Below are 144,179 nucleotides of genomic sequence, written 5' to 3'. Positions count from 1 at the left end.
ACCACCTGGCAGCCAGCCTGTCTCCTGGAATTCCCCAGCCCTGCTCCTTACGGTTGCTAGGCAGAACACACACACACAGCGCAGAGGCGGACTGAATGGCCAGATCAGTAAATACTAACTTTCTAAAAGTAGTATTTACAAACGCAGGATATTAAAATAAACTTTACTAAAAGAAGTATTTTATTATTCTGAGTTCAGGCATACTAAACATGACTTTCTAACATCCTCTATGAGTCCACTGGGATTACAGGGTGTAGTAATTCCAGCAGCCCATTCTGGCCTATGGAGAGCAGGTAGCCTTCAATAGTGAAAAACGAAAATGGCTGTAATTCACTATTAGGACATGCCACACACATCAGGGCATGTCCTACCTTATACCTACAATGCACCCTGCCCTTGGGCCTACCAGAGGGGTGACTAATATGTAGTTAAGGGAAGGTTTAGGGACTGGCAAGTGGGTGCACTTGCGCAGTCAGTGCGACAGTACCAGACCGCGCGCAGGTTCTGCAGTGGCAGACCCTAGACACATTTTACTAGGCCGCTTCTGTGGGTGGCACAACCAGTGCTGCAAGCCCACCAGCAGCATTTGTATTTACAAGCCCTGGCACTCCTGGTGCACTGTACTAGGGGCTATTAGTAAACCAAATAAGCCAAACATGGACACCAATCAATGTATACATTTTACCATAGGGAGAGCATATGCACCTTAGCACTGGTCAGCAGTGGTAAGGTGCCCAGAGTCATAAAACAGCCAACACCAGGTCAGAAAAAATACAGGAGGAAGGCAAAAAGTTTAGGGATGACCCTGCAAAAAGGGCCAAGTCCAACAGTTTTCATAAAGAAATATTAAAGAGAACACCACTTGGCAAACAGACGCCTTTTAAATATCTCCCAACCTTACTGAAGGAAATACCATTGCCCTTGCTTTAGACTGAGCACACAATAACATTGCAAGATCAGGGATTGAACACCTATTCGGGAGGAGCACACCCCGCATGGCCCCCTCTACTGGCTCGAGGAGAAGACTATGCTCACCTTTGTATTGCCTGCAATGCCGATACAAGCTCAGTGTTTGCCGCGCTGTCTTCCGTGTTAGAGCTCTGCTTCACCGAGCACTCACGAACCAGAGCTCTCTCCACAGGGGCCTGTAGCTGCAACCTCACGTCATGCGCAGCCCCTGCACCTAATTCTGCTGCGCGATAACTTTAAAAACAAACTGGCCCAAGGTGCGCGGTCGAATTCAGCTGCGCGGTAACATTCAAACCAGTTACGGGGGGGCTGCAGACCGGCTTAAGGTATGCGGTTGATGCGCCTCTTTCTGTGTATTTATGCTGCGCGATCCCTTCAAAAAATGGCTCAAAGGTGCCTCGTTAAACAGAATAATAAAGAGAACGCCACTTGGCGGCAATCACCGACACCGACACCCCCGTGCACCGGCACGCTTACCGCACTCCCTTGCATCGATGACCCTGCAAATCTGCTCTGCCGTGCGAGATACGCTGAGGAGTGGCGGGTTGGTAAACGCCCCAAAACCTTCGCCGGCTCTTCACGCTGCTGCAAAACCGGTCGATCTCGCTTCACGCTGGCAGATAAGACCTCTCGGATCTCCCTCCTTCCGCATAAACCTAGGGAAACAAAAGAAAGAAGACGTTACAGGCCCGCAGCCGGCCCGGTGAACCCTATCTGTGGGGAGCAAGAACAAGAGACTGTTCTGCTCCCCACCACCTCCTTTTAAACTGGGCACCCAGGCCGCCCGGCTGAGACCGGTCGGCCTGGACGCAAGCTGGACGATTCTGCGCCGGAAGCACTGGAGTGCTTCCGGCGCACAAAAAAAAAAAACACCTCACTCATTGGTCGATGCAGGGGGGGGAGGGGGGGGGGGGGGGGGTGCATTCATGATGGCATGCTCTCTGGAAAAATAGATGGCAATTGGCATCTCTCTAAAACACCTTGTTAATGAAGGCTAAGCCACTTCGGCCATAATTGTGAGACCCCTCCCCCCCACAGAGGGAACGTGCTATTCCGTACAAGATAAAATCTAACTCACCGGGGTTGAGAATCAGGTGTGATATATCCTAATGCAAGCTTTTGGGAAATAGTATGTAGATTTGGTGCTTACTGCACCATAGGCTGTATGGCACAGCAAATACCGTATCTTTTCCTCTTGTTAAATTTCATCAGGTTTGATCTGGTGAAATTTGACAAAGAGTATTCACTTTAATGCACACAGTAATTAATTTGGATGGTAAACTCAACACACCTCGAAATTTCAACCTCTGCACAAGCAAGGGTTTTTGCAGGGGTCAGAAAACCTCAGCCAACTCCTAATTTGGACCGTACTCTCCAAGATGACATCCACATTCTCTCAAGGTGATGAAGGGTTATGTGAAGCCATATCAGGGGTAAAAGTGTGCCTGTATGTCCGAATATCATTGTCAAAAATATTTTCGATTGGAAATATCACATCCTAAATATTGTTTAAGAAATGTTGCCAAATGGGTGTCGATTTTCTTTTATGAAGTCTGATGAACTGATATTTTGTAAAAGATATTTAGGGCATTCTGAGAACTATTTTCTGGCACCATACCAAATCGGTAAGATGGAGGACACCATTCCTCTTAACATAAATGGCAGAAAGGGGACCCATTAAGTCTTTCACCACAGAGGTACACCCAGGATTAATTCCAACTACTCCCCCCTGATCTTGCTCAAAATCCTCTGGAAAAGAGATCAGGAGGAAAGACAAAAAGGATATGCTGGCAAAATAAGGAAATAGAATGGTTCCATCCCTAGGAAGTGTTTTTTTCTAGCAGTATATGAAAAAAATAAAATGATAATAACTCAGTTATTATAATATTTCTGTGTGCTTTTTGTGAGGCAGATTTGTGAGGCGAGGCAGGGCGGGGCTGACAGAGCAGCCGGGGAGTGTTTTGCCCCCGCTCCCAAGCGTGCAATGACTGTTTGGCCGGCCCTCTCGGGCTGACCATAACAGTAACGCACATTTTCCCTCCTCTCCACCCAGGCTGTATTACAGCCTGGGTGGAGAACATGCCCAGGCCCCCATGCCCCCATCTGAGTACCAATCCATGGCGCTTAGACCAATCACAATGCTGCATTGCAGCGTTGTGATTGGTTCAGGGGAGCCTGGGTGCTTCCAGGCTGCTTCCTGTTCCTGCCAGCGGGAGGAGGAGAGACGAGACCAGGAGGAGTGGCAAGAAGGATGCAGCAAGGAGGATGAAGCAAGCAGGTAAGTTGATTTTTTTTTTTATTTAACCTCAATGTCCCCCCTCGCCCCTCCTCTCTACCACCTATTGGTGCCTGCCGCCACTAGAGTGTGTTCATGTGGCCTAAAGAAGTGGCCCATATGCCATATTTTGATAGATTGTTTGTATTGAGTACACATCAAGTTGTAAAAGCCTTATTTATTAAATATCGGACATTGTCTAGTTTGGAAGAGATTTCACTTTTGTCAAATATGAACTTCTTTGCTGTAGCTGTAGGGATCACACGTTTTTTATTTTGCAATGAATTTAGGGAATCATTTTTCACAATTAAGCTGTATTTTGTCGTGAAATTGTACAGTTAGGCTTTCCAGGATTGATGATTTTATCAATTGTATTGGTTCTTACTGAGTTGTATTGTTTGTCTATGTTTTAAGAACATGTCCAAATAAACTGCGTTACTTTGCGCTCTCTCTCTCTCTCTCTCTCTCTGGGGCATATCAACAAAGGCTTTATCTCTGCTTTTTTGGCTTTAAAAGCCAAAAAAGCAGAGATAAAACTAGCGCCCTATCAACAACAGGGTGCTAACACGCAAATTTGCATGTTAGCACCCTTTTACTCTACGCTTCCCCTTGCATCTCTAATGAGATGCAAAGGGGGCGTTCCAGAGTAAAATAATAGAAGAAATGCCGCTAAGCGTCATTTCTCCTATTATCAAGAATGTCGCTAACCCTGTTAGAGACAAAAAAAGCAGCGCTAACCGTGGTTAACGCTGCTTTTTTACGTCTGGTATTTTTCTGACTTAGCCATGATATCCTATGTAAGGTGGATATCATGGCTAAATTTGGCTGTCCCTATCAACAAGGTAACGTGAGATTATCGCTGGGTTTCCAGCGATAATCTCACGTTAGCCTGTTAGCGTGAGGATTTTTATCGCTATTGAGATAAGCGTTGCTAATAGCACGCTATCTCAGCGATAAAAATTCACGCTAGCCGGCGATAATTATCCTAGCGCTAAGTGCGCTTAGAGATAATTATCGCCGGTTGTTGTTGATATGCCCCATACTCTCTCCCTCCCTGTCTCACTAATACACAGTACATTTTAGTTTTGGATAGCACGAATGCTTCCCTTCCCCAACCCACTGAGAATCTGATGAAAAGATGAGAGATTTATTAAAAATTGTTACTGGCCCATGATGAGCATAACAGTGGGGGAGTACTCTTAGCAAAAGAGGTGTTATGTGAGCCCATATTGACATGAGGTGATCTCGTGTGCTTCTAGAGATCCCAAGTGCATCATTGCAGGAGGACCTACAATCCATACTGAATGGACAATCACATAGGTGTAACAAGTGAATTGATATATCAACACGAACAGACCACCTGTTTTCAAGGAGTTTGATGAAGTTGGGCTTCACAATGTCCATGTGTTTTAGAAAGGAAATACATACATGTGTTCAGCCATTTAGGAAATACTCAAATAGAAAAGATCTGCAATCACTAGTTTCCTGGTTATCATGGAGTCAGACGGCACAAGGCAGCTAGACAATTCAATTCAATTATGCAAGAGTTTGCTTGTGGCTAAATCATCCCATTTGGAGTGGTGGTTTGACCCTGGGAGGAGTGGCTATGCTATGGCCACAGTCCTGTACAAGCACTTATACTCTGAGTCCACTTGGCTTTTGGCACATAAAGCAGTTTCAGGCATTGGCCATGCTCCTGAAGTAGCTCCTGTATCTCAAGTGCCAGCTTATGCATGATGGCTGTCTGGTGTGTTATTGATAACACAAGGCCCAACTGACCATCATTGGATAGTGTGCATGGAGCCAGAGGGTGCTCCCAGCCTGGTGGATGCTCTGGCTCAGATTTTAGTCTATCGCTGAGGGGGTCTTCTCATGACAGCTTTTCACTGGATACCTATTATCGAGTTCTGACACATTTTGTTTGGAGCTGAAAGGAGTCAGACAGAGTTCTGAACTTTTAGCTTTCAGCTTTGAAAGTGGTGTTATTGCGATTCTCTAATATGCTTTGTGGTGGTTTCATGCCAGAAGCGTCATAACATTTTTCTTATGTTTTGGCTACATGTGTGATGCGGACCCATACTCTATGGCATTCTTTTTTCACACTGAATCATGCTTAAGCTATGGAGAGGGTGTATAGTTACAAAAAGAATGTTTGAAGGTAACTTCATGAGCATTCTCTACCCAGTCAAGTAGCCGATACTAGTCCCACACTAACTTCTATCCTTGGTCCTACTTTCTGAAGATTTATAACAGTAACTATATACAATCTATAATGTAGTATCCCTTGACAGGAGCTGAGTGTAACTAGCTCTCTCTACTGCCAAAAAAGCTTGTAAAGCCCGTCCTCTGAGAAGAGCATACTGAAAATGTTCTGAAAAGTTCCTCCTGCCTTCTCCCCCTGTGAGTCTCCTGTCCAGCCCGTCTGCAGTCCGCAACCTTTTGCTGCCTTCTGGTGGTGCCTCCTCTGCTTAATTTTCTGTTCAGTCTGTCCTCTTTTTGTGCCTTTCTCTGCTTGCTCTGGCTGCTATCTTCTGCCTTTCTCCACTTGCTCCACCTTTCCCTTTGCATTTTTCTACTCTTTTCTGTCTCTGCTTTTGCCCTTTTCTGCTTGTTCCTGTCTGTTTTTTGTGTTTCCCCTCTTGTTCTGCCTATGGTTTTGCCTTTTTCTGCTTGTTTCTGCCTCTGCTTTTGCCTTTCTCCGCTCATTCTGACACTGCCGTTGCCTTTTTCTGCTTGTTTCTGCCTCTGTTTTTTTGCCCCTTCTGCTTGTTTGGCTGTTATTTCGCTGTCTCCACTCGCTCTGTCTCTGCTTTTGCCTTTTTCTGCGCATTTCTGCTGCTATTCCTGCTGCCTTCTGATAGTTTCTGGCTTTATTTTTGCCTCATTCTGGTAGTTCCTGCCCTCTACTTTCGCCCTCTCTGCCCGTCTCCACCCCCTTCCCACCAATTCTCTTCTCCCGCCTCCCGCTCTCCCCACAGGACCTACTTAAGGAAGGCCACAGTGCATCCCAATTGAGCAGGTCCTCGTGCCTGCTCCCCCTGTGACAGTCTCCTGTCCAGCCTGCCTGCAGTCTGCCACCCTCTACTGCCTTCTGTTGGTGCCTCCTCTGCTTTATTTTCTGCTTGCTCTGTCCTCTATTTCTCCCTCTGCCTGCTATTTTTTGCCTTTCTCTGCTCATTCTGATTCTACTTTTGCCTTTTCCTACTAATTTCTGCCTCTGCTTTTCCCTTTTCTGCTCGTTTCTGCTTCAGTGTTTTGCCTTCTCCTGCTCATTTTTCTGCCTCTGGTTTTGCCTTTTTCTACTCTTTTTTGCCTCTATTTAGTCCTTTTTAGGTCTCGCCTACGCAGCCTGCAAGCGCTGTTTGGAGTGACCTCTTGGAATCGCTCAGGACTTTTTGGGAAACTCGTGCATGTACTGCACTGTTCCCAATGAACCCTCGTGCATGTGTGGCATTTACCTTGCGGGAGTGAGAAGCGGCACCATCTGTTTGCAATTATCGTGCCCGCTGCTGCTCGCTCCCGTAAGGTAAATGCTGCCCGTCTCTTTAACTTTCGTGGTCGCGGGCCGCTCTTGTCTTTCAGCGCTTGTTTGCTGATGGAAGCATGTGTTGGACTAATGTCCCCAAACATTGGCGTGTAAGGGTTGCGCAGCAAAACGTTTCCAAAGTCAGGGCTTACCTGCAGTTCTCTAAGCAGGTTGCGGTCTTCTCATTGGGTGCGTGCCCTTTGGAGAGAAAGAGGTGGGCATTAGTGACAGGAAACGCTTCAGGGGGGCCGAGAGGGTGGATGGAATCAGACCGACCTGCTTCGGCGGCCAGGCCCGCCAGCTCCCGCGGGTGCAGCGAGGCGGCGGGTGGGTCTTCGGAGGTCTGCCAGGAGTCTCTTCTCTGCGCCCAAGCCTGCCTCTTGTCCATGGCCCCAATCCGGCAGCCAGGCCCCGGCACCGCCACCACCTCCGCCGCCTCCTCCAAGGGGATCTCTCTGGCTGAGGCTGAGGCGGACAGGAAACCTGAGGGATAAACAAGAGAGCCATCCTTCAGTCGCAGGCAGCAGCCAGAGGCGGAAGTCACTCCCTGAGCCCTGAACTTTCTGCGGAGTTCATGTCTTTAACATACAGCGCCGGCTGCGACCAGAGGCGTTACATAAACAGCGCTCCTCTAGCAGGAAGCGCGTGTACACGCATGGCAGTCACAGCTGCACTCCACGAAGTCTCTGTTTCAGCTCTCCCACCTCCTTCATCACCAACTCTCTCATTTACCCAATCCGCTTGTGCGTCCTCCTCCTTGGGTTCCTCCTCCTCCTCCACTCCTTAGTATCTATTCGCCGTCAGTTAGTCACTTTTTTTTTAGAGATGGTGGTGCCGGGCAGCGCAGGCGCGAACTTGGACCTCATTCGGAAGAACACCTGAGGAGAGGTGAGCCTAGGAGTGAGTTAGACAGCGGCTCTCCCCCGTCCCAAATCCACTCCCACAGAAAACGTCAGGTAGGAGACTGCTGTTGCAAGCACTGCAGCAGGGAATCGGCGGCGAAGTTGGTTTCGGAAGTGGCTGCTGGCTGTAGCTGAAAACAAAGACAATCTGCAGAGGAATCGAGCCTGGCAGGGTTCACTGGGCTTCAACTGGGGTTTCCCTTGAAAATGTGTTGAGTCTGCAGATGACAAAACGTAACAATTAGCAAAGTTCTACGCACCGCAGGAACTTAATATATACAGAGTTAAAATATCTGCGCCGTGCGGGTATCGATGCTGCGCTTACCCCATGAATGATGCTTGCGTTACTTCTGTTGCCCATGCCAGTCTTGTGCGTGGGGGAAGCTTGTCTGTGATTTGGAAGAATCGGGTGCAATGCCTGCCACTGTCACGTGTGTGTGGGAAGTTTCAATGCTTCAGGGTGCAATCAGGGCCGGCTTTAGGGCTGGTGGCGCCCGGTGCGAGAATCATTTTTGGCACCCCCACACCACATGAACGCCTCCTCAGAATCTCTCACTACGACCGGGCATAAGAGCCCCTCATCTCTCCAATCATAAATTTTCGCTGAAAACAGCTCCCAACCTTTAGGTCGGCACCCCCTCCACAGCTCAGCGCCCAGTGCGGCCTCACCAGACGCACTACCCTAAAGCCGACCCTGGGTGCAATACATGTGTTCTGCGTGTGAGGCGAGTTTGTACTGATGTTGTGTGTGCTCTATATATTTTGTCTGTCCAAGTGAACCTTGGGCTAATGCTGACTGAAATGACGTACACCTGTAATGCAAGTGAAGCTTGAACCACTGCTGCACATGCTCTGCCTCTTCTGTGTGTGAGAGGAAGCCGGCACTGCTGCAGCTTAGTCACGGTTATTTGCATTTGTTTGAGGGCAGATTGCATTTCTCTTGCCCTTGCTGTACCCATTTTGTAGTGCAAGCTTTCTCTAGAGCTCTGTAGGTTGCACTTGTGTCTGTGTGTAAGTGAAGCTTGTATTTCCGGTGCCTTTGTTGTGTTTGCCAGGAAAACGGATGCAGCTGCTTCCCAGGCTACGTCTGTTTTGTATAAGTATGACTATTGCTGTACCTGATTTGTATGTATGAAGAAAGAGTGTACTGTTGTATCTCCTCTCTGTGTGTGAGGGGGAAGCTTTCACTACTGTGCTTGTGATGTAAGTGTGTATGTGTGTGTATGATGGAAGCTTGGTCTTCTGATGTCCGTGTTGTTTCTCTTCTTTGCACAAAGGAACTTGCACTGCTTCTAGCCTGTTTTTTTGTCTTTTGTTTGAGAACACCTTACTCTTTTGGTTTCTGTGCAGCTGACATCCTCTGTGACTGTAGTGCTTCGATTTCTGCCTTTATTCTGTTTGTGAGAGAATCTAATGCTGATATTGCTAATTCTGCATCTGTTAAGTGTGTGCAAGGAAAGTCTGCATTGTTGCTTCATGTGTATGTGTGTAAGAGAAGCTTTCACTTCTAATCCCCATGCCGTACGCATTCTACTTGGCAGATACTACACCGCTGTTGCCTATGCTGTATCATTTCTGTGGGCAAAGGATCATTTCTGTTGTTCTGTGTTTGTGTTGGTCTGCTTCTCTCTATGCTGTACATGTTCTTTGTATACGAGGGGAGTTTGAACAAGATGGATGAAAGTGCTACGTGCATTCCATAAAATTCTCTCTTGCCACCTTTAATGAGTAGTAATGTCGCACCTAAAGTGTTTCTTTCTTAAATGTAAATATTTGTGCAGTGCATAAATTCCACTGTCCCAGCACAACTACCTTTCACCCATAAGAACAGCTGAGAATCCTGTGTGACGGCAGGGTGAGGTATGTCACTGCCATGGAGAACTTTGGCTTCCAGCACTCTCGTGTGAACATCTCTCATGGGTGGGATCCACAGTGTATAGACACAACAGCCAGACAGACAGTTTATGCAGGATAACTACTGTGTGTACAGTAATGCAATTGTCAAAGGTAAAACAAATTGTGTATTAGCGCAGATAGTAGAAAAGAGCACAGGTTTCGTACAGTAAGTAACAGCTCTGTTACCAGTAACAATTCTCTGTACAGTAACAAGGGCTTATAGAGTGTAAAGCATGCACAATAAAAATTGTTTAAAAAAACAACACAAGCATAAATGCATAAATATGGACTGTGGAACAAGAGAGTAAACTGCATTGACGTAGAGTAAAAATTAAATTTATTTATAAACTTTGAAATCAGCTAGGAAGAAGTGCAGGTTTGAAGTGATTTCTGTGGAAGCCCAATGTATGGAGTATTTCAATAACAAGATTACTTTAATCAGGAAATCCATCTACACAACAGACCTATTACAACAGGAAACTCATCTGATCCCACTGTATTCCAAAGCGCTTGTCAATTCATGCACCTCTCATGAGGAAAATTTGTCAAAACAATGAAAGAACTAAATGCAGCTTTCTATCACTAAAATATTATACCAGTCTCCATGGTTAACCCCTTGAGTGCCCGCCCTTTCCCCCTCCTGTGCCGGGCCTTTCATTACCGGGCGGGGTCCATGACGAGATAGTCTCATCATGGGCACAGCGCAACCGCGCTCCATGACGAGACTATCTCGTCATGGGCATAGAAGGGGTTAAATGCACAAAAAATACTCTAACAGATCTATAGAGATCTAGTAAAATAAGGGAACAGGGGAAGAGAAATGAGAATACAAGGTTGTGCCTAATACAACCGTGGTCGTGGGGAAACTAAGTCTTTCTTTAAGTTACCCTCACACACCCTAGTGGTGTCATGCTTCATCATCGGGTCACCCAGACCCCTAGAAGTCCGGGTGGGCTCGACCACAGTGTTGGGAGTGCTTTTGATATGTTCTACGACAGAGGGAGTTAACTAGATAAAATACCTGAGACAGATCCCCAGTATCCCTTTATTCTTGGGTCTGTCCGGGTAATTAAAATACTTAAAAAATTGGGTTTTTTAGGAGTGTTATGGTCCTATGACCCTAGTGCCGACATGTTTCAGTCCGAAAAGGGGCCAAAAAATGGTCCAGGACTTTCTTCAGGGCAAAAAAAGTAACTCCCCTATGTGAGTGTAATTAACACGTTATGGGGTGTCCCTATCCTGTCAGTATGGTGAGGGCAGAGTAGCTGCTCCACGTGGTTTGGTAACGGTGGATGTGTGTGAACTGCCAGGCTCCATCTGTAAGGGAAGAAATAGAGACAAACAACATATAAAAGTACCAGCGGTCTAGTTGCCGCTTATTTCATTTCTCTTAGAGCGGTACGGTGTATACCGCCCGTGAACATGCGTGGATCCTCGTGTGCATGCTCACGTGAGGAGGAGTGTCCTCCTATCATGCCACTCATCATGGCTGCAACATATCGTAGAAAATGTGACAGACATACTATGTTTGTCTCTATTTCTTCCCTTACAGATGGAGCCTGGCAGTTCACACACATCCACCGTTACCAAACCACGTGGAGCAGCTACTCTGCCCTCACCATACTGACAGGATAGGGACACCCCATAACGTGTTAATTACACTCACATAGGGGAGTTACTTTTTTTGCCCTGAAGAAAGTCCTGGACCATTTTTTGGCCCCTTTTCGGACTGAAACATGTCGGCACTAGGGTCATAGGACCATAACACTCCTAAAAAACCCAATTTTTAAAGTATTTTAATTACCCGGACAGACCCAAGAATAAAGGGATACTGGGGATCTGTCTCAGGTATTTTATCTAGTTAACTCCCTCTGTCGTAGAACATATCAAAAGCACTCCCAACACTGTGGTCGAGCCCACCCGGACTTCTAGGGGTCTGGGTGACCCGATGATGAAGCATGACACCACTAGGGTGTGTGAGGGTAACTTAAAGAAAGACTTAGTTTCCCCACGACCACGGTTGTATTAGGCACAACCTTGTATTCTCATTTCTCTTCCCCTGTTCCCTTATTTTACTAGATCTCTATAGATCTGTTAGAGTATTTTTTGTGCATTTAGTCTATATGGGAGGATATACTCTATACAATCCTGCCTCTCTTACCCCCCTAGTTATTGGGACCTCCCAATACTTCTGACGTGTTATAGACATAGAAGGGGTTAAACATGCCCTAAAAACAGGTCAAATGAGCCCTTGATAAAGTATTTGTCAGCAACTAACCATCAGCTGCTGTCAAATGTACCATAGCTGGCCAAAGTATTTGGAATGTGCGGCTAATACACTTGCTACTCTCACGAAATATAACTTGTTATTAGCACCACCTAATCAGCATCTACAGAGGCTGCAGCACGGAAACTGCATCCTGAAAATTCTCTATGACCCCCGTATGGACCTTTGATTGAAATAATTGATTTCAAAATATAGTTGGATTTTTTTTAACATAATTTACTAATGTATTAATAATGTATATTGATTGAAGGTAAGGCTTCAAGTGTATCAGGTAGATGGTTGATAGTTAAATTAAAAGTTTTTGGGCAGCTTCTTATTTTGGTGGGATATTATGTTCCTAACCAAGATGATATTGGCCCACTGGATGAATTGGCTAAAGAGCTTTTAAGTTTTTCGGGTCAGATTATCATGGCAGGGGATTTTAACACGGTTCTGGACCATAAATTAGATAGGTCTGAGAACAACAGAGCGGTTGTGAACCCCAAGATGTCAAATAGAGTTAGACTGTTGATGAGTCAGTGGGGCCTGTGCGATATATGGAGATGTAAGTTTGGTCAGAAGTTAGGCTTTACATTTTATAATAAAAAATACAAGCACAAATCACGGATTGATATTTTCTTGGTGGACCGGAGGGTGAAGGATTCAGTATTACAGGTTGAACATATTGTTGTGCAATTATCAGATCATTCAGCTATCTTTCTTAGATTGATAATAGGAGACTGCACAATGGGTTCAATCTGAAGGTTGGATCGCACGATATTATTAGAAGAAGAGTCGGTAAAGGTTTTAAAGGTTGAAACTAGGGATTTTTTTTAAAGAAACCAGGGTTCAGCCAAGATGGGGATTGTCTGGGATGCCTACAAGGCTTACTTACGAGGGAGATTAGGAGCCTTGGCAGCAAAGAAAAGGCAATTATACTATAGCAAGGTGTCTTCTCTGGAAGAGCAGATTCAAAAGTTGGAGGTAGGTTTAGTGGAAGCAGGAGCTAGGTTGGCAAGTGGAAAAGAGATGGAGGAGTTAACTCATTTAAAAGTAAACCTAACAGAAGTTCTTAGAGATAGAGTTAAGGAGAAGTGGGAAGCTAGCCAGTTGGCACATTTTGAATATGGTGAGGGCTGCAGCGAACTATTAGCCTGGAAGGCTAAGAATGATCAGGTCCGGAATCTGATTAAAGAAATAAAAAGTGAAGAGATGGGTATGGTGTTTACTGATAGCAAGGGGATTTCTGCTGCATTTCATGATCATTTTGGGAAGGTCTATAAGGAAGATTTGGTTGTTAAAGAACAGATGTGTTGAAATGGATGGGAAATATGGACCCTTTATCTGATGATCTAAGGGATATTTTGAATCAAGAGATATCTACTGAGGAGGTGGAAGAGGCTATAAGAGGGGGGGGGGGGAAAGGCAAAGCGCCAGGGCCGGATGCCCTTCCGGCTGAGGTTTATAAAACTCTACTCGTAGTTTTATCACCTATTTTGAGGCAGTTATTTAATGAGATCTTCTTGTCAGATATTCCTTTGCCATCCTCTTGGAATGAGGCCAATATAACTTTGATACTCAAGCCAGGGAAGACACCAAAGAATGTGGATTCGTATAGGCCTATTTCCTTATTAAATGCTGACTACAAGCTCTTTGCTAAAATTATAGCAGGGAGGTTGAATAGTGTTATGTCACATTTGATTCATGAGGACCAGAAGGGTTTTATTAAGGGTAGATTATTGAAAGAGCTGACTTTTTCCCTTATTGGTTCCATAGATATGGCTACATCATACGATCTCCCCTTGGCGGTTATTGCGTTAGATGCCGCCAAGGTGTTTGATCGTGTTAACTGGGTACACCTGCAGACGTTGGCTAAATATCTAAATTTGGGCTTAAATGTATGTAAAATGTTGACAGCTATATACCTGGCACCCACGGCTAGGGTGCTGGTTAACGGGGTGTTGACCCAACCAGTCCAGATCAGGCAGGGTACTAGGCAAGGGTGGCCTCTGTCTCCACTTCTTTTTGATTTATATATAGAGCCATTGGCGCGGAAAATCAGGAGTGCTGAGGATATTGTGCCTTTTGAATTTGAAGGCTGGAGCAAGAAGATCGGCCTCTATGTAGATGATATTATAATTTATACACCAAGATTACAACAAACTATGATTTGTCTCCTAGATATAACTAGTGAGTTTGGAAGTATTTCAGGCTATGAAATCAACAAGCAGAAAACAGAAGTTATGGCTTGGAATATGAGTACTGAGGGTATCCCTTGTAAGAATGATATGAGGTATCTTGGAGTTAGGATCACACATAGTCTAGCCGATCTTACCAAGACTAATTTCGACATGCTTAAAAAGGAGATCAGTGCTAGTCTACGGGGTTGGGTGCACTTACCGCTCACATTATTTGGCCGGGTAAACCTGGTGAAAATGATGATCCTTCCAAAGCTAACATTTTTATTTGAATCAATCCCCTTGGCTTTCAAAAAGGAGTGGTTCACAAGATTGCAGGGTGAGATTAGTTTGTTCCTTTGGGCATCAAAAGGGCCACGTCTCTCTTGGAAGAAGCTTAGGAGGAAGCTAGTGAAGGGGGGTCTAGCATTGCCAGATTTGCAGATTTACTCCTGGGCATTTCTGTTAAAAAATGGCAGGATTCTTCTGGGCACTCCTACTGACACAGAAATGGGTAGAATGTTCAGGGAGATGCTGAAGAAGCAGAAAAATGACGAAAATGGGTGTATGTGCAAATTTGCTGGTCCAAAATACTTTAAGAAGGTTAGGCTAAAGGTTTTAAGAGAGATTGCGGAAACATGGTATAGAATTATAAGGGCTCTAAAAATTCCATATTACAGCCAGATAGCTCCGACATGGGACGCACCAGGGTCTCCACTTTGGACTAAAGATTCACTGGCTTGACCTTTAAAGGAGATGGGTCTTTTGATTTGGAAACAGCTATTTCCGAATGGACAGCTAATTTCGTGGGGCCAGTGTGCGGAGGAGTGGGGCCCCAGTTTTTCAAGATTTAAATATATTCAGATTCAAAGTTGGTATGCCGTGTCGGGTGATTTATAGGGACCTCTAATGAACTGGAAGAGAAACTTTCCTCTAACTGCTCCTTTAAAAAAGAAATATCCTTATGGTATTGGCTGTTGCTCGAGATGGAGGATAGTCCTTTTACGTTACCAGAGAGCCTGTGGGGAACCTGTTTGCCAGAGATCGCAACGGAAGACCAATGGCAAGTAACAATGTCTATGCTTTATAAAATAGTAAAACCCGCATATTTAAGAAGAAATCCTTTCTTCACGATGCATAGGGCCTATTGGACTCCACGAAGACTTTCGAAATTCGGCTCAGGTGGAGTAGTGGTCTGCCCCAAGTATGAAAGCCCGAACGAAGATGACTTGCACATGTTTCTGCAGTGCCCGAAGATTCAGGTTTTCTGGGAGGCTGTGAGTAGCTGCTTGTCAAGTGTCCTAGGTGTGCAAATCAAGGTAAGCGCTGAGCTGGTCATATCTGGAAGATCTGATTTGCAAGGTAGGGGTACGAGTGACAATGTAAAGCTTGTAATTTACGCTGTGCTTTTGGCTCGAAAAGAGCTATGCAAGCTTTGGGTCTCCCCAGTTACCCCTACAAAGGATAGCTGATTACATTCAATGAGATTTGTTGCTAAGTTGGATATTTCGGATCAGACGAGAAAAAGATACAATTACTGGAAGCCTTTTTTATTGCGATATGGGAGAAGGTAGGGGTTTTGGGTTTTTGGGTTTTTGAGATAATGGTCCAATGATTAAGCCTTGCACTGCCTCGGCTGGCAGAAATCTTATCTGTGTGTGCAGAGAGATATGGGAAGGGTTTGATTGAGTGGCCGAGGGAGGAGGCCTCCCAGTGGTTTTCCAAGGGTGCCCGGTAGCGGTGGGGCCTCTGTTTCTCCATGCTTTTTATCTACCCCCCGTAGCCAGTAAATGAGGTTGTAAACCCAGGGCGGTTTCGTTAGAAGGAGGGTGGCAACGAGGCAAATGAGGATAAAAAAAAGTAATAATAATGTGTATTGAAATATTTTTATTGCTGAGATTTAGCATGATGTGCAATTTTTGTGATGATTTCAAGTAATCGTGCAATAAATAAATTAATCTAAAAATAAAATGTATATGACATGCACTAGCATTTTAGACAATGGTGATGCCGGTCTTTTGATTCTCCTTGATTTGTCGATAGCGTTGATCACCATAGACTCTTCCAGTCCTTCAGACCCTCATATACATTGTGAGTGAAGTGCTGAGCTTGTTCTCCTTCCTGGCAAACCAAATGCATCTGGTCAGTTTTGGTAGCGTCACCCTCGAGCCTAGCCCCGTCATGAGTGGTGTTCCTAAGGCCTGTGCTGTTCAATGACTGTATTGAAGCACCCAGAATGTTGATAGCGGAGTCAGGTGTTGCAATACACTGATATGTATGATGCAGAGATCTATTTTAAGATCTATTCAATTTGTGTTATCAATGCTCTAAAACAATGCCGCTTGACCCAGCATAATTCCATATCCGCACATTTTTTCAAGATTTTAAGTTTTATCTCAAGAGTTTAATCTTATCTGCAGACCACAGCAATGCTTAACAAGCATTGGCATAGCCAATAGGTCTCGCCTTTGGGACCTTTTAAGTGTTTAGCCATGCAACGGTTGGTGTTGTTGCACCAAGGATATTGTGCTGCATAACTAAATACTTTTAAGGTCCCAAAAGCGAGACCTATTGGCTATGCCAATGCTTGTTCTGTTTGTTTCTGCCTCTCCTTTTGACTTTCTCTGTTCATTTCTGCCTCTGTTTTTTGCCTTTCTCCTCTCATTCTGCCTCTGCTTTTGCCTTTTTCTGCTAGATTTGTCTCTGTTTTTTGCCTTTCTCCACTCGTTCTACCTGTGCTTTTGTCTTTTTCTGCTAGTTTCTGCCTCTGCTTTCGCCTTTTTCAACTAATTTCAGCCTTTATTTCTGCCGTCTTTCTGCTAGTTACTGCCCTCTATTTTTGCCTTCCCTGCAAGTCTCAGACCCCTTTCCGCTGTTTTCTTCTTCCATCACCCAGCTCCTCGCCCATCTCCCACCTTAATGATGGGTGCAGCGCGACCACGCGGCAGATGCACGCAGCGAGGAACACCAGGACCCCTGGCCCGCCCAGCATCCGCCGCTGCACCATCAAAGAGCTTCTGGACCCCGTACACCGACAGAGACATGGCACCCTCAACGCCCAGATACCCCTGAGGGGACAGTGTTGCACTATACAAATGCTGATTGATTGATTGATTCTTCATATTTCTATCCATGTGCAGTGCTTATTCTAGGCTCAGAGTCAAAACTGTTCCCATAGTTTCTTCTGTAGTTTCAGTGCTATTGATCAACGGTAATCCAGGACAAAGAAAAGAATACTGTCATGTTACTCACAAAGCAACTCCTAAAACCTCCTGTTTCTACATCAGGTCTGCTAGATAACACCAGTGACGAATTACCAGATATCTCTTTTAACAATCCCATGTATAACCCACCACCAGTGATTTGTTTGGAATTGCTGGCATTTTAAAATCAATCCTTGAAGACTGAAACCCAGTAGACCGTTTAGGGAGAATGGATTTCTGCAGTGAAGTGAATAGGTCCTCTGTCACAAGTATGGCAAGGAAAAATGGGAGATGTTTCCTAGAAGCGACAGGTGCTACTGTCAAGCATTTTTAACAGATTGATTGCAAAATTGAGGCTCTATCCCTAAAGCAGACAGGAGCTTGAAGGTTTGAGAGCAGTACAAAAGAGGCCTCATCATGCCTTACACCACGGGACACCATATGAATATCCAGCCAATCCCAACTACCTCCATCTGATAACACTGTGAATCTTTGTATAATTTGCCCACTGAATAGAAGAAGCATGCTGACGTAGCTGCAATGAGAATTCAGCAGGCCTATGTTATCCAAAAGATGAGACCAGAAGAACAATTCCAGGGATGAAAGCTGTAGGTGAACCATATACACAAACATATTCTTAAATTATTGCTTGTGTTAACGCTCAAGAAGAGGTGTAGGGGCTTTCGAAACCACTGCATAGAGCCAGTTTATCGGAAAACCATCATAACAATCAACCACTTCTAAGCAACCACCAGTCTCATTGATGAGTCAGACATTATTGACACAATCTTTGAATCGGAAAGATTTCAAAGATTACAGACCCCAGCATAACTCACCCAGAAAACAAGGCTATGAAGGTTAGTACGTAGGGCCTGACTTAGAGTTTGACAGATGGGTACCTGTTACAAACATGACAGATTTCCTGTGCTGCGTATTAGAAGTGCCACAAGATACAATATATTTGTTATATGGGAAACAGCATTTCTGTCATGTTTCTGATGGAATATTCAGATGCCAAACTCTCAGGCTGACAGTAACCCCATGCTGTGCAGATGCCCAGCGCAAGCTCCTCGCCACCTATATTTCCACCTCAATCCATCCTATGCTGCACAGCAGGGTTCCAATGCAATGAAAGCCAATGAAGGTATGTGGTGAGTTAAGATAAACAACACCAGGGCTCAACACAGGGGGTATGACAAGAAACGTCTCTGAGATGAGAAACGTGAATACAATTGGTTATGGACAACAGGATTAGTGTTTGCTATGCACAATAAGTGTAATATTATCCTCACAAACATTTTTAAAAAACCTGGCACTGTTAACCATGGGAGGCCTTCTGAAATAAGATTCGGTTCGAACAAATGGAGAGAACAGAAACTGGTGTAACTACCAATAATTTTGTGAAGTTGCTGAAGAGAATCCAGATTGAGGAAGAAGACCCAGCTGGAGATTGTGGCATTATTGGATGCAGAGATATCAGCCTACGGGAAAACTTGATACACAATGTGAATTTGAAACAATCCAATTCATGTATTGCACTCACCTGAGGCGGTTTGGTTAACTTTTTTACTATGTCTTGTTTTTCCAATAGCCATCTGCTACACCAATGCCTTAAATGACTCACTATTGTGGAACTTGCTTTCCTCATAAGCTAATACTGTGCCGACTTTCATCCACTTCAGGAAACCTTTAAAAGGTACGTATTTGCTTTAGATCACCCTTCTAACAATGTGGTGCATTGCAATAAGGATTTCGTGCATAGACATAAATATAATTACATTTGTGGTGTTACGTAAAGCAAACTGTCACAAAGTATAAAAACACAATCAAAGCCTTTACCTGGTCAGAGGCAGCCTTTTTTGATATTTCTCAGCTGAATAATGATGGGTTGGAGTAGGGTGTCAGAATTATTGTCTATGAAGAAGTCTTTGTTCTAGATGACCTATTGCATGCTTTACTGGGATAATGCAACTTCCAAATGGGCCCGTGTGGGACTTGGCCCTTTTTGCAGGGTCATCCCATAACGTTTTGACTTCCTCCTGTATTTTTTCTGACCTGTTGTTGGTGGTTTTATGACTCTGGGCACTTTACCACTGCTGACCATTGCTAAAGTGCATATGCTCTTTCTGTAAATTCTGTTATGGATTAGTGATTCCATGATTGGCTTATTTGATTTACTTGTCAGACCCTTGTACATTGCACCATGTGTGCCCAGGGCCTGTAAATAATATGCTGCTGGTGGGCTTGCAGCACTGATTATGCCACCCACAGAACCAGCTTGTAAAATGTGGCTCAGGCCTGCCATTGCAGAGCCTGTGTGCAGTCTGGGACTGCCATGTCGACTTGGTCAGTGCACACACTTGCCAGTCCCCAAACCTTCCCTTTTCTGCATGTTAGTCACCCCTAAGGTAGGCCCAAGGTACTCCTGGTATGTGAAAGGTAGAACATGCCCTGATGTGTATGGCATGTCCTGATAGTGAAATACTGTCAATTTCGTTTTTCCCTATTGCAAAGCTATCTGTTCCCATAGGCCAGAATGGGGAGTTAGTTTATAACATCTTATAAGCATAACTGAACCCAGGAACACAATGGGAAGTTAAAGTCTAGTATGCCTGAACTCAGAATGCATCTTTTAGTGAGGGTGATTTTTACATTCTATGTTTGAAAATACCACTTTTAGAAAGTGGGCATTTGCTTGCCTAACCATCCAGTGTGCCTCTGCTATGTTTGTGTATTGCATGTCTGGCTTTTTGATGACAGGGGGCTAGAGAGAGCTGTGGCTCCAGAAGTCTGATGAGTCAGGGCTGGGCTGAATAGACCTGGGTTGCATCTGAAGTAGGGGAAGGAGATTTCCTTTTCACCTGAATGGGCCTGGTCTGCCTTCAACAATGCTGTCTCCATCTCCTGCCAGGAAGTTGAACCAGTGAGGACAGAACTGGTTTTGGCTGGGTACAGACACTCTCTGCCTTCAGAGAACAACATATTTTGTAGTATAAATATTGGGGCCCTGACCCCAGACCCCGGAATTTTAGAATACTTCTGGGAATCAAGAGAAACCTTTGCCAAGGAGAAGACCCGGATAAGCTGAGGAGGAATACTGCCTCTGTGCTATTTGCTGTTTGGGGTTGGCCTGCAGTGGCTACTTGCTGCCAAGGAAAGGAGAAAAGGATTTTGCTGTTTGCTTTGTCATCTTGAGGAAGATCTCCAAGGGCTTGAAACTGAGCTTGCCTCCTGTTCTGAAGTCTCAGCGACACAAAGACTTCACCACCAGCTGCCCTGCATTACCTTGCTGGGTATTCCAACCTGCAAAGAGGTGTCTGCTGCTGTTTGGAACCTCTGGAGAATGTTTGTCGCTGGGAGCTGGGAAATCGATGCAACACCGAAGAAGCATGTCGCATCTGCACTGGTTTACCGACTCATCACCGAAGAAACGGTCACAGCGCCTGCCGCGGCTCGAAAAATTGCCGCTGCTGCACAGATCCCAACGCAAGCCTGCTGTGCGGCTGCACGAAGACATGCATCATACCGGATCAACCCATCGCATCAAGGCGCCAAGACTATCACATTGTTGGGGTCCACAGTAAGAAACAGATGCATCAACTCCCACACAGTAAGGAATCGACGCATCACCTCCTGTGCACTGCAGTAAGGAACAGACGCATCATCTCCCCTGCATGTAAGGAACCGACGCATCACCTTCCCTGCGGCTATTTTGTTTGCTTTGTGTGAAGCATCTAAGGTACTTTTGAGAAAAGTGTCACATTTACAACTTTCATTGAACTGAACTATTTCTACTATTTGAAAGCCTTATTTTTAATACTGTATTGTTGATTTTTGTCGTTTGATCTTGTTTTGCTTTAGATTAAGATTACTCATTTTTCTAAACTGGTGGGGTGTTCATTTGTAGTATTTTCACTGTGTTACTGTATGTGTTCACAAATGCTTTGCACACTGCCTCTGAGATAAGCCTGTATGCTCGTGCCAAGCTACCAAGGGGGTGAGCAGGGGTTATTTTAGAAATTTATCCCCCTTACCCTGACTAGAAGCAAGGGTCCCCATTTGGTCACAGGTACCTACCTCTGCCACATAGAAACCCCGATTTCTAACAGCCTGTATGGTGGAAAATACACTCTGTTGTTGGAGTGGGGATGTCTGTCTACTGTCAAAACGTGGGTTTTCACATGACTCTACTTCCTTGTAGAAAACGATACAAGACCAGGCCTTACCTTTTCTTATCAATGAAATTCCTAGAAGAAATGGCAAGGTAATTTTAAGTGGGAAAAAATAAACTAGCCAATGACATGCTTGTTTTGCCTTTCATCGTTCTAGAAACACATGACTTACATGTTCTAAGAACTGTTTCTAATGCCCAGAAGATTTACTTGCAAATAGTTATTTAGGATCATTCTAAATCGAATACAATTTTAAACTAAGCTTCCAGGCAAGTGTATGACAGGATAATAATTAGGTTTGCATGGGACTTTTTGAGCTTTCCACGTGTTATTTTTTTTTGGTTAGACGAAATTATTTAGTGGCAACAAATAATGAAGGTTTATTTTTATTGTTGTATTTTAGTGTAAGCATGTGTTTCTCTTCTCTCTTTTCCATTTTATCCACAACCATTCAGTCTTCACTGCTCTTTCTAAGGGAGGAGAGCCCTCGTACCCCCGGAAGTTCTCCCTTGGGCTCATCCTCTCCTGTCCAGCCACATCCATCCTTGCTTCAATGTCATATTTCCTTTGCCTTACAAACTTCAAATGACTTCTTGCCCGCCTACCTCTTGGTGGTCAGTCTTTCAGTGACCTTTCCCCCAGCTTCCTGTTTCCTCTCATTCAAACATCTTCCTCAGTACCCTTCATATTCCCATACGGCCTGTCTTAATAAGACTATTTCCCTGGTGCTGGCCTTCCATTCTGGGTACTTAACATGTTTCTGTGGTCGTCGCCGATCCTTTACTTACTTCCCAATAATGCTGTACACATTAGATATATTTCAGAGAACATGCCGTTTCAAATTCTTACATTTTTCACTATTTTTCGTGAAAAGTCTTCACTGAAGTGGTAGCAGTCAGAACGGCAGCCTAGCACTTTATTCCTACAGACACCGACACATTTTACTGTCACCTTATAAACATCGCACAATTCATTTTTAGGATATCAGTTTTGGGAATGAATTTTAAGTGAAGTAATTACAATAAAACGTTCTCATTTTTTTTTAGCATGAGTAACATTTGGCCATGCTGAAGCATATTTTTATACACTAAAAAGAAGTCCTAAATTTGAAGGCAGTTGATAGGAGTGGATGTAAATATTTCTCTTACCATGGAAAATTTTTCTTTTGCTCTACTGAACATGCAAGTAGTATATCTTCATGCCTGAATAAGTGATTTTACTAGACTGACTATTTTTATGTAAAATTCCTTTGGTAACACTGCACTTAATTGACCAATCAGTGAGTATCAGATAGTTGGATGTTGCGAGGTAATATTGAGAGGACTTGTGTTCAAGTGACTGAGCAGCAAAATACGGGGGCCGGGAACCTGCTTTTGATTAACTATATTTTATAAAATACCCACTTTCTGTTCAATGTCTCGGACCATCTTCTAACGACCCAGATTCCCTTCCTAATATGCATTCTCAGATGTTCTCCACCAGGTTTGTGTTATATCAAATACCACTACACTTTGGACTTCCTCATGATAATTAGATCTGTGGATATGATGTGCACCAAAAATATCCCTTAGGCCTGTTCTCAAATTTTGCAGTCATGATAATGGCTTCTCTATATATAGAGAGTGTCTTTTCCAAGAAACTGAAAAATCAAACTTCTGTCTGAAAAACCTCTACATATAGAGACAGCACAAGATCTCCCAGAATAATGTGTTGCTATGGTTTTCCTTAATCCAAACAGTAGCCTGTTCTCTACTCAATTTTTCTTGAGGTATTATAAACTATCCGCAGAAAACCAAGGATTTCAGAAACGAATCTATCAATGTAAGTGGAAGAAGACAATTCATTTTTATTTCCAACATTTACCTCCTTGTGTCCAACGGCTCCGCTTTGCAAACATTTTGCACTGGGTTTGCATCACAAAAATGATGCAAACCTGAACAAAATGTTTTTTACTTTTCAGAGCAAAAGTTTTCTGCTTGAAAGTTGTCCCAAAAGTAACAGAAAGCAGCATAAAGCGTTGCTTTGCATTAACCTGCATCAAGGGGGCGTTTCACGAGTTTTACATGGGCGTTCCCACACATTCATCCATGGTTTTTCATGCAAAATCCTATCTATTAGCAATAGGAGACAGGGTTTCACACCAAAAATAATGCCACTTTGAAGCAGGCATAGAAAAGAGGCTTTTAATTCTCCTAACTTTTACAAGTTTTAGATGTAATGCAATGTGTAGCACACACCCGAAGTGAGAAAAGCTTTAAAGTTAGTCCAGGCATAGTATTTGTAGTTAAAGGGTATGCCCTTCCTGTACAAAACCTATGCTAGACATGGCACAGGCACACTTGTACTTTGGTGCAAAGGTGTTTGTGCGGTGCTAGTCAGCCTGCTAGCACGTCAGTGCCAGGGAGAAAGCAGGATAGTACCCTATCTGTGTAGTTATGGCACTCTCCTGCTATCCCTCTCAGGCAACACAGCACAGCAACTTTGGTTCCTGCATTGTGTTGCATCTTTGGTAATCTGAGCCTAAGTGTCTAATACATTTTTTTAACCAAATGTTCAAGTATTTGGGGCATGATGTATAAATTGCTTTAACCATCGCAAACACTCAGATTCAGATTCAGTAAATCTGAGGATTTTTCACCGCTAAAAAACATTTTGTAATGTACTATACCCAATTAATGATTTGGAAAAGGTTTTCTGTATCACTGAATGGATTAAGTACACATTAAGAAATCACTATGTGGAAGGGTGTCTCTTCGAAATAACTCCTTAAAGTATGTATTAATGTTTTGTGACCGAAATCCAGCCATAAAACATTGATATTTCACACCAATGAAGAACTGATGGTAAGCCATTCTCAAAGGTAAAGGCTTCTCCAGGGGACCCCTTTCCATTTGTGGCAAATGTTGACAGAACATTTGCTTAGCTTTTATTTATTTTTAATACATGTCACATTTTTCTTTTAAGAAAACAGGCTGCATCAAAAAAAAGATTGGTTATTAAAAGCAATCACAGGCATGATGATTTGCTGAACCCACCAGGCCACCATGAATGTGATATTACCCAATCGTAGTGGATCGCAAATTGCAGCCTGCCTTATGCCTATTACTGAAAATACGTTAAAATGTGACCCACTGCAATTCATATTTTGTGAACCGACCTAATAATACATAAGTCGGTTTGCAAAATTCCATTCCATTTGCAAAAAGTCAGTGCACAGTGTGTGACCACTTTTGCAAAAGGAAATTCATACATTTGGCACTTGATATTTTAATTGACACTGTTTTCTTCAAATCAAAGCAAAAATGCAGCTGCATGCTATCTTTCCCAACAAGGCTATAGCAATACCCTGTTTTCTATTCATGAACAGACCGAGATTGTCAATTGTTTACATAAATTCCAACAAGGCAAACTATGGCTTAACCTTGTTATTCACAGTATATTTGACAGGGGTCAAATTGAACAAGCAATGTAGCAGGCATTTTAATTCATATTCCAAAAATGTTTGTACTTAGCTCTTTTGTCTGTGCTTGTGTAAGCATTTGTGTTGTTGACAAGAAGCGGGAAGAAAAGACAAGCATTGGTAAAGCCAATAGGTTTCACCTCTACGAGACTTATTGACACAGTCAATGTTTATAGATGTTGCATAACAGGACAAGCTGCTGTGCAACTTGACTCACAGTAAATAAAATCAAAGTGCCATGGCGCAGCCAGCGTTGACCGCATCATATCACTTTTTTTGTTACTTTAAGTCATGTTGCACAGCATAATTCTTTTATTAGTTTTTGTAATATGTTTTTGTTGATTTTTCTCCCAACCGTAAACATCTGGCAATGTGCATTACAGTAGTATGATTCAATAAAAAGCATTACATCATCATTCAGTATATCATCTAGCCATTTTGTATATACACTCTGTGGTAAATAATTTAATTACCGGTACTTAATTTGATGCGGAAAATCTATAACAATAGCTCAGTAAAATAAGAGGCAGAATCCGTGGTATTAGAGGTTCGGAACGGGCTTTATTCCTATACAAAGGAACATAATTCGAATTATGGGCCTTCTATTCCATCACCACGAGAGTTCAGGAAGGAAGGAGCAATACATTATTGACAGGTAATCATTTTTATAGAAAAGGCATTACAGTGAAACAGATGCAGGAGGCGTAACAGTTGATATCAGAGATAAAAGCATACATACGTAACTAAAATGGGTGTAACTAGGCGTAACTAAAGAACGTCATTAGATATGATGTCATAAATGGGTGGTTCCATGAAAGAATTTCGCAATGTCAGCAAAAATACTTGGCAGAGATGCGCGCGCAGCAGTATGACGTGTGATTGACGTGTAACTAGAGGGTGAAAGGGACTTGACATTTAGCTCTACATGTGGAGACAAAAGTCTGGGGTTATGTCAACCTAATCCCAAATCATATCTAATATCCTATGTTTAAAGAACTGTGTTATCCAAAAAGAGAGGTCTCTTAGGATAGAATCTTATTCTATACTGACTATTTGATTTGATTTGATTTGATTTATGTTTTCTTAAGCGCGCAGCTACCCTGGGGCATCCCGGCGCTGAAAAAGACTACGAAACTGAGGGAAGGAAGGGTCAGGAGGTGAACTCAGGGGAACAGTAGAGTTTTTAGGCGTTTCCTAAACTTGAGGTAGATAGGTTCTTGCCTCAGGGAAAGGGGGAGGGCGTTCCACAATCTAGGAGCATTATAGGAGAACAGGCGACCTCCTGATCTGGCCTTCCTGATTCTGGGGACATTGGCGAGGGAAAGAGAGTTGGACCTCAGATGGCGACTCGACTGTTGTTGAGTCACTAGTGTCCTGAGTATGGGAGGGCCCTCATTGTGCAGAATTCTGTGGGTGATGCACAGGGTCTTAAAATTGACCCTCTCCTTCACTGGCAGCCAGTGTAGACTTCTGAGAGCTGGTTTAGCTGAGTTCCTCGTTGAAGTTCCTGTGAGGATTCTCGCCGCTGCGTTCTGAGCGCATTGGAGTCTATGGGTCACCGATGCTGGGGCTCCCAGATACAGGACGTTACCGTAGTCCAGTCTGGAGTTCACGAGCCCTTGCAGCAAGAGTTTCCTAGACTGGAGTGGCAGTAAATGTAAGATCTTCCGAGCCATCTTTATCAGGCCGAAGCAAGTTCCCGCCGTTTTTCTCGCCTGAGTTTTGAAGCTTAGATCCTGATCAAGCCAAATCCCTAAGCTCTTGACTTCGGACTTGGGGATGGGTGGTGTTCCCATGCACGGAGGCCAAGGAAGGGAAGTGGGGATTTTGTTGGAGGTCCCTAAAAGGAGAATTTCCGATTTTTCCCCGTTTAATTTTAGCCTTGATTCACACATCCATTGATGCACCCCCTCTAGACAGCTGCTCAGGTTGGACAGGGCATTGTCCGCCTGGTTAAGGGAGACGATCAGCTGGGTGTCATCAGCATACATTATTGATTTAATGCCATACGGCTTTACAACATCCTCAAGGGGAGCCATGTAAGCGTTAAAGAGTGTGGGGCTCAGGGAAGATCCCTGAGGCACACCACACCCAAGAGGCTGAGCAGAGGAGACGGAGTACCCGTCCGCTACTTGGAAGGACCTGTTTTTGAGGAAGGATGATATCCAGGCCAGGGCGGAATCGGCCACTCCCCTTAGGCCAAGGCGCTGGACAAGGGTTGCATGGTCCACCGTGTCGAAGGCGGCACTCAGGTCGAGGAGGATCACTGCCACTGATCCTCCTGCGTCCAGTAGGCCTCTGGCTTCCTCGACAACGGCTAACAAAGCGGTGTCAGTCCCCTGTCCTGGTCTAAAGCCTGTCTGGGATATGCCAAGAAGATGGTTGGACTCTAAAAAATCCGAAAGTTGCCGATTTGCTACTCGTTCGGCTATTTTACTCATAGCTGGAAGCAACGAGATTGGTCTGAAATTGGAGGGGTCTGAAGGATCCAAGTGTGGTTTCTTTATGAGGGCCTTGACCGTGGCTTTTTTCCAGTTCTCCGGGACTATACCGTTTTCAAAGGATGCATTGATCAGTTTAGTAAATAGGGGAGCAATAGTGGAAGCAACTAGCTTCAATTTACTAATTGGGGCTGGGTCTGATGGGGAGCCACTTTTGACTTTCTGTAAAACGTTGAGGAACGTTTCGATGGAGATTTGGGAGAAAGAGGTTAGTCTCGGGGTATCTTGGAGAGGGGAGGGGCCTGGTAGTGCTTGGATTGTCAATGGGCTTGGAAGGGAGTTTAGGATTTTGGTAATTTTTGCCGAGAAGAACTCTGCCATTTTATTGCAATTTGCACCGTCCACGTCAGGGGGGGGTGGAGGGTCTTGTATTTTACTGACTGCTAGTGCGTGTACAAGCGTCTAAGTGTCTACACTAGATGCGAGGGGGTAGGAATATTCCATGGTAACAGGGCTATGAATTACTTGCATGAGGGCAGCGAGGCCTGGTCCTTTGCACGGTAGCTGGAGGAATGTTTACCTAAACTACTAGACAGGAATGCATCGGATGAGGAGCGGAGCAGAGCAGATAATCTTGAAGGTGAAATACAGTTTTTGGCAGGCAGACAGGCCGAGTCAGGCACCGTTAGCCGCGCAGGGAGTAAGACAAAGTTCATGGTCACAGATGCAGGCTCAGACTGGAGCTTTCAGAGGCAGAAGGCAGAAAAAGGCTTAATGGCAGAATCAGGGCCTACTCGCCTGGACTGTAAAATGGGATAAATGAACCATATAAAGCCGGTGGCCTTTCATACTTAGGAATAGAATATCCGGCCCATTCATGGCGGATCTGAAAGAGGACATGTTGACGGTGGACGCACATGTGTTTGCGTCTTCATAACTGGAACTGGAGGGAACATACATGTACTTGTGATTTATACACGAAACCGTTGGGGTCCAAGATAGGGGACATGATCGACCATAAAAATCCATATTTCCACATTCCCTCCTTGTCCCCTACTTGCCCTTAGGAGATATCAATCTTCATCAATCCATCGATCTGTTCATATAACATCATTTGTTCTTCTTTCTTCTTCCGGGATCTTGAACGAAAACTTGGATGTGGGATACACGAGGTGGCACATAGACCACAAATCGCTGGCCCACATTGTAGACATAAGCAGCAACTGAATAGTATGAGAAAGCCAATACCTAGGAAGGAGAGCATTCTCCATCCCCAGGCTGACAACACGCCCCAGAACCAACTGGACCAAGTCCAGGTGCCTGGACTCTGGTGTATCTGGCTTACAATCTTATGAAGGCGGGTTATGGCTTTATATACTGACGGTGAATTTTCTGGTATGAAAATGCAACAACTTGATCCGATGACCCTACAAGCTCCGCCCCTATCGGCCAGGATGACGTCAAGGACAAGACGATTTTGAAGCACAACAATCCGCATAGCAGACTGCTCTTCTGTTAAATTGCCTAAGGCGGAAATAGTTTCGTTCACTACTGCTTCAAGGGTTCTGGTTAATCTACGTATCAACTTACTATTAGTGACTGTACCTATATAGGGAAAAAAACCTTTATTGAAATCTGTGTATTTTTCCCATGCTGTTTCAGTGTAATCGACTATTGGGAGATCTCTCTGCTGTCTATTGTGTACTAAATGAGTATTTCTATGATAATCAGGAGGAGCTAGGAAAACAGGTGGTAGAAGGAATGCTATGTAACAGGTACCATCCCAATCTAAAGGTAGGCGTATATATGCGGTCTGTCCACATATAAAGTAGGAATGACGAGAAGCTCTAAATGTAGACTTGCCTTGATCACTGAATTTTATCACAGTGGTGCATTTACTATGGCCCATGTGTATGGAGCCATTCTTTCTTATGCATAGTTCCCCTTTAACTGGGAATACGGACATGGCGGACAAGATTGGTGTAGCTTCAGATTCAACGTTCAGGATCATGAGGTTAAGTGTAAAATTACCTAATCCATATACCTCATTTTCTAGATCAGTTCCTGTTCTTTTGGGAAGTCCCTCCTTGTTAGGGTAGCAGACTTTAAGCAAAACTAAGTTCAGGTTTCCCCATACCCAGTTGTCTTGATAAACTGCTGAGTTTGTATCTAAGGAATTAATTAAACTAAACCATGCTCCACAGGAGCCATTGTGTGTGAATGGATATGGAAAGAGAGGCAGAATTCCCTTATAGTTCTGATAGGGAGGGAGTCGGCCACATATCCAACAATTTGTAGCATTGCTAGTCTGATGGGAATGATGTAACATACTAATAAAAGTGTTGTTGCGCAGCGCAAATCTATATGACAACTCATGCGGGGGTAATTCACTAAAAGAATGTTCAGCAGTAACATTGTAAACATGTTTAAAAATAGGATAATGCGTGTGCAACAATATACTTGCAGCGATTATTAAAAGACATAAGAAAAACAAAATTAATAACGTCACTGTGCAATGACTACGCAGTGATTTACAGTACGCATGTTTTTTCAACTGCATTTGATTATTTCTTTCTCTATTCCGGTCCAGAGGATACATGTCAGAGACAAATTCAACCGATTCACCTTGGAGAGGACTTAAACAATCAAATTGTCTGACTTATTGGACCTCAATTTTAGTCTATATAGTTCTGAGTTCGTTTGCTCAACCAAAGGGAGCTTTGAATCTGTCTTTGAGGAAATACAGGGTTTAGTCTCTATATCGGATGGTAGTCCATGAAATTTCTTGATATGACTTGAATGTATCCAACCTTTGCGACCTTCGATCTTCACGGCTGTCCTCGTGGTGAGCAGTACAAGTTGAGGCGATTTCCACCTCGGATCCAGCTGAGTCTTCCGGTCAAAATTCCGCACTAACACCAAGTCCCCGGGAACTACGTCGTGGGGTTTCACCTCGGTGTTGTCGGGAAAGGCTGCAGCTACCTGTGAACGACAAGATTGTAGTGCAGACATCAAGGAAGCCAGGTAATCTGTCAGCATATTACAGTCAACGTCAGTGATTTTACGAGGTATAGGCGTCCCCCACATATTTGGTGGTCTACCGAAGATCACCTCATAAGGGGATAGCCCTGTTCGAGAATGTGCTACCATTCTCATGTAAAAGAGTGCAACTGGTAAGGCTACTACCCAGTCGACACCTTTCTCTCTACATATTTTGGACAATCTAATTTTCAGAGTTTGATTATGTCGTTCCACGAGACCTGCTGCCTCGGGGTGTCGGACACAGTGAAATCTCCATTGATAACCTAACAAAAGTGAAACGTGTTTCATTAGTTCGGATGAGAACGGCTGGCCGTTATCTGAGTAGACAGCACGTGGTAAGCCGTACCGTGGGAAGAATTCTCGAACCAACTGTTTGGCAGTAGTCGGGGCAGTGTAATCTGAAACCGGGTATGCCTCTGTCCAACGGGAAAGAGCACAAACAACTACAAGAACATATTTGAATCCTCGACATCGTTCCATCTGGATATAATCCATCTGGAGGACTTCAAAAGGGTGATCAGGAGGCTGAAATCCACCCTGTTCTACGGGAATGCTTTTACCTGGGTTAAACTGACAACAGATCATACAGGTACGAACTTTTTGTTTAGCTGCTGCTCGTAAATGTTTGTTGAACCAAATGTGTTGAATGCTGTCTAGCATAGCTTTTTCTCCTAGGTGGGCTGGACTATGTATTGTATTAATGATAACTTGGACCATTGAGTCGGGAAGAAACCATATAGATTTTTCCTTCGTCATCCATCCCTGATCGGTTTGGATCCCTCCTAATTCAGTCCATTTCTTTATTTCTTCTGGTGTAGCATGTGTCTGTATGTCAATTACGTCAAGAGCGGGATCCTTAACCATCATGCAGTGTGTTGGTGTAGGAACTATTGTCTTTGTCATGTCAGATGTGTGAGTTTGAGCAGTCTGTTTAGCTGTTCTGTCAGCTAGATCATTGCCTTGGGAAATGATATCAGTAACTTTCGTATGAGCTTTACATTTCATAATTGATATTGCAGTGGGTAGATGTATTGCATCTAATAAGGCATGAATGAGGGGTCCGTGCTGAATGTGGGCACCGTGAGAAGTTAAATAACCTCTCTCTCGCCACAGCACGCCGAAGTCATGTACAACTCCGAATGCATAACGTGAATCAGTGTATATGTTGACTTTCTTATTTGTGGCTTGAATACAGGCTTGTGTCAGAGCGATGAGCTCTGCTGCTTGAGCTGACAAGGTATCGATACAATTTGTTTCAATAATTTCAGTGTCTGTTGTGACTGCATACGCGGCCACTAGCTCTCCTGTACTTGTTCTCATACATGAACCATCTACATACAACGTCAGGTCTGGATCTGTCAATGGGACGTCTGTCAAGTCTTGTCTGGGTTTCGTCGTGATAGTAATAACTTCAATACAATCATGTGCTAGTGGGTCTGTTCCGTTTACTGGCAAAAGTGTGGCAGGATTCAATGTACTACAACGTCTGATTTCTATGTGTGGCTGAAACAATGTCAGTTCGTAACCGGTGAGTCTCGCTATAGTCAAGTGTTGTGTTTACGTGCGGTTCAAGAGAACCTCTACTGCGTGTGGTACTTGTACTGTCAATTGATGTCCTAACACTATGGCATCGCTTTGTCTGATTGCTAAAGCTGTCGCTGCCACTGATTTCAGGCACGCAGGCAGAGCCTGAGCTACGGGATCTAATGTACTAGAAAAATAAGCACATGGTTTGTGTGATCCTGCTTGTTCCTGTGTGAGTACTGACAAGGCAGTACCTTCGCGTTCTGTAACAAAGAGTGTAAACTGTTTACTGTAACATGGTGTTGCTAGGACAGGTGCTTGACATAAAGCTTTCTTTAAACTTTCAAAGGCGTGTGTATGTTCTTGAGTCCAAGGGAGGACAGTCGATGTGGCTGCCTCCTGTGTTGTCAACTGAATGAGTGGTTTTGCTAGAAATGCATACTGAGGGATCCACTGCCTACAATATGAAGTGAGGCCTATAAAAGCCCGCACCTCCTTTTGTGTCTTGGGTACTGACATGTTATCAATTAACTGTATGCGGTCGGGTGTAAGCTGCCTTCCCTCCTTGGACAGCGAGTGCCCAAGGTAAACAACTCGCTGGACACAGAATTGCAGCTTAGTAGGGGACACCTTGTGCCCCTTTTCGGCCAAAAATTGTAAAACCGTCAGTGAAGCTTTTTCACATTCAGGTTCGCTTCTAGCGGTGATCAGCAGATCATCGACATATTGAAGCAGGGCAGTGTTGACTGGCATGTGGATACTGTCAAGTTCTCGTTTCAGTGCTTGGCTATAGATGCTGGGGCTTTCTGTGAATCCTTGAGGTGCGCGTGTGAATTTAAAGCTTCGTCCATTTAAACTAAATCCGAACAAGTATTGGCTTTCCGGATCTATTGGGACGCTGAAAAAGGCATTCTTGAGATCAATTACAGTAAAGAATGTTGCTTCGGAATCAATGGCTGTCAGTAATGAAGAAATGTCTGGAACTACGGGGTATTGTGGTACAATACATTTATTTAATTCGCGCAGATCAATAACCAATCGATATACTGGCGGGGCTTTTGGATCAGTTCGTTTAAGAATCGGAATTATCGGGGAATTACATACATTGGAGCCGGTTTCCACAACCACTCCTTGGGTAATAAGCTCGTCAATGATTTGCAGTAAAGCCACTACAGCATCTGGTGGTAACTTGTATTGTCGCATTCGTGGTAGTACCACTCCTGTCTTTAGTGTGACTCGATATGGTGTAATGTTCATGCAACCAACATCTGTAGGGCCTTGTGCCCATAAATGTGTGGGTAAAGTCTGCAGTCGGTGATCCATATCTCGGGACACGTAGTGCCCTTTGAAATCACGTAAAAACAATCTTACTCCTTCCGGAGAACAACATATTATAGCTCCTAGAGCTTTCTATGTTTTTATACCTAACAAGTTTTCTGGACATGATTTAGTAAGCAATAAATCTGTAGTTCGTGTCAAGGGACCAATCGTAAGTGGAAGAGGCTGTGACACTTCGTTAATGATAGGTTTTCCTGAAAAACCAAGGGAAATATTCTGTGAGCCTGAGAGGGGTGCCCCTGGAACTTCACTACGTTTTATGGTTGTTCGGCTTGCCCCTGTATCAAGTAAAAATTTTCTATCTTGGCCTAATAGTTCACTGTGTACATAAGGTCCTTCTTGATCTATAGGGACCTCGATAAGGGGTAAGCCAACTTCCCTCTCTAGGCTGTTTCATGAGTATCGTTGATAATCAGGATAGTCATACTGTGCAGTCTGGTACATCTGTCGTGTCGTTGTTGGTGTGGCAGCAATAGGCTGCGGTGGTGGAGCTGGCATAGACTGTTGCGGAGCTGGCATGGCCTGTGCATGCTGCGGAGCTCCTTGTTGGTTCTGATCCTGTCTAAGTGGTCGTGGTCTTTCTTTTGTATTACCTATGGCGATATTATGTTTTAAAACTGGACAATCGTGTACATAATGACCTGGCTGTTTACAATAGTTGCATGTCCCCTTTACAGAACCTGCTGAAACACTGGACTGTGTCATACCCTTTTTATGACCGTCAGCTGGAACTGTCTGGGAAACTAGCATTTTCATTTTCGTGTCTTTCATGCGTCTTTGTTCATGTTCTTGTTCCTCTCTAATTCTATTGTGATGGTACTGTAGCATTTGTAACATTTGTGACGGAGTGTTACCTTGCCAGGTACTCTCGAATTTCAATACTCTATTCTTAACTTGGGGCAGGGCATTTTCAACTAATTTTGTCACAAACAGATGTGGATACGATTCGCTACTTGCTTTTATTCCACTATTTATACCAAAACATTTTTCGAATCGGGCATAAAAATCACTAGTGTCTTCATCTTGCTTTTGTTTACAGGCTGAGATTGCACCCCAGTCTTCCTTTTTCGTAGTTAATAAACGTGGCAGTACCTGTACTAGTAAACCTGGTAGTATTTTGGTCTTGTCCCCAAGCCCTAAACCTGGACCTCGAGCTGTTTCTTCGTTTTCTAATGCTGTCCAATCTATCTTTTGGTCTCCCACCTCCCAATCCTTTTCTTTCAGTTTTTCATAAATGCCCGCAGGCATTAATACCTTTAATATTTTCATAATGTCGGGATAGGTATACTCTCCCATGAGCAACATGTCTTTAATTTCACGGTGGAAACCCGCTGGGTCTTTGTCATGACTGGGTACCACTTTCTTCATTTCTAATAGTTCCATTTTAGATATGGGTGTGTATACAAACACACGTTTAAACTGATTGTCATCACCTTTTATCGGGTGGACTTCGCGTAAGGGATTCTGTCTATCCATATATTACGTCGTTCTTTCCTTGATGGGCAGTGAGACATGTTCGGGGCATACAAAAAGAATATACTGCTTTCTGGATTCTAGTATTTCTCTAATTAACTCAGTACCTGAACCTCTCCATTTAGTCGTGAGTAATTCAGTCAATATATCAGGTAAGGGACCAGGATCGGAGTGTTGGCTTTTATATAATGTAAGGAGTTGTTGAATCATGTAGATACCAGCTAAACGCTGTTCATCTGGGTTGAGGTTCAAAAACGTGTGTGCTAGTGTATCATCACTATATTTTCCGGGACTGTCAACCCAGTGAACGGCTGACCTGGCTAATTCTTGTTCGTCCATAGAATCGAGTATATGATAACCCCTTCGTTCTCGGAGTAATTTGTCAGCGGCTTGGAACGAATGTTCGGGGGACCTTATATTTATTATAGGTGTTTGGAAATTTCTGTTATTATCTGGACGTATCGGACGTATCGGATCAGTAAAGCATCTAGTATTATTGCAAGATCTTCCTCTACCTACATAGGCCATTGTTTCTAACTGTCCTGTGGACAGTTCTAATTCTTCCTCCTCTTCGGTTTGTTCAGGCTGGTCTACTGCTAATCTTTCTTCGTGTATTCGTTCTACTTCTTTGCGGATTTTTCGGCACATAGCTATTATACTTAATCGTTTATCATGTCTCCCTTCTGATATATTCCGACTCCATGTGGTAAGAATTTGCATTTCTTCCGGATTTACCCCTGGTCGGTCTTGATTTCTGACCACACAATTTATGAGGAAACGTAACAGTTCTCCCTGTATCTCCACTTTCTGGTACTCCATGGCTCTATTAATACTTTCAGAATCTCGCCCTGACTGGACAAAATGATATATATTTTCTAAATGTGTAGTCATTCCTGGTAGCCTCCCTAAATATATTGCAGCTCGTCGGATACGTAATGAGGCCAGCAGCATTTCATCCTTTTTGCCGGGCACAGGGTCATATCTACAATCTATTAGAAGTTCCTTAAGCGTGTCTGGAGTTACTAGTTTGGGCGTACGTTGGTGAGCTAATTCTTGAAAGGAAAGTTTATTTACTCTGGGTGGCGTGGAAAAAATGTTTGTTGTACCTCCTGTAGCACCGCCTGGGGTGCTGAGTGTGAAAGGATTCGTTGAACGTGATATAGCAACCATAGGTGTGGGTACAGCTGTAGAAACAGATGTGCTTGCCGGAACTTGTGTCGGAATTTGTTGTTGCGGAGGTACAGACGGAGGGTCTTGGCGTTGAACCCCCTCGGCAGGCGGTCTATGTGGTGCAGTATTAGCATACTCGGGAGCTGCGTCGTCTAAATAAGAGGAAAGGAAAACATCTTCTGCGGTTCTGGGATGCCCTTTGGGATGTGCTTTTATCGGAAACAATGGGGGTGGCAAGTCTTTGGGTATCTCCAGAGTAGCCTTAGGTAACCCTTCGGCCAGAAGAGGATACATACCATTCATAAGGGCATTTCTTTGTCTGTCTACTTGTTCTGCTTTTGCTCGGGTACCTTCTTCAATTAATAGATTCTCTCGGACTTTATCTGAATTCTCCTTACTCTTCTCTTCCTGTCTACGTGCTTTTTCTGTACGTCTATACGATTCTTTACGCCATAATTCAATGGCATCTTTCTGTGATTGTCTAGCTTTCTTTTTCCATAATTCTTCCTCTACTTTCATGATGCAATCTGCATCCCAGGTCCCAGCTGCGGGCCACCTCTGACTTTCTGGGAATTCCTTGGTGTAGTCTACCCATAAATCAAGAAATAATATGGCGTCTAGGCCATGTTTATGATACATGAAGTACCCTGGAGTGTCCCTAGGAGGAATGGGAACAGCTTCTTCGAGTACCCCTTTTCTAGTTTTGATCTGTCTTAATTTCGAAAAGAGCGGCATATTGAAAACTGATCTGATACCTAATTCTGAACACGTTTAATACAACAAAACACAATAATGAACAGTCATTCATACCACAACATGCAGAACGTATTTAAAACATTTAACATTTAATGAACAACAATGATGGCCATTTAGGGAACTAGTCACTAAGCATGATACTCGACACTAACTAGGTAATTCTGAATTATATACTAGACATACTAGATATACTGCTAAACAGTACAGATACACTGCTGAAACAGTGCAGACCGGATTTGTGTACCCAAACCCGTCTTGACCGGCACAACCTATGTGCACGTCAGAACGCCTCCCCGACAATGGTACTCACCGGGTAGCTCGGAACGGAAAGCCTCGGAACTGAACTGAACTGGACTCGGACCAGACTGGACTCGACTCGAAACTGCGGAACTTCGGAACCTGGTGGGCCTCTGTATACCTCGGATCTTGCTCTCTCAGCTAGGCTCTGGTCGGGATACTTCGCACTTCTCACCGCCTCGTCTGGGTGTTGATCGCAGCCTCAGTTACCCCCGCTCGGCAGGAGGGAGATACAGGAAATCCTGTGGGTACGCGTTGTTGTCCGTCCAGCTGTGGCAGGAGACCGGGCCTGCAACGCACCTCCGGCGCGTGAGATGAGAAAGTGTCCCTATTCGGGCGCCATACATGTGGTAAATAATTTAATTACCGGTACTTAATTTGATGCGGAAAATCTATAACAATAGCTCAGTAAAATAAGAGGCAGAATCCGTGGTATTAGAGGTTCGGAACGGGCTTTATTCCCATACAAAGGAACATAATTCGAATTATGGGCCTTCTATTCCATCACCACGAGAGTTCAGGAAGGAAGGAGCAATACATTATTGACAGGTAATCATTTTTATAGAAAAGGCATTACAGTGAAACAGATGCAGGAGGCGTAACAGTTGATATCAGAGATAAAAGCATACATACGTAACTAAAATGGGTGTAACTAGGCGTAACTAAAGAACGTCATTAGATATGATGTCATAAATGGGTGGTTCCATGAAAGAATTTCGCAATGTCAGCAAAAATACTTGGCAGAGATGCGCGCGCAGCAGTATGACGTGTGATTGACGTGTAACTAGAGGGTGAAAGGGACTTGACATTTAGCTCTACATGTGGAGACAAAAGTCTGGGGTTATGTCAACCTAATCCCAAATCATATCTAATATCCTATGTTTAAAGAACTGTGTTATCCAAAAAGAGAGGTCTCTTAGGATAGAATCTTATTCTATACTGACTATACTGACTGTTAGTGCGTGTACAAGCGTCTAAGTGTCTACACTAGATGCGAGGGGGTAGGAATATTCCATGGTAACAGGGCTATGAATTACTTGCATGAGGGCAGCGAGGCCTGGTCCTTTGCACGGTAGCTGGAGGAATGTTTACCTAAACTACTAGACAGGAATGCATCGGATGAGGAGTGGAGCAGAGCAGATAATCTTGAAGGTGAACTACAGTTTTTGGCAGGCAGACAGGCCGAGTCAGGCACCGTTAGACGCGCAGGGAGTAAGACAAAGTTCATGGTCACAGATGCAGGCTCAGACTGGAGCTTTCAGAGGCAGAAGGCAGAAAAAGGCTTAATGGCAGAATCAGGGCCTACTCGCCTGGACTGTAAAATGGGATAAATGAACCATATAAAGCCGGTGGCCTTTCATACTTAGGAATAGAATATCCGGCCCATTCATGGCGGATCTGAAAGAGGACATGTTGACGGTGGACGCACATGTGTTTGCGTCTTCATAACTGGAACTGGAGGGAACATACATGTACTTGTGATTTATACACGAAACCGTTGGGGTCCAAGATAGGGGACATGATCGACCATAAAAATCCATATTTCCACAACTCAATGGGCCCTCCATTCCGCCCACTCATACCCGTCTCCTCTTTCCGTTCTCCATGGAGCATCCAATGTTCAGTTCAAGATTTGCGCCCTGCACACCCTCTGCACATGTTTCAGTAATCTGACCAAATAATGCGTCAATGTAAATATAAGCCAGTCTCTCCCCCATCCCTCCCTAACCCTTGCCACTGGTGTGTCCTCCTATAACATACTAATAAAGCAAACCACACTATATAATAATTGGAACTATTAGGAGCCCACTGTGATCCACTCATTCAGGGTGTATCCATTGGCATCTCCAATCCCGACCCTCCATTGGACTCTGTGTCCGGCATCTGCAGCGACACCACCAATGCCTCCCACGCCTTTGCTGTTTCTAGTGCCCTGTTATTGTTGGACCTCTTAGCATGCTGGAATCGAACAGTACTCTCACTAGTTGCCCATTTAATTAATTCTGCCTTCCAGCGCACAACATTGGGTCCTCGCCTGGATTTCCAACACATCGTTAATTCTCTTTTAGCGAGCAACAACCCTAAGTCCAAGAACTTACTCGTAACTTTTGTCCTAGATGTATGGGGAAACCAGTGCAGTATACATGTACCCATGTCCGGTTCTATCTGCCTGTCAGTAGCCTCGCAGAGCCTGTCAACCACTTCCTCCCAGTACGTTCCCAGTTGCGGGCAACTCCACATCATGTGAGGAAACTCCGCACCCACCAAATTGCAACACGGGCATTGGGCTGTATCCAATCCAAAATACCTATTTATCTTGGCCGGAGTTAGATACGCTCTATGCAATACATAAAAGTGATATAGCTGAAACCTAGCATTGCGCGTGCTCTTCCATGCTCTCTCAACCACCTTAGCCCATGTCGTCTCAGGGATCTCCTTACCTAGATCTGCCTCCCACTTCCGTTAGAATTGGCACAGTGGTTACATCCCCTCTTTCACCATCCGTCTGTATAGACACATTATAGCTTTAAAGGTCCCTGCTGCCATCACCACATATTGGCATGCCAGAGATGTCTGCGGTTCCGATAGTCCCCCTCCCCAGTGATGTTGGATTGCAAGGGCTGAATGCAATAGGAAATCGCCCCTGGGAAGGCCGGACCTATCCTGCAACACCTGGTAGGTCAATAGCACACCATCCTCGTACAGATCTCCCAACACTAGTAGTCCCAGCTCCTCCCATGCAACCAGCGCAGTCCAATCACCCCCATGTGGGAGAGCAGTGCACATACCCAAAGGAATCTCCGGAGCATATGGTCGAGCTATCCCACCTCTACTTTGGCTCCGATTCCAGCATAGCCTCAACGTCTGCTCTTCCTGAGTTAACGACCCAAGATGTAGTCTTTGATGAAGTACAATAAAGGACAGTACATGAAGCAGAATCCACCGACGCATCGGGCCATCCGGTCCTCAAAATTCAATCGCCACTGCCTGGGTAAACCATTGCAGCTGGGCCGCCAAATAATATAGTTTAAAGTCTGGAACCGCCCAACCACCCTCAGTTCGGAGTCGCATCATAGTTGTCAGAGCCAACCGCCGTCTGCCACTTCCCCACAAGAAACCTCCTACCAAAGCGCGGAGCGTTTTGAAGAAGGAGCTCGGTATCCAGATCGGCAGCGTCCTAAAGTAGTATAACAACCGTGGCAGCGCCACCATCTTCAGGAGTGCTACCCGACCCGCTATGATAACGGCAGCGTGCTCCAGAACATTAAACTACCCTTAATCCCTCTCATAGCTCTGCCTATATTACCCTCCAACAGGTCCTCTTGTGTATGATAAATGTTAGTGCCAAGGTAGGGTAAGCAGCGTGGCTTATCGGCACCGATACATCCACTGGAAATAGACAAGTCTTCGCCCAGTTCACCCGCAGCCCTGAAGCGGCACCAAATGTACACAGTAATGATGTCACCCCCCTCTGAGCCTCTCCCGTATCGGCCAGGAACATGAGTAAGTCATCGGCGTAGAGTGATATATACTGCATGTCTGTGCGTAGTTCTAGCCCAGTATAATACTTCCCCGACCTGGCTTGTGCTGCCAGCGTCTTGATCGCTAAGGCAAACAGTGGGGAGAGAGTGGGCAACCCTGTCATGTACCCCACCCAACTGAACAGGAAGAGGAGATCGTCACCCCTGTCCAAACCCAAACCGCTGCAGATCTATATAGGATCTCAGTCCATCCCACGAAAGCCTCCCCCAGCCCCACCACTCGCATAACCTGAAACAGGTACGGCCATTCTAAACTATCGAAAGCCTTTTCGATATCAACCAAAAGGACTGTCGCAAATGGTACAGAGCTTCAGTCCCCCCCAAAATGCGAAGTAAGCGTCGCACGTTGATAGGCGTATTCTGTTTGGGGATAAATCCCGCTTGATCCTGGTGGACCAACTGCATCATGTGCGGGAGGAGTTGGGTCGTGAGTATCCTACTCAGGATTTTATAGTCAGGGGTTAACATTGAAAGTGGGCGATATTCCGTCTTATCGGTTGGGTCCCTCCCAGGTTTCAGCAGTGGGATAATAGCCTCCCGAGTGGTTGCCGGTAACGTCTCCAACTTCTGTGCCTCCTGGAACATGGGCGGTAAACGTGGATCTAAACAATCAATGTACACCGAATAAAATTCTATGGGTAGCCCATCCACCCCCGGTGTTTTGTTCTGCGCCATATGCTTAATTGCCCCCCTAATTTCGCCCATCGTGATCTCCTGCCCGGGCACATCTGCTTGTGCTTTCTCCAGCTGGGGTAATGGCAAATCCAACAAGAACTCCCCTATGGCCATCTCGGCATGTCGTAATTTTCTGCGGTAGAGGTCAGTATAACAATCCAGAAAAACCCCATTAATCCACTGCTGCATATGTACCAACTCTCCCGTTGGAGCTGTCAGACCGAAAATAGGCGCTCCCCGGGCATTTGGGTTAGCCAGCCATGCCAACAACGTGCTCGCCTTATCCCCCTCTGCATGCACCCTCGCCAGATATGATCGGTGATCAAAGCAGCGCAATCTCTCCACCTGCGTCACTACCGCCTCTCTAGCATTGGAAACCTCCCCTTGTGCTTCTGGGTTTTCTGGGCGAGCCCTCTCAGCTGCTCGCAACCATTGCTCTGCTGATTCTGTGTCGTTCAATTGTGTCTTCATCACCCCCACCATTTTGGTGATACATAGGCCTCGCACTACCACCTTAAAAGCATCCCATTCCTACGCCACTGTTGACGCTGTACCCTCGTTCTCGTTAAAATATTGAGTTGTACCTGTCCCAATTGCTTTACGGAAGACAGGGTCCTCCAGCATCTCTGGCCGGAGCCGCCAGGTCGGTAGGACAGATCTCTCCCGGACCCACGTATCTTTACTAATAAGGGATTATGATCCGATAGCGTTCTGGTGAGATGTTCACTATGTTCTACTTTAGCATGAATGTCAGGGGTGCATAGTATCGCATCAAGCCTTACATACAATTCATGTAGGCCGGAGTAGTAAGAATAGTCCCGCTCCTCTTAGTGGTGTGCGAGCCACGTATCCACCAACCCCCAACTGTCTTGTCATGTATGCCTAGCCTTTGAGACGCTGTGGATGGGGCGTCGTGCAGCGGGGGGTGAGACCTATCCATCTCGGTATCTACAATAGAATTGAAGTCCCCTCCCATCAATATGGAACCAGTTAGGTGTGGTGCTAACCTTCCTGACAAGTGATTAAAGAAAGAAATCTAATCCACATTAGGGACATATATACTACAGAGCGTCACATCTACGCCATTAAGGTGATCCGCCACCACCACAAACCTCCCTTCTGGATCCACTAACTGTTGTGTCAGCTGGAATGGGACTCCCGCCCTAACCCATATCAAAGTGCCCCTAGCAAAGGCCGAATAGGTCGTATAAAATAATTGCCCTCTCCATCTGCGCTTCAACGCCAACCCCTCAGTCTGATTAATGTGTGTTTCCTGGAGAAAGGCTATGAACCCCCTGCGCAGTAAGTAGGCATGCACCTTATGGCGTAGTATCATTGTGTGGAGCCCCCGAACATTCCAACTAATGCATTTTAAGTCAAGTAACGACCCCATGCTGAAATCGATATCTCAATAAAAATTGTTCACAACTTTGGAACACACAAGTGGCTCTAACATTCCCAAAAATAACCCAAAAACTTCCCCAAAAACCCCACCCCAGAACAGGCGCTACGAATCTAGTACCCATCCAAACTAATATCCTAAATGTTCCCCCAGGAAATACCGAGGGATCACACCCACACAAAAATAGGGGGGGTGGCCCAGAGCCGTAGAGGATCAACCTTCTATTCCTCCATCATCCCGCGCCTTACCCCCAAAGATAGTCAGTCAACCTCTCCTGAGGCAAATTCAAATAAAGGAACCACATTTTTCACACACTCTGCTGTTCCCACTAACCCCTCCAACCCTTGTCAATCAGCCACCCTCAGAAGTACTGGGAAACAGTTAAGAACAAAACAAACCCTCCTCCAGATTCGTGCCCACCCGATTAAACTGAGACTTTAGGCATCCCCAAGTTTGTCCGCTGTCCTGGGTGTCACGTGCGGCAATTGACCACTACCTGTTGTCGAGTCATCTGTGTTTGACCCCAATGTGCCCTTTTCCGATTCTGTAGCTGCCAACGATGTCTCTCCTCCCTCTTGAGAGATGGCTGTGACGGCTTTCAACGCAGCAGTTCGTTCTTTTTCCATTTGTGTTTCTGTGGGCTTTCGGGTGGGAGGACGATGTCTTCGGGTGCGCAGCGATCGACGCAGGTGCGGCCCCTCTGCCGACGTGCTCATGCTGCGCCCCGCTACACCCGTGCCCGCTCTGTACGACTCAAGCCAAGTCCAAGCTTCCTCAGGGTTGTTGTGGAAAAAGGTCTTACCATCCATAGCTATCCGTAGGCGTGCAGGAAACATTAACGAGTACTGGAGGCCCTCGTCACGGAACGCCCTCTTGACCTCCAGAAATTAAGCAGGGCAGCGCTGTACATCCACTGTGTAGTTTGGGAACAACGCCACTGTACCGTTGCCCAGTTTGTAGGGGCCCAGAGTTCTGGCGTTATGTAAAGGAGGTCTCTGTCTTTATAATGAAGCAGTCTCGCTACCACTGGTCTGGGTGGCCTTCGGGAGCCAGTGGCCGAGCCGGGACCCTATGTGCTCTTTCCAGGGTATAGAAGGGGGAGAAGCTTTAGGGGCAACCTCCGTTCTCAACCAGTCTTACAGATAATCCACCATATTTGACCCTTCCACTCCTTCCGGCAGCCCCACCACGCAGACGTTATTCCTTCGATTTCTCCCTTCGGCATCTTCGGCTCTCCGCTCTAGGGTTTGCAAGCAGTGTTGGACATCCATCATCCGAGCCTCCAGTGCCTGATGGGTGGGCTCAATGGCCTCCAGGGTGACTTCTGTCTGCTTCACCATATCAACAAGCTTAGCGTGATCCGTTCAAAGGAGGCCTAGTCCCTGCTCCACTTGAGCAATGTCCTGCTGGAGAGCCGCCCTGGTGTCAGTAATAGCTTTAAGGATTTGGTCCACCTGCTGCTGCATCAGCCCCTCTGGATGTTGTGTCAGCTCTTTCTGCTTGTCTTGCGCACCAGTGTCTTCATCCACCTCAGGGGGTGCCTCCCCTTGCTTCCCCATGGCTTCCCCATGAACCGTCGTGTAGCAAACCCCATCACTAGGGTGGCCCCCCACTGACGGCCAACGTTACCTGCGCTCTACACCAGTGGTGATCAAAGGTCAACAACGTCTCTCTCTGCTACCTGGGTGCACATCCCTGCCCACGCAGTCCTCTGCTCCTCGGGCCTGGCCGCTGGTCACTACCAGATGAGTCCTGCAGAACCGAACAATCCTCTACACAACTTCGTCCCACCACTGCAGACTCTGATACCAAGCAACTCTCCACCTCTGTTCAATTCGCACTCTTGGTGAAATTGATGCTGGAACGGTCTGAAGCAACGTCCCTAAGTTTGTACCCATCCACCACAGCCCACAGGAGCGTCACCCACAACGATCAAGGGCCATCCCACCGATCCTTCCTTCGCCTCGTAAACGCCACTAAGTGACACCTTTGTAGAATGTCCGATGGCTCACTTCCACCACTCACCTCCCGTTGTGGCAGCTGTCCACCATGGCCCAAGCAAAGCGGCAACCCTCTTCTGGTTCAGTCACTCCAAATCCCTTGTGTCACAGCTCCTGTGAGTAGTGCCGCTCCAGTGCCACCCACTGACCATCGCCCGAGGCCCTTCCGCAGTATCTGCTGCTGCCTGGTGGCCCCCGAGTGCTGACAGTGAGGGTAGCCCGCCAGGGTCCCCCCTAGTATCCGCCGCGGCCGGTTATGTACAGCCGGCTGCTCCCTCTCACAAGGCCGTGTCCAGCGGTGCCCCCCGACCACCCATGGTTCAGACCCCACCTCCTGTCCAGGTATCCAAATTGGCAGTCCGTGCCCCCAAATGGGCGCCAACCCACTATGATAGTCTGCCGCTTGGCACCTCAGTACCGCATGCAGTGGGTCAGGGCATCGCCCGTGGCTCCAGGACACAACCCCCTCCAGCCACTTCGCCACGGTGCTTCCCGCCGGTCCTCACTTCGCGGCCCCACAGCCTCACCTCCTTCTGCCTGCCAGCCTCCACATGCACGGACAGTAAGAAGCGGGCCACTTCTCCTCCAGGGCTCCGCTCCCCGTTAGGAATCCGCGATCGCCGTCTCCAATCGGAGCCCCCTAGTGCCCTCTACGGAGCTCGCCGTGGTCAAACAGTGCTCCAGCGGCCTTATCCAGCAGCTCGCTCCAATGTCTCTCGATGTGCATGCCCTGCCAGCCGCCCAAAGTGGCGGCCAGCACTCTTGATCGGCAGCCTAGTTCGCCTGTTGGGCGCCTTACCAGTACACCGGGCTCGTGAAGTATCGGTGCAGTAGGTGTATCAGAGGTTGGGCGGACAGGCTGCATCCGCTATCCTCCGCTGGCCTTTCGCCCGTTCCGGAGTCCGTCTCCCAGTGCCTCAGTTCAGGAGAACAACATCGCCATCGGCGCCATCTTGACTGTTCCTCGGGAGCACGCACCGCCTTGCCAATTCACCAGTCACCGGGTGCTCGCAGTCTCTTAGCCGGTCCCGGCGAGTACTCCGACCTCTGCTATCGCCGTCGTGGGTGCTCATGGGATTGATTTTATGTCCCCATTCAGGATAATTATCAGGGTAGCGCAGAGCTCTGGGCTCACAAGTCTACACTCATCTGCTCCGTGGCCACGCCCCCATGGTGCACAGCATCATGTGCCACTGTTGGACTTGGCCCTTTTTGCAGGTTCATCCCTAAAATGTTGCCTTTCTCCCAGCCTTTTCTCTGACATGGTGTTGGTGGTTTTAGGCCTCTGGGCACATTAGCACTGCTGTCCAGTGTAAAGTGCATGCGCTCTCTGTGTTAAAGTTGGTAAGATTGGTCTACACTTGATTGGCATATTTAATTTACCTGTGAGTCCCTTGTAAAATGCTATCTCATGTACCCAGGGCTGGTAAATTAAATGTTGCTGATTGTGCCACCCACCAAAGTAGCCTTTCAAACCTATTTCAGGCCTCTGCCATCGCAGGGCCTGTGCCCGCAGTGTTACTGCCGCTGTGACGTGGCACCTAAACTGTGTGCCATGTCTGTACCCCCCCTCTTTTCCTGCATGTCAGTCACCCCTAAGGTAGGCCCTAGCTAGCCCTATGGGCAGGGTGCATTGTAGGTAAAGGATAGGACATGTACCTTAAGTGTGGGACATGTCCTGGTAGTGACAAACAGCAATTTTGGTTTCTCACTACTGTGGAGCTGCTCTCCCATAGGAATGCAAAGGGGATTCCCTGATAAGTGTTTCAGTGGTAATTCCTGATATGAGAGGCGCAGCATGGTCAAGTTTAATATATTTGGAATTGTCATAATAAATGCTGCGCAATGGTGTGCGCAGATTTATGATAACTATTTTAAAAATGCCACTTTTAGAAGTTGGCATTTCTGTGTGCTATGTGTCTGCCTGCCTGAAGTGAATTGCATGTCTGGCTTGTGAGTGACAGGGGCTGGGAGGTGTGTGCGGCTCCAGGAGTGGCAGGGTGAGTTAGCACTAGGCTGAATGGGACATCTCGATGGGGGCTTGCCTCCCTGCTGGAGGGCCCTGTGTGCTGGCCTCCCTGGGCCCAGCTGTGCCCCTGAACTTTGCCATGGATCTTTGGGCATCTAGCATCTCGTTGGCACTGTGCCTTGCCTTCCCCAGGAGAAGGGAGTGCTGGGTCTTCGCAGCCCGAGCTGCAGCCCTGTTGGAGGGAATCCCGATGTAGGGATTCCCCCACATTTGGTACTTAGCGGGAGCCTACCCCGCTTTATGGATATTCAACACGGCGGGTGCCCACCCTGCATTTTTGCTCAGTTTTGCTGCGGGTGCCCACCCCATATTTACACAAGAGTGCGAGTGCCTACCCAGCATTATGAATATTTTTTTGCCGGTGCCCACCCTGCATTGTGGTCCCTTTCACGGGTGCTCACCCTGCATTGATGGGTTGTTTGAAGGTGGGTGCCCACCCCGCACTTAGCTTAGGGAAGACGGGGCCGGGAACACGACCCTTAAGTTAGGCAAACATTGCCTGGTCCGGGGTGGAGCTTGTACCAGAAGGAGGGCGGGAGCCTACCCCACCTCCGACAAGCTGTTCGAGTGCCTGGAGAGACCCGTCTTGAGCCTCGCAGGCTTCATGTTGAAGTCCCGGTCCCAGGAAGGGGGACCGGGCGGAGTGAAGAAGATCGGGCTCCCGATAGACAGAGAGAGACCCCAAGGAGTGGGGGCTCTCCTGCGCCTGCTGCCTGGACCAGAGAAGAAGATCCCCTGCAACCCCAGTGAGTGGGGCTTCTTCATTGTTTGTGCCGATCGAGGCACATTCCCAGTTCTGAGTTCCTGAACGGTCCCGCCAGAGAGCGGGTTGCTCCAACGATGTGGCATATTTGTTTTTAGAGGGCCCAGGGGGGCTCGTGCTCCTTCTATGTTGGCTATGTTTACAGCTGCCCCGCCTGCTAGAGGGCAGCTGCAACGATGGGGGCAATTTGTTTTACTGAGCCCCAGAGCGGGGCCCCTATACCCTATTCACAGCTGCGCCGCACCAGCGCGGTCAGCTGCAACGTTTTACGCATTTCTGTTTAGAGAGCCTCATAGCAGGGCTTCCTTGTGTATTCCTCAGCTGCGCCGCTGCAGCGGGCAATTGCAACGTGGACCACATTTTACTTTTACAGAGTACCAGTGGGGACCCACCCAGAGGGCATAGTGAGTGCTCATGCCCACATTTAATTTTCCCAGCTGTACAGCAATTAGTAACAGCTGCAACGCTTAGGTTTGTGCAATTGCGCACTTGTGAATTCTGCTGTATTGGCAGCCCAAGCCCTGACATTATGGACATTGGGTATTTGAGCTCTCTGAAAAGGCCAGTTGGTCAGGGGGACTGTGTTAGGTTGATAGGGCGCAAGGTCCTAATGTGATTTATGTGGTGCGCTGGAAATGTGATTTATGCACCCTGATTTATGCCTCTAATGTGGTTTATGTCATGAGGTTATTTGCATACTGTGGTTTATGCTTGTGAGGTTATTCCCTACTGTGATGTATGCCTCTAATGTGGTTTATGTATGAGGTTATTTGCATACTGAGGTTTATGCCTCTAATATGATTTATGATTAGGAGGTTATGGTCTAATATGTTTAGGCGTATGAGGTTGGCGCATAATGTATTTTACGCCTGATGTGAAACTGTGCATAATATGATTTGTGTTGCAGGATATAATGCTAAGTACAGTGTTTGCCAGTAATTACTGGTTGTGTTCTACTTTGTGATGGTTCTGACAGTGGCCCAATTGGCCCTGTCATGTATATAATCCCCTGTAAATATTGCCTAGTGCCAGTTGGCACAGTGTATATTGTTTTATTACTATTCCAATGTGTTAATGATAATACAAAGGCTATTTTTATATATAACCTTGTATGGAGTTCCTTTTGTGGTGTGCCTAGTATGTTACTGCTGTGTGTGTGTTGCACAAACGCTTTACACATTGCCTCTGGGATAAGCCTGACTGCTCGTGCCAAGCTACGAAGGGGGTGAGCAGGGGTTATCTTCAGCATGTAACTCCCTTGCCCTGAGTAGAGTGGTGTTTTCTGCCTGGCTTAGGAGCAAGCCCTAGCCAACCAGAAATCCCATTTCTAACAGCTACTGTGCAGCATCTTTAAAAAATATTAACAAAGCCAATTAGCTCGGTGCATGTTATTTAGCTTTGTTAATGTTTTTTTAAGAAGGATGGGGTGTTACAGTCATAACTGCTGCCTTTGGAACTGGGGAGCAAGGTTTGAGTCTCAGCGTTGGCTCCACATCCTGTAATACTGGAAAATAATAAACTCCCAGGGTCAAAATATCAACAATGAATGTGTCCTTGTGTAAAATGAATGGGGCTCATGTGAAGTGCTCCAATACGTTCAGGTGAAGTTTTCACTATAAGCATGGGCATTCTTTTGAAAAAAGCAACAAGAGGGTCGGAAACAAAGGCAGTGGGGTGAGTGGGTAAAAGAGAACGTGAGGGGTGCCAAAAAATAAAATTTAAAAAAGAGGACAATAAGAAGCCTGTGGCCTGTGAAAGGACACTGCCCACAGGAAGCAGTACTTGGTTAATGGCAGAGCCAAAGACTGTAGTCCAGGAGGAAGCCGGATGTGAGGGGGAGGCACCAACCAATAGTAAACAAGGAAGTAAGAGTGACATGGATACAGCAGTCTTCATGAAGGTCCCAGGAAAAACAAATAGCAAAAGCATCCAACAATGCAAGCAGGGTTCAGCAGGGACCAAGAAGCAGTAGCTATTGAGGAGCCTGGGTCCACACTCCGCCTACCCCAAAGTGTGTGGACAGCTTCAACCAGAGCACCATATATCAGAAACTAACCCATCAGGAGGTCAAACTTTGCACATAGGTCGTCAAATGGCCACAGCACACGATCGGAGTACAAAGAGCCCGCCATGTCTAAACCCACTCCAGGGGTTGTCTCTCTTCCACCTCTGGCAGTTGAGTCACTAGAGACCACAGAAAAATATTCAGAGATTACAGGGACCGTATCCGTGCCCATCCAAGAATCCTCAACCAACACATCCTGAGGAAGGTGAAGTGCTGGACCATCAGGGCCGGAGGTTTAGGATTGAACATAAGGGTCCAAAAACAACAGCGGACTGGGGGGCTGTTGTAATTCCAATAACCCTGGGGCCTCCATCCCCAGAAACCAGCGTACACACCACTACAGCTGTGCTGCCAAATTATAGAAATGAAAATCTGGGCATTCATCCCACCGTGCATCATCGCATGCTGCAACTTAGCCAAAGCAACTTGTCATCGCCCCTTATTCCATATAAGATCAAGAAGGATGGATTCAAAATCCTGGAATGTAGCGTGCGATATCACAAGCAAGAGTACCACAAAGAAGTATAAAAGGTGAGGGAATACAACCATCTTAGCTACAGCAATGTAGCCCACCACTGAGAGGGGGTAAGTTCTTCAAAATGTCCACGCTCGCACACATTGCAGCCACCGCAATGCCTATATTGCCCTTGAGAAGGTCATGGAGAGTCTGATAGATATGAATTCCAAGATAGTGCACAACCGTCTGCTCGCAGGCCATACCACCCAAGTCCAGGGGTTCCTCCTTATCAGCACGGAGTGAAAACAGACTGGTTTTCAACAAGTTCATGTGGAGAGCAAAAAGACTTCCACAAAAGCCATAAGGAAGCAGGCCTCCGGGTAAGACTCTGCACAGAGACCATGCAGGTAGGGCACCATATCATTCACATAGCGGAAAATAAAATGAGACACCCCCTGAGACAGAATACCAGCAAAAGACAGGCTACCACGGGCCCTGCACGCCAATGGTTTTACAGCAATGGCAAAAAGCAAAGGGGAGAGAAGCCATGACTAGTGCCATGTAACCAGTAGGGATCCTGACAACCGGAGCAGTATATAACAAGAAGGCCCAGGAAAGAAACCTGAGTCCCAATTCTATGAGTAACATGACAGCGCAGAGAAAGCCCCGTTCTAAGCTGTTAAATGCCTTCTTGATGACTAGGAACCTGCATTCAGTCCATTCCAGCAGTAATTGCAATAATATTTAATACTATATACAGTAGGTGCCTGATATTAAGAGCCATACACTGGCCCATAATAAACCCGGACTGGTCAGTGTGAATCAGCCATGACATAAGGGGAAGTAAACCGTGCACCAGTACACCACTAAGAATCTTCTAGCCAATGTTCAACATGACAGGGACCAGTAAGCAGTCACATCTGTAGCAGGCTTCTCCAGTTTAACCAGAGGACAATAAGGGCCTCTCGCAGAGTGGGGGGCAATGTCCTGGTGGAGAGTGCATGCTGGTACCGGGTCGCTAAATGGAGGGCAAGAATATCAACATATGCTGCATAAAACTCCACTGGGAGGCCCTAGGTCCCTGGAATCTTCCCACGGGTCTCGCGCCGGACCTCAGCCCGGATCTCCTCATCCGTAATATCCCCACCTAGCGCATGGATTATATCCCTGCTCTAAGCCCTTTTTGTTTTAAGAGCAATTGCTTTCACTGACAGCGCATGAGCAGGCGAAACCTAGAAAAGGACGGGCTGTCTCAGCGAGTACCCTTTTATGTGTTTGCCTCCAGGTAATTGGTAAGGTCGCTGAAAGATTGCATGAATTTATTGCTGCCTCAATAATTTTCCCCAGATGATTACACTGGCAGACCCTCATCAAGCACTTCATTTAAAAATGTACATCTTCCGTAGTTGTAGGGTTAGACTTAACTGTTGTGATTGATTTTCGATTCACTTCTTCTCTATCAATTTCAACACATTTCGCCTATGAAGGATATGTATTTAATGAAAGCAAATGAATATATACTATCAGAAGGACTTGTTGACAGTATTGCTAGAAAAAACAGAAATGTGATTTTTCAGCATCCACATGGTAACTTAATTTTGTCCTAAACTGTCCTTCAAAATTGAGTACATTCTTTCCATGAAGCTGGGTTAATTTCAAACATATTGACAGTTGAAGTATTAGAGGCCTTTATCTAAACTTCCATTCACATTTTGTAATAATTATGTTTTTATTGTTTTTTATTTACATTCGTTGAGTGTTCCCTAGCAATTTGTTTTGTGTAACTGCAGATGTGTATAAGGATGTTGTAAACTGTTTATATCATCAGAGGCAAAGATGCTGTACATTTGTGTGAGAACTATTAGAAGCTGTCTACCTTTTTTACAGTTCAGGGCTCAATTAACAACATATCAGAATACTCTCAGAACATCAGCCCTCATTTTGATGTCGGGCAGTCTACCACCGACAAGCTGTTGAAGGCGGTCCAACTGCCGGATTACAATAACAATATGTACATTTTATATAATGTAAATTAAATAAATTGCAATAATATTTAATACTATATATAAATATACACTAATATAAACAGACAGACAAATATATGTATGTGTTTGTGTTTATATATATATAATAAATTCACTGAAAAAAACCATAGGTTTCATGCACGTTATAACTAGGAATTGGCATTTAAAAAACCTTAGAAATTCTGAAAAAACCATAGGTTTCAGGGGTGTTATAGTTAGCTGGACCTTTCCCTCGTACAAAACCCTAGAAATTCCCCCGTTATAGTTAGTTCAGCTAACTATAACTCGCGCCCCCGCAATGCACTGCTGATGACATCACATATTACATCACTCATGACATGGTCAGTGACCTCACTGATGACATCTCAAATGACATCACTGATGACATCACTGATGACGTCATCCAGTGACTGTGTGTTTCTGTAAAGTTTAAATATGTTTTATATATTTATAGGGAAAGGCCTATGGAAGAATGAGTGAGTGTATACGTGTGTGAATGGATGATTTAGTAGATGCGTGACTGACTCTATAAGTGAGTGATTAAATCTATGTAAGCGCGGACTAGTGACTAAACTGTGTGAATGTCTGTATCTGTCTGTCTGTTGGTTTGTAAGCAGCTGCATGGGTTTGTGAACAGCTACATGAATGTCTATATGGGTTATTGATTGGTTGTCTAAGTATCTGTATGGGTTTGTGTGAGTGGAGTGTGTGTGACTCTGTGCATAGATGTGTGAGTGGGTGATTCAGTGGATGCATGGTTTTAAGAGTGCATCTGGGATGGACTGTATGGGTGGGTGAGTGTATGTATGTTTGTGTTAGTGAGTGAATATATATTTCATTAGTACATTTATAATTTACTACATATGTGAACGGCAGTATATATGTATGTTGGAGTACAGAAATAACTATAACTGAGAGTGTGTGATAGTGTGATTGGCTGTATAGATGAGTGTATGCTTGTATCATTGATTGTATAAGACCATAAGAATTTGCTAGTATTTGCATGAGTAATTGAGCTTGTGCGTGTATAATTATATAGGTGAGTAAATGGTAGTGTGATTAATTACTTGCATGACTGAGTATATGTGTGAGTAACTCTATGGATGAGTAGCGGTGTGGGAGTGTCTATATAGGTGTATGAGTGCATATGATAGTCCTGTACTGAGTGACCATAAGTTTGAGTGACTGTACGGGTGAGTGAGTGGATGAGTGTTTAGATGTAAGTCAGTGATGGGGTATCTACTTATTGGTGTTGGATTGTCTATGGTTTTGAGAGTGGCAGTATGTAATTTAGAGTGGGTGTATCAAAGGTTATATTGGGGTATGACAAGAAGCATCAAATGATCACATGAATGACATCATCAGTGATGTCATTTGAGATGTCATGAGTGATGTCATCAGTGATGTCACTGACCATGTCATGAGTGATGTAATATGTGACATCATCAGCAGTGCATTGCGGGGGCGCAAGTTATAGTTAGCTGAACTAACTATAATGGGGGAATTTCTAGGGTTTTGTACGAGGGAAATGTCCAGCTAACTATAACACCCCTGAAACCTATGGTTTTTTCAGTGAATTCCTAAGGTTTTTTTAAATGCCAATTCCTATCTATAACGTGCATGAAACCTATGGTTTTTTCAGTGAATTTCAAAGGTTTTTTAAATGCTAATTCCTATCTATAACATCTCTAAAGCTATGATGTTTAATGATTTTCATTGGATTTCTAAATTTTTCTATTTCAGTGTGTTAATTCCTTTAATTATTTTTTTTTAAAATATTTTTTTTCACCATTTTTTAAACTTATTTTTTCAATTAATTCTTTTAAAAATTAAAAAATATTATTTGTTTTTAATGTTTTTAAAAAAAAAAGCATTTTTGTTAAAAATATTTTTTTATATTTTTTAAAATATTTTTTAAACTATATTTCCAATACTTTATTATTATTTTTTTCCCTTTTTTGGGGATTCGCGCACCCTATGCGCACCTTTCTCGATCCCTGCGTGAAAGCATCCGCGTACGGTATGCGTTGGGTATGTACTTTGGTGCGCGATTGCAATGCGACTCCAAGCCTATACACAACACATACGATGCACGTTATGCGACGCGTGCGTGCTTCCACGATACGTCATGTGCGTGTATGACACGATGGATGCGCGAATCCCGCGAAATATTTTACATTTAAAAAAACATATATATATGTATTTCCTGTGAATATTAATTGAAGACAAACTCTAAACTACTCATAAAAGTAATATATTTTTACTTCTAATCCTATATTCCTCTTAAATTCAATTTCGTGGATGCGCGCTCAGTGCGTGCTGCCTATGCGCACGGTGCGCGGATCCCTTGTGATCTGAAAAAAAGAGATTTGATTGGTTCATTAAACTTCCTATTCTAACTATTGAAATACCCCACCCATTTCAATCATTCTTCTTTGACCTTCTTTGGAGGAGCATCTCTTTGCAGAGAAGAACCTTTTTTGGACTAAGTTTACACTTAGCTCTAACTTTTTTTTTTTTAAACTATGGCTTCAGGGCAGCAGGCATCTCCAGGATCTCCGATATTGCTGGTGAACAGTCACCAGTATACTGAGTGCACTGCGATGAAAAGAAACAGTTAGAGGAGTCTTGAACAACTAGACAAAGTTACCGTGGAGTTTGAGTGTGTTTAAACTGTGATAGAATAACCAGCAGTCTAATAAACAATCAACACTTAGTTTGTTGCTAACTCATTGTATTGAAAACGAAAAACACAGTGACTGTTCGATCTGCAAACAGTAGAGCAATTGAAACAAAATAATACAATCAATAGTAAACTGCCCTAGAGCAGTGAATTGTATCGTCAATTCTGGAGAAAATCAAGAACGAGCCCAATGCATTTCGGGATGATTCTCATCCCTTCTTCAGGGGCAGCTAGAAAAAATGAAAGCAAAAACAACATTGAAAACCATAGCTATGCAAATACATGAAATTTTTATAATCAAGCATATACATGATGCAGCGTATCAAGGCACAAAGAATTCTAAACTGGCCTGAATCAAAACATTAGCAATTCAATGAAAAAATAGAATGTTGCAGAAGTGAAGGAAGGAGTGAATTACTCTTAATTGTGAATGAAACTGAAGAGTGTATACAAAAGTACCCAGAGATAACCGTTGTTGAAAACGTATGGAATGGAAGACACCCGTGAAATGAGACTGAGAAAAACAAGCGAAGCTTAAGTTCTTACTGATGTGCGAAGTGACGATTCAATACGAAGCTAACCAGAAGCGCCGAAGGCTGCAGGACGCTGGGATAAACAATGAAAATAATCTCATAACCAACTCATAGTAAAGTGGGTAAATGTAGCGTGACCAAGACCGCACACGACTTACTTTAATGCGGTGATGGTAAAATGCTGTGTTGCTATTATATGGCTGGGTCAATGGCTGAACTCCTGTATGTGAAAACTCGGGCTGGCTGTGGGATAAAAGAGAAAGAAAAAACGGAATGTAGCGAGGAACCGGGAACGACAAATGCTCGGAGTTGGAGCCGAAAAGAAGAAAGGAGGGGAGGAACGGGGGCTTACCCATGAACTGTATTGAACACTGCATGAAAGATGTCGAGTCCTCAAGTGCTGTATTCGGGCGGGAATCAAATCTGCCGACGGGCTGCTGAGTGTGTGAACCTCCGGGAGGAACGGTAGTCAGGAAACTGGCTGGCCAAATATTTAAATGAGACGAACTGCGTGGACACGTCCTGACGGACGTAATGAAGATCAAAAGGGGACTGAACATTGAAACCCTGACGGGAATGTAACTGTTACTAATGTAATGTGAAATAAAGTTGACAAGGGAAAGGGAAAAAAAGAAAGAGATGAAGGGATATTCGTGTGTAGGTGTAAATGGCATGAGTGCGTTGGTCATGAAAAGCTGAAAAAACGCTGTGGTGTGAATAAAGGATCCAAAAGCCTGACAAATGTTGTGCCTGCCGGAATATAGTGTTGTAGTAAATGAAAAACGAGAGGGAGAAACGCTACTGAAAAAGAGGGTGGTCTCAAACGAGGGAGAAGCTGAGTGGAGAGAAAATTCCAAGTGCAAACTGATAAAAAAAATTTAAACAGGAAGTGTGATGGTGTTCGATGAGACAGTGTTGCTCGATGGAACCAGAAGAGGGCTGTTCAAAGGCTTGTGAATGAGGTTGAACAAAACGTAGTAAAGTGCCCAAGTGAACCAAGTGGGAAACGTGAAGAAGTGAAACACATATTGAATTGCTTAGTCTATGACAGACGTACAATCTAAAGGCAACGACAGAACATGACGCTCTTGGAAAATGAGACTGGAGAAATAATGAGACAAGGTGAACACGGTGTGTCCCTTGCCGTAGAACAATATGGCCAGAACCCAGGTACCAAAGGTACGACTTTATAAAAAGCATTGCATCTCTAATCTGTCATTGAGACCAAAGGGTGTTAGGGTCTGTAAGTACTTGATCCACCACACTTCTCTCTGTGAGAGTAATTTTTCTGTGTTAATCTGAGTGCTGCGGGGCATCATCTCTAGTATGGTGAATCTGAGTTGTGCGATGGTATGGTGATGTTCTAACCAATGTGAAAACAAGGGAGATTTGAGGTTGTTAGTGCGGATTGAACTTTTGTGTTCTGAAATTCTGGTTTTAATTTTGCGGGAAGTTTTGCCAACGTACATTGAACCGCAGGGACATTTAATAGTGTAGATGACGTTGGTACTGTCACAGGTGCCAGTGTATCGGAGTTTAATGGCTTTGCCTGAACGTGGATGATGAATGACGCTACCAGTGATTACGTTGTGGCAATTGACACAGTTATAGCATTTTTGCATGCCCTTGAACTGTTCACGATCAGTTGTGGGTGATGTTGATAAGATATCTTTGATGTTTTTACTGCGGGTGAAAGCAAAGATGGGTTCAGTGGAGTAGAGATCTTTGAAATCTGGTTCCTGTTTAAACACTTCCCATCTTCTTCTGATAATCTGGCGAATGCGCCTGGAGCTCGTGGAAAATGTAGAGACAAAAACATGTCGGTCATGGGGATTTTTCTCTGTGGGTGCGAGAAGTTCCGCTCGCGTTTTAGTTGAAGTTCTGGAAATAGCTGCCTCCAGAACTGGTGCTGGATAACCCCGCTGTCGGAATTTCTCTACTTGTCTTTGAAGTGATGGTCCTAGAAGTTGGCTGTCGGAAATAATTCTTTTGGTTCTGATCAGCTGGGAATATGGAAGATTGCGAATCAATGATGGAGGGTGAAAGCTGGAGTGAAGAAGGAGATTGTTTCTGTCTGTGGGTTTGGAGTAAATTGTTGTAACCAGAGAGTTGGATTGTTTCTTGATTAGTACATCCAAGAAAGGTAGTTGTTCTGGACTGATATTGTATGTGAACTGAATGCGTGGATTCTTTTGATTTAGTTGACTAATTTGTTCGATCAACAGATCTTCAGAATTCTTCCAAATTAAAAAAATGTCATCAATAAACCTGGCAAAGAATGCCAAGTTGTCAGTCCAAGTGCTGTCAGAAAAAATGTGGTCTTCTTCAAATTTGGCCATGAACGTGTTGGCGTAAGCAGGAGCGCCAGAAAAACCCATAGATGTACCACTTATCTGTAAATAGAAGTCACTGTTCCACTCGAGGTAACTGTGTTGGAGACAAAAGGTGAGTAGCTCCATGATGAAAACTTTGTCTATAGCGGTTTCTTCAAGCTGGAGTAGCGCCCATTCACTGGCTTCTAGACCTTCCAACAGTGGTATTGATGTGTATAAAGCTGTGACATCTATTGAACAAAGAAGCCATGATTCTGAAAAGTTGTTGACTTGATCGAGGAGAGATAAAAAGTGAGTGGTGTCCTTGATATAGCTTTTCCATGACTGTACAAACTTCTGTAGGAAATGATCCACTAGTTGACCTGCTGGCATGAAAATCGAGTCGCATCCAGACACAATTGGTCTGAACGGTGGATTTTGTAAATTTTTGTGTATCTTGGGCAACATGTATAATTTAGGTCGTCTGGGGTATGGAACTGTGAGAAAAGTGCGAATTTTGTTGGTTATCCAAGACATTTCTTCAGCGTGATTCAAGATCTGTGTCAAAACTGCTTGAAATGATGATGTTGGGTCCTCTTCAAGTTTGATGTAGGTGTTGGTATCTTGTAAATGAAGGACAACATTGTGTTCGTAAAATGCTCGATCCATAATCACCAAGGCGCCACCTTTATCCGCTGGCTTCATTGTCAATCTGTTATCTTTGGCTAGATTCTTAATGATGGCCAATTCATGTTTTTTCAAATTGGTGGGGAATTGCTGTTTCAAATTGAGTTTAGACAGATCATTGCGAACAAGTGTTTCGAACGTGTCCAGAGTTTTGTGAGACATGGGTGGCATGAAGGTAGATTTTGGTTTGAATTGCTGTAGATCTGGATTGCTTTCCTCAATTTGTCCCTCAAAAGAATCTTGCGAAGGTACAATATTTGAAAAGAAGTGTTTCAATCTGAGCTTCCTCATGAATTTAAACAAGGAGATTTCTACCTCTAAGGGGTTAGTGTGGTAAACAGGAACAAAGGACAAGCCTTTGTTCAAAACTTGTTCTTGACACGAAGATAAAGCAATTGATGAAATATTTATGGCAAGGGTTTGCCTTTGCTCCTGAGGTTCCGAGCTTCCAAATCCTTTTCCTTTTCTTTTGCTCCTCCTGGTTTTCTTGGATCTGGTGGTCGGCTGGATGGTGGGCCCTTGGACAAAAAAGAAGAAGAGGAAGAAGAAGTAGTTGGTTGAACGTTCGTGTCTTTGTCAGTGAGTGAAGCACTCGTTGTTGGTGAATCTTCAGCGAGTGATACAGGTGTACGAGAAGCGTCAAGTTCACGGTCTGAGACGACAGACTCTTGAGATGAAGTGTTGGGTCTCTGGAATGGTCTTCTCCGGGCGTACACTTCAGCCCATGTATAAACTTCGTTAAGTTTATAATCTATAGTGTCTCTGCGAAATTTCCGTAGTTTGCGCTCTTGTAATTCTTTCCCATAAGACTCTAACTTGTTGTTGATGTCGTCGAGAGTGAGTTTCCAATAGTCTGCTTCACACCGAGTGGACAATTCTGATTTGAGAGAATCTATTTCCTCATCTAGTTCACGAATTGTTCTGGCCAATTCTTCAATGAGCAATAAAATGAGGTCCAGTGAACATTTGTTTAATACTGCTTGCCACTTATCCATGAAAGTTTTGGATAAGTGGCAAGCAGTATTAAACAAATGTTCACTGGACCTCATTTTATTGCTCATTGAAGAATTGGCCAGAACAATTCGTGAACTAGATGAGGAAATAGATTCTCTCAAATCAGAATTGTCCACTCGGTGTGAAGCAGACTATTGGAAACTCACTCTCGACGACATCAACAACAAGTTAGAGTCTTATGGGAAAGAATTACAAGAGCGCAAACTACGGAAATTTCGCAGAGACACTATAGATTATAAACTTAACGAAGTTTATACATGGGCTGAAGTGTACGCCCGGAGAAGACCATTCCAGAGACCCAACACTTCATCTCAAGAGTCTGTCGTCTCAGACCGTGAACTTGACGCTTCTCGTACACCTGTATCACTCGCTGAAGATTCACCAACGAGTGCTTCACTCACTGACAAAGACACGAACGTTCAACCAACTACTTCTTCTTCCTCTTCTTCTTTTTTGTCCAAGGGCCCACCATCCAGCCGACCACCAGATCCAAGAAAACCAGGAGGAGCAAAAGAAAAGGAAAAGGATTTGGAAGCTCGGAACCTCAGGAGCAAAGGCAAACCCTTGCCATAAATATTTCATCAATTGCTTTATCTTCGTGTCAAGAACAAGTTTTGAACAAAGGCTTGTCCTTTGTTCCTGTTTACCACACTAACCCCTTAGAGGTAGAAATCTCCTTGTTTAAATTCATGAGGAAGCTCAGATTGAAACACTTCTTTTCAAATATTGTACCTTCGCAAGATTCTTTTGAGGGACAAATTGAGGAAAGCAATCCAGATCTACAGCAATTCAAACCAAAATCTACCTTCATGCCACCCATGTCTCACAAAACTCTGGACACGTTCGAAACACTTGTTCGCAATGATCTGTCTAAACTCAATTTGAAACAGCAATTCCCCACCAATTTGAAAAAACATGAATTGGCCATCATTAAGAATCTAGCCAAAGATAACAGATTGACAATGAAGCCAGCGGATAAAGGTGGCGCCTTGGTGATTATGGATCGAGCATTTTACGAACACAATGTTGTCCTTCATTTACAAGATACCAACACCTACATCAAACTTGAAGAGGACCCAACATCATAATTTCAAGCAGTTTTGACACAGATCTTGAATCCCGTGAAGAAATGTCTTGGATAACCAACAAAATTCGCACTTTTCTCACAGTTCCATACCCCAGACGACCTAAATTATACATGTTGCCCAAGATACACAAAAATTTACAAAATCCACCGTTCAGACCAATTGTGTCTGGATGCGACTCGATTTTCATGCCAGCAGGTCAACTAGTGGATCATTTCCTACAGAAGTTTGTACAGTCATGGAAAAGCTATATCAAGGACACCACTCACTTTTTATCTCTCCTCGATCAAGTCAACAACTTTTCAGAATCATGGCTTCTTTGTTCAATAGATGTCACAGCTTTATACACATCAATACCACTGTTGGAAGGTCTAGAAGCCAGTGAATGGGCGCTACTCCAGCTTGAAGAAACCGCTATAGACAAAGTTTTCATCATGGAGCTACTCACCTTTTGTCTCCAACACAGTTACCTCGAGTGGAACAGTGACTTCTATTTACAGATAAGTGGTACATCTATGGGTTTTTCTGGCGCTCCTGCTTACGCCAACACGTTCATGGCCAAATTTGAAGAAGACCACATTTTTTCTGACAGCACTTGGACTGACAACTTGGCATTCTTTGCCAGGTTTATTGATGACATTTTTTTAATTTGGAAGAATTCTGAAGATCTGTTGATCGAACAAATTAGTCAACTAAATCAAAAGAATCCACGCATTCAGTTCACATACAATATCAGTCCAGAACAACTACCTTTCTTGGATGTACTAATCAAGAAACAATCCAACTCTCTGGTTACAACAATTTACTCCAAACCCACAGACAGAAACAATCTCCTTCTTCACTCCAGCTTTCACCCTCCATCATTGATTCGCAATCTTCCATATTCCCAGCTGATCAGAACCAAAAGAATTATTTCCGACAGCCAACTTCTAGGACCATCACTTCAAAGACAAGTAGAGAAATTCCGACAGCGGGGTTATCCAGCACCAGTTCTGGAGGCAGCTATTTCCAGAACTTCAACTAAAACGCGAGCGGAACTTCTCGCACCCACAGAGAAAAATCCCCATGACTGACATGTTTTTGTCTCTACATTTTCCACGAGCTCCAGGCGCATTCGCCAGATTATCAGAAGAAGATGGGAAGTGTTAAAACAGGAACCAGATTTCAAAGATCTCTACTCCACTGAACCCATCTTTGCTTTCACCCGCAGTAAAAACATCAAAGATATCTTATCAACATCACCCACAACTGATCGTGAAGAGTTCAAGGGCATGCAAAAATGCTATAACTGTGTCAATTGCCACAACGTAATCACTGGTAGCGTCATTCTTCATCCACGTTCAGGCAAAGCCATTAAACTCCGATACACTGGCACCTGTGACAGTACCAACGTCATCTACACTATTAAATGTCCCTGCGGTTCAATGTACGTTGGCAAAACTTCCCGCAAAATTAAAACCAGAATTTCAGAACACAAAAGTTCAATCCGCACTAACAACCTCAAATCTCCCTTGTTTTCACATTGGTTAGAACATCACCATACCATCGCACAACTCAGATTCACCATACTAGAGATGATGCCCCGCAGCACTCAGATTAACACAGAAAAATTACTCTCACAGAGAGAAGTGTGGTGGATCAAGTACTTACAGACCCTAACACCCTTTGGTCTCAATGACAGATTAGAGATGCAATGCTTTTTATAAAGTCGTACCTTTGGTACCTGGGTTCTGGCCATATTGTTCTACGGCAAGGGACACACCGTGTTCACCTTGTCTCATTATTTCTCCAGTCTCATTTTCCAAGAGCGTCATGTTCTGTCGTTGCCTTTAGATTGTACGTCTGTCATAGACTAAGCAATTCAATATGTGTTTCACTTCTTCACGTTTCCCACTTGGTTCACTTGGGCACTTTACTACGTTTTGTTCAACCTCATTCACAAGCCTTTGAACAGCCCTCTTCTGGTTCCATCGAGCAACACTGTCTCATCGAACACCATCACACTTCCTGTTTAAATTTTTTTTATCAGTTTGCACTTGGAATTTTCTCTCCACTCAGCTTCTCCCTCGTTTGAGACCACCCTCTTTTTCAGTAGCGTTTCTCCCTCTCGTTTTTCATTTACTACAACACTATATTCCGGCAGGCACAACATTTGTCAGGCTTTTGGATCCTTTATTCACACCACAGCGTTTTTTCAGCTTTTCATGACCAACGCACTCATGCCATTTACACCTACACACGAATATCCCTTCATCTCTTTCTTTTTTTCCCTTTCCCTTGTCAACTTTATTTCACATTACATTAGTAACAGTTACATTCCCGTCAGGGTTTCAATGTTCAGTCCCCTTTTGATCTTCATTACGTCCGTCAGGACGTGTCCACGCAGTTCGTCTCATTTAAATATTTGGCCAGTCAGTTTCCTGACTACCGTTCCTCCCGGAGGTTCACACACTCAGCAGCCCGTCGGCAGATTTGATTCCCGCCCGAATACAGCACTTGAGGACTCGACATCTTTCATGCAGTGTTCAATACAGTTCATGGGTAAGCCCCCGTTCCTCCCCTCCTTTCTTCTTTTCGGCTCCAACTCCGAGCATTTGTCGTTCCCGGTTCCTCGCTACATTCCGTTTTTTCTTTCTCTTTTATCCCACAGCCAGCCCGAGTTTTCACATACAGGAGTTCAGCCATTGACCCAGCCATATAATAGCAACACAGCATTTTACCATCACCGCATTAAAGTAAGTCGTGTGCGGTCTTGGTCACGCTACATTTACCCACTTTACTATGAGTTGGTTATGAGATTATTTTCATTGTTTATCCCAGCGTCCTGCAGCCTTCGGCGCTTCTGGTTAGCTTCGTATTGAATCGTCACTTCGCACATCAGTAAGAACTTAAGCTTCGCTTGTTTTTCTCAGTCTCATTTCACGGGTGTCTTCCATTCCATACGTTTTCAACAACGGTTATCTCTGGGTACTTTTGTATACACTCTTCAGTTTCATTCACAATTAAGAGTAATTCACTCCTTCCTTCACTTCTGCAACATTCTATTTTTTCATTGAATTGCTAATGTTTTGATTCAGGCCAGTTTAGAATTCTTTGTGCCTTGATACGCTGCATCATGTATATGCTTGATTATAAAAATTTCATGTATTTGCATAGCTATGGTTTTCAATGTTGTTTTTGCTTTCATTTTTTCTAGCTGCCCCTGAAGAAGGGATGAGAATCATCCCGAAATGCATTGGGCTCGTTCTTGATTTTCTCCAGAATTGACGATACAATTCACTGCTCTAGGGCAGTTTACTATTGATTGTATTATTTTGTTTCAATTGCTCTACTGTTTGCAGATCGAACAGTCACTGTGTTTTTCGTTTTCAATACAATGAGTTAGCAACAAACTAAGTGTTGATTGTTTATTAGACTGCTGGTTATTCTATCACAGTTTAAACACACTCAAACTCCACGGTAACTTTGTCTAGTTGTTCAAGACTACTCTAACTGTTTCTTTTCATCGCAGTGCACTCAGTATACTGGTGACTGTTCACCAGCAATATCGCAGTTCATAATAGCGAGGTGGGCTTCCTCGTTTCTGAGTAGCACGCCACAATTTCTTCATTTGTATGAAACATGATTTGTTTGTTTACTTTTTGTGTGCGCTAACTTCGAATTCATTGCTAATTATCTCCAGGATCTCCTCATTCATCTGAGGATGATTTTTTGGAAGAACCACCACGCCCACCAAGAAATTCATCTGTGGTGTGGAAATTTTTCACTTTTCCCGAGGGGCAAACCAAAACCAATGCCACCTTAGTAACCTGCAAGATCTGCCAGAGAGTGCTCTCCCGTGGGGATCCGAACAAAAAATATTCCTGCGGAACAGCAAGTATGATGAAGCATCTGAGGACCCTCCATCCGGTGAACCTTGCTCGAGAGGAATGCCGCAGAATGAGAGTTGTTCCTGCTCCATCAGATCCATCGCAGCCAAGCACTTCAAGGGTGGATCCATCTGTGCAAAATTTGGACATCCATCCACAGTTTCAAACCCTAAAAGTGCTCTGCATAAAATGCAATGCTGTAATATGCTATTGAGAGCAGTCAATTGATCTTATCTGCCGAAAGCAAGAGAGTCATCATTGCTAGTTTTTTTTTTCCCCCTGAAGTTCATTGATTTGTTTCTCCAGTTCTGTTTTTTCCTTTTTTTTCAAAAAAAGCAAAAGAAATTTAAAAATTGTTCAAAAAATATAAAAGAAAAAAGAAGAAAAAAAAAAGTTCTTCTAAGAACTAACTCTCCTGGTTTAAAAAAAGAGCTATATTTGTTTGTTAGTGTGTGAAAGTTTAGATGAATGTATGTGTAGTATGTAATTGACTAAATGAATGCATTAGTAGTGTATGGTGAATGTATAAGTGCAGTTATGAGGAAGTGCTGCAGCATCACACAGTAACCTCTTTAACTGCAGTGTGCTGTAGTACTTCCGAAGCACAGGGATGCAACATATGTACATAAATATGTTCTAAATCTATGCTTCTCTCTGCACGGCTGCTTAAACTGCAGCCATGTGGTGACACAGGCACCATCGCACCATGGTGCAAGGATATTTGTGTCATGTGGTGTTTGTTTTTGTGCAGGAAGACACACCTTCCTGCACAAAAACAATCAGAAAACACATTTTTCTCCTTCAATGTATGCTGAACATTTTAGCATGCATTGAAGATTAAAAAATGAGGAGAAATGAAAACAATTCTCCTTGTTGTGCTTCCCTACACCAATTTGAGAATGGTGCAGCATTCACACACATATCGAGATTGATGATTTCTGATAAATCTGGAGATGTGTCTTGTTCTATGAGTATTCAGTGCAATCATGCACAACAACACTTATAGAACACCCTTTCAACGCAAAGTGGTGTGTATGATGAGGTTATATTTACATGGAGTAGAAAAAGTACATAGAGTGCCTTTTCCTCTCTTTGTAAATGTGAAAGAGTGTCTTGCGCAATAACTATGTTACAAAAAGTGACCTATTTCTGAATGATTGAAATGATTGCGGTCCTTCAATAGGTACAATGGGAAATATTATGAACCACTCAAATCTGATTTTTTTGGTGGTCACATGATATCCGATGACAGAGATTTCAAAACTACATAGGTATAAACAGAGTGTTTTTAAAAACGTGTTCAAACTTTGTAGCTTCTTGCAGATCTGCCCATTCTGCATATTAATACTTAGTTAAACTTACCTTCACAGTAATAGAAATTAAAAATGGTACACATTTTTTTCGGATTTTTTTTGTAATGTAAATTGGGGTAAATTGCTTATTTTAGAATTAGGATCTGTGAAAGAAAAGAAAAAATAGTTATAACATGTAATAATACATTTTTTACAACACAACATTTTTTAAACAAAGTAATTTGTTTGCCTTCTTTGCTGTTCTCAGAATATATTGAATTTCACTAGAAATAGTGATTTCAATCGTACTCATCACTTTACAGCGGGCAAAAAAAAACAATCAAAAAGATTGTTTAAAAAAAACCAACATGCTATTCTCAGTAGAATACCAGAAAATACAAATCACACATATATGAAATGCTTATGGCTAACAAAATTTTATAACTTTAACTTATAAAAACTGTAAATGTTGTTGCTTTAAAATATTCACCGAGTCAATGAGCACGAAAAAGTCCATAATTTAAACATATACCTTTCCTTGAGGCCAAATGGTATTTTTGCACTCCTTTTTATATAAATTGTCCAAGGGTAATCCTATTAAATTATAATAATAAATTCCTCAGAGAGTGAATTATCTTCCCAAAACTTGGACTTTAAAAATATTAGGTAGGAATTTGGTAATTCCCTAGGCACACATTGTTTGAAAACCAACTGGGAATCATTACAAAGTGTCCAGCCTTTGTCACATTTTAGATAGGCAGTGTAATGTCCAGATGATGTGGAGGGACCATCATGGAAAATTATTGCAATTGCTACAAAGTCCTTCCTGATATTGATAGTTGTGTTGCTACAAATTGCTTTATTAAAGTATCCAATTTTCTTCCATCAGCTGTACAACATTGCATCATTAAAATTATGTGTTGTCCATATTTTGTTAAAAATAATGTGGATAACATTTATGATTTACATTGGCTACACTTCATGTTTTGATTTGCACCTTTAACTAATTTATTGAAAGACACTGATTTACAGTCTGGTAATGTTAAATACAGACATCTTTCAGTGTCTTCATTAGTGGTACATGTATACATGCAATTTTCTCAATGATGTTCCCATTTGAAAGAAAGGCCAAAAATATTTTCTGTTTCTACACCTTCATTTCAAAAATGGTAAGCATATACATTAAAAATTCCTGAGCATCTTGTTGGATATTTTGTGTAAATTGTGTAGAACCAGAACACACATCCAAAAGATTACGAACATCTGAAACAGATTGTATTTTACTTGTATCTGTTGTCAAATTTTCATAAACAGAATGCAACAGAGAACAACATCTTTTTTGCAGATTCTGCATAATTTGTTCTTGCAAACCTTCAAGATAAAAAACAACATTGACCACTACATTAGCATAGCAGTTGACACCTGAACTATTTTCAAACTGATAACCAACAATCTCTTCAATAGTGTCCTTTTTAGGTCTCGCCTGACCCAGCGCATGCACTGGACTGGCGAGACTTATTGAGAGGGTTCCAAAAAGTGCTACCAGGCCAGCCTAGAGCCACAGTGCATGTGCGCGGGCGCGCGCGCCGTGCTTTACCGCGATTACTTTCATTTTCACGGCCACACGGCCGCTTTGAAGTTTGATTGCGATCACTTTCAATTTCGCGGCCGATAGGTCTCGCTTTTGGGACCTTATAAGTATTTAGTTATGCAACTGTTGCATGGCTAAACACGTATAAGGTCCCAAAGGCGAGACCTATTGGCTATGCCAATGCTTGTTCTTTTTACTTGCAATCACAACATTATCTTGTTCTTTTCCCTTCTCTACACCTTCCGTACAGATATTCTCAAACCTTCTTTTTCGACCAACCACACGCTATTCAAATAGAGGATATTGACCTAAATTGGGAGCATACACCCTTCTTAACCTATTAAACTCTTTTACACAGTTTGCATCTGCAGTAACCTTTGTCTCATCAAAATCAATCAAAAACAAACCAGATAATGTTCTGACTCGCGACAAAGCAACATATGCCATACCCTCTTTAAATACGGTAGATCCAATGTTCACCAATGCACTGTCTACACTTAATCCTTGAGATTTATGAATAGTCACTGCATATGCCAGAGAAAATGGAAATTGTTTCCTACGGACCTATAAATCTTTAGCAAGCAAAAAACTAACTGAACAATGACCAATTTCTTTAACTTCTTCAATCTGATCAATTTAATTTTTAAAATTTCAATTCCTTCTTTTTTCTGATAATTAACAAAGTCCACCACTTTACCCATTGCTCCATTAACTAAACCTTTTTCTAAATCCAAATTATGCCTTAAAATTACCCGACAGTTTACACATGCATATAGTGTCTTTTCTAAACCAGCTGTTTTAGATATTTTTTTTTCTAAAGAATCCAGTTCTGTTTTCAACTTTCCCTTCAAAATAATAGTGATTCCTTCATGCTCTATTTCATCGATGGCTTCCATTTTGATAATTTCTTCATTTTCCAGTTTCAATAGTTCTTCGTTGAATATAGAACACTCGCGCAGTGTTGGCATTAAGCAGATCACTGATTTATTTTCTGCAATTTTCATGTACACTTTCTCAGGAACTACATTTTCATTTGGAAACAAATTGCAAAGTAATCGACTCTCCAAAGCTTGTTTGCCAATTCTTATATCTTGAAGAATACTTTCATATTCAGCATTATTTGCCTGTCGCATATTTGTTGTCAGTTCTTTGTATTCAAAATAAGTCCAAATGTTCACGTTACCAACACTACCAAGAGACTTTCTGGTATCTTCATGTGCAAGTGTTTTACATACCGGTTGCAGTAGATCTCCAAAAACTATGACGTGTTTTCCTCAAAATAACACGTTATACTCTGTTTTAAGAATTTGCTGCATTCTTAAATGCACAATGGCAAGCATCAAGTTTGAGACCATGCTTACCTCATCAATAATGAGAAGTTTCATTTTCTTCAAGACTCTTGAAACTTCACAACAAGCTTCTCCAGATAGCTTGTGGTATTCCAGTTTGTTCTCATGCTCTACTGGTAGCATTATTAAACGATGTAAAGTAATTCCTTTAAGTTATGTGCTGCCAACCTAGTTGGAGCAGTGACAACACAAGACAAATGCGACTCAGTTGTTCTCTGCAGATAACTTGTAATTACTTTAATTAAGAAACTTTTTCCTGTTCCAGCTTGACCACTCACATACATTCGGATAGGTTGAAATGATGTACATGAGCACCCTTTCTTTTCATGAAGTAATCCATGGTCAATCTGCTCTTTCGCTTGTTGATATATTTGTTTCTGTTCAACATTTAGTTGGTCTTCCAAGTTTCCTAACTGTATAACATCTTCTTGAGATTGATACATTGCTGTTTCCACCTCATTCATGGCAATCGCTGCTTCATTTTCAACAATTGGTTGTCCTAGTGGATCTTGACTCAGTGCAGCAGAACTTTGACTGTCTTGAGAACTGTCTCTAGCAATCTCAGCTGCAATTGTAGCTTCTTGATCAATTTCATCATTCAACATTTTCACATAATTTGCAAAAGCACTGCACTGTATGCTATCTTTACAAACATTAAATGAATCTTCATAGCTCTGAAAATCTCCAAGTAATTCCAGTTCTGAACGCCACGGTTTGAACATTTGCAAAAGGGCTAAATAGTAAAATTCCCTTTTGTCAGCAGTGTCGCAACGCAGTTTCCTGTGATTAATTATATTTCCTTTCCTTTGTTTCACCAGACATCCTTCGGAACCAATCACTGCATATTTTCCATCATTGATGTTCTCTGTAGTATTCCGTTTAAAAGTGTAGTTTTGCAGCACTTCATAGAGACACATGTTCTCAAGATGATGACTTCTGTTTGGGTAATATGTGTCCAACGTATTAGTTTTCAAAATATCTGTACTTTCTGGTTCTTTTTCTGCTAAATATTCAATTTCTTGAACAGATTTCAGTACCCGATTTCACATTGCTGCAAGACCAAGACTCACCCAAATGATTCTTCTACTTTTGGAACATAGACTTGCAGATGATAACTGATCTGAGCATTCATATGCTCCAATTTCACGATGCGATAACATCTTCAAACTGAAACTTTATAATTTCTTACTTAGAGTCTTCTCGTGAGAAATCTCTTCCCAAATTTCTTTCAATTCCGTCTTTTCTGATTTAGTAATGTAGGACGTTACATATTGAGCAACAGCAATGGAATTGTCCGCAACATACTGAATATCCATGTTAGCATTCCACATGGATAAAATAACTGGATTGTAGTCATTTATGTATTTTGATTCTTCGCTTCTTCTTAAGTTGTAGGTATTTTTTGGCAACTTTCTTGTGATGGTATGTCGCATAGCTGATATAAAACTGTTCACTCTTCCTTTGGATAATACAGGACGTGGAAATCCAAAACGACATTTGGTATAGAACTTATCCTTTGACTTGTACTTTCGTCGACAGTATTTTCCACACCTATGGCTTTGGAATCGTAAGACTTGTTGTTTTAAGTTTTTAACTTCTCTGCTATTTGGTACAGCACATGTGGCATAATCTTCGATGAAAGACAAAACAGTTTCATCTGAATCTGTTCCAAATTTGGGGGCGTCCTTGATCCATAACAACATATGCATATGAGGAGCACCTCTTGCTTGATACTCCTTTCTCCAAAAGAAATCCACAACTTCTTCAAGAGGAGGATTCTTTTTATTGCAGATGAAAGACATCATAGCTTCAAATGTATGATTGAAATATCTGCATACATTAACAGGATCCAAAGAGCACAATTCTCCAGGTGTCTTGTATTCAATATTTTTTATATTGGAATTTGCCTCTCGAAGAAATTCAAGTAAATCATCCCAAGCATACTCAGCACAGCTTAGTGTAACAAACCATGTAGGAGTTCCCAAGTTCCGTAGCATACATTTCAGTTCTCCATGACGACGGTACCGATATTCATTAGTCCCACGCTCCCACGCTGACATGCCATTAGATTAATCAACTGATACTCTAAATGATCATCTCTCTGATGCACTTTATCCATAAAATCCTTTGCAGTTACATTTTGCAGATGCATTCCTGTTTTTAAAATGTGATTTACTGCATATGAAAATCCAGACCAGTCACTTTCAAACAGAAGATGAAATATATAAGGGATACATTGTCGAAATCTTGAATCTTTTGCATATAATCTTGTTGTCCGATATTTAGATGCAGGAATCTGCACAGGACGTTCATCATATCGTCCACCTTTTCCTGTTGGAAACAACTGCGGGAAACAATGAGCTTCTAAACTCTCTTCCCATACACTCATGGGACTTCCTCTTACTTTTTTCATTTGGAACAACTCAATCGTATTCCCCATCACCTCTTTGGAATGAAGTGGATGTACACTGTAATGTTCATAGATTTCTTCACATCTGGACATGTCCACTTTTTCAATTTGTCCACTTAATGTTTCAGTATCTTCTGCTAAATCTATTTCTTCTTCTCCTACAAACACATTTCTATAGTACTCATTATTTTCCATTAGATACAATGATGCCTTTTGCACTTTTCTAACATCCACTAACTCTTGCCAGATTTTCTTATTCTTAGTAGGAACACCATTAACTAGAATGACTAGTGGTTCATTTTCTGCATGGTCTACACCAATAGTTTCAATATTTTTCCTTAAATCTAACTGTAAATACACAACTCTGGAGGTAATTTACCTGTTTTAGGCTCCATACGAACAATAGCCTGAAACGGGTGCACATATTGAATGTGAAAAGACTCATACGTATTTAAATCTATCAGCTCTGGAGGAATAGCAACCAACTCTAGATTATTATGAACAGCTCTAGCAGGCATTTTATTCTCATCTAATTTGTTATAACAATATTTGCAAATACGCTGCTCAGATCCCAAATCAAAACGATCCTCTACCAACAAATAAGTTGCAAATTTCTTCCACTTATCATTATCTTCTATTTCACTTTTTAAATACAGATTGACACCCCTAGTCTGATTTTTATAGTGACTTCGCCGACAACAAATACAAGAAACATTTGGTCTTTCACCTGAAATTACCTTAAACTTTGTGATTTCATCCTCAAAATTGTTTGTAATCACGGGTTCTACATTGTCTTCAACATTTTGTTCTACTAATGTGTCAGTTTCTGCACTCTCTTGCTGAGGACCAAAGTAACAAAACACAATATCATCACAAGCCTTCTTCACATCTGAAACTGACCCACGCAAAAGTGCACTGTTCAACTCATTTAACTTTAGTGCTGGACTTTTTGCATAATACAATCTTCTCACTAACTTCTGCCTTTGAGTATGATGTACTGCCAACATCCTGAAATGGTGAAAAACACTTTGATAAACTTTCCTAGAAAGAGAAGCCAGAGAATGACCTTGAAAACCAGTATTTTTTCTCACTCTGCAAGGGTCTAGTCCTTGCAACACCTTAATTTTTTGTTTAACACTTTTTTTACTATATGCTCGTAAAAAACTACATAATTTATCATTAGATTCTTGTCGTACACTACAAATACTACTGCAATCCCAAGTGTACACAGGGTGTTTAGGACGTCTCCCTAGAACTTCATCAGCTATCACTTCTTCTGCATTTCTTTCAACCATTTTCTCTTTGTCAATTGGACAGCCATCTCTAACCTCATAACCTCGACCACTGGTGTCAACTGCATACAATAATTGTTTGCTCTGTAAATAACTCTCTTCATTAAAGTTAAAGAAAGGCTCTGAACTGGAACTGTGTTTCCATTCTCCCCAAAAAAATCACATTTTTTTTTTCTATTAATTACTCTTTTCCTCCTACTTTTGGCCTTCATTAAATGGATTGGTTTATCTAGTGATCGAATTCTGTTTAATACTAAAATGAATAGTTTACTTTTTACTTCAAAAGCCTTTTCAACAATGGTTTCAATATGCTTCTTCTTTTTATAAAATAGAGCTCTCTTTTTATATTTTTTCACATCTTTCAGCAAATTATGTACTATTCTCTTGTAAAATATTTTTTTGCGTATTTCCTTATACTGATTTTGCCTTCTTTTACCATACTTTGTCTCCTTTGACTGTCCATTTGCTTTTTTGCTTTTCCTCTTATTTTGAATTTTTTTTCTAGTTGAAGCATTCTCAGAGGTTTCAGCATTCTGTACATTCTGTTCGGTCCTACAAACATTTTTAATAAATTGCTTTGTGATCTTACCAGAAGATTTTTTCTTTTTAGCCACATTATGTTGTTCATTCAATACTTGTGGTTGATGTTTCTTCAAGTAATTCTACTGTCTCTGTTCTTTCCTTTTTCTTTTTCTTTCTGGCATGATTTCTCTATTTTAAGGGTGAAGAACCGTATCTGTAAAAAATAATCACAAATAAATGTATATTAGTAACTTTCAAATTTATACTATTCTATTACTGTCCAAACACATTTTATATAAATACTGACTAAGAAACTGTAGCCCTGAAGCACAAGTGTGACGATGGTTAAAACACTACATGCATAGTGCATACTACTTTGAAGCAGTTCATGCCCTAACGCCTGCCTCCCTAAAAGACTACAAGCTAACTGACTGAATGATTGCAGTACTATAAGGAGAGACACTGGGTGAGTGACAGGGTGTTTGCTAGAAGTGTATGGATACTGACTGGGATATTGATGGTGTGAAAGACAAGTGTGTAGGTGAGTAGAGACCTACATGCATAGTGGATACGTGTTTGAATCCATCCATATGTTAAGGCCTGTCTCAGTTCAATAGTACTTGGATACCTACTGAATGTTTTCTGTACTGCAAGGAGAGTACCAGGATTTATTTATAAGTATTTGTATTTTGGTGCAGTAAATACATTGGTACATGGTGCTGAATAAGTCACTAGAGAAGTATAATGGGAGTGACAGGGGGTTTGCGGGAACTGTATGAATACTGTCTGGGATATTGAAGGTGTGAAAGACAAGTGTGTAGGTGGCTACAGACCTACATGCATAGTGGATAGAAGTTTGAAACAGTCCATAGAGTAACACTTGGATCACTGCAAAACTACCTGAGTACTGACTGAATCATTAGAGTACTACAAACAGAGTGACTGGGTGAATCTTTTTAAGTTTTTGGGTTTTGGTGCAGTGAATAGATTAGTACTTAGTGCCAAATGAGTCAGTGGAGGTGTGCAATTGAAGTGACAGAGTATTTATTGGAGTTTATAGATACTGACTGGGAAATTGAAGGTCTGAAAGACAATTGTGTTGGTACGTAGAGACCTCCATGAATAGTGGAAACATGTTCGAATTAATCCATGTGCTAAGGCCTGCCTCACTCCATTAGTACTTAGGTACTGACTGAATGATTAGACTATTGCAAGAAGCGTGCCTGGGTGAATTTATACGTGTTTTCAGTTTTGGCGCAGTGAATGCATTGCTACATGGTGCTGAATAAGTCACTGGAAGAGTGCAAGGGGAGTGACGGGCTGTACATGGATACTGACTGGGGAATTCAAGCTGTTAAAGACAAGTGTATAGTATGTTAGAAGACTGCATGCATACTGCATAGACATTTGAAGCAGTCCATGTAGTAATGCATGGTTCACTACATGAGTACCTGGGAACTGACTGAATCATTAGACTACTGCTAGGAGAGAGCCTTGGTAAAACCTTTAAGTTTTTCGGTTTTGGCGCAGTGAATAGATTAGTACATGGTACTGGATCAGTCACTGGATGAGTGCAAAATGAGTGACAGAGTGTTTATTGAAGTATATAGATACTGACTAGTTAATTAAAGAAGTGAAAGACAAGTGTGTAGGTGACTAGAGGCCTGCATGCATACTGGATAGACATTTAAACAGTCCATGAGCTAAGACCTCAGACACTGCATGATTACTTGGGTACTGACTGAATCATTACACTACTGCAAGGAGAGTGCCTGGGTTAATATTTTTAAGTTTTTGTGTTTTGGTGCAGTGAATAGATTACTACATAGTGCCAGATGAGTCAGTAGAGGTGTGCAAGTGGACTGAAAGAGTGTTTACTGGACTTTATAGATACTGGCTAGTTAATTGAACAAGTGAAAGACAAGTGTTTAGGTGACCAGAGACCTGCATGCATACTGGACAGACGTTTGAATCAATCCATGTGCTAAGGCCTGCTTCACTCCATTAGTACTTAGGTACTGACTGAGTGATTAGACTATTGCAAGAAGAGTGCCTGGGTGAATTTATAAGTGTTTCAGTTTTGGCGCAGTGAATGCATTACTACATGGTGCTGAATAAGTCACTGGAAGAGTGCAAGAGGAGTGACAGGGTGTTTGCCAGAAGTACATGCATACTGACTGGGGAATTCAAGCTGTTAAAGACAAGTGTATAGTATGTTAGAAGCCTGCAAGCATACTGGATAGACCTTTGAAGCAGTCCATGTGGTAATGCACAGTTCACTGCATGAGAATCTGCGTACTGACTGGATCATTAAACTACTGCTAGGTGACTGCCAGGATGAAACTTTTAAGTTTTTGGGTTTTGGCGCAGTGAATAGATTAGTACATGGTACTGGATCAGTCACTGGAGGAGTGCAAGATGAGTGACAGGGTGTTTATTGGAGTATATAGATACTGACTGGGCAAATGAAGGTGTGAAAGACAATTGTGTAGGTGGTTAGAGGCCTGCATGCATAGTGGATAGTCATTTGAAATAGTCCATGTGCTAAAACCGGGTTCACTTCATAAGTACCTGGGTACTGACTGAATCATTAGAGAAGTACAAGGAGAGTGCCTCAGTGAATTTATAAGTGTTTGGCTTTTGGCGCAGTAAATGGGTTAGCACATGGTGCTGAATGGGTCACTGGAAAAGTGTAAGGGGAGTGACAGGGTGTTTGCGGAAACTGTATAAATACTGACTGGGATATTGAAGGTGTGAAAGACAAGTGTGTAGGTGGTTAGAGGCCTGCATGCATACTAGACAGACATTTGAAGCAGTCCATTATCTAAGGCCTGGGTCACTGCATGAGTACCTGAGTACTGACTGAATCATTAGAGTACTGCAAGGAGAGTGCCTGCATGAATCTTTTAAGTTTTTGGCACAGTGAATAGATCAGTACATGGTGCTGGATGAATCACTGGAGGTGTGCAAGAGGAGTGACAGGATGTTTATTAGGGTATATAGATACAGACTGGGCAATTGAAGGTGTGAAAGACAATTGTATAGGTGATTTGAGGCAAGCATGCATAGTGGATAGACGTTTGAAGTAGTCCATTTGCTAAGTCCGGGTTCATTACATAAGTACCTGGGTACTAACTGAATCATTAGAGTACTACAAGGAGAGTGCCTCGGTGAATTTATAAATGGTTGGCTTTTGGTGCAGTCAATGGATTAGTACATGGTGCTGAATGAGTCACTAGAGGAGTGCAAGGGGAGTGACAGGATGTTTGCTGGAAGTGTATGGATAATGACTGGTGAATCGCAGGTATGAAAGACAAGTGTGTAGATGGTTAGAGGACTGCATGCATAGTGGATAGGGGTTTGAAGCAGTCCATGTGCTAAGGCCTGGTCACTGAATGAGCACTTGGGTACTCACTGAATGATTAGAGTACTGCAAGGACACTGCCTGGGTGAATTTATAAGTGTTTGGGTTTTGGCACAGTGAAAGGATTAGTAAATGGTGCTAAATCGATCAGTAGAGTAGTACAAAGGCAGTGACAGGGTGTTTCCTGGAAGTGTATGGATATTGACTGGGGTATTTAAGGTGTGAAAGACAAGTGTGTAGGTGGTTAGAGGACTACATGCATAGTGGATAGGCGTTTGAAGCAGTCCATGTGCTAAGGCCTAGCTCACTGCATGAGTACTTGGGTACTGACTAAATGATTAGAGTACTGCAAGGAGAGTGCCTGGGTGAATTTATAAGTGGTCGGGTTTTGGCGCAGTGAATGAATTAGTACATGGTGCTGAATGGGTCGCTAGAGGAGTGCAAGGGGAGTGACAGGGCGTTTGCTGGAAGTGTATGGATACTGACTCGGGAATTGAAGGTGTGAAAGAGAACTGTGTAGATGGTTAGAGGACTGCATGCATAGTGGATAGGCGTTTGAATCAATGCATGTGCTAAGGCCTGCCTCACACCGTTACTACTTGGATATTAACTGAATGTTTACAGTATTGCAAGGACAGTTCCTGGGTAAAAACATAAGCAATGACTGCCTTCTAATTCTACCAAAACTTGAGAACAGGAAAGGTTTTTAAGCAGTTATGTGTATGCAAAGATATGAAGTACCCAAATGCTTCTCTTTAGTGGTTCCTAAATGCACACAGACTCACAGTGTGATTCTAGACAACCAAAACTATCCCTAGAAGTTTGCCAAAACTCATTCACTACTCTGGAAGGGGTAAGGGGACTGCACACAATCTACATCTTTCAGTACTGCACTTCAGTGTCAAAGCCTAACTCATTTTATGAATGCATAAGCAATGACTGGCTTTTAATGCTACTAAAACTTGACAACATGACAGGTTTTAAAACAGTTATCTGTCAGCAAATACATGATGTTACCAAATGCTTCTCCCACAATGGTTACCCAAATGCACACAGACTCACAGCGTGATTCTAGACAACCAACACTATCCTTTGTACTTTAGCAAAACTCATTCACTACTCTGAAAGGAGTAAGGGGACTTCATACAATCTACATATTTCAGTACTGCACTTTAGTGTCAAAGCCTGACTCATTTAATCAATGCATAAGCAAAGACTGGCTTCTAATGCTACTCAAACTTGACAACATGACAGGTTTCAAAACAGTTATCTGTCAGCAAATACATGATGTTACCAAATGCTTCTCTCACAATGGTAACCCAAATGCACACAGATTCACAGTGTGATTCTAGACAAGCACACTATCCCTAGGGGTTTACCAAAACTCATTCACTACTGTGGAAGGGGTAAGGGGACTGCACACAATCTACATATTTCAGTACTGCACTTTAGTGTCAAAGCCTGACTCATTTTATCAATGCATAAGCTAAGACTGGCTTCTAATGCTACTAAAACTTGACAACATGACAGGTTTTAAAACAGTTATCTGCAAGCAAATACATGATTTTACCAAATGCTTCTCTCACAATACTTACCCAAATACACACAGACTCACACTGTGATTGTACACAGCCAACTATCCCTTGTACAAAATATATTTACTAGTCTACAAGATCTAAGGTGACTGCACACATTACAGAAAATGTTCTACTACACATTAGTACCAAAATGCTTCTCTCAAAATGACTCCTAAATGCACACAGACTCACTGTGTGATTCTAGACAAACAACACTATCCCTTGCACTATACCAAAACACATTTCTTAATCTATGAGTAGTACATTTTAGTGTAGAAACATGACTCATTTTGCAAATTCATAAACAATGACTGGTTTCTTATTCTAACAAAATATAAAAACAGCACAGTTATCTGTCTGCAAACACATTAAAAACACAAATGCTTATCACAGAATGGTTTCTACATGCACACACACTGTCAATAAGATTGTAGACAAAAAAAAGTACTCCCTGCACTTTAGCAGGAGAAATACATTAGTCTGATTAAAATCCAAATAGACCACATACATCCCCTCACAATTAAATAACTCACCTTTCAAGTTGTTTTCTAGATTAAGAAGTATATCAGTCACACACCAGATTTTCTTATACAGAATCTCTGTACTGTGCACCTGTCTGCAAAACCAAAGAATGGCAACGTTTCCCTCTCATTTTCCACACATAAACATGTAAACATCAAATCACATTCCTTCCCACGTTAATTCAAATGCTAACACACATTTCTATTGGTTAAACATTTCAACCCTTTCCAAATGACATACATTTGAACACTACCCCCAATCTGCCTTCTGCCTGTTACCATAGAAATAGGTCATGGAACACTGAACTGAGCACACAGCTCACAAGTTCAGCCCACAATGTTGCTAATCAAAACAGCAAGTGTGCTTGACTTTTCAACGTATCAGCTTATCATATATAATGTTCCTTTCAATCAGTTTTTGTTAACCAATAAGAATCATGGGTTTAAAAAACAGAAACATGCACCCTACTTTTCAGTGTAGAAGGTTGTCAAACAACCAATGATTTCTTGTCTTTTTTCAAAACTGCATCTTAGCCACCATTTTAGAAAAATCTTACTTTTCAAACTGCCATTTCATTTACAGAAACCATCTGAGTGCATCCAGACCTTCCTTCAAGATGCTTAGAGTGTGGATTGTGGGACACAGCTATATTTTCTGGAGCCAAAGGTATGCAGAAAACAAAGGCATTCACAAAGACCTAGGTTTGCCAAATGTAGACATTAAATGGATTGGACGGAGAGGGTTAAAGTTAGGGGTGGGCGGAATTTGCGTAATCGCGTTACGCAAATCTCCACGAAACGGTAAAAAATCTCCGCGAACACGCTGAAATTCCGCGAACACACGGAATTGCTTGTTCGCGATCCTTTATCCTGTTCGCGATCGCTGTTTGCGTGCTCGGGGTGAAATATCTCGCGAACACGCATATTGACAACGCGAACAAGCCAAAAATTTCGCGAAGTCGCGGAAGCAGATTTTTGGTCAATTTCGCGTTCTCCGCGGAACGCGAAATTACCCAAATTCCGCAAATTCCGCGAGCGGAACAAATTTTACCACCCAGGCCTAGTTAAAGTGGCACCAATTGATGCCATTGGTAACATCCTTTATGCATCTCCAACACCCTGATCTCATAATAGTGCACTGTGGTGGCAATGACCTAGGCACTTTGACTGGGGTAGGTCTGGAAATGCTTATGAAGGACACCTTTGCAGAATTGATTTAACTTTTTCCCAAAACTGCCTTTGTGTATTCTAACATATGCCAAAGGCAGAAATGGAACTGGTCCAATCATTTTTGTTCACAGATTGAGAAAGCTACGAAACATGTGAATAAATCTGTTTCTGATTTTCTGCGAGACTATAGAATGGGGTCCATTTACAATAACAATCTGAGCTTTCATATGCAAGAGATATATAGGAGAGATGGAGTACACTTTACTGATGAAGGAAACAGAGTCTTCCTCAACAACTTTAGACTCTGCATAGGTACTTAATTAAAAGTACCAAAAACTCTCAATGAACACAACGGCTCTTTTTAGAGCCACTCAAGAACGAAACACTTAAGCTTGATGTTTATCTCCCAAAAATTTCATTTTTTTTCCTTGGATCCACGCACCCAGGATGCGCGACTCCTAATTTTACCGTTAAAAAAAAAAATAGCCCCTATCACTAATTTTTATTATCCCCGTGGACCCCATCCCCAGGGGTTTATTATAAAATGTTGAGGACCGTGGGGGGAGCCCCCACGGTCCCAGCCGGCTCCCCGCGTCCTTCGGGAGCCAGCATTGCTTTTCCACATGGGGAGCTGCTGACATGCAGCTCCCCGTGTGGAAAAGCAATATCGTTTAAATTTTGAAAGAGAGAGCAGGTTTCCCTGCTCTCTCTTTCAAAATCCTAACGAAGTTTGCTATGGGAGGGCGGGAGACTCCCGCCCTCTCATAGCAAACAACAGTGTCCTGGGGTGGGCACCCCAGGACACTGTAGGAGCTGGCCCTGGGGGGTGGCGGTCCCCAGGGCCCTCAAGGGCTCCAGGAGGGGGGTCACGTAGCCCCCCTTCCTCAAACACTAAAGCCCCAGGGGGTGGTGGTCCTCGGGGCTTGGGGGGCCCATTCAACCCCCCACCCTGTCTATTTCTAGCCCGGGGGGTAGCGGTTCCCGGGGCTGGGGGGCCCCCCTGTGCCCCCAATTCATTTTTACAGATTTTGCCCTGGGATTTTGCCCCCCGGGGGCTAGTTATTAATGAAGCACGGAAGCCCGCACTTCGTTTTATTTCTTTTTTTCAGCCATATCCGCGCACCCTGCGCGCCTTTTGATGTTTTTTTTATTTAAAAAGGGGACCCCAGGGGGTCCTTCTAGGACCCCCTAAGCAACACTAGAGGGTCAGAGTATTTCTACCCTGCCCCCTTTACATCTTTCACACACTTATTTCCCTGACTTAACCCCTTCCATGCTCATGACTGAACGATTCCGTCATGAGCATCGGTTGAGCTGTGCTCATGACGGAACCGTTCCGTCATGGCCCCGCCCGCGCTCGAACCCTTCAGCACCGCGGGGGAATCCGCGCAGCGCTGAAGGGGTTAATCAGCCTCGCTTCAAGCGAGGCACAAAATGGCTGCCAACAGTTCCTGGTTTCGAATGTAAACAGACACTTGACAGCCAATTAGCATTCAGCATGTGATCGGGAGGGTGCACGCTCGGTTCGCAGATGGTGCGCTCAGGGTGCGCATAGGGTGCACGGATCCTCTGAGGCCATAGATATATCTATCTTTTTTACTCTAATTTTCTCAGGAACTACTGAACGGATTTACACCATTTATGCAAAAGGTATGAGTCTGAACTGAGGATTACCTCTTTGCCAAATTTGGTGTAATTCCGTTCTGCAGTTCGGGCTGTAGCTGCCTCAACAGGTCCTATGGGAAATTGCATGGGGAAAACGCGTTTTGGGACCCCCCTTTTTTCTCAGCCCTGCTTGACGAATCACCATGAAACTTTCAGGATAGGAGCGGACCGGAGCTGGGCAAAAGTTTGGAAAATTTCGCAAAGATTCATCAACCGGCGCCAGACTAGGAATAGAATGTTGAGGATTTCCTATGGAAAATAGGTCCTAACTAATTACCTACTGGCGACCGCCAGTAGGTAATAGGTATATTATTTGAATTCATTGCTATGAATAATATAGGCCACCAGATACCTCCAGTAAGCGCCACACAGCTGGATTGCAGAGTGGTGGTCCGAAGCCACATCCTTTTTTACACCACTCTGCAAACGTGCCTCTTGGGGCATTGCTGGTGGGGCGATGAGGACCTATTGTGTCCTGAGGACATCAGGACACAAGTGGACTTCATCCCTCGAGCTGCAGTGCACCAGGAGCTGTGTTAGCAGAGTGGTAAAAAAAGCGGCATGGCCTCAGACCACTCTCAGCAATTCAGGTATGTGGGACTTACTGGAGGTACCTGGTGGGCTAGTTGCCCCCAGGGACCCTCAGTGTTAAAGAGGACTTAATCCCACAACTTAGAACATGCCAGGAGTGGCGTTTGCAGAGTGGTGAAGAAAGAGGACGTGGCCTGTGTCCAGCTTTCAACAATCCACTATCTGGGATATACTGGAAGTATCAGGTAGGCTAGTTAGCCCCTAAGGACCCTCAGCAGCGAAGGGGAATTTAATCCCCACCCAAGAGCGTGCCAGGAAGTGCGTTTGCAGAGTGGTGAGAAAAGGGGGCGTGGCCTGCTATGACAACTTAGCAATCCTACTGTGTGGGACTTACTGGAGGTAATAGGAGGAGTAGTTGGCCCCCAAAGATGTCCTTGGGGGCCAACTACGCCTTTTCTTGTTACCTCCAGTAAGTCCCTCACAGTGGAATTGCAAATACGTCTTCAGAGGCGATGTCCCCCTTTCTCCACCACTCTGCAAATGCTCCTTCTGGCAGATTACGGGATGGGGATGGATTCCAATTTACTCCTGAGGGACTTTGGGGGCCAACAAGCCCTCCTGGTACCTCCTGTAAGTCATACGCAGTGGAATTCCTGAGCGTTGGTTGGAGGCCAGCACCCTTTCTCTACCACTCTGCCAACGCGACTACTAGTTAAAGAAGTGTTTGCAATGTAATAGGTTATTTATTTGTGAGAGTTAGAGCAATTGGCATTATAAATGTAAATGTTTTTTGCTAATGTTTTTTGGAGTGGAGTGGATATACGTTGTGTGTTGTGCAGTGAAATTATGTGGATAGAAAGTATGTGGTATTTAGTGTATAGGAATTAAGTAGGTTCGGATTATGTGTTAGGGAGAGTAATTATGCGGTATGGTTGTAGGAGAGTATGATCTGCTTCACATGTTTACCCCCACTTTTTGCTGGTGTTTCACTGTTTTTTTTTTACATTAGTCTGGCTGGGATCCTGCTATTCAGGGCCCCAGCCTAGCTGCATCCTCTCTAAAATGATTCCATGTACTTTAGGTACAATTCAGATTGGATCTGAGGTGCCCTTATAAGTCCCTAGTATATGGTATACTATGTACCCAGGGCATAGGTACCCCAGAGGCCCCTGAAAAGCCACCCAAAATGACACCGCAGGTCTGCTACAGCAGCCTGGGCAAGGTGGTGCATGCACCCCTTACTGAGATATAGGTTCACTATATCTCACCAAATAACTGCACATACAAACCTATCAGTCACCGTTATGGCAGGCCTTATCAATCCTGAAGGCAGGGTGCTTGGTTATATGTGAGAAGATGCGCCTGCATGAGCTGAGCCCCTCTGCAGCCTTCGGAATCTCTTCACCGGGGTTGTCAGTAGTGCAGCCTGACCATATACTCTTAAGTGCATTATAACCCAACGGTAAATGCTAACTTTGGACTGGCTGCACGGAAACATGTTGTGTTTGGTGTCAAACACCTTGGAATCGTACCCCCACACCACTAACTGGTGTAGTAGTATGATCCCACCCATCTAGAGGGAGAAACATGACAGCACTGGTATACCCGGTAGAAAATTAATAGAGCCCTGGCATCACAAAATGGATGCTGTAACCACGGACACAAATCTGGTCTCCTACTGCTGACTGAAACTCCGGCGGCGGAGGCCTGGACAATAGGTTTCCTGTCACAGGGAGGTGTAACCACCTCCCAGACAGGATTATGTGTATTGGGGCTGGGTGGGAGCACTCTCTGAGTGCTTTGAAGTCCTGCCCTGGGGGCACATTTGGTATCCCTGTGCATAGTCCAGCTCAAACCGGTTCAGAGGCTTCCAGCCCCTGCTTTGTTGTGAAACTGGACAAAGGAAGTGGGTGTAGCCACCCCTCTTTCCAAACCCTCGAATAGGTACGTCCCCAGAGTATGTCCAACCCCCTACCTCAGTATAAGTGTGGGACCCCAGTCCTTAGAACTTTAGATTACCCTGGACGAAACTCTGAAGCTGAATCCTTGACCTTCAACGCTCTGCTCAAGACCACAGGACTGAAGAAATCTCCCTTGGGGTCAAGAAGTGACTCCCCTGCTTGGCAGGCACCAACAAAGCAATTTTCTGGTATGCATTTCTAAAGCTCATGTCAGACTCCGAAGTATTTTCAGCCCAGAAAGAGGATTTCCAGACATCTCAGAGGCCGACCCGAGTCCCAGGCAAAGCTAAACCCTTGTGAGTAGCGTGGAACCAGAACTCCTGGTCCCCGAGCATTTCTGCAAGTGCACTGACTTCTCGATGTCTCTTGAAGTCGTGCTTGGGCTAACTCGTAGCCCTCACCTTGAGCACTGAATCCACTGCAGATTGACAGCCTGGTCATTCCGAGTGACACGTGGGCCACCATTTTGTGTTTCGTCATGAGGTCCCTTCGTGATCCCTGGTCCATTGACTGGTGGGTACCTGAGGGGGTAACTTTGTATTTCCTTGGGCTTCCCTGGTTGCCCTGACTCCCAACCAAGTGGTGAGTCCCACAGACCTTGCTGGTATGCACCGAAGTATCTTTCTCGTTTCTGTGTGGGTTGCTGTTGCCAAGGCTTGTTGTGTCCAATCCGGGCACCGACGCTACAGCACTTGACATCCTTCATGGGACAGTACGAATCCAGCTCCTGGTTGTCCTCGACGCCTCCTAGTCCTCGTGACTGAAGAGTCAAGCTTCACCTCTTTCACCTGAAATCACCCGACATCGGTGGGCATCTGCTCATCGCCTTCCTGGTCACTGGCTAGTGACCCAGACTCTGTCCCCTCTGCTTTCAGGCTCTTCTCATCTTCAATCCAGGCTTGGATCTCTTCGGACACTTCGCATCTTCACAGCAGCAGCACTTCTTCGCCATGTCCCATTGAAATAGACGACGCAATCCGACAACAAAAGACACCTATGTACCCGACTTCCCTGGGTGAGGTAACATGAGTACTCTGGTGCTCCCATGGATGCTAGCCCTAGAACTTCCTAATTCCAAAAGGGTTTGGTCCTGACTCATTTCTAAGTGTCCCTAATCTTTAAAAATCTAACCGCGACTTTCCCCATAGAAGCTAACAGGAGCTTGTGACCGTGTTCACACACTGCACACGGCCCCCGTGGGTCCCCTGTGTCACTACCGTGGGTGGTTCCTTGGGGTCCCAGCGATTCTGCAGGCTCTAGGCCTTGTGTCTAGTTAAGTTGTGGTTCTTATACCAATATTTTAGAATATGGTTTGGCTCGCCCCTAGGGCCTGACGTGTATTTGTGCTATTTTACTGTGATTATTGAAGTGTATCTTATGTGTTTTGACCTCTAGTCTCATAAAGAGACTAGGAGGGTGTGTTTAGTAATAAATACATATATTTTATATATATACCTGGTGTGGACATCTTTCATTTAGTGACTCAAGAGATTATAGACTAGTAAAACAAGCTGCTTTACATTCCTTCAAGACTTAGCCTGAAGGCTGCTCTCCATAGTTACCACTAGGATAGCTTTCAATAAAGGTTGTCTTTAACCTATAACCAATAAGGGGTTGTTTGGAGTGATACAGGGTGTCCACTATAACTAGTGGGCAGCATATATCAGGCCAACTTCTCACATTGGTGTGCAGCGGGTGGGATTCCAGCTTGCTATTGTTTTACCAGATAATCTCAATTGAGTAACTAACTGAAAACCACTAAAGGTACCCTAGGTACATATAATACAAGCTTTAGAATACAGTAAGTTCTTCTGAACTTAGAGTTGTGTGTTAAGGGATAGCACACCCTTTCTACAACTCAAGAGAGTTTAGTAGGCCACACTAGAGTAGGTAGTGCAATACACCACAACACACTAGTAATGTCTTCAAGGCCAGGAACCAGTAGGTCCTTGCCAGAAGCCAATGGGCTTCAGATTCCCAGTAGACTCCCATTCATGGAACTGAGAGCATTATGTACAACTAGGAAACTGAAGACAGGCAAAAGTCTAACCACCCAGCATCTTTTAGAGGTACTCAGTCTGGATGACCTTAGCAGATCTTTAGGATCTGAAGGGCTAGGCAGAGTGGGTGGGACAGCACCTGAGGAAAGGTCTAGCGATGTAACTCCTCATGACCCGACCTCTGAGGCTGGCCAGGCAGATAACAATGATCTGGACCTGGAAAATCCAATTCCCCTAGACAGTGATGGAGAGGACCATAATGGACCCCTCTTTGTCCCTCCTGTGAGTGTTGGTGGTGGGCCAAGAAGGTCAAGATCTTCCTCCAGGGAGTCTAACCATTCTAACTCATCAGTAGGGACCTCAGTCTCCTCTCATAGGAGGGAAACCTCTCAGTAGAGAAGGGAGAGACTGCTTAAGTATGAGGAAGCTTAGCTTGAAATCAGAAGAAAGCAGGTCGTCCTAGATAGAGAGGCCCTAGAGCTCTACAGAGCTAGAAAAAAGATGGGACTAGAGTCCCATGGTGGCATCAACATCCCTAGAGATATGGAAAGGTCTCATGACCATAGAAACCTCAATAAGATTGCCCTTCCCTACCAGAGTGGGGATGACATACACAAATGGATAACTGCACTGGAAAGGGCCTGTAAAGTACAAAGGAGCAGGAGCAGTGGGCAGCAATCTCATGGCTCTCCTTTGCAGACAAAGGGAGAGATAAACTCCTCACTGTTAGAGAGGAGCAGGCAGATGATTACAACAGTCTGAAGAGTGTCTTAATTGATGGGTTTGGCCTAACCACTGAGCAATACAGGTTAACGTTCAGGGATACCCAAAAGGCACAGACTCAGGACTGGGTAGACTTTGTAGGTTGTGCTACTAAGGCTCTGGAAGGTTGGTTACTTGGCAGTAAGTGCATGACTATCAAGGATTTTACAATTTGATTATGAGGGAGCAGATCCTTAATAATTGTCAGAATCAGCTGTTGCACCAGTACCTAGTAGACTCAGATCTGACCTCTCCCCAAGAATTGGGAAAGAAGCCAGACAAGTGGGTCATAACCAGGGTGAAGCAGAAGGTCAGAACCAAGGTGGTGAACCCAAGAAGCAAGATCCTATAAACTTTGACAAGGTTGGGGAGAAGGGTAAAGACCAGAATTCTTCACAAGGCCCCAAAAAATCTTCTTCAGGTGGGGATTTACAGTCTAACAAGGGAAAAGGCCAAAAGAAACCATGGTGCAAAATATGTAAACAGAAAACACAGGACCAGTGATTGCACCAAGTCCAAAGAATCTACTCCAGCCACCATTGCCCCTAAGGCAACTGTTCCCCCTAGTACTGCTACAATTAGTGGTTGTAATATCCAGAATAAGGGTGTACTAGGGTTGACCCTGGGTTCTGAGATGGACTGTGGCCTAGTCAGATTTCCAACTCAGGCTGTTCTAGTCTGTGATGGGGGCATGGATATGTCCCCCTTTGTGAGCCCCATGTATCTGGGCAAATACAGACAACAGCCTTCAATAAAAGGAATAGAGGGTTTAGCATTCAGGGGCACAGGAGCAAGTGTCACAATGGTGACAAAAGATCTTGTGGAATCTGGGCAGATTATACTTGGTGAAATGTACCAAGTGACCAATGCTTGCAATGTCAGAACAGACCGTTCTCTGGCAGTTGTTAACTTCTCCTGGGGAGGGGTAACTGGCCTTAAGAAGGTTGTGGTAAGTGCAGACCTACCAGTACAGTGCTTGCTTGGCAATGATCTAGAAACGTCAGCTTGGGCTGAAGTGGAGCTCAGGGCACATCCAGAAATGTTAGGGATCCCTGCTCATGTCTTTGCTGTGACTAGGTCACAGACCAAAATGTCTAAAACTGGACAGGCCCTGGATTTTGGAATAATGGACCAACTTCTTCCCAAGAGGAGGAGCAGTAGGGTTATGGCAGTGCCTTCCCACCTGACTCAGAATGCAGATCAGTCTCCTCAGGGAGATGATCTTGAGCCTGAAGAAGGAACTGTCCCAGAGGAGCTTAAACCTGACCAGGTTGAGTTCTTGGGGACAGGGGGCCCTTCCAGGTCTGGAAGACTACAGTGCAGCATATCTAGATGAGATTGCTGACTTTAGCTCCACCTGGGAGGATCACCTGGTCCACCTGAGGAATGTTTTGGACGCCCTGCAAAAAGTAGGCCTAACTATCAAGGCTACTAAGTGCCAGATAGGGCAGAGTCAGGTTGTGTACCTGGGCCACCTTGTAGGTGGAGGCCAGGTTCAACCATTGCAGAGCAAAATCCAGACCATAATGGACTGGGTTGCTCCAACTACCCAGACTCAGGTGAGAGCCTTCTTAGGCCTGAATGGGTATTATAGAAGATTTGTCAAGGGGTATGGATCAATAGTGACACCCCTGAATTACTTAACCTCTAAGAAAATGTCCAAAAAGGTTTAGTGGACAGCTAGCTGTCAAAAGGCATTTAATGACCTGAAACAGGCCATGTGCACTGCTCCCATTCTGCAAAGTCCTGACTACTCCAAAAAGTTCATTGTCCAAACAGATGCATCTGAGTTGGGAGTAGGGACTGTACTGTCACAGTTGAATGATGAAGGTCAGGATCAACCAGTAGCTTTCATAAGCAGAAGGTTGACCCCCAGAGAGAAACGTTGGTCAGCCATTGAGAGGGAGGCCTTTGCTGTGGTTTGGGCTCTGAAGAAGTTGAGGCCATACTTATTTGGTACTCCCTTCATTGTTCAGAAAGACCATAAGCCCCTCTTATGGCTAAAACAGATGAAGGGTGAAAATCCCAAATTGCTCATGTGGTCCATTTCCCTACAGGGGATGGACTATACAGTGGAACATAGACCTGGGAGTAACCATGCCAATGCAGATGGACTCTCCAGATATTTCCACTTAGAACATGAAGACTCAACTGGTCAAGGTTAGATTAATGTCCCTGCGTTTGGGTGGGGGGTTGTTTAGGAGAGTAGGATCTGCTTCACATGTTTAACCCCACTTTTTGCTGGTGTTTCACTGTTTTTTTACTTTAGTCTGGCTTGGACCCTGCTATTCAGGGCCACAGCCTAGCTGCTTCCTCTCTAAAAGGATTCCATGAACTTTAGGTACAGTTTAGATTGGATCTGAGGTGCCCTTATAAGTCCCTATTATATGGTATACTATGTACCCAGGGCATAGGTACCCCAGAGGCCTACCAGGGGCTGAAGCATGTATTATGCCACCCCTGGAAAGCCACCCAAAATGACACCATAGGTCTGCTACTGCAGCCTGGGTAAGGTGGTGCATGCACCCCTTACTGAGATATAGGTTCACTATATCTCACCATATACTGCATATACAAACCTATCAGTCAGCCCTATGGCAGGCCTTATCAATCCTGAAGGCAGGGTGCTTGGTTATATGTGAGGGGGTGCCCAGGCATGAGCTGAACCCCTCTCCAGCCTTCGGAATCTCTTCTCTGGGGTTGTCAGTAGTGCAGCCTGACCATATACTCTTAAGTGCATTATAACCAAACGGTAAATGCTAACTTTGGACTGTCTGCACGGACACATGTCATGTTGGTGTCAAACACCTTGAAATCATACCCCTACACCAGTAACTGGTGTGGGAGTATGATCCCACCCTTCTAGAGGGAGAGACATGGCAGCACTGGTATACCCAGTAGAAACTTAATAGAGCCCTGGCATCACAAACTGGATGCTGCAGCCACAGACACAAGTCTGGCCTTCTACTGCTGACCGAAACTCTGGCAGGGGAGGCCTGGACAATAGGTTTCCTGTCACAGGGAGGTCTAACCACCTCCCAGACAGGATTATGTGTATTGGGGCTGGGTGGGAGCACTCTCTGAGTGCTTTGAAGTCCTGCACTGAGGGCACATTTGGTAACCCTGTGCATAGTCCAGCTCAAACCGGTTCAGGGGCTTCCAGCCCCTGCTTTGCTGTGAAACTGGACAAAGGAAGTGGGTGTAGCCACCCCTCTTTCCAAACCCTCGAATAGGTACGTCCCCAGAGTATGTCCAACCCCCTACCTCAGTATAAGTATGGGACCCCAGTCCTTAGAACTTTAGATTACCCTGGACGAAACTCTGAAGCTGAATCCTGGACCTTCGACGCTCTGCTCAAGACCACAGGACTGAAGAAATCTCCCTTGGGGTCAAGGAGTGACTCCCCTGCTTGGCAGGCACCAACAAAGCAATTTTCTGATCTGCATTTCTAAAGCTCATGCCAGACTCCGAAGTATTTTCAGCCCAGAAAGAGGATTTCCAGACATCTCAGAGGCCGACCTGAGTCCCCAGCAAAGCTAAGACCCGCAGCCCTTGTGAGTAGCGTGGAACCAGAAATCCTGGTCACCGAGCATTTCTGCAAGTGCACGGACTTCTCGATGTCTCTTGAAGTCGTGCTTGGGCTAACTCGTAGCCCTCACCTCGAGCACTGAATCCACTGCAGATTGACAGGCTGGTCATTCCGAGTGACACGTGGGCCGCCATTTTGTGTTTCGTCATGAGGTCCCTTCGTGATCCCTGGTACATTGACTGGTGGGTACCTGAAGGGGTAACTTTGTATTTCCTTGGGCTTCCCTCGCTGCTCCAGACGTGCTCTGACTCCCAACCAAGTGGTGAGTCCCACAGACCTTGCTGGTCTGCACCGAAGTATCTTTCTCGTTTCTGCGTGGGTTGCTGTTGCCAAGGCTTGTTGTGTCCAATCCGGGCACCGACGCTACAGCACTTGACATCCTTCATGGGACAGTACGAATCCAGCTCCTGGTTGTCCTCGACGCCTCCTGGTCCTCGTGACTGAAGAGTCAAGCTTCACCTCTTTCACCTGAAATCACCCGACATCGGTGGGCATCTGCTCATCGCCTTCCTGGTCACTGGCTAGTGACCCAGACTCTGTCCCCTCTGCTTTCAGGTTCTTCTCATCTTCAATCCAGGCTTGGATCTCTTCGGACACTTCGCATCTTCAGAGCAGCAGCACTTCTTCACCACGTCCCATTGAAATTGACGACGCAACCCGACAACAAAAGACACCTATGTACCCGGCTTCCCTGGGTGAGGTTGATGCAGCGCGGAATGCAAAATCCCTCCCTTCGTCACAGATCATAGATCTCACTCAATCACTACATTCGCTGGTGGGGCCCATAACACCAACATTCATCCTCTATTAACCTGTTTCCAAGGAGGCGATTGTTCCACTCTCTGTAATGGAAGGAAATACTCATATATCCCTATTTATTAAGGCCTAAACTTCACCTTTAGTACTCCTCCCATGAATAGGCCATGAATAAGCTAGCTGCTGGTTGGAGTGAACGAAATCTATAACTTTATTTACATAAATACACTTTTCATAATAACGACCCAACACAATTCTTGTAATAAATCTTAAATCTTTATCTAAATAATTGAAAATCGAATCTTTGATTTAATCAAGCAGTAGACCATCATATTTACCTATTCTGGCTAAAAGTCGTCCTCTAAGTCAAAATCTTGGTCATCAGTTCATACTGTCAGAGCCTTAGGAAACAGCTGTCCTGCAGTGTCACCGTCCTCTCCGTCAGCATAACGTCAGGAAATCGAAAATCTTCTGAAGGGTCTCACTCGCAACCTCTCTATTCTACCATCTTTTATAGTAAATTACATTCCAAAAAGTAACAAGTAATATTTTGAATATTCGTGATTGGTTGATGAGATCAGTTCCACCAAGTTCTCACACGGAAAATGTTTCTTTAGATATAGTTCATAATTTCATGTTGAAGTAACTTTTATTGTTTCTTTTCGGGGCAGCTGGCTGTTAGCCCAGAGTGTCCTTGGTGGGTACAGTCGAGTTTAGGGTCGTTCAGAAGCCACTGCTGCTGATGGTGACGCATGCGCACTTCACCCAGAGACCTTCACAATAGAGTTGTGTTCGTCAAACAGGGATGTCGGCCATTTTGTGGCCACCAAATGGTCAACTTAAGCAAAGAAACACAAAAACGTAATTAATACATGGAAATGACTAATAAAATGTTATCCCTTTAATAATACCCATATGTGTGTGTATTTATCTAGCAGAAGCAACACTTAATGCGGATTATGTTCACATTAATAAAGCACAAATCACAAATATATCACGAGAGCAAAATATATTCATGCAAAATTCTAATTATCTATGGTCAGTATGCATATACAATGTAGTTTACGTATTAGTTAGGCCATGCAAATGCAATTCCCTCGTGTATTCTTATTAGTAAGGTTGGTTAAATTCCACAGCAATTCAATGAATACAATTATGATTAATTAATTATTCTTATTAATAAAAACATGCAAAATGGAGAGGGTATACAATTTTTTTAAAATAAGACCCGCTCCAGCAATCCCCCCTTTGGTGATTTTATCACCACAACAACACTAAATTTTTCACCCTTTTACGGAAAATTTAAATGTATTCTTGCTCTTATTCATAATTCAGTTTCTTCTTCATCTCTTTTTGCCTTTTTATACATACTTTCTTTCCATTCTTCCAAAGTTATCTCTGTTAAGTCTCTATCTGGATCCTTTTCTTTTCTTTTTAGTTTTTCTCTTTTTATTTTATTCTTTGTTTTCTTGCTTTTACAGCACATATATCCTAATCTTGATATAAATAATACGAAAATCACACATGTTATTGGAAATAATATTTTACCTATAAATGTACTACCTATTTTCACTAAAAAGTTTTTAATAGCAGCTATTTTCTTCCCAATCTTTTCCCAAACACCTTCAACCTCCAGTGGTACAATTTCGTCATGCAATTCAGTAATATTTTTAATGTAAACTTTCAGATCTTTGCTTTCATCTGGAATGTAAGTGCAACAATGTTGAACTTTCAGCATTCCACAGACTCTACCCTCTTTTGCCAATAATATATCAAGGGCAAGTCGATTTTGCATTACCATAGCACGCATGGCAACCATTTCAGTATTAACCAATAAGAATCCTCCAGCGGTGCTTGTTGACAAGCGATCCACTACTGTTGATAATCTTCTAATATTGTTCGCATTCACAGATATTCCCACTGCTGGTATCAATGCTCCAAAAATGTCACCTACAATTTCTGCCCAAGATTCTCTTTTACTACGTACTAAATGATTACCTAAACTATGTACACCATCTTTACCTCTGTCTATGTGAAAGATTTTTGGAAAAACCAGGCCTACGTAACATGTGCCATACCAATGGTCTGGCAAACGATAATATGCCCTGTTCCCACAGATAAAATAAAGTCCAGGGAAACTGTATCTCTTCCACCTTTAAATCCCCATCCACCCTTGATTCGGTTTATATCATGGCACTCACTATTCCCTACAAAATAATTGTCACACGCCGTTTGATTCCTTCTTATACACAGTTTCCCTTTCTGAGGCCAATCTAAAGCCAAAGTTGGATTAGACTCTCCCTTCATATGATTTGCCCATTTCTACATCCCAGACTGTTTTCTCCCCTTTTCCTTCAGATGCCTTTCTTCGCATTTTCAATCTCCTTTCCTCGACCATGTCTAGGAATGTCTTTTCTTCTTTCTTCAAACTGCATGTCAAATTATTTTAAAATATATACTCTAATGTTAGCTCCTTAGTTTCTAAGAAAAATTCACCTAATACCTTAACAGGTCTTACTTTGTTTAGTTTGTTATTAGCAGGCACTTGCGCAAAAATGTTATCTACATCTGAAAAATAATATTCTAATTTACCTGTCTCGTAAAATAAGCTAGCTATCACACTACATGCTATTCCATATGTTGCTGGAAGGTGATGATAAGTCACTCCCTCTGACACAGATGCAGGTAACTGCATGCATACGTAGCAGTCTCTTACGTCCATGGTCTTTACATATTCATACAATAACTTTGAAAACACATTATTTGAAAGATCATTAATAGACCTATCTTTATGTAAATACTTATTATCTATTCTAGTCGGAACTACCTTTTGAATCTTGTTTATGTTAGTAATGTTTTCAGTGTGTCCTTCTAATGTATCAAGAGTAACCTTAAAAGAAATCAAAAGAGCAAGTATGCTCCATAGAAACATTAATAAACCTGTACAACAACACATTTTACACCATCTCTTCATGAATGTACATCTACTTTTGCTACTATCTATGTTAGCCATCTTTGTTAATTTGGACTGTGTCTTTTGACTTAGCCTCTTTTACTTCACAACTAGTTTTCTAACCTTAGGCTTTAAGGCCCTACTTGGTTCTACCAATATCTATCGTTTGACTCAATTGTTATTCCTTCATCAGTAGTTTTCTAGATTTTCTCAGTTTGGCATTTCATCGTTTTTCACTTCTTTCTGTTCATCCAAGTACAAAATTTCCTGATCTTCCGTTTCTTCTTCTCCGATATCGGATAAGATAACTCTCAGGATTCCTGCTTCTTCCTCTTCTTCAACCACTTTCAGTACAGCCTCCTCTGGATTTCCTTGACTGTCTGCCACTTCTTCTTTTTCAGGCAGAGCCACGTACATCCATTCTGGTGACTTATACTTCTGGTTAGGTTTCCTTGTTCTTTTCCCTTCTTCCTTATTTTGATTAGTCTCTTCTTCTTTCGATTTTCCTTGGCTTGTCACTTCATTCACCTGACCTGCCCTTGGTGATTTCACTCATGTCAGCCGATATCTCAATCTCTTTATTTTGTTTGGCCACACTTCATCCTTTTTAACTCTTTTCTGTTTACCTTCTTTATTATTCTTTTCTTCTCTCCAAGCCCTTTTTCTTAGAACTCGACCTTCTGGTATTTCATTTTCACTCTCTTCAGATTCTGTTTCAACTTGCTTTTTCTTTTCAACAACTTTTTTTTCCACCACTTGTTTTGTTTTCCCTACTTCTGTCCCTCCTCGGGTCTCCGACACGCAATCTTCCTGCTGGCTACTTGTCCCTTCACCTAGCTGGATGTTGCAGTTCCTTACACCTCCTCGGGGGTCTTCCGCAATCTGTCCCTCTCTCTCTGTACCTGTCCCTTTTTCACTTTGATCTATTATTTCAGGTGGAATTTCTCTTGGTCTTTCATCTGAAATTTCCTTCTCTCGAATTTCTTTTACTGCTTCTTCATTGTCTTTTCCTTTTTTCTTTCTGTGTTCTTTTCTGGGACCTTGTCTCCCTTGTTCGTCTTCAGAATCTGAACTTGTATCAGAAATCTGCAATCGTCTTCTCAGAGAGATACTTCTGGGGACTAATATTTGATCAGATTCTTTTGTCCCCCTTTCAGGATTTTCTTGTGTTTTTTGGCTCTTCGTTATCTGATTCAGTACTTGACTCTGATTCATCATAGTACTCTTTTCCTTTGCTGTCAACTGGATTTGGTATCCTCAAAGTATGGCTGGCATGGATCCAGTTTTGCACTCCAGCACACTTCACAGCTGTTGTTGTGGTCAGAATGACTTGTCTTGTTTTCCCCACCTTGGAACCAAACAATTTCTTCTTCTGTGGAATTTTATCCTTACCCAGTCTCCTGGGCTCAGATCATGGGCTGGCTTCCTTTCAAGAGTGGTGGCATCCGCTCCAACCTGATGAAACACAGAATGAACTGCGTCAGCCAGGCCTTTACAGTATTCCAACACCATGTCATCAGTTATTGTCATCAGCTTGTTGACTGGAATGTACACATGCCTCATCGCTCGTCCCATGACTATTTCATGAGGACTTAACCCCTGTGGTTCTGTCTGGTATTGCTCGAATTGTCATTAATACTAGAGGCAAGACATCAGGCCATTTCATACCAGTGGCTAAACACATTTTCCCAATTCTGTTTTTGATTGTACCATTCATCTGTTCAACCACACCAGAATCCTCTGGTCGGTAGGCACAATGTTGTTTCTGTTGTACATTCAATGCTTCACAAATCAATTTTACAATCTCGTTAGGAAAATGTCCTCCTCTGTCTGATTCAAGAGTCACTGGAAACCCAAACCTGTGGATGGATTCTCTCAAAAGTAGCTTAGCCACTGTCATACCATCATTTCTCTGTGGGAATGCTTCCACCCACCTGGAAAATAGGCAGACTATAAACAGAACATACCTCAGTCTGTTACATGGAGGCATTTCAATGAAGTCAACCTGCATTCTGGTAAAAGGCCCTCCTTCTCGGCCTATGGTTCCTAGACTCACCACTGTCTTTCTCCCGGGATTGTATTGCTGACATATTAGCCATCTCTGACATAGACTTTCTGCTACAAGTCTGAATTTTGGGTTGTACCAGGTCTGCTTAAAGGACCTAATCATGGCGTCTCTCCCTATGTGTCCCTGGCCATGATACGTCCGTGCCATGGTAGACATCATGCTATCAGGCATCACTGGTCTTCCATCTCGATAGACTCACACACGGTCCTTTTCTCTTGGTGCACACCCTGCTTTTATCCACTGTTTCATTTCCTCATCTCCTGACTCTTCCTGCAATTGTCTCACTTCTTCCCAAGTTCCCACAGTGTTAGTAAACATTACTGAGCAAGAAGACATTTCTCTTTCCTTGGCCCGATTGACCGAATTCTGATTTTGTGCACAATACTGTGCCATATCGTTCGCATACCTGTTTCCAGTAGTGATGCAGTCACTACCTTGACTATGGGCAGCACATTTCACCACAGCCAATTGTTTAGGCAGCTGTATCGCCTCAATCAATTTTCCAACCACTTCAGCATACTTAATAGGGGTTCCACTTGAGGTCAGGAAACCTCTTTGTAGCCAAAGCTGGCCAAAATCATGGACAACCCCGAAGCCATACTGGCTGTCAGTTATCACAGTCACTCTCACACTTTTCCCAATTTTGCATGCTCTGGTCAAAGCAACAAGTCCAGCTACTTGGGCTGACCTCACTCGTTTCAAATAAGATGCTTCCATCACTGCTGCAACCGTGCATACTGCATATGCTGCGCTTAGCACTCCTTCATCTGTTCTCAAACATGACCCATCAACAAACAACACAAAATCACTTTCTGGCAAAGGAATATCTTTTATATCTGGTCTTGGCTTTGTGCAGTACTCAAGCACGTCCAAACAATCATGTTCCACTTCATCTCTCACTTCCAAATTTTCAGCATCTGGTAACAATGTTGCAGGATTCACATTCAAACATCTCGCAAGGCTCACATTTGTTGCACCTAATATGACCTTTTCATACTTAGTCAGCCGACTATGTGTCATATACTGAGTACGACTCCTTGTCAAGAGGATCGCCACATCATGAGGTACAAACACTTTCAACGGATATCCCATCACAATACCTTCACTCTGCTCCAAACTTTGACATGTTGCAGCCACTGCTTTCAAACACCCAGGCAAAGCTGCAGCCACTGGGTCAAGCATTGGTGAAAAATATGCAATTGGTCTCCTCAACCTTCCATGTTTCTGGATCAACAAAGACAGCGCACATCCATTTCTCTCACTGCAATACAACTCAAACTCTTTCTCATAATCAGGCATGCCTAGTGCTTCACATAAACCCTCTTTCAATCGTTTGAATGCTGCCAATTCTTCCTTGTTCAATTCAAGGGGATCTTTTACATCACTCCTTGTTAGTCGTACCAAGGGTTTTGCAATCAGGGAGAAATTACTAATCCACTGACGGCAGTACCCCACCATTCCCAGAAACATTCTCACCTCTCTTTGGGTCATGGGGGCTCTCATTCCTTTTATAATTCTGATTCTGTCTATTGTTATTTTTCTCAGTCCTTTCTTGATTTTATGTCCCAAATACTGTACTTCCTTCTTACAATACTGCAATTTTGCTGGTGACACTTTCAACCCTCCGTCTGCCAAATGATTCAGTAGTGCTATTGTGTCTACCTCGCAAGCTTCACGTTTTTTCGACTCCACCAAAAGGTCGTTGATATATTGCACTAGTACTGAACTTTCAGGCATTTGCAGACTTTCCAAAGATTTCTTCAACAATTGAATATTGAGGGGCTTTCTGTATCCCCCTGTGGGATTCAGCACTGTTGGAAACAGCCCGTTTTGCAGGGTTATCCTCAAACTTTTTGCTTCTTCCTCCTTTATTTTTTCTGACCCGTGGTTGTTGGCAATAGGACTCTGGGCACTTTACCACTGCTGATCAGTGCTAACGTGCATATGCTCTCTGTATAAATTGTTATATTGATTGGTTATCCATGATTGGTATATTTGTTTCACCTGTTAGCCCCTAGTAAAGTGCACTGGGTGTGCCAGGGCTGGTGATTCAAATGCTACTAGTGGGCTGCAGCACTGATTGTGCCACCCACAGGAGTAGCGCTAAAATGATGTCTTAGGCCTGCTTGCAGTGCCTATGTGCAGTCTAGGACTGCCATGTCGACCTGGCCAGTGCACCCACTGACCAGGCCTTATCCTTCCCTTTCTGTACATGTCAGGCATCCCTATGGTGGCCCTAGGTACCCCCCTGGGCTGGGTGCAGTGTATCTGAAAGGTAGGGCATGTACTGAGGTGTGTAACATGCCCTGGTAGTGAATTACAGCCATTTTCGTTTTTCACTGCTGAGAGGCTATCTTGCCCATAGGATAGAATGGGGAAGGCTGTTTACATGCCTATCTTCCCATAAGGGCAAGATAGAAAATCCAAGTTTGGTATCTTTGTGTTCAGAATTTAATTATACATCTTTTTAGCAAGATGGTTTTTAAATTCACTGTGTGAGAATAGCACTTTTTAGAAAGTAGCTATTCTCCTGTTTAACCTTCCTGTGTGCCTGTGTGCTGGTTGGCTGACTGGTGTCATGTGATGGGCTAGGTGGCTCCAGGAGCCTGGATGAGTCAGCAGCAGGGTGAATAGGGAGATCTGCTTTAGATGGGTGGGAGGAGTAGTCCCTGGGTTTGAATAGGGCTGCCCCTGCCAGAACAAAGCTGGCTCCACCCCCTGCTGGCCAGGCTGAGGACTCTGCCTCTGCTGGCACAAAGAAGGCTCCACCTCCTGCTGAGCGTCTAACGACCCTGCCCCTCACTCTGAAAGGAACCAGGTGCTCCAGAGCAGAGCACACCCAGGAACCGGTTTGAGCAGGGGAATCCCCCCACTGGAACAAAGAGAGACAAAGACTTGGAGGGGTATAAGAAGAGGACCCCAGACACCTAAACTTTAGATCACTTTGGAACTAAGAAGAAACCTCTGCCAAGGAGAAAGCTGAAAAGGACTGAAGAGGAGAAGACTGCCTGCTTGCTGTTTTGCTTTGCTGCCAAGGAGAGGGGAAGGACTTTGCTGTGTCCCCTTCTTTTGATTCTGATCTCCAAGGGCCTGAGAAGAGCTGGCTCCCTGTTAAGAAGTCCCAGGAACAAAAGGACTTCACCACCAGCTCCCCTGGAACTCTGCTGAAGGAGTTCTGACCTGCCTTGGAGTGCTTGCCCAGTCTTGGGGCCTCAGGAGGTCGTTTTGCTGTGTTTTGGGAGCTGGGAAGCAGAAGCGTGAAAAGAGTAACTGGTACCCAACGCATCATCCGATTGCGTGTCGCAAGAACAAGAGTGCGTGGAAAATTTCATCGCGGCACCATCGCAACACGCAGGGTCTCCGCATCGCCGAGTGCGTCGAGCATCGTCCCGAAGCGTGAAGATTCCTGACATTGCGAGGGTCGTCGCAGAACCAGTTTGCGAGCCGCACCACTGCCGGTGCGTGAAAGTCTCCAGTCATCGTGTGCGTCAACGCAGAGTCCCGTTCCGTGGCGCATCGAGAGTTGCGGCGCCGGAAGTCAACGCTGCGCCGCGCATCGTGCCACATCGAAGCGTGTCGCATCGAACCTGTGCGTGAAGCTTCCCCCTAAGAAACCTACGCAACGAAAGCCAAAGTCATCGCATCCTCCCCCTACAGGTCGGAGCCGGCACATCCACCTCTGCTGCGTGAAGCAGGGCTGCTGCAAAGCCTCCCCAAGATCTCAGGAGTATCGCATCGCCTTTGCCATCTTCCTTGTGTTAGCTTTTGGGAACCTTATCGCAACTACAGGTACTGTTGGGCACGAGAGTGTCGCATTTTGTGCATTGATTGTCGCATTTTGCAGGACACTGACTTTTACACCCTGGAGTACTTTCTGCAAACTCTTGAACTATCTTTAAAGTAATCTTTTTAATTGTATGTTGGTTTTTCTGAAGTATTTGGTCTTGTGAAGTTTTTAGTAAAGATACCTTATTTTTCTAAAACTGGTGTGGAGTAAATCTGTGGTGTTTTCACTGTGTTACTGTGAGTGTTGGTACAAATACTTTACACATTGCCTTTGATAGCCTAGACTGCTCAGGCCAAGCTACCTAGAGGGTGAGCAGGGGTTATCTTAACAGTGTATCCCCCTTTCCCTGACTAGAAGCAAGGGTCCCTACTTGGACAGTGGTACCTACCCTGCCAACTAGAGACCCCCAGATCTAACATTGGTGGTCAGCGGTGAGGATTGAACTTGTATTTGTACTTGACCCACAGTAATTGGTGTACATCACTAGTTTAAGTGCAGACCAATAGACAACCACATACTATATTTTTTATTCTATTTTTGAGTAACTCTTCAAGAGCATCATGTCTCAGGTGGCAACAAGTGAGAGGGCAGAATTGGAGTTTTCCATTGAGGATCTGTATTCGTACAAAGTTGAGGAGCTCAAGCAATTCTGCAAAGACCTTGGTTGCCCTGTGAAAAGCGGATCTAGAAAGGATGTGCTACAAAGATTCTTGAAGGCCTGTTGGGAGGCCCAAGAGGAAGATGATGCAGATGAAGAGAATGGTTTTGTTCCCCCAGATCTGCCCGTGGTCGGACCAGTCTCAAGGGCTGGCAGCTCCCATTCCAGTAGGAGTCTCACTCCAGAGGAGTTGGAGGAGAATCAAAGGGTTAGAGATCATGAGTTCGAAGTCATGAGGCTTGAGTTGAAGCTGATGGAAATAGAAACCCAGAACAAAGTAGAAGAGAGCAAGAAGATGTATGCCTTGGAAGAATTGAAATTGACCTTGGCACATGAATTAAGAATGAGGGAGCTTGATTTGGAGCTCGAGAGGCTTGAGGCCATGAGTGTCTCAGCTGAAGAAGAATGGTTAGCTCAAGAAGTGAGTTTTGCTGAGTTGGAGGTGGAGTCCAGCTCAGATGGTGGCAGCAAGATTGTAATATCCAGTGCTGAGGGAGAGGTACAAACACCCAGAGATGTGGCGCCTAACTTGAGGGAGGGGGTTGACATACACCAGGGGGTTCAGGTTTATGATGTAGTTCCAGTGGAGTGCAGTGTCCCTGAAGTAGATTGGGGAACTGACACAGGGGACCATATTCCTAGTGGTGGGAGGGACACTCTACTGACCCTAGATGAGAGGTACAGGGAGAGGGGTTCCCCCATGGTAGAAACCTTGGTGTGTGAGTGTGGAGACCACCCAGAAGAGTGTGAGTTGTGTGACAGAGACAGTCAGGTACTGTCTTGCCAATCTCAGGAGAGTGGTGTGGGGTACTTGTGTGAGGCACTGGAGGGTGAGGCAAACGGTAGCTTGGTTAACCACTGTGGGGGGCTGTGTGATTCATTTGTTGGAGAGCATATTTTAAGTCCCTGTTTTCCAGAGCTATGCCAACACCCGGTGGAGTGTGAATTCTCTGGTTCCAGAGAGCTTGCGTTGGAGGCAGACCTTTGGTTGGATGCCAGAAGGTCTGGAGAGGCATTGGGGAGCGATCCCAAAAGGAGTGGCCCAGATATCTTCCAGACCTGTGAGGTGGAAGAGGTTCAGTGTAGCCCAGTTAGGTCCCAGTGTAGTGGGAGGGGTGTAGGGGCTCACGTCCTGTCTCAGTGGAGAAGGGGTGAGTGTGGGACTGTGGGTCCCAAGGTGCCTGAAACCCAGTCTCAGGACCTGGTGGGTTCCTTAATGGAACACCAGGTTGGGGGCCTAGACAGTGCTAGTAGGCCATTTGAGGAGGATCTCCTAGTGTCCGGAGAACCTGGAGCCTCTGTAAACAGAGCTCCAGTGGTTCTGGTGTCTGGCGGTACCGCTCCAGTTGGGAGGGTGCAGAAGTCCAGACTGAGGGGTGAGAGGGAGATGTGTTCCCCAGTGGGAGAACCAGTGGGTCAGGGAACAGCCAGAAGGGCTGAGTCCCCTAGGAGTGACCATGGTGACACCACTTCTGTCCTGGGGGATCTTCGCGCACTGTCAGGTGGACAGGGGCCGGGAGATCTGCGCCAGGCAGACTGTCACGAGACACATGAGTCATGTGTCACCCTCGGGGAGATACTGTGTGAGTCCCCAGAAGTCCTGGCATGCCAGGCAGGTGTGCAACCGCAGGGTTTAGTCCCTGGGATGGGAGGCCAGGTTCAGGATCTGCCTGACCTGGGGGGAAGGACATCTGTAAGCTGTGTCCTGACCGGTTTGGCTTCCAGGGGTACCCCTCCAGTGGGGAGGGTGCAGCTCTCTGGAAGGGGGTGCAGAGGGAGAGAGTCCTCACCTCTGACCCCGGTGCAACCTGAGGGTTTAGACCCTAGGTTGGGAGACCAGTTGCTGGAGAGAGGTCCTGAACTGGAGGGAGGGACATCTGTAAGCAGTGTCTCTACCAGTTTGTCTTTGAGGTGTACCACTCTGAGTAGGAGGGTGCAGAATTCGGGAAGGGGGTGCAGAGGGAGGGAGTCCACGCCTCTGACCCCGGTTCACCTGGAGGGTTTAGACCCTGGGTTGGAGGGCCAGGTCCGGGGTGTCCCCCCAGACCTGGAGTCCCAGTTGCAGGATAGAACCCCTGAACTGGTGGGCGAATGGTGCAGGACACCTGCCACAGGTGCCCTGACTATTCTAGAAGGGGGTACCGCTCCAGGTGGGAGGGTACAGAGCCCCAAGGAAGAGAAGGACTGGGTATGGAAAAGCCTACCCCAGCCTCCTGTCCAGCCACCGGATACAGGCCCGGGGCTGGTGGGTCAGTGCCAGGTTGTCAGACCCGACCTGACAGGAAAGGAAGTGGACAAAGGTTGCCAAGCACCTGGGGCTACTGCCCCCCACCTTCTGACGCCACAGGGGTTTGAGGGCCCTGAGAGGAATAAGGCCTGGGTCTCATCCCTGACCACTGTCAGTGGTCACTGCGGCTTGCTGTCTGTCTGTTGGGACACACCTGTGAGCAAGTTAAGGCTAGGTGCTGCACAGGTGGTGTCCACAGGTGAAGAGAAGGGTTCCACATGGGTTGGCTTGGTGGACCCTGAGAGTATGGATGGAGAGATCCAACCGGGTTCAGGAAGGCGTAGAACAGGAATGGTGCCCTGCTGTCTGGGCCAGTTTCCGTGTTCTATCGCCCTAAGCAGGGAATCCCATCGAGGTATCGCTTGGTCTACCCTGGCTTTAGGCTGGAAGGGGGTTGTGTTGGAAACGGCCCTTTTTGCAGGGTTATCCTCAAACTTTTTGCTTCTTCCTCCTTTATTTTTTCTGACCCGTGGTTGTTGGCAATAGGACTCTGGGCACTTTACCACTGCTGATCAGTGCTAAAGTGCATATGCTCTCTGTATAAATTGTTATATTGATTGGTTATCCATGATTGGTATATTTGTTTCACCTGATAGCCCCTAGTAAAGTGCACTGGGTGTGCCAGGGCTGGTGATTCAAATGCTACTAGTGGGCTGCAGCACTGATTGTGCCACCCACAGGAGTAGCGCTAAAATGATGTCTTAGGCCTGCTTGCAGTGCCTATGTGCAGTCCAGGACTGCCATGTCGACCTGGCCAGTGCACCCACTGACCAGGCCTTATCCTTCCCTTTCTGTACATGTCAGGCATCCCTATGGTGGCCCTAGGTACCCCCCTGGGCTGGGTGCAGTGTATCTGAAAGGTAGGGCATGTACTGAGGTGTGTAACATGCCCTGGTAGTGAATTACAGCCATTTACGTTTTTCACTGCTGAGAGGCTATCTTGCCCATAGGATAGAATGGGGAAGGCTGTTTACATGCCTATCTTCCCATAAGGGCAAGATAGAAAATCCAAGTTTGGTATCTTTGTGTTCAGAATTTAATTATACATCTTTTTAGCAAGATGGTTTTTAAATTCACTGTGTGAGAATAGCACTTTTTAGAAAGTAGCTATTCTCCTGTTTAACCTTCCTGTGTGCCCGGTGTGCTGGTTGGCTGACTGGTGTCATGTGATGGGCTAGGTGGCTCCAGGAGCCTGGATGAGTCAGCAGCAGGGTGAATAGGGAGATCTGCTTTAGATGGGTGGGAGGAGTAGTCCCTGGGTTTGAATAGGGCTGCCCCTGCCAGAACAAAGCTGGCTCCACCCCCTGCTGGCCAGGCTGAGGACTCTGCCTCTACTGGCACAAAGAAGGCTCCACCTCCTGCTGAGCGTCTAACGACCCTGCCCCTCACTCTGAAAGGAACCAGGTGCTCCAGAGCAGAGCACACCCAGGAACCGGTTTGAGCAGGGGAATCCCCCCACTGAAACAAAGAGAGACAAAGACTTGGAGGGGTATAAGAAGAGGACCCCAGACACCTAAACTTTAGATCACTTTGGAACTAAGAAGAAACCTCTGCCAAGGAGAAAGCTGAAAAGGACTGAAGAGGAGAAGACTGCCTGCTTGCTGTTTTGCTTTGCTGCCAAGGAGAGGGGAAGGACTTTGCTGTGTCCCCTTCTTTTGATTCTGATCTCCAAGGGCCTGAGAAGAGCTGGCTCCCTGTTAAGAAGTCCCAGGAACAAAAGGACTTCACCACCAGCTCCCCTGGAACTCTGCTGAAGGAGTTCTGACCTGCCTTGGAGTGCTTGCCCAGTCTTGGGGCCTCTGGAGGTCGTTTTGCTGTGTTTTGGGAGCTGGGAAGCAGAAGCGTGAAAAGAGTAACTGGTACCCAACGCATCATCCGATTGCGTGTCGCAAGAACAAGAGTGCGTGGAAAATTTAATCGCGGCACCATCGCAACACGCAGGGTCCCTGCATCGCCGAGTGCGTCGAGCATCGTCCCGAAGCGTGAAGATTCCTGACATTGCGAGGGTCGTCGCAGAACCAGTTTGCGAGCCGCACCACTGCCGGTGCGTGAAAGTCTCCAGTCATCGTGTACGTCGACGCAGAGTCCCGTTCCGTGGCGCATCGAGAGTTGCGGCGCCGGAAGTCAACGCTGCGCCGCGCATCGTGCCACATCGAAGCGTGTCGCATCGAACCTGTGCGTGAAGCTTCCCCCTAAGAAACCTACGCAACGAAAGCCAAAGTCATCGCATCCTCCCCCTACAGGTCGGAGCCGGCGCATCCACCTCTGCTGCGTGAAGCAGGGCTGCTGCAAAGCCTCCCCAAGATCTCAGGAGTATCGCATCGCCTTTGCCATCTTCCTTGTGATAGCTTTTGGGAACCTTATCGCAACTACAGGTACTGTTGGGCACGAGAGTGTCGCATTTTGTGCATTGAGAGTCGCATTTTGCAGGACACTGACTTTTACACCCTGGAGTACTTTCTGCAAACTCTTGAACTATCTTTAAAGTAATCTTTTTAATTGTATGTTGGTTTTTCTGAAGTATTTGGTCTTGTGAAGTTTTTAGTAAAGATACCTTATTTTTCTAAAACTGGTGTGGAGTAAATCTGTGGTGTTTTCACTGTGTTACTGTGAGTGTTGGTACAAATACTTTACACATTGCCTTTGATAGCCTAGACTGCTCAGGCCAAGCTACCTAGAGGGTGAGCAGGGGTTATCTTAACAGTGTATCCCCCTTTCCCTGACTAGAAGCAAGGGTCCCTACTTGGACAGTGGTACCTACCCTGCCAACTAGAGACCCCCAGATCTAACAGGCACCATGCCAAAATCCGCTCTCCAAAACGAAATGCAAAAATTTGCTGACTGTCATGGTGCAATGGGATAGAAAAGAAAGCATGGCATAAATCAATCACTGTATACCATTCCGCATCATGCGGAATCTGGTACAGTATTACTGATGGGTTTGGCACAATGGGACAGCATGATACCACAATTTTGTTTACCTTTCTCAAATCTTGCACTATCCTGAATTTCCCATTAGGCTTTTTCAGTCCCATTATCGGTGAATTACACAGACTACTCATTATTTCTCTTAAAATTCTTTGCTTGATCATTTTCTCAATTATTGGGGTTACTCCTTCAATTATTTCAGGTGTCAATCTGTACTGTGGAACATTTGGATAGCTTATTCCTTCCTTCACAGTTATTTTGACTGGATCTACGTTTTTCATTAACCCTACATCTTCTCCAGTAAAATCTCACACTTCTGCCTTCACTGACTGCTTTAGTTCTTTAGGTTGTTCATCAGGGTTGAATATTGCATAAGTCTCAGTAACCTCATTTTCTCTGTTAGCTATGGTCATTTTATACAGCACATCCTCATCTGGTGTTTCAAATGCTATTCCATCTGGAGTACAGAATATGGTGCTATTCATTTTGCACAACAGGTCCCTACCTAATAAATTCACTGGACTGGTGTCGCACACAACAAAGCGGTGCATCTCTGAAAATTTCCCTATACTAACTTTCACTGGTTCTGTCAGAAATGCCTTTATCTGTCTGTTGGACACACCAACTACTTGGATTGTTTCATCCGAAAGAAGAAGATTCTTAACATCAGCTGATCTAACAGTTGATCGAGTAGCACCAGTGTCCACTAGGAAAGTAATAGTTTCATCATTAACCTTCCCATCTACAAATGGTCCTGTCTGGTCTACTTCTAGAGTTGCGCCAAGTACACACTCTTCTTCCTCCTTTCGGCACCGTCAATAGCTTTCCTCTGAGTCGCTCTCATCGCGTTGCAGCGAATACTGTGAAACAGCGCAAGCGCGTGGCGGTTTATTTACCTGTTCTTCATTGTAGAATCCCGATTCATTACTATACTTCTGAGTGTTTCTGCTCTGCGGGAAAGGTGGTTTTGGCACCTGATTCTGTGAGGTAACCACCTGCTGCTGTTGCTGCAGTTGACCACTCACCTCATTCTGCGCCTGCGGATTCAATGATGCATTTTCATTATTAGTACTTGGAGGAAATTTACACTCGGATTTCCAATGCCCTAACCTACCGCAATTATGGCATGGGAACTTCTTTTTAGCTTCTTCTATACTACCATTCCCTTTTCCTGGGCCAAATCTTGGTCTAGTTCCTGGGTTATTTGCTTGCTCGACCAACTGAGCTTCCTGCCTTTCAGCTACTTTTACTTGTGCCCACATTGCCTTTTCTTTTAATATTTTAGTTTGGCCTCAATTTCGTCACTGAAATATTTAGCATGTCTCAATACTTCATCTATTTTCTTATTCTGCCAATCAACCGTATGCTGTTTTATCATGTCACCAATTTCTGGGCGTAAACCATATACAAATCTGTATACGAAATGACTAAAATCCTTATCACTCAGGTTCTCATCTCCACTAAACTGCTTAAAAGCTTGAATTAGCCTCTCATAGTGTGGAAATATGGATTTTTCTGGTCAGTTATGTCCCCTATCTTGGACCCCAACGGTTCTATGTGCATGTTACAAGTACATGTATGTTCCCTCCAGTTCCAGTTATGAAGACGCAAATACATGTGCGTCCACCGTTAACATGTCCTCTTTCAGATCCGCCATGAATGGGCCGGATATTCCATTCCCAAGTACGAAAGGCCACCGCCTTTATATGGTTCACTTATGCCATTTTATAGTTCAGACGTGTAGGCCCTGATTCTGTCATCAAGCTTTTCTTGCTTTCTGTCTCTGAAGCTCCAGTCCGAGCCTGCATCTGTGACCATGAACTTTGTCTCATCCTCTGCGCGGCTCATGATGCCTGACATCAGCTTGCTGCCTGCCAAGAACTGTATTTCACCTTCGAAATTATCTGCTCCGCTCCCTGCCCAATGCATTCCTGTCTAGTAGTTTAAGTAAACATTCTGCCAGCTACCGAGCAAAGGCCCGGCTTCTCTGTCTTTATGCAAGTAATTCATAGCCCTGTTACTATGGAAGATTCCTGCCCTCGCATCTAGTGTAGACACTTAGACGCTTGTACACGCACTAACAGTCAGTATAGTCAGTATAGAATAAGATTCTACTCCAAGAAGGCCTCTCTTTTGGATAACATAGTCCTTTAAACATAGGATGTTAGATATGATTTGGGATTAGGTTGACTTGACCCTCCAGACATCTGTCGCCACATGTAGAGCTAAATGTCAAGTCCCCTTCATCCCCTAGCTGCACGTCAATCACACGTCATGCTGCTGCGCGCGCATCTCTGCTAAGTATTTCTGCTGACATTGCGAAATTCTTTCATGGAACCACCCCATTATGACATCATGCCTGATGACGTCCCTTTGTTACGCCCAATCACGCCCATTTTCATTACGTATGTATAATGTTATCTTCCTTATCAATTGTTACGCCTCTCGCATTTGCTTCACTGTAATGCCTATTGTATAAAAGTGATTAAGTATCAATAATGTATGTACTTCACTTCCTGAACCTCCGTGGTGATGGAACCTGGAGTCCACGATTTCGAAATCGTCCATTGGAATAAAGCCCATTCTGAACCTCTAATACCACGGATTCTGCCTCTTATTTATCGAGCTATTCTTATTATGTTCTGTATCAAATTAAGTCCCGGTAATTAAATTATTTACCACATAAATGGCGCCCGAACAGGGACACTTTCTCATCTCACGCGCCGGCGGTGCGTTGCAGGCCCGGTCTCCTGCCACAGCTGGACGGACAACAACGCGTACCAGCAGGATTTCCTGTATCTCCCTCCGGTCAAGCGGGGGCGACTGAGGCTGCGATCAACACCCAGACGAGGCGGTGAGAAGTGCGAAGTATCCCGACCAGAGCCTAGCTGAGAGAGCAAGATCCGAGGTATACAGAGGCCCACCAGGTTTCCGATGTCCTGAAGTATCCGAAGTTGTCGAGTCGAGTCCAGTCCGGTCCAGTTCAGTTCAGTTCCGTTCCGAGGCCTTCCGTTCCGAGCTACCCGGTGAGTACCATTACTGGGGAGGCGTTCTGGCGTGCACATAAGTTGTGCCGGTCCAGACGGGTTTGGGTACACAAATCCGGTCTGCACTGTTTTAGCAGTGTATCTGTACTGTTTAGCAGTATATCTAGTATATCAAGTATATAATTTCAGAATAATTTCCGTTAATGTCGAGAATTATGTTTTATGATTAAGTTTTCTTAGATCATCATCATCATCGCTGCTCATTTACATGTTAAATGTTAAATGTATTAATACGTCCTGCATATTGTGGTGTGAATGACTGTTCATTATTGTGTTTTTATTGTATTAAGTTTGTTCAAGACCAAGTATCAGACCAGTTCTCAATATGCCGCTCTTTTCGAAACTAAGACAGATCACAACTAGAAAAGGGGTACTCGAAGAAGCTGTTCCCATTCCTCCTAGGGACACTCCAGGGTACTTCATGTATCATAAACACGGCCTAGACGCTATATTATTTCTTGATCTATGGGTAGACTACACTAAGGAATTACCAGAAAGTCAGAGGTGGCCCGCAGCTGGGACCTGGGATGCAGAGTGTATCGTGAAAGTAGAGGAAGAATTATGGAAAAGGAAAGCCAGACAGTCACAGAAAGACGCCATTGAATTATGGCGTAAAGAATCGTATAGACGCACAGAAAAAGCACGTAGACAGGAAGAGAAGAGTAAAGAGAATTCAAATAAAGTCCGAGAAAATCTATTAATTGAAGAAGGTACACGAGTAAAATCAGAACAAGTAGACAGACAAAGAAATGCCCTCATGAAGGGTATGTATCCCCTTCTGGCCGAGGGATTACCTAAGGCTACTCCGGGGATACCAAAAGACTTGCCACCCCCATTATTCCCAATAAAAGTACATCCTAAGGGGCATCCTAGAACCGCAGAAGATGTTTTTCTTTCCTCATATTTAGATGACGCAGCTCCCGAGTATGCTAACCCCGCCCCGCATAGACCGTCGGCCGGGGAGGTTCAACGCCAAGATCCTGTATCTGTATCCTTACAGCATCAAATCCTGACACAAGTTCCGGCAAGCACGTCCGTTTCCACATCTGTTCCTGCAGCTACTTCTATAGCTGTGTCCACACCTATAGTTGCTGTATCACGTTCAACGAATCCTTTCACGCCCGATACTCCAGACGGGGCTACTGGAGGTGCTACCAATATTTTTTCTACGCCACCCAGAATAAATAAACTTACCTTTCAAGAGTCAGCACATCCACGTACCCCCAAACTCATAAATTCCCGCACGCTTAAGGAACTTCTTGTAGATTGTAGATATGACCCTGTGCCCGGCAAAGAGGACGAAATGATCCTGGCATCATTACGTATTAGACGAGCCGCGGTGTATTTAGGAAAGCTACCAGGAATGACTATGCATTTAGACAATATATATCATTTTGTCCAAACAGGGCGAGATTCTGAAAGTATTAACAGAGCTATGGAATACCAGAAAGTGGAGATACAGGGGGAACTGTTACGTTTCCTCATAAATTGTGTGATCAGAAACCAAGACCGACCGGGGGTAGACCCGGAAACAATGGAAACTCTTACCAGATGGAGCCAGAATATATCAGAAGGGAGACATGATAGGCAAAAATGTATAATAGCCATGTGCAGAAAGATCCGTAAAGAAATAGAACGCCTACACGAAGAGAGATTAGCGGTAGACCAGTTTGAACAAAACGAGGAGGAGGAAGGATCAGGACCGTCCATAGGACAATCAGAAACCATAGCCTATGTAGGTAGAGGAAGATCTTGTAATAGTACTAGATGCTTTACTGACCCGATACGTCCGATATGTCCAGATAATAACAGGAATTTCCAAACACCTATAATAAATATGAGGTCCCCCGAACATTCGTTCCAAGCCGCTGATAAACTACTCCGAGAACGAAGGGGTTATCATTTACTCGATTCTATGGATGAACAAGAATTAGCCAGGTCAGCCGTTCATTGGGTTGACAGTCCCGGAAAATATGGTGATGATACAGTAGCACACACATTTTTGAACCTCACCCCAGATGAACAGCGTTTAGCTGGGATTTATATGATTCAACAACTTCTTATACTATATAAAAGCCAACATTCAGATCCTGGTCCCTTACCTGATATATTGACTGAATTACTCACGAATAGATGGAAAGGTTCAGGTACTAAGTTAATTAAGGAAATACTAGAATCCAGAAAGCAGTACTTTCTTTTTGTATGTCCAGAACATGATTCACTGCCCATCAAGGAAAGACCGATGTATTACATGGACAGACAGAATCCCTTACGAGAAGTGCACCCAATAAAGGGCGAGGACAATCAGTTTAAACGTGTATATGTATATACGCCCATATCGAAAATAGAATTGTTAGAAATGAAGAAAGTGGTACCCAGTCATGACAAAGACCCAGCGGGTTTCCACCGAGAAATTAAAGACATGTTACTCATGGGAGAGTATACCTATCCCGACATTATGACAATATTAAAGGTATTAATGCCTGCTGGCATTTATGAAAAACTCAAGGAAAAAGAGTGGGAGGTAGGAGACCAAAAGATAGATTGGACAGCATTAGAAAATGAAGAAAAGGCCCGAGGTCCAGGTTCGGGGCTTGGGGACAAAACTAAAGCACTACCAGGTTTACTAGTACAGGTACTGCCACGTTTATTAACCACGAAAAAGGAAGACTGGGGTGCAATTTCAGCCTGTAAACAAAAGCAAGATGAAGACACTAGTGATTTCTATGCCCGATTCGAAAAATGTTTTGGTATAAATAGTGGTATAAAAGCAAGTAGCGAGTCATACCCACATCTGTTTGTGACAAAATTAGTTGAAAATTCCTTGCCCCAAGTGAAGAATAGAGTATTAAAATTCGAGAGTACCTGGCAAGGTAATACCCCATCACAAATGTTACAAATGTTACAGTACCATTACAATAGAATCAGAGAAGAACAAGAACATGAACAAAGACGCATGAAAGACACGAAAATGAAAATGCTAGTCTCCCAGACAGTTCCAGCTGAAGGTCATAAAAAGGGTACGACACAGTCCGGTGATTCAGCAGGACCTGTAAAAGGGACATGCAACTATTGTAAACAGCCAGGACATTACATACACGATTGCCCAGTCCTGAAGCGTAATATCGCCACAGGTATTACAAAAGAAAGACCACGGCCACCTAGACAGGATCAGAATGAACAAGGAGCACCGCAGCATGCACAGGCCATGCCAGCTCCACAACAGTCTATACAGTTTGTGCCAGCCGCACCAGCGTTGCCTGCTGCTGCCACACAAACCACGACACGACAGCTGTACCAGACCGCACAGTATGACTATCCTGATTATCAACGATATGCATGAACCAGCCTAGAGAGGGAAGTTGACTTACCCCTTATCGAGGTCCCTGTAGACCAAGAAGGACCTTATGTACATAGTGAATTATTAGGCCAAGATAGAAAATTTTTACTTGATACAGGGGCAAGTCGAACAACTATAAAACGTAGTGAAGTTCCAGGGGCACCCCTCTCAGGCTCACAGAATATTTCCCTTGGTTTTTCAGGAAAACCTATTGTTAATGAAGTATCACAGCCTCTTCCACTTACGATAGGACCCTTGACCAGAACTACAGATTTATTGCTTACTAAATCATGTCCAGAAAACTTGTTAGGTATAAAAACACTGAAAGCTCTAGGAGCTATAATATGTTGTTCTCCGGAAGGAGTAAGATTGTTTTTACGTGATTTCAAAGGTCACTATGTGTCTCGAGATATGGATTCCCGACTGCAGACTTTACCCACACATTTATGGGCACAAGGTCCTACAGATATTGGTTGCATGAACATTACACCATATCGAGTCACACTAAAGGCAGGAGTGGTACTACCACGAATGCGACAATACAAGTTACCCCCAGATGCTGTAATGGCTTTACTGCAAATCATTGACGAGCTTATTGGCCAAGGAGTGGTTGTGGAGACCGACTCCAATGTATGTAATTCACCGATAATTCCGATTCTTAAACGAACTGATCCAAAGGCTCCCCCAGTATATCGATTGGTTATTGATCTGCGCGAATTAAATAAATGTATTGTACCCCAATACCCCGTAGTACCAGACATCTCTTCATTACTGACAGCTATTGATTCCGAAGCAACGTTCTTTACTGTAATTGATCTCAAGAATGCCTTTTTCAGCGTCCCAATAGATCCGGAAAGCCAATACTTGTTCGGATTTAGTTTAAATGGACGTAGCTTTAAATTCACACGCGCACCTCAAGGATTTACAGAAAGCCCCAGCATCTATAGCCAGGCACTGAAACGAGAACTTGACAGTATACACATGCCAGTCAACACTGCTCTACTCCAATATGTCGATGATCTGCTGATCACCGCCCGAAGCGAACCTGAATGTGAAAAAGCATCACTGACGGTTTTACAATTTCTAGCCGAAAAAGGGCATAAGGTGTCCCCTTCTAAGCTGCAATTCTGTGTCCAGCGAGTTGTTTACCTTGGTCACTCGCTGTCCAAGGAGGGAAGGCAGCTTACACCCGACCGCATTCAGTTAATAGCTAATATGCCAATACCCAAGACACAAAAGGAGGTGCGGGCTTTCATAGGCCTCACTTCATATTGTAGGCAGTGGATCCCTCAGTATGCATTTTTAGCAAAACCACTCATTCAATTAACAACACAGGAGGCAGCCACATCGACCGTCCTCCCTTGGACTCAGGAACACACACTAGCTTTTGAAAGCTTAAAGAAAGCTCTATGCCAAGCACCTGTTTTAGCAACACCATGTTACAGAAAACATTTTACACTCTTTGTTACAGAACGAGAAGGTACTGCCTTGTCAGTACTCACACAGGAACAAGCAGGATCACACAAACCGTGTGCTTATTTTTCTAGTACATTAGATCCCATAGCTCAGGCTCTGCCTGCGTGCCTGAAATCAGTGGCAGCGACAGCTTTAGCAATCAGACAAAGCGATGCCATAGTGTTAGGACATCCGTTGACAGTCCAAGTACCACATGCAGTAGAGGTTCTTGTGAATCGAACGCAAACACAACACTTGACTATAGCGCGACTTACAGGTTACGAATTAACATTGTTTCAGCCACATATAGAAATCAGACGTTGTAACACATTGAATCCTGCCACACTTTTACCTGTAAATGGAACAGACCCACTAGCGCATGACTGTATTGACGTTATTACAATCACGACGAAACCCAGACAAGACTTGACAGATGTCCCATTGTCAGACCCAGACCTGACGTTGTATGTAGATGGTTCATGTATGAGAACAGGTACAGCAGAGTTAGTGGCTGCTTATGCAGTCACAACAGACACTGAAATTATTGAAACCAAGTGTATAAATACCTTGTCCGCTCAAGCAGCAGAGCTCGTCGCTCTGACACAAGCCTGTATTCAAGCCACAAATAAAAGAGTCAACATATACACTGATTCACGTTATGCATTCGGAGTTGTACATGACTTCGGCGTGCTGTGGCGAGAGAGAGGTTATTTAACTTCTCACGGTGCCCACATTCAGCACGGACCCCTCATTCATGCCTTATTAGATGCAATACATTTACCCATTGCAATATCGATTATGAAATGCAAAGCTCATACGAAAATTACTGATATCATTTCTCAAGGCAATGATCTAGCTGACAGAACAGCTAAACAGACTGCTCAAACTCAAACATCCGACATGACAAAGACAATAGTCCAGACACCAACACATTGCATGATGGTTAAGGATCCCGCTCTTGATGTAATTGACATACAGACACATGCTACTCCAGACGAAATAAGGAAATGGACTGAATTAGGAGGGATCCAAACGGATCAAGGATGGATGACGAAGGAAAAATCTGTGTGGTTCCTTCCTGATTCAATGGTCCAAGTCATTATTAACACTGTTCATAGTCCAGCGCATCTAGGAGAGAAAGCTATGCTAGACAGCATTCAACATATTTGGTTCAACAAGCATTTACGAGCAGCAGCAAAACAAAAAGTTCGTACCTGTATGATCTGTTGTCAGTTCAACCCAGGAAAAAGCATTCCCGTAGAGCAGGGTGGATTTCAGCCTCCTGATCACCCTTTTGAAATCCTCCAGATGGATTATATCCAGATGGAACGGTGTCGAGGATTCAAATATGTTCTCGTAGTTGTCTGTGCTCTGTCCCGTTGGACAGAGGCATACCCGGTTTCAGATTACACTGCCCCGACTACTGCCAAACAGTTAGTTCGAGAATTCTTCCCACGATACGGTTTACCACGTGCTGTCTACTCAGATAACGGCCAGCCGTTCTCATCCGAATTAATGAAACACGTTTCACTTTTGTTAGGCTATCAGTGGAAATTCCACTGTGTCCGATACCCCGAGGCAGCAGGTCTCGTGGAAAGACATAATCAGACCCTGAAAATTAGATTGTCCAAAATATGCAGGGAGAAAGGTGTCGACTGGGTAGTAGCATTACCAGTAGCACTCTTTTACATGAGAATGGTAGCACACTCTCGAACAGGGCTATCCCCGTATGAGGTGATCTTTGGCAGACCACCAAATATGTGGGGGACGCCTATACCACGTAAAATAACTGATATTGACTGTAATATGCTGACAGATTATTTGGCTTCCTTGATGTCTGCACTACAATCTTGTCGTTCACAGGTAGCTGCAGCTTTTCCTGACAACACTGAGGTGAAACCCCATGACGTAATTCCGGGGGATCTCGTTTTAGTGAGGAACTTTGATCGAAAGACTCAGCTGGATCCTAGGTGGAAGTCGCCGCAATTGGTCTTGCTCACCACAAGGACAGCCGTGAAGATCGAAGGCAGGAAAGGCTGGGTACATTCAAGTCATATCAAGAAATTTTATGGACTACCATCAGATGTGAAAACTACAGCTCGCGTGTCTTCACCCATTGACTCAAAACTTCCTTTGGTTGAAACAAGTAGTCACGAACATTATAAACTAAAACTCAGATCTAATCCGTCGGGCAATTTGATTGTTTAAGTCCTCTCCAAGGTGAAGCGGTCGAATTTGTCTCTGACATGTATCCCTTAGATCTGAATAGAGAAAAAACCCGAAAAATGTTGAAACGACATGCATACTGTAAATCACTGCGTAGTCATTGCACAGTGACGTTATTAATTTTGTTTTTCTTAAGTCTTTTAATAATTATTGCAAGTATATTGTTGCACATATATTATCCTATTTCTAAACATGTTTATAATGTTACTGCTGAACATTCTTTTAGTGAATTACCTCCGCATGAATTGTCATACAGATTTGCGCTGCGCAATAACACTTTTATTAGTATGTTACATCATTCCCATCAGGTTAGCAATGCTACAAATTGTTGGATATGTGGCCGACTCCCTCCCTATCAGAACTATAAAGGAATTTTACCTCTTTTTCCATACCCGTTCACACACAACGGCTCCTGTGGAGCATGGTTTAGTTTAATTAACTCCTTAGATTCAAATTCTGCAGTTTATCAAGACAACTGGGTATGGGGAAATCTGAATTTAGTTTTACTTAAAGTCTGCCACCCCAACAAGGAGGGACTTCCCAAAAGAACAGGAACTGATCTAGAAAATGAAGTATATGGATTAGGTAACTTTACGCTTAATCTTATGATCCTAAATATCGAATCCGAAGCTACTCCAATTTTGCCCGCCATGTCAGTATTTCCAGTAAAAGGTGAATTATGTATAAGAAAGAATGGCTCCATACACATGGGCCATAGTAAATGCACCACTGTAATAAAATTCAGTGATCAAGGCAAGTCTACATTTAGAGCTTCTCGTCATTCCTACTTTATATGTGGTCAGACGGCATATGTACGTTTGCCTCTAGACTGGGATGGTACCTGCTACATTGGATTCCTTGTGCCACCTGTTTTCCTAGCTCCTCCTGATTATCACAGAAATACCCATTTAGTACACAATAGAGAAAGGAGAGATCTCCCAATAGTCGATTACACTGAAACAGCATGGGAAAAATACACAGATTTCAATAAAGGTCTCTTTCCCTATATAGGTACCGTTACTAATAGTAAGCTGATACGTAGATTAACTAGAACCCTTGAAGCAGTAGTGAACGAAACTATTTCCGCCTTAGGCAATTTAACAGAAGAGCAGTCTGCTATGCGGATTGTTGTGCTTCAAAATCGTCTTGTCCTTGACGTCATCCTGGCCGATAGGGGCGGAGCTTGTAGGGTCATCGGATCAAGCTGTTGCATTTTCATACCAGAAAATTCACCATCTGTATATAAAGCTATAACCCGCCTTCATAAGATTGTGAGCCAGATACACCAGAATCCAGGCACCTGGACTTGGTCCGGTTGGTTTTGGAGCGTGTTATCAGCCTGGGGATGGAGAGTTCTATCCTTCCTAGGTATTGGCCTTCTCATACTATTCAGTTGCTGTCTATGCCTGCAATGTGGACCAGCGATTTGTGGTCTGTGTGCCACATCGTGTATTCCACATCAAGATTTTCGTTCAAGATCCCGGAAGAAGAAAGAAGAACAAATGATGCTATATGAACAGATCAATGGATTAATGAAGATTGATATCTCTTGACGGGCAAGTAGGGGACAAGGAGGGAATGTGGAAATATGGATTTTTCTGGTCAGTTATGTCCCCTATCTTGGACCCCAACGGTTCTATGTGCATGTTACAAGTACATGTATGTTCCCTCCAGTTCCAGTTATGAAGACGCAAATACATGTGCGTCCACCGTTAACATGTCCTCTTTCAGATCCGCCATGAATGGGCCGGATATTCCATTCCCAAGTACGAAAGGCCACCGCCTTTATATGGTTCACTTATGCCATTTTATAGTTCAGACGAGTAGGCCCTGATTCTGTCATCAAGCTTTTCTTGCTTTCTGTCTCTGAAGCTCCAGTCCGAGCCTGCATCTGTGACCATGAACTTTGTCTCATCCTCTGCGCGGCTCACGATGCCTGACATCAGCTTGCTGCCTGCCAAGAACTGTATTTCACCTTCGAAATTATCTGCTCCGCTCCCTGCCCAATGCATTCCTGTCTAGTAGTTTAAGTAAACATTCTGCCAGCTACCGAGCAAAGGCCCGGCTTCTCTGTCTTTATGCAAGTAATTCATAGCCCTGTTACTATGGAAGATTCCTGCCCTCGCATCTAGTGTAGACACTTAGACGCTTGTACACGCACTAACAGTCAGTATAGTCAGTATAGAATAAGATTCTACTCCAAGAAGGCCTCTCTTTTGGATAACATAGTCCTTTAAACATAGGATGTTAGATATGATTTGGGATTAGGTTGACTTGACCCTCCAGACATCTGTCGCCACATGTAGAGCTAAATGTCAAGTCCCCTTCATCCCCTAGCTGCACGTCAATCACACGTCATGCTGCTGCGCGCGCATCTCTGCTAAGTATTTCTGCTGACATTGCGAAATTCTTTCATGGAACCACCCCATTATGACATCATGCCTGATGACGTCCCTTTGTTACGCCCAATCACGCCCATTTTCATTACGTATGTATAATGTTATCTTCCTTATCAATTGTTACGCCTCTCGCATTTGCTTCACTGTAATGCCTATTGTATAAAAGTGATTAAGTATCAATAATGTATGTACTTCACTTCCTGAACCTCCGTGGTGATGGAACCTGGAGTCCACGATTTCGAAATCGTCCATTGGAATAAAGCCCATTCTGAACCTCTAATACCACGGATTCTGCCTCTTATTTATCGAGCTATTCTTATTATGTTCTGTATCAAATTAAGTCCCGGTAATTAAATTATTTACCGGGACTTATGCATTTACGCATGGATTTATGCATGTACTGACTTTTTTCCTTCCTGATGTGTTCGATCAATTTTTACCCAATCTGTCTCTTTAGGGGGCACTTTGTCTTTCAAAAATACCATAACCTGTTCATACTTCTTCATTACCTCAGGGTCAGGGGCTCCTTTCTTAGGATTCCTAGGGTACTCTTGAGTTAGCCAGTTGTTCATCAACTTGCACTCTGTCCACAAATCTGCTGGTACTATTATATCAAATAGACTATTCAAATCTATCCATAGTACTTTCGACAATTTTACAAATCTGTCTACCTGTCGGTACCACTCGACGGGCTTTTCGCGTAGTCGAGGGAAATCATTCGTAAATGACAAAATGTCCTGTCTTGTCCATGGGACATGTACATATCCTCCTCCTGGAATCTCCCTCATGGGGTATTCAGTTACTGCCTTTTCTTTTTCTCTAACAGGGAATGCTGAAACTGTCTTTTCTGAGGCATCATTACGTTTTCTATACCATTTACTTCTTCATTTATCCACGTCTCCCCATTTTCTCAATAAAATGATTATGTCCTTAATTTGACCTATCTGTCCTGTGGTGTTCAGATTTTCAATGTCTTTTTCAGTAAAATCAACTCGATAGGGTTTCTGTAATGTTTTTACCTTATCAATATCTATACCCATTTCATTCGCAACTTCTCCTAGTCTTTCATGCACATTTTTCGCTCTCCATGTCACACTTTTGCATAGGAATAACAACTCCTCATCCTGATAAATTTTCAATTTTTCTACGGGAATAGTCCCTACAATTAGTTCTTCCAATACCATCCGTAATTTAGCCACATCTATTGACTGGGATTCTTTATCTTGTCTCTGTAACCCTCTTAACCATTCACTTAGTTCTTCCACAGAAGGTTCTACCGGGTTTTCTACGCTACTCTGTTCTAGATTTCTCTGGGGTTCCAACAAAGTTTCTACTGTTGTTCTACTCCTTTCAGCATAATTCTGATGGATAAAAGGATTATTTGAAACATTTGGTTCAAACATATTTATTGTCGGTCCCCATGGATTCTCAATTTGACTCCGTTCTGGACTCTCAACCAAAATATTGTTCCGATATGGTACCGTCAAGCAATGTTCACTATCCTATTGCTTCTCAAAAATGGGCATTACTGGACCTATGGTCACTGGAACTGTTACAGCTTCTAGATTCTTAGTTAATTCTCTTATTTTCTCTGTTAATTCTAGAGTTGTTTTGGCCAATTCTGCTGAATTTTCACTATTTATTCTATTCTCCGACCTCTTTCTACTTCTCTAGTGGAGTTTCTCTTTTCTAAATCTGGTGACATAGTCTCAGTCTTGATAATTCGTAATGTTTCTCTCATTGGGGCATTTGGTGTCAACATTTCTGGTTCTGGCCGGTACGGTGATGGATTTTTATAAAACACATCATCCAACACATCATCATCTGATTCATTTGCTCCGTAACCTCTTGATTCCACATTATTCCTTTTTTCCACACATTTTCTTCCTTCATTCTCTCCTACCGCTCTTACAGGAAACATACCCTCAGTCATACTTGCATGCCACCATCTTTTCATTCGATCATCATGTCCATATGACCTGCCAAACAAACATCTGTAACTTCTACCATTTCTTTGCTTTTCTCGCTCATGCATTTCGTCTTCCCACTCCGTCAATGCCTCAAACTGCATCGGTCTAGGTCTTGGTTCTAAAAACATCATCTTTTCTCGTAAATTCCTTAAAACTGCCATATTAAAGGAACCATGTTCTGGAAATGCCAAGACTCCATCGTCCTTGGTATATTTTACCCAATTATCTAACCAAATACAAGTATGATATCCATATTTCGCAATCATTAAGGATGCGGGGGTTTTTGGTGGAGGAAGTAACTGTCCTTCCCTAGTTTTGACCTGTTTATCTTTCTTAAACCACTTTTTAACTTTACCAAACCAGGATTTCTTTTCCCTATCTGGTGGCTGGTAATACATTTTCTTGGTTTCTGTGTGTCGCTATTCTTTTATAACTGTACCGCTATTATGTCCACTCCCAGCGCGACTTCACGCTAACGCACCAATCAAGAGCGTCTACGTCACTGTCAGTGTGGCTTCTCTTTCCCCTGGGACTCCAGTTTCCAGATCTTGCCTCTGTCCAATGCTGCCGACGCTAGGAGGAGGAGGAGTCGCAAGAGCAGCAGGACCCGCGGGACTCGCGGGAGCCACGATCCGTGAACTACAGGAGCTGCAGAAACCTGTACATCGGCTGGAAACGAGCCGAAACCTGACCTGACCCGAGCCGAGCCACGGCAGTCCAGTCTAGTAAGCCCCAGGATTAGCCGTGGGCTCAACCGTGGCGCTGACTGGTGTTTCCTCCAGGCGGGCTGTGCAGCAGGAGCGATTGCCCCCGGGGAGCCGGGAAAGCGTAGAAAACGTTGAGCAGTAAAGAAACGCTGTGCAGCAGTGGAGAAAGGCGGTACAGTGAATCCGGGCAGTGAAGCCAAGCAGTAGCAACATAGCACTGAGAGGTGAGGCCGGGGGCTTGGAGCAGTGGCTGTCTGATTAGACTGTTTAGACTGTTTAGAGGTCCAGCCAGATCATCCGGGGACTCACGGACTACAGTGGCCCGGACCCAAACCCAGCTCTGCTGACCTGACCCGAGAGGAAATCACCGGGGGGGCCACACTTTCCTCAGCCCCGGTCTTGCTCCCACCCCGCTTCTACTACTGTCTGCACTATCCCCCAGGAAGGGGGAGCGTGGGAGTTACCCACCTGGCTCCCACTTGAACGAGGCGAGGCGAGGCGAGGTTGTGTAGAGCTGCTGGGGGCAAAGCAGAGAACGACGCATGAGCGCGGCTGCCATTAGAGGTAGCTGCAAAGTAAGAGCCCAGCGGGTTGACTGGAAGGCGGCTTGGCTAGGCCCAGTCAGTCCGAGGTCCCCTCCGTGAGAACCGCTCGTTACCCAGCTCCTCTTCCCTCTTCTTATCCCCAATGCCAGCAATGCTCGCAGTAATTTGTAGTTATTATTGCGATTACTGGAAAAAAAAAACACAATAAGCCACAAAGGAAAAAGGGGGGCACAACCCAACAGGGAGTTATATTATCGAAATTTGCTGAAAACCGCTGGAAATTGTTTCAAACCGCAGCAAATCTCTGTTGTATACTTGGTTAATCACATCATCGTGTATTACTGTGCCCACTTCCCTTAAGTCCCCTGAAACGGAAAATAATAAAAAGCAATGAGATCAGGCAGAGAGAGGCAACCACTTTCCAATTCATCTAATACAAAATCAAATTCCAAAATCAACTCTATATCCAAACCCCGGAAAAGGAAATTAGAGTCAGTATCTTCACCAATACATTTAAGCTCCAATAAAAACGGAGAAAGCCAACCTGTGGAAACCAGAGAAGATACGATGTTAGTCATTCACAAAGAACCAAGAACTAGTCATGACCTAACCCTCACTTCGGATTTAAACAAACTCTCAAACATAAAGTGCCACGACAACGATAATGCATCCATCGCATCACCCTGCCTAGAGACAGCTGCTCAACGATTGCACCAATCACAGGAACTATCCCAGGGGCTTCTGCCCCGGGCATTAAATACACCGTCAACGGTTTCAGACAACCTTATAACCATTGATGGAACGCCAGTGAAGAAAAAGATACGTTTTTACCAACCGAAGATATATACGAAGTTTTCTTTCTTAAAAGATCCTGGATCAGCAATTTTTTCTAAAACAGGGAGCATCAAGGGCCTCCACGCACCGCTCCTACCAAGTGAACATAATTATAGCTGTATAAAAAACGTCGATAGCAACTTAACAGGCCTGTCCAGGCAAACTGGGCCCTTGAACATATCCAATATTGAGGTATCTGAAGCAAGATCAACACCAATTCCACTAAAGGAATATAACAGGAAAGTGGACTCACTTACCCACTTAGCAACCCTGGCAGTCCAAACAATCTCCAATTATATAAACACGGGGAAAGAGCTGACCAATAAATCCGTTATTAAAAATTGGAGTTTATTAAAGAAAGTTGAATCCATAGAGGCAGTAATCCACCAACATCAATACCCAGTAAGCCAGGTTGAGAACAAGGATTTTGAGATCCAGATTCATAAAGAGGAGGAAAGGGAAGATCTACACCGTCTCCAACTACTAAGTAGTTCGCCAAAATTAAAGAAATCAAATAAGGTAATTCAGGACTTTGAAGAGATGCAAATATTGCAGCAAGCCAAAACAATTAAATAAGGAAGTGGAACCCAGTACCATCAATCGGTTAACCTCTCCTTGATCCAAAACCAGACATCTCAAACCAATATACATAGCAGCATTGGAAAAACTGTATCAAATGATAGATCAGTAATACATACTTCACCACAATGCTGCACTTTACTACAGTACAATGACTTTCAACCTATAGATAACTATACAAACAACGACGTATCCTCCATAGCAGCGCAGGAATGGGAGGAACTAGTTGCAACCTATAATCAGAACTTAGCTGGATGCAGCCCACCCATCGACGCATCACCAAGATTGAACAAAACCAATAATATCGACAATCTGGGCCACGATGCAATATGGGCAACAATCTTGAAAACTCTGCAGCATTCGACCACGGCCCTAGAATTTCAATCCCAAAAAATGGACTTGCAACTCATAGTTTTGCAGACAATGGCGGACACAATTTCAGGAATAGACCGGAAGATTTTAGAATTAAATGGCCTCATAAAAAGAGGACAAGACGCCGTCTATGAGTCCCAAATAAATGCTCAACAATTACAAACTTATGACACGATTTTGGACAAATTATCATCGTTACCAGCAATGCTGGGAGATCTGATAAATGATCTGAAACTGACAACTTTACAAACCCCGATCCTACAAACTTCGGACCCACCTCCAGAGTCCTTATTGATACACACAAGCCGAGAGACTGAGCCGCCTGCCGAGCAGAGCTTAACAACCAATTCACGCCCAAAACAAACACCTTCTTTTGACCCGTTGGATATTGTCCCTACGATTGTCTCCACACTCATAGATAATTCAACTCCAACAAACAACCAAATTTTGAATCAAACCTGCAGAAAGAAAAAAAGGAAAGGAAGGAACAGGTTGTCAATGCACGGAAGGCATTACAAAGAGACACAACTGTATCCTCCCGCTTCAGAAGTGACTCGCGGACGAAAAATAAAAAACAAAGAACAATTATCATCCTTGTATAAGACCACAGGTAGCACCTCCTCACCATTTTCAGAACTCTGCGACAAACAGATAATCAGTTCGACTCAGGAACTCGATCTTAAAGAACTTGAACAGGAAGGTCCTCAAATCAAATCAAATCAAGCGGTACACAACGCTCACAAGGACGAGTTAACATCTGTTGAACACACTCAAATAACAAAAAGCACGGACAATGCTGTAGTCATCAAAGCAGAGCTACCGCATTATCCAAAAAGGAACGCAAACAGCAGCACAAGGCCCCAAAAGACAGATAACATTCCAAAGGAGCAACTAAACCATTTAGAAACCACACGTTCAGCACGTTCCCCCCAACTAATTCAACAAGACAATGTGGGACTCCCAGTAAATCCAACAGCATCTCACCATTTGCATAGTCAGGCATCAATCCTCTTTATTCCCGAATATACTTCCCGAGGCAGGGATGACATATTGAATAGGGGTAATATCTTAAGACTTTTGCATTCAGTCACTACCCTAGAAAACATTAGTTCTCCAGAATTGCACAAATAGAGTTCCAACCAAATACTGAGCCCCATCGCCCGGAAATAACAAAAGCAACCTGGAACTCCGCTGAAATAGCAAGTAAAATCATGGAAGAAGTAGCAACATTCCAACAATGGGGGATAGAGCTGAGACTAGAACAGCGCCCCCGCTATCCAACACCCTTTTTTATCACCTAATAGGTCTTTAGCCCCCAAAAGTGTCAACTCAGTTCTAAGGGGTGCCAGGAGTAATTCCCCGAGGCCATTCTCCAAAGATAATAGAAAACCACAAACAGGAACAAATCAAAACTATGGTAGTTACTTCTTGCAGGACCGTAACCAAAATTAAAAGTCCATCCAACGCACAATTAGCACAACGACTGGCGCAACTTGACAAAAAGGGCAAGAATCAGCTAATCCCTCAAACAAGATCAGGGACATTAGAATCTGCTCATGGAACATCAATGGCTTAGCCAGCAAAAGCAATGACCCAGAATTCCTTCAATATCTGAACAGATTTGATCTTCTATTGCTTCAAGAAACTTGGGAAGAAAAAGCATTTGAACTGTTAGGGTTTGCATCATGTTGCATCCCGGCCATAAAAACTCCATCTTTGGACGGTGGTCAGGTGGACTGATGCTTTTCGCCTCCATACAAACAATAGGCGAAATTAAAGAAATAGATTCTCACATACCTCTCCCGAGTGCAATACAGGTGGTAAAGATTTCACTTTGGTTACAGAACCTGCCTCAAGAAGTCATTATAATTAACACATACATACATCCAAAACAAAAGCAAAAGGCTGCAAAAGATCTGGGAGCAGCCTTGGAGAAGATAAGGAAAGAACAGGACTCTGACTTAATCATCATGGCGGGGGACTTCAACATGCCTCTCATCAGCGAGGACGAAGATGATGACCTTATTCGAGATTTGAATGCAGCATGGGGCGTACCCACACAAGGCCTGATGAAAAATAGCAAATTAACTAAGAACTCAAAAAATTTACTTCAAAATTTGGACCTAAGGGCCTTGAATTGGCGTTATGTCGATGACGACCCACCAGTTGCAACCTTTCACTCTAATAAACAAACTTCCCACCTCGATTACATGTTTATATCTTTAAATATGTTCAGCTGGACTAAAAAGTTCAGAATAGGGACGAGTGACCACAGTGATCATCTACCCTTAGAAACCACAATAAGAGTTAACTCACAACTAGAAAAAGAATCATATAAAGGCCCTTGCTCGAAGTCACGTCTAATCTATGGCGGCTACGATGCAACATTGATAACATCGGGTCAGTAAGCACGATAGCTAAAAATCTTTTTACTCAAACAGTCAATTCTTCATGCAAATCGTCGTATAACTGGCAAAGCTTCATTACAGAAATTTGCGAGAAGCTGATAAAAAACTCGCCAAATCTGTTATGTCAGGGGAAGGGGGCCCCAAATAAAAATCTAGTATCTCTGGAAATGAAGACTCAAAAACGGCTAATAAATCAAACATTAAGGCTGCTGCGAAAGGATCAAACAAATTGCAGCTTGCGTACAATCCTACAGACAGCTAAAAAATACCTAAAACGGATGAAATGGGAAAAAAGGATGGGACAGAATGAAGAACTATGGGCAAAGCTCCATTACGAAGGGAAGCAGAAAAATAGCTCGAAGTTCTGGCAAATGGTTAAAAAAAAAAATAACCCAGACCATCGGGGTCAAAACTCCCACATATCAGAGGAGGTTTGGACAAAATACCTGTCAAAACATTTTAGCAATGAGGATAACATAGAGGGCGCTGTAACACACAAACCTCGTGCCGAAATCACATAGCCAAAAATTGAAGGCATAGAAACTAGTCATGCACCTACAAGGATCCAGGAAAAGTATGAGAATGGGCCTATGATCTCACCGAAACGTGATAAACCAGTACCAGCGGCAGAAGTTTTGACATGTGTCGAGCAATGGGAAAACCTAATTATCCCAGCCGACGTAAAACGACAAATAACAAGAGGGCGACCTGCAGGAGCACAGGGCCCAAATGGCATTCCTCCCATGTTGTACAAGGAAGATGTGGAATTCTGGAGTAATTTATTGGCATCCCTATTCAATACTCTATATTACACCCAGATACTTCCGGAGTCCTGGCATTGGTCAGTAATTAGCCCGATTTATAAGCACGGCAGTAAGAAGCATCCAAACAATTACCGGCTAATTGCATTATTAGATGTAGAGGCTAAATACTTTGCAGGCATAATTCTGGAAGAGTTAACAACATGGGCAGCTGAAAAATCCATTATCCCGATCACTCAAACAGGATTCTGCAGAGGCCACCAAGGTACCACAACCAACATCATGGCATTGTCCCTGTTGATGGGACAAACCAAAGAGACCAAGTCACCCTTATATCTAACGTTCATTGACTACACAGCCGCATTCGATCATATAGATCGCAACAAACTTTGGCAAAAAAGAAGTCACTGGGGAATACCGAAACATCTTTTAGACGTTCTAATACTACTTTATTCCAATACATGGATCAAAATTAAACTTGGAACAGGAACACACCTTTCGAAACCTATCAAGACAACGAAAGGATTAAAACAAGGGTGTGTACTGGCTCCCTTCTTATTCAATCTTTTTCTAGCTGACCTACCGGGGGAACTAGATAAATCATCCAACCATGCGCCTAAACTGGGGTCAATTACCCTTTCCAACTTATTATATGCAGACGACTTAGTGTTAATAAGTCGAACCCCAATGGGCCTTCAACATCTCCTGAACATTGCATATACCTTTTCTGAAAGATACGCCCTTCAAATAAACTTTAAAAAGACCAAGGCCATGGCTGTGAACCACAGGAAAAAAGGGAAGTTTGCTGGTATCTGAACGGAGAGAAAATAGATCTGGTAACTACTTATAAATATCTGGGAGTAACCTTGGACGCATAAAACACGTCTAAGTCACAACTTGAATCCCTACGAGGTAAGGCGACTACGATCCACCTGGCCATCAAATCACTAAAGGCCAAACTTCCCGACCTAACATTTCAACCTCTCCTTCAAATACTACGCGCAAAATTACAGCCGACCATCACTTACGGAAGCGAATCTCTATATGGGAAGGACACCGTCCTACTGGACACAGTTATGGCCAAAGCATACAGGGCCATTTTCAATCTCCCCAAATATGTTTCTCCTGCCCAGATTCGGTTGGAATTTGGTATAATCAAACAGACAATAGGAAGGCGGTGTGCGTACGTAGGGACTTGGCACAAGATTCGCACTGCTGAGACTGGCACCTTAAGCTCCAATGTATGGGGGGAGCTACTTCGACATCAAAATCTCTGGCCAGAGACTATCTACTCGAATCTCTTCAAGCCTTGCGCCTGACTGACTTATGGGAAACTCCAACAGACCACCTTTCTTTAAAAAAAATTGCAAAAAAATCAGCGCGAATCATTTCAGCAATTGAAGACAAGAATGATCTAGCGAAAAGAGCGCATGGCTGGACAACGCTGGGTGACTATGGGCCAGTACAACCACAAGCATACCTTAGCACTGGCATGAAAATAAAAATGAAAGAAAAGTTCCTGAAACTACGTCTTGGAGTAATTCCTATACTCCCACATCTGCCACCTTGGGAGAGGAAGAACTCCTTAGAGCAGTGCCAACTGTGCAAAAGCGGCAAGGAAGACATTGTCCATGTAATCTGCATTTGCACCAAACTGAATGATTTAAGGCGGCACCAACTATGTCCATTCTTCAAGCAGTATGGCACACAGACTTGTAGACAAGCTGTAAAACTGTGTTTTAACCCGAAATATACCAAACTGAATTGCCAGGTTGTAAAGTTTTTTGATCTAACAGGAAAAAGGCTAAAGAGACTTGATGACAACTAAAAAACCTTTTCCAACTGATCTTAAATAATCTTCTTTTTAAGTAATGCATTAATGACTTTTAAACAATTTTTCTCTTTTTTTCATTTTCTCAATGTTATACGATATTTGTAAAGATTTTAATTAAACATGTACAAATAAACAATTACCTTACCTTACTGTTGAGGTTCCGTGTGGGACGGAACGACACTTTTGAGTGGTGACGAATATGGATGAGTTTGGTGTCTACGAACCGCAAATGACGAGTATAGTGGGTGTACTCAGTTTCGCTATGCAACCACGTATGGTTCGTCTTATTTTTGAGTTTGTTCATCCGAACCCTCGGGTTCCATTTTAGATACAGCATCCATTTTGTTTCTTGCCCTCAAGTAGCCAGCGAACGGACTTTGTCCGCTTCGTGACCCTGGGATTCCCAAGCTTACACGAGGGACACGTGTTTCTTTGAGGGTGACTTTTTACGATGAGGGAAATGACACGGCGAAGGCAGATGGCCCCGCTCGAGGCTCATCTTGCCGTGCCGATCTATTGTTTCAGTCATGCATACATTGGACACGAGGTCTTTGATCCCGTTATCAAGTTTCCTTTATTACTCCCAACACTCTTTCCTAATCTGTTGTGCATCCTTGTCCTTTCTTTGCATCTGTTTTCGTCCCTTTTCCTAATGTGTTTACGGTCAGGATGGAATGTGTTTTATTGCAGAAAAGATATGTTTTTACAGTTGGGAACCGGCAATGCTGTTGTAATTATGTTCCGGCCCCCTGAAACATGAACACGACTCTTTTGAAGTTTATTGTGGGAACTGAGTTGTAACCTTTGTTCGCCATACTGTGCAATGGCAAAAACGTGTATAAAAGGAGCGATCCACTTTTGCAAATCGAAGCAGTCTCCGAGAACCTACACGTTGTGTACTTCTTGTGACCTCTGTATCCCTGCAGTAAATAAACGCTGATCTCTGACGTCGCTGGAATTGTCCCGTGTCTCTGTGTTTTGTACGCCAGAACAGATAACCCACGAAGGTTTCAGGTGTTGTTCCCTGGCACCGCTGGGTCTTAGAATAACCCAGTCCTTCAGTTGTAGCCCAACGCGGGGCGACATCAACGGTACCGGTCCAAAGCCCGACGATCGTGAGGAACATCGTGTGAAATCTCCGAGGGAAGGTGCACCCCGCTTCATCGATCCAGTTGTCGAAATAAGTGGCCCGAAGACTTTTCCCGCGAAGATCCCCGCCTCCTGACGGCTGCGACGGACTGATGCCCTGACTGTCGACCTGTTATGGCGCCTGGCGTAGTCCTTTGTACGGCGAGACGATAGACGGGTCTTCCTGGTGACGCCATTGTTCTCTCAGTTAAGTATTTGTGGGTCGCTCCCAGTGTTCCTTTGTTGTTTGCATGGTTCCATAGCATTTGTGGTTCTTAGTTGTTGGATTTTATTTGACGATTGCAATTGCCAAAAACCGAGGGTCTTGCATTTTTTGTGCGAGGACATCATAATTCGATAGCCCTTGAAGTTTGTATACTCGGTTAGTGTGCACGATGCCTGGCCGTAGTACTTTGTTTGGGTTTTTCAAATGTTGCAGAATGGATTCCCGGCTGGAGGATTCGTGTCCGATACCTCCGGTTGGAACTCCAATTTACGAGCTCTATAGTCGCCATGGCGTGGGTCCTATCGTATATAATGAATATTGGGTCCGCTACACTAAAAATGATGGCGTTCTTAGTTGGCCATCACATGGTAGTTTCGAAACTGCCGTCTTAGATAATTTGGAAGCTAAACTGTTTAAAAAGAAGGCTAGGCCGGCCATGTTTGATTCCTTCCGGTTATGGCGGAAAGAGGCCAAGCAGAAAGAAATCAAACAGAGTAAGAAAAATAAAAAAGAAGGTGTCATTACGGTGATGCGAAATGCAGAACAGTATCAGCGAGACAAAGATGAGAAAGAGCAAGAAATTAGTGCTCGACTTCATCATATGGCGGTGGATAAATGTTATCCGGCGTTACCGTCTAATGCCGATAAGACGGGTGAAGAAGCGATAGAGGATTCGCTACTATCTTCTTTGTTGAAATCACCACCTCCCTATGCTCCCGATACTGTGGGTCCTGTGATTCTACCTCTTCCTCAATCTGCTGTTTTGGCGGCTGCTGGTCAGCCCGCTGTTCCTCCCGCTCTCCCGAATCCTCTTGTACCGCAGATCGTTCATCCTCCTTTACCGGCTTTTCTTCCTACTGCGCCTCTCCAAGTCCCTCCTCAGTCTGTCGTTCCCGCTACTCCTGGTGCCGCGTCTACTTCTATTGCCTCCACTCCTACTGTCGCTGCGCCTGCACCTTCTTCCTCTTCTCCTTCTGTTCGTAGCCGTCTCCTGACTGCTGTTGCTACTCTTTATTCTCCGCTTTTTGGGCCAATACTCGGCTCGACTCTTTCAGATGTTGCCCAGAGGCGCAGCCAGCTTCCTGATGGTAGAGAACGTGAATCGTTGGTAAAAATGGCACGTAAATGGATTCGTAATCCTGTTAGATACACTTCGCGTGTAGTGTTTAAAACATTTTCTCAGTTTAATGCGCCCACGCAACGACTCGTGTTTGAGGAAATGTGTAAATCGTTGAGGGAGGAGTGGGATCATGATGTGGTCGATAATGTACCGTCTGAGGTTTCTGAGCTCCAGCATCAATTCACGACTGGCGTGATTGTAGGTGATAAGGTTCGAGATGCTCTAGAACGCCTGTTATCCTTTCGGTGTACAGTGCAACCTCGAGCATTGTTTAAAGAAGAGACCGCAGAGTGGATGGCGAAACCTGGTCAATATCCTATGTGGGAAGTTCCTCCAGTGTGGATGCCAGGTGATCCTAATGCTAACCCTGCTGTCCCAGGCCGTTTTCAGAGAGTGTGGATACACCTCCCTTGGAAACGATCGGAAGTTTTACAGGTGAAGCAAACTTTGCCTGATCCTCGTAAAAATCCTGCAGGTTATTATAAGGAGCTGTCCCAATTAGTGGATGCTACTGTTATGAACCTTGCTGATATTGACATGTTGTTTGGCAATGTAGTGCCTCAGCCGATTTGGGCGAAAATTCGTCACGAGAATCACGCGGCCGAGTTAGGCGGTGACTGGGCTGCCCTTACGGCGGCAGACGCTCAGCAAGTTGGTGGGGCTAAACCTGAACAGCTTATTGGGGAGCTGCCCCAGAGGATAATTACCCTTATGAAAATGCTTATGCCAGCGATGCGCGTCAATTGGGACAAGTTGTCCGCCTGCAAGCAAAAGAGGGATGAAAGCGTCTCCGATTTCTTTACGAGATTCGAGGAAGCATTTGTTGATCATAGTGGTCAGGACATGAGTTCGGAGGGTGGTCAGCGGTTGTTCGTTGATAAGTTTGTATCGAACTTGTTGCCCGAACTTAGCAACAAGTTGAAAAATTCTGAGAGTTGGTGGGCTGTTTCTACCACTGCTCAAATATTGGCTACGGCCCAATATTACGAAAATAGAGAAAAGGAAGAAAGTGAACGTGCAGATAAGAAAACGAAGGATCTTAAAACTAAGGTCTTATTGCAGCAAGCGTATCCTCCGCGCTCAAATTTCAGTGACTCGCAACAGCCAAATCGATCACAATCACAGTTTTCCAGGTCGCAGACGCGAAATGACTCTCCCGCACCTCGTTTTGTGTTGGGATATAATCAGTGTGCGTATTGTCGAGGGGAGGGCCATTTGAAGTTTAATTGTCCAGTTCTCCGTGATAGGAACAATGGTGTGTCAGCTCGAGGAGGTCGTAGTGGTCCTCAACAAGCTTCACGTGGTAGAGGTCGTGGAGTTACTCAGAATCAGGCCGAGCGTCTTGCCACTTCCTCAGACTCGCAGAATTGTTTCGATCGACGCGACCTCTCGTCTGGTAGATCTGCACAGTATCATGTGGATGACTATTACGTCGAGCGTGATGTTGATACGGATGGTATCTACTAGGACAGCCATAGACAAAGGAAGGGAGAAGTATCAGTTCCGGTTGATCAGAGAGGGCCCTATGTTGCAGTTGCTGCATTGGGCGTCGTTGAGCCTTTTCTGTTGGACACTGGTGCAGCAAAAAGTTCCATTATGCATTCGAAACTCCCTGGCGCACCTTTGTCTGGCTTAACGAATGTTTCCGTTGGATTCTCTGGCGCCCCCGTTAGCAATCCAGTTTCTAGCCCCTTGCCCCTTACGATTGGGTCTCATGAGTTAGAAGCTCCTTTGATTTTGACTACTGGTTGTGGTGAGAATCTTTTGGGCTTGGATTTGTTGAAGAGGTTACATGCGACTTTGTACTGCTCTCCTTCAGGTGTGGAGCTTACATTGGGTGAGAGGGTGATTTATCCTATGTATCTATCGATCGATAAGCTCCCACCGGAATTGAGTTCTCTTCCGGCTTCTTTGTGGGCGACAGGTCCCAATGATATGGGCCTGCTGGAGATACCACCTTATGTTGTTCAATTGAAAGTTGATGCGCGCTTACCACGCATACCACAGTATCGTATCTCCCTTGATGGTGAACGGGCACTATTAGCGATCATTTATGATCTGATCGATAAAGATGTTATCGAGTGCACCAGGGATGAAAAAACGTTGAAAGCCGGCTGAGCGGCTGTCTTGATGGCTGGGGAACTACAGGGTTGAATCTCGGACTTCAAGACCCCGCCACGCAAGTACTGTTTTTGGGATCAAAGCACTCTGCTAAGTTGGGGTGGCGGGTAGTTGGGGACCCGTCTGACAGGGAGGCAGGGAGGGGGGGGGTGATTAGGGGTTGGTTATCGTTCATGGTTATGGGGGCTTCGTGTTTGCTCCTTAATTGGTTGTTCTTTCTTCTACACCTAGTGCTCGAATGGTGGGTACACCCAAGCGGGAACTGTCTGAGTGACAAACATGTATTAGGGACCCAGAGCCCGTCACAGAGGCTTGTCACGCCACAAGCCACCGCACACAGAAAGCGCCACCTGTATCGACATAATGGCCAATGCAACAAAGGGTGATTGTCCAGGCCCGGGCGCCCCGTTGACAGTGATGTCCTGGAACGTGAACGGCCTGGGCAACAAAATTAAGAGGGGGCTGGTGTTGCAACATATTAAGAGACACACTCCGTCGGTGGCTCTCCTACAAGAGACCCATCTGACTGGCACGGCCACGAAGGCACTAGATAGATGGGGGTTCACAATGGTAGTGCACTCCGAGTTCACTTCCGGATCCAGGGGAGTGGGGATCCTTCTTCGGAAATGCTGCCCCTTGGTGGTGACCGGTAAATGGACAGATGACCAGGGGCGGTTTGCTGCGATATCGGGACAATGGGAGGGGTGCAGCTTTAATATTGTCTCTGTATACATCCCCCCTGCACTGCACTCACTAGCTTTTCCGGCCCTGGGAAAGTTCCTCCTGGGCCTACCCCAGGGAGAGCTGATCATAGGGGGCGACTTTAACGCCACAGTGGACCCGGACTGGGATAGGCACCCCCCGAGAGGGCCGACCACGACCCCCACACCCCTACGGGGCTTCCTGAATGCCATGGGACTCCTTGATGGTTGGCGCATGCGACACCCAACAGAACGTCACTATACTCATCACGCTAGCGCGCATAATAGTCTTTCGCGCATTGACTACATCCTCGCCTCCCCTACATGTATTGGTCGCATACAAGAGGTCACGCATCTCCCTAGGGGCATTTCAGATCACTCGCCGCTAATGCTCACATATTCCTCAGGCCTCTCAGGTAGGAGGCGCACTTTCCCAATCCATCCCGGTTACTTGAAGGTCCCAGCAGTGAGGAAGACGTTGCATAAAACTACGAAACAATATTTTCCCGAGAATGTACACTCTGTCTCCTCGCCTAGTGTCCTCTGGGAAGCCTACAAAACAGTGCTGCGCGGGCAGGCCATCGCAGTCATTACAGCACATAAGCGAGAAACGTCACAACAGGTGGCGACACTGGAGGAAGCAGTGACCACGGCAGAGAGGGAGCATGCCAGAGACCCCACTGACGCGACCACCCATACACTTAACCTTGCGAAGCAGACATATAGGGACCATCTCTGGGAGGCGGCCCGCATGCGCCTTGCGAAAACGCAACATACGGTATACGAGCTTGGGGATAAGGCAGGCCGCCTTCTAGCATGGCTCGACAAAAAAGAGAAGGCCAACCGGTGGGTGGCGCGCTTGCGACTGACCTCCGGGGAGGAGGTGACAAACCCGGACGACATAGCGGAGACCTTTGCTACTCACTTTGAACAGGTATACACATCTGCGGTGACGACCACCACAGAGGATAATTTAAAATTCCTCACAGACATACGACTGCCGCATTTGGCTCCAGATGACGCACTCGTGCTGGACAAGAGCTTTTCAGCAGACGAGGTCGCCCGAGCTATTTATGGCCTACAGTCCGGTAAAGCGCTGGGACCAAATGGGATTCCAGTGGAATTGTTCAAGAGAGAGGCGAACACGCTAGTGCCGCATCTGCTGCAAATGTATGAGACCAGTCTGGAGGAAGGTATACTCCCACGAGACATCAGAGTCGCGACTCTGGTCGCAATCTTGAAACCCGGGAAGCCCCCCACTGAGTGCACCTCCTATAGGCCCATCTCCCTCCTGAATGCGGAAGCCAAGATATTGGCAAAATTGTTAGCGGCCCGTATACAACCTCATTTGCAGACACTTATCCATCCGGATCAGTCAGGCTTTATGCCAGCGCGAAACACTGCAATGAATATTAGACGGCTGCATGGCATACTGGCCAGTGGGCCCCACATCCAGGAGGATGCTGTCATACTCTCGCTGGACGCGATTATGGCTTTCGACCGAGTGGAGTGGCCCTTTCTGTTTGCGGTGCTTCGGCGTTTTGGTTTTGGGCCAAAGTTCTGTGCCTGGGTAAGGCTACTCTATACAGCGCCTCTGGCGCAAGTGGCGGTGAATGGCCGACTATCGAGAGACTTTGCACTGGAACGAGGCACTAGACAAGGTTGCCCTCTCTCCCCTCTACTGTTCGCCCTGGTTTTGGAACCATTGGCGGCATGGATAAGGCAGGCTCCAGACATATCAGGACTCAAATGGACAGAGAGCTGGGATGATCGTATCTCCCTCTATGCGGACGATATTTTGGTCTATTTGACACAACCGAAACGTTCCATAGCGGCATTACTGGATATTTGTGACTCATATGGTAGATTCTCTGGCTATTCGATCAATTGGACGAAGTCTGTGCTATACGTCCTTCAGGGACCTCCGCCACAACTCCCCAAAGGAGTGATAATCCCGATGGCGGTGGATGGTTTCAAATATCTGGGTATATACATCACGCCAGATCCAGAACTATTCCTAGAACACAATTTGCTGCCGCCCCTTAAACGACTAAAAAGTGATGTCAAACATTGGCACTCCCTGCCGCTGACGCTGCTGGGGAGAGCGGCGCTATTCAAAATGATGGCCCTCCCTCGTCTCCTTTATGCGCTACAGAATGCGCCCGCCCCAGTCTCGGACTCTTATTTTAAATTGATCAACGCAGAGGTGGGCTCGCTGCTGTGGGAGGGTAAACCGCATAGAATAGCTCTCTGCAAACTTATGCGGAGTTGGTATGATGGGGGAATTGCGTTGCCCAACATACGTCTCTATTATTGGGCGTCCCAACTTATAACAGTCAACCAATGGCTACACGCGGAGCAAGATGAACCCGCTTTCCGCATGGACAGGGCGCTGTTGGGACTACACGGAGTACTCCACGCCTTATATGCCACCTCAGGGGCGAAGAAGCTACAAGGCCCCACAGCGCACACGGTACAGGTGTGGCGTACAGCACAGCGCAGGTTGGGATGGGAAGGGGTGATTACGCAGCAGACGCCGCTTTGGCTCTCCCCGAAGATAGGTATGGGACACCTACGTAAAGAATTTGCGGGGTGGGACCTGATAGGCATCTCCAAGGTTGGTGACCTCTGGAAAAAAGGGGGGGTGGTGCCGTTTGCGAAGCTCCAATTGGAGTATCAGTTGAACCAGACTGAGCACTTTAAATTTTTACAAATACGGCATGCCCTACAGCTAGCTATACCCAAGGGGACTGTCCTACCCGAGTCCTCCCCACTAGAGGATAGGCTGCTCGCAGACCACCTCACCAAGAAAGCCATTACACTGACCTACCGTAAACTAGTGAATCATCAAAAAGACCCCACGGAGATCCTTAAAAAGAAATGGGAGGCGGCAGTGGGGCCCATGGACGAACTCGAATGGTTTGAAGCGCTGGCGTCTCCCCGGGAGGTGGCTATCCCCTCCAAAGTAAAGCTGGTGCAGCTTAAAATACTGCACCGGATATACTACACAAGAGACATGCTCCATAAAATGGGGAGGGCACCTACCCCGATCTGTCTGCGGGGATGTGGACAACTAGGCACATTCTTCCACACGTTATGGGAATGCCCTGACATTACCTTGTACTGGGGGGAGGTCATGGCCACGATCTCACGGGTTACCGGTCGAGATGTCTCGCCGGAACCCCGGATGTGTTTACTGAATGTCTGGGACGACACTGACCTAAACACAGCTGACCAAACCTGGGTGGCTCTCGGACTAGCGTTAGCAAAGAGGACACTTGCGCAATACTGGGGGGCGCAGTCCGCCCCCTCCCATGTGAGATGGTGCCGTGACCTAGATGGTGCCATGATGGCGGAGAGGGTGGTGTGTGTCAACAGAGGTTGCCCCCGTAGATGGCAGAGAATATGGGGAAAATGGAACACATACAGAGGCAACTTATGCGAACCCCCTGTACCGAACTCGGAGTCCGAGCTAAGCGACTAAACTCAGGGCAGTATTGTCAAGTGGGACTTGACCGGAGAGGGGGTCGGGGAGGAGGAGGGAGGTGGCGGGTGGCGGAAAACTGGGCTTGGATGTACCGGTATGACAATAGCAATCAATGTCAGAAATTGGATGATATGACAGCACATTGTACCGCACAGATCTACCATGTAATGACGAAAGGTGTACTTTTGTTCGTTGTTTCAATAAAAATTGTTTTAAAAAAAAAAAAGATGTTATCGAGGAGACACGAGGTAACGTGTGTAATAGTCCCGTGTTGCCAATTTTGAAGCGAACTGATCCCTCCAAGCCTCCTGTGTACCGTCTAGTTATTGACTTACGGGAAGTAAATAAAATTGTTGTCCCGCAGTTTCCTGTGGTACCCGACATTACAGCTTTACTGACTCTGATTCCAGCCTCTGCATCATGGTTCTCGGTAATCGATCTGAGGAATGCGTTCTTTAGCATTCCGATTGCTGAGGAAAGTCGTGATTTGTTCGGCTTTTCATTAGGAGGTCGCAGCTTCCGGTTCAAACGTGCACCTCAAGGCTACTGTGAGAGCCCATCGATCTACAGCCAAGCTCTTAAGAGTCAACTGGATGCATTTGTGCTGCCGACTGGTGCGGCTTTGATTCAGTACGTCGACGATCTGTTGGTAGCTGCAGACACTGAACAAGTTTGCAAGACTGCTACTGTGTCACTGTTACAGCATCTCTGTGATTTACACCACAAAGTGTCACCTTCTAAACTACAATATTGTTGTCAAGAAGTTACCTACTTAGGTCACTTATTGTCAAAGGCAGGAAGAAGGTTGACCCCTGAAAGAATCGCAGCAATTGCTCGAATGGCTGTGCCGACGACTCAGAGAGATGTGCGTGCCTTTTTAGGTATCACGTCATACTGTAGACAGTGGATTCCAAATTTTTCACTGTTAGCGAAGCCATTGATAGCTCTCACGTGCAAGGATGTTTCGACTCCCTTGCCATGGACGGAGGAATGTCAGAAAAGTTTTTCTGAACTACGTGATGCGTTGTGTTCGGCTCCTGTGTTAGGTACTCCTGATTACAGCAAGCCATTCACACTATACGTCCACGAGAGGGAAGGTTGTGCGTTAAGGGTTTTAACGCAACAATTTGGTGGCAAGCAGCGCCCGTGTGCATATTTTTCCTCGACCTTAGACCCGGTAGCCAGAGCGTTGCCAAGTTGCTTGAGGGCGACAGCGGCAGCAGCGGCGTCTATTCGGCAGTCCGCAGGTCTTGTCATGGATAATATGCTCATGGTGATGGTTCCGCATGCGGTTGACACTCTCTTGAACCGGACAAAAACTCAACATCTGACGAGTGCAAGGTTGTCTGGGTACGAGCTGACCCTTTTGGCAAGTCATATACAGATCAAACGTTGTAATGTACTGAATCCGGCGACATTGTTGCCGATTAATATGGAATCAGATGATATACCGCCACATGATTGTTATTTACGAACTGAGGAAGAAACAAAGGGTCGTGTGGACCTGAAAAACACTCCCTTGACAGATCCTGATGGTACTTTGTATGTGGATGGTTCTTGCTTCAAATTGCCGAATGGCGATGTGACGACTGCGTATGCTGTAGTGACGTTGAGCACGGTTGTGGAAACTGCGAGATTGAATCAGAATTCAGCACAAGCGGCAGAATTGATTGCATTGACAAGAGCGTGTGTTTTGTCTAAAGGAAAGCGAGTGAATGTGTTTACCGACAGTCAGTACGCATTCGGCGTTGCGCACAACTTTGGAAGACTGTGGAGAGAAAGAGGATTTATGACATCGCATGGTACGAAGATCCAACACGGGCAGCTCGTGAATGACCTTTTGGATGCACTTACATTGCCTAAACAAGTGGCGATCGTTAAATGTAGTGCACATCGGAAAGTGACGGATGATGTTGGTCGTGGTAATGCGTTTGCGGATGAGATTGCTAAGGAAACGGCTAAGGATTTTACGACCCGAATGTATGTTACGAGTTCAGTGAGGTGGCCGACGGAGACTGGTATGTGTGAAAATACTGTTGAGAGTGTGAAAGCAATTCAGAACGAAGCTACTAAAGCTGAAAAGACCAAGTGGAAAGAAAGTACGGGGAAGTTGGATATGCATGGATGTTGGGTTGACCTGACGGAATGTCAGAGGTGGATGTTACCAGATGCGTACGTATTAGCTGTCGTGACGATGGCTCATGGGTTGTCACATATTAGTGCAAAAGGAATATGTAGGTTCTTGTCCCCTGTATGGAAGAATGAGGGTATTGCTAAGTGTGCCGAGAGAGTGGTTAAGAATTGTATGGTGTGTTTGATGCACAATCCTGGCAAGGGCACCCCCACTCCACCTGGTCATTTTGCTCCTCCTGTCTGTCCCTTTGAGGTTATCCAACTGGATTTTATCCATATGGAGAGATGCAATAACCTGAAGTATGTTTTGGTTGTGGTTTGTGCGTTCTCCAGATGGATTGAGGCCTATCCTCTTAAGGATAATACTGCCCTGTCCACAGCGAAAATCCTGCTGAAGGAATACTTTCCTCGGTATGGAATGCCACGGATCGTGTGGTCGGATAATGGAAGCGAGTTTGTGGGAAGTGTAATGCAGAGTGTGTGTAAGGGCCTTGGAATTCGTCAAAAATTCCATAGCGCTAATCATCCTCAGGCAGCGGGTTTGGTTGAAGGGTACAATGGTACCCTGAAACTCAAACTCGCAAAGATACAAGCTACGACTGGTCTATCATGGCCAGATGCCTTGCCTCTGGCTCTCCTATCAACCAGAGCGACTGTACACTCTCGAGTAGGGCTTAGCCCATATGAGATTGTGTTCGGCCGCCCTGCGAACATTTGGGGAGTCCCGAGACCTAAGGCTTTTGATAGTCTTGAGTATCCAATGCTAATCGATTACCTTCATGATTTGACCACTAAACTACGGTTAATCCATCAACAGGTCTTTGAAGCTCTACCGGCGCAGACAGAGGGTCCTGGACATCAGCTCCGGCCAGGCGACTGGGTCGTTACCCGAAATTTTGGTCGGAAACGTAACTTGGAGCCAAGATTCGTAGGACCCTTTCAAGTCTTGTTGACAACGAGGACTGCGGTTCGACTGGAGGGCCGGAAAAACTGGGTCCACGCTAGCCACACGAAAAAGGTACCGATCCCCTTACCAACAGACGGTTGGGTGAGAACTGGGATTTCGGCAGCAGAAACTGAGACTCCTTTACACTTTGTGCCGTTTAGTGATGCTCAACTTGTAGGGGATGATTTGTCACTGCCAAACCCACATGTGGAGTCATCGGTAGCAGAGAACCCAAGGTCTGATTCGTCGTTCACTTCATCGAACACTGTTGCGCCAGCTGAACAATTGTTTGTAGAGCAAACTCGACCTGGAAGAAGTCGATACTTGCTTCGTTCAAGGACTAATGAAAATTAGTTGTATATTTGCTTTTTGATGCTATGAGTATTATGAACAATTATATCCTTTCTTTTTGAGTTCTTATGTGCTTTTCACTGCTAAGAGATTTGTAATAAAACTGAACGTTTTGAGGAAACCCTACCATCCGGGTTACCGTAGGGCCGTGCGGGTACTCCTTTCTGTTTAGCAGGTTTCTGACGCTAGGTCGGTTACTTTTGTCGATTCCTGGGAACTCCTGGGGATTGATAATTTCTACTCAGAACGAAGTGCGTCAAGTACGTCACGGACGGTTTGTAGAGGATGGCATTCTCTAAGCTGTTGGAAGTAGAAAGGATGTCGGCGCAGAGATTAGAGTTACGGAGGGTTGTACGAACAAAATGTTTTCTGTTTCAGGTGTTCCTACTGTTTCTGACCGTATCTATGCTATTGGTGGGTGGTGTGTATTTTGGAGTACCGTTGTTATTACCTTCTGTTCCACCTACTCTTTCTCCCAAACTAAGCTCCCTCACCACTGTTTCCCCACATTCTTTTCATCCTTTGCCTCAACATGAACAGGTTAGACGTGCAGAATTTATGAATAACTCCTTCGTTCAACTTCTACATCAGCATCAGTTGGTGATGAATACTACCAATTGTTGGGTGTGTGGGTTAATGCCACATACCATGGATAGGGGTATTCCGTATTTGGTCCTTCCTTACAGCTCCCAGGGCTCAGCTCGAGCATTCCAAACTATGTTCCGTAGTGCACTAGATTCCTACCCCAGTCGAGAGCCACGTTCTGTCAATTTTGGTCCTGGGCCGTATCACAAGCCTTTGGCGATAGCGATAGCGGATTTAGATAGAGATGTTTTTGATGCATCGCTTATCCCAGATGAAGAAGTGCAGGCCTATAAGGATCTGAGCGAGGCTGAGTATAGTACGTCAGTGGGTGATAGACAGCTTAAGAGCTCGTCCCCAATATGGATTGTACCACACCTCGGTAATTTCTGCTTGAAAGGTTTGGGTCGAAATCCGAGAGCACAACTTGGGAACAGTGCTTGCACTGACACGTATGTTCTACCGATGCTCTCTTCCCCTGTTTTTCTGACCGCTAAGGGCACTTATTTTGTATGTTATGAACGCGCATATACATGGTTACCCCGTGATTTTTCGGGTACCTGTTATATTGCGAATCTTTTACCACCGACTTTCACAGTTGCCTCAGACTATCACAAAACTAGAGTTGTGAGAGGCGTTATTAGCAAAGAGGATACTGCCGGTCAAGAAGCAGGAGACTTCTTTAAGGGTTTCTTCCCGTTTTGGGGACCTATGGTTAATAGTAGGAACCTAAGACAGTTGACCCGTGTAGTTGAGTCGACTGCTAATATTACTGCAAGTGCCCTTGGTAATTTAACAGCTGAACTTCAGGTGGATAGACTCATGACGTTGCAGAACCGTATGGTTCTAGATGTTGTTCTTGCAGATAGAGGTGGTGTGTGTAAAGTTATCCATTCGAGTTGTTGCATTTTTATTCCTGACAATGCTCCAACTGTCTACCAAGCCATCTCGAAGTTGCACAAGATTTCCGAGTCCATACACGTGGACGAAGGTAATTGGACGCTTCTAGGATGGTTTTGGGGCCTGATGTCAACTTGGGGTTGGAAGATTCTGATGATCGTAGGGGTTGTTGTAACGTTTCTGTTCACGTGTTTTCTTTGTGTGCAGTGTGGTCCTGCCTTATGTGGCCTCTGTGCTACAACGTGTATAAGACGGCCATCTGTTACCAAGGAGACGTTGATGAATAGAATGATGTTTCAGCAGCAGCTGAATGATCTGATGAATATTGAAATAGATTCCGATCTTGACTAGTGCTTGCCTACATGAGGGCAAAAGGAGCGTCTGAGGTTCCGTGTGGGACGGAACGACACTTTTGAGTGGTGACGAATATGGATGAGTTTGGTGTCTACGAACCGCAAATAACGAGTATAGTGGGTGTACTCAGTTTCGCTATGCAACCTCGTATGGTTCGTCTTATTTTTGGGTTTGTTCATCCGAACCCTCGGGTTCCATTTTAAATACAGCATCCATTTTGTTTCTTGCCCTCAAGTAGCCAGCGAACGGACTTTGTCCGCTTCGTGACCCTGGGATTCCCAAGCTTACACGAGGGACACGTGTTTCTTTGAGGGTGACTTTTTACGATGAGGGAAATGACACGGCGAAGGCAGATGGCCCCGCTCGAGGCTCATCTTGCCGTGCCGGTCTACTGTTTCAGTCATGCCTACATTGGACACGAGGTCTTTGATCCCGTTATCAAGTTTCCTTTATTACTCCCAACACTCTTTCCTAATCTGTTGTGCATCCTTGTCCTTTCTTTGCATCTGTTTTCGTCCCTTTTCCTAATGTGTTTACGGTCAGGATGGAATGTGTTTTATTGCAGAAAAGATATGTTTTTACAGTTGGGAACCGGCAATGCTGTTGTAATTATGTTCCGGCCCCCTGAAACATGAACACGACTCTTTTGAAGTTTATTGTGGGAACTGAGTTGTAACCTTTGTTCGCCATACTGTGCAATGGCAAAAACGTGTATAAAAGGAGCGATCCACTTTTGCAAATCGAAGCAGTCTCCGAGAACCTACACGTTGTGTACTTCTTGTGACCTCTGTATCCCTGCAGTAAATAAACGCTGATCTCTGACGTCGCTGGAAGTGTCCCGTGTCTCTGTGTTTTGTATGCCAGAACAGGTAACCCACGAAGGTTTCAGGTGTTGTTCCCTGGCACCGCTGGGTCTTAGAATAACCCAGTCCTTCACTGTCACAGTCCTCTTATCCTAGCACGACTTACACTAATGCCCCAATGGGAAGCGTTTATGTCACCCTTTACTTCTCCAATCCTAGCGTGGCTTTACACTAACGCACCAATCCGGGGCGTTTTACACTTCTGACCGACTGTCCAATTCCAGCGCGGTCGTTTCGACGTCAGCAGCCGCTGCGGTAGCTCTGCTCCTGTCTACCCCTCCTTTACAAGTCCGCTCCGTGAACTTTTATTACAACTTTTACAATTCTATTAGTAACAACACTAAAACATCTCCATTGTCCGCTTCGCTAACCAAAGAACAGCAATAGACCTTTCTCACGAGAATTCCGTCTTTCCCGAGATCAGCGCTTACCTCTGCCCTACTACGGAATCGTTACTTCCGTTGATAAAGTAGCACATCCCTCTACCTTACCCTTCTAACAAGCATTAACTAATAGCTTCTCTAGAATTAAGACACCTAATTAGAGTTATCATTAGTTCTCTAGAGTTTCGCCATTAATCGGAATGCCTTTTTCATACACACACTGTTATACAGGGAAAAATGTAGACCATCCACACAGACTTCTGTCTTTTCTGAGAGCAGCGCTTACCTCTGCCCTACTACAGAATTATGACATTCGTTAACAAAGCAGCGCTTCCCTCTACTTTGTCCTTCTAACAAGCTCAGAGAACACCTGCTACCTTTTCAGTGATAAGCGTTATCGGTATGCCATTTGGTTTCCTGGTACTTAAAGACCAAAATTTCACAGGTAACCTTCGCTATCATACACACTTCTCTCACACAGAGAATATTTCTAATGGCAACACACTTCGATGCTGCCGAATCAAACCCAGACAATGCGCCGTGCAACTTCAATTGTCACACGTTTCCCCTGTGTACCTACAGGGCAACAACAATTCTGTCTTTCCCGAGAGCAGTGCTTACCTCTGCTCTGCTACGGAACTGTTACAAACTTCCGACTTCCTACATCCCAGAAGCTGTGCTAACAACATATAACTCAACATAACTCAACATATAGTGTTAGTACATAAATCAATACCAATCAATAATCAATAAGCTATTTACAAGCAATGATCACTAAACCAAAACAGTAGCTAACCATATCTCTGCTACCAAGAAAACTGATGCAGCGCGGAATGCAAAATCCCTCCCTTCGTCACAGATCATAGATCACACTCAATCACTACATTCGCTGGTGGGGCCCATAACACCAACATTCATCCTCTATTAACCTGTTTCCAAGGAGGCGATTGTTCCACTCGCTGTAATGGAAGGAAATACTCATATATCCCTATTTAGTAAGGCCTAAACTTCACTTTTAGTACTCCTCCCATGAATAGGCCATGAATCAGCTAGCTGCTGGTTGGAGTGACAACGAAATCTATAACTTTATTTACATAAATACACTTTTCATAATAACGACCCAACACAATTCTTGTAATAAATCTTAAATCTTTATCTAAATAATTGAAAATCGAATCTTTGATTTAATCAAGCAGTAGACCATCATATTTACCTATTCTGGCTAAAAGTCGTCCTCTAAGTCAAAATCTTGGTCATCAGTTCATACTGTCAGAGCCTTAGGAAACAGCTGTCCTGCAGTGTCACCGTCCTCTCCGTCAGCATAACGTCAGGAAATCGAAAATCTTC

Source organism: Triturus cristatus, chromosome 3_2, assembly GCF_964204655.1.
Source record: "Triturus cristatus chromosome 3_2, aTriCri1.1, whole genome shotgun sequence".
Lineage (NCBI taxonomy): Eukaryota > Metazoa > Chordata > Amphibia > Caudata > Salamandridae > Triturus > Triturus cristatus.
Note: the sequence above shows the minus strand (reverse complement) of the source record.